This window comes from Mesocricetus auratus, unplaced genomic scaffold (genome assembly GCF_017639785.1).
Source record: "Mesocricetus auratus isolate SY011 unplaced genomic scaffold, BCM_Maur_2.0 Super-Scaffold_100055, whole genome shotgun sequence".
Classification (NCBI taxonomy): Eukaryota; Metazoa; Chordata; class Mammalia; order Rodentia; family Cricetidae; genus Mesocricetus; species Mesocricetus auratus.
The window spans coordinates 2,680,637-2,820,386 of NW_024429232.1; the positions used below are offsets into that span (position 1 = coordinate 2,680,637).

General features: G+C 55.1%; 2 protein-coding genes across 23 annotated transcripts; one reads left to right on the plus strand and one right to left on the minus strand.

Moving 5' to 3' along the window:
- The first annotated feature begins 3,804 nt into the window (after positions 1-3,804).
- Adgrb1 (adhesion G protein-coupled receptor B1) lies at positions 3,805-74,160 on the plus strand. 12 transcript variants are annotated; one of them, XM_040736451.1, is made up of 32 exons: positions 3,805-4,187; positions 15,378-16,382; positions 24,887-25,048; positions 27,389-27,499; positions 27,886-28,050; positions 28,138-28,302; positions 28,561-28,734; positions 29,233-29,397; positions 29,502-29,603; positions 30,930-31,036; positions 31,187-31,381; positions 31,897-31,965; positions 32,582-32,690; positions 35,089-35,232; positions 35,720-35,795; positions 35,974-36,076; positions 37,670-37,713; positions 49,741-49,882; positions 55,145-55,248; positions 56,730-56,832; positions 57,365-57,587; positions 58,277-58,346; positions 59,631-59,697; positions 61,243-61,328; positions 62,810-62,908; positions 65,982-66,153; positions 67,643-67,738; positions 69,122-69,176; positions 71,349-72,049; positions 72,718-72,753; positions 72,901-73,030; positions 73,386-74,160. In XM_040736451.1, the coding sequence occupies exons 2-32, from the start codon at positions 15,599-15,601 to the stop codon at positions 73,646-73,648; spliced, it is 5,022 nt and encodes a 1,673-aa protein (XP_040592385.1). In that variant the 5' UTR covers positions 3,805-4,187; positions 15,378-15,598; the 3' UTR covers positions 73,649-74,160. The 12 variants fall into 12 exon arrangements, with proteins under 12 accessions (XP_040592385.1, XP_040592387.1, XP_040592386.1 ...); XM_040736453.1 differs by having other exon boundaries at positions 69,122-69,161; XM_040736452.1 differs by having other exon boundaries at positions 28,570-28,734.
- Positions 74,161-88,561: 14,401 nt separating this feature from the next.
- LOC101822435 (maestro heat-like repeat family member 5) lies at positions 88,562-121,175 on the minus strand. Of its 11 annotated transcripts, XM_040736479.1 has the most exons (32): positions 121,077-121,174; positions 120,492-120,582; positions 119,741-119,943; positions 118,996-119,126; positions 118,021-118,128; positions 116,789-116,920; positions 114,686-114,834; positions 113,471-113,563; positions 113,178-113,294; positions 112,859-112,978; positions 112,142-112,288; positions 111,593-111,715; positions 111,422-111,498; positions 110,766-110,901; positions 107,355-107,450; positions 105,927-106,031; positions 99,582-99,614; positions 99,479-99,497; positions 99,240-99,334; positions 98,094-98,243; positions 97,510-97,664; positions 96,450-96,594; positions 95,103-95,287; positions 94,778-94,915; positions 94,508-94,619; positions 94,171-94,314; positions 93,468-93,644; positions 91,615-91,770; positions 90,600-90,722; positions 89,200-89,302; positions 88,928-89,002; positions 88,562-88,735 (listed from the first exon to the last, which is right to left on the minus strand). In XM_040736479.1, the coding sequence occupies exons 6-32, from the start codon at positions 116,880-116,882 to the stop codon at positions 88,635-88,637; spliced, it is 3,168 nt and encodes a 1,055-aa protein (XP_040592413.1). In that variant the 5' UTR covers positions 116,883-116,920; positions 118,021-118,128; positions 118,996-119,126; positions 119,741-119,943; positions 120,492-120,582; positions 121,077-121,174; the 3' UTR covers positions 88,562-88,634. The 11 variants fall into 11 exon arrangements, with proteins under 11 accessions (XP_040592413.1, XP_040592407.1, XP_040592408.1 ...); XM_040736473.1 differs by having other exon boundaries at positions 99,479-99,614; positions 119,741-119,918; XM_040736474.1 differs by having other exon boundaries at positions 99,479-99,614; positions 119,772-119,943.
- Between the last annotated feature and the right edge of the window lie 18,575 nt (positions 121,176-139,750).

Here is a 139,750-nt window from a genome sequence, read left to right on the forward strand (position 1 = left end):
TAGCTGCTGCGGCAAGTGGGGCATGCGGGTCAGAGTGTGCACAGGCACTGCCACTATCACAGTGGGACCCTGTCCATCTAGAAGCAGTGTTCCCTTGATGCTAGGACGCAAAGCCAGGCCTTCTCTGCCCGCTGTCACCCTAGGGTCCAAGGAGGGGACCTGGGAGGGAGGCAGGGGGGCTGACAGGGTGGGGCTGAGAAGGCCAGACTCCTGCCTCCCCACTTCTTGCCCAGAACCCTGGCATGGTGGTTACAGGGAGACCAGCCCCCCCGGAACTGCACTGGCCTGTACTGACCCTGAGCAGGGATGGCCCCAGACAGCATCCCTGAGGCCCCCGTCTGTCCCTTGCCTGGGCTGGCGGTGCTAGAGATGATGAAAGAGTTTAGAGGAGCACCACAGAAGCTCCTAGATGCCCTTGGGGTGTCTAGGCTATCATTAACCCTGGCTGGCCTCAAGGTGCAGAACCCATCCTGGAGGGTCTGCCACCATCTTTCTCTGGGCCTGGCAGGAGCAGAGGCCAGTGGGCAGGGGACCCAAGAAGGTTGCAGAATCTGAGTTGGCTGGTGGCTGGGCAGGGACAGGGGTGCCTATGAAATGCTTGGGGCACACAAGGAGACCAGTGAGGCTTCCTGGAAGGAGAGTCTCAGAGTTCAGAACCTCATTGATGAGGAAGCTAGGAAAACCCTGTTCCTAGCCTCAGTTCCTGACATTGCCTCTTGACCTTTTCATAGGCGGCTTTAAGGCTGAGCTTGGTGGGGGTTGGGGAGAGTAGGGCTGGCAGAGGGCAGGGGCTTGCACCTGCTGAGTTGTAGAAGCACAGCAGCACTTTGTGATCTGACCAGAAAGCTTACACAGGGCATTATCATAGTTACGTGCACAATGGAACCAACGCTCAGTATGTTGTGGGATCGTGGCTCAGGCTGACTAGGGTCGGAATTCAGCTTTTGAACAGGATAAGGCCTCTATTCGTCCAAGATCAGGACTCAAGTCTGTGACTAAGCAAGGGCTTGGTGTGTGACCAGGGTCAGAGTTCAGGTTGTGAATAAAGTTTCTGGTCAGTGAGTTCATTGCTGGGTCTAACTGTGGTTGAATTCTACTTTCTGCCAGGGATGTTGCTTAGAAGGTACCAAGAGTCCCATTCTCCGTGGCTGTATGAGGAGACTTCTGGTTAGGGACCAGCTATGTGGGGCTTGCTCAGTAGGAGACCATCAATTCTAAGCATTCAGTGTTCTCAGCAAGGGCCACACCCTTGGAATAAAATAGATTTGGGTATGGAATAGTGCCTGGTAGGTCTAGGCTAGTGTAGGTATTGGTGGCAAATCCCCCTGGTCTAGATTAGTAGGATCCTGATGCAATTTGACTGGAGGAATTATTTAAAGTCACTTGTGTTGGGGTGGGGGGGCGGGTGAATGGATTCCGACTGGAGCTGCAGTTGGTTTGGTTTGTGGATGCTTCAGGTGGCACACCCTGCCTCTGACATCCCTCTCATCTACAGAAGTGTAGGGGTGCCCATTTGAGGTCTCACCTTGCACCGTCTGGACTCTGGGTCAGAAGCTTGGGTGAGGGGGAACTTCTAAAAGCAACAGGTCAGTGGGGCAAGAAAGAGTTCCCACTCAGGGAGAGGAAGCTTGCCCTCTCACAGGAGGCTCGGAGGAAAGACTACTTGCTCCGATGGCACAGTTGGGGGGTTCTCAGGTTTGCCTCAAGAGCCTTCGGGTGGATCCCAAATTCCTGCCAGGGAGTTCTGCCGCCCTCCCCCCATCAGCAAGAAACAAGCGTGGAAAGCAAAGTGCTTAGATCCTGACTCAGCCTCACTGCTGCTTAGCTGCCTCTTGGCCTGATATCAGAGGCCCCCTGGTGACCACAGGCTGCTACTGCAGCTAGAAGACCAAAGCAGGACTAATCTAACCTCCAGAGACTGGAAACTTAAGAGGCAAGAACAGACGATGGTCATCAGAGGTCTCCAGGGATACTACCTCCCTTTTGTGATTCCAAATGCCTTGGGAAGAAGGCTGTTTCTCAAGATGGCTAGGTGGGTATGGTCCTGATGAATAGGTTGGGCTGGGAAGGACCCTGCTGGACTTTGGTGTGGCCCGGCTATCAGTCCCTTGGGAAACCCTACAAGTTGAGGCCTTGCAGGATTAACTGGTGTGTGCAGAGTGGCATGTGCAGTGTGCTTGGGAGCCCCGCCCCCCACACACAATAGCACAAGAATGTTGACTGTGACATTGATGGAGGACACTGATCAGAGGTTTGGTGGGGGCCACAGGACAGCAATGTGAGCGCCGACACCCACCCAGGGGGAGAAGGTTGACATTGGTTGTGAGTTTGTGTTGCTGCTGGCAGTGCCCTGAGGGAGAGATGAGAACAGCTGGACCAGAAGTGTCTTGGGTAGCAATGGCACCAGTGGTCTGCTCAGACCGAGAGTGTAGAAAGTAGTGGACCCTATACAGAGCATCATGGATTCAGGATGGACCACAAGTCGTGAAACAGGAGCAAGGGACTCCGTGCAGAAGCACCTGACTGAGAAGAGCACAGGACAACTTCCCTGAGACCAGGGCTCTGGGGCTCTTGCTGTCAGTCTAGACGCAGGGGGTGTCCAACCTTTTGATGGGAATGTGACATTATGGTCTACAAATGTGTTGGGTCACACTCATCGCTATCTCAGGATGTACGGAGCTGGTGGACTGCGGGTTGGACATGTCTGCTACAGGGTCCCCTTTGGACACCTAACAGGAGGAGCCAGGGATCTTCTGATGGAAGACAAAGCAGATGAGGAGGCCCATCCCCACCCATGGATGGAAACTAGCATGCAGGGTTACTTTTAAACCCACTTCCTGTTGGCTGTATCCCTGGCTGGCTCCCCTCCCCTTAGCGTCACAGGACAGGAGGTCCTCCCCTAGGTAAGTCTAGACCGGTGAAACCCAGCTGAAGCAGTTCAGGGCCCCACCCCTGTTCTTCTTGGAAGGGCCCCAGTCCTGCCTCTGACTCCTTCTCTTTACCCATCACTCATGCAACCCACCCACCCACTCATCCACCCACCCACTCATCCACCTAAGCATGCATCATTCTTCCATCTGCACGGCCCGCCCATCTATGCAGCCCTCTCCCCTAGTGCCACCAACCAAATCCACTTTTCCCCTGGTGCTGCCGCCTCCCCCACCTTCACAATTCCACCGACCCTGACCGTTACCTGTCCATTCATTCACTCTCCCGCCAGCCTCTACCTACATTCACCTGCCTCCTCCACCCACACACCTACAGGTCTGTGCACAGCCTCTAACTCCCCCATCCAACGTTTGTTGGTCCATCACCGGTCACCAAGATGCAGCCACTCCCCTGCTCCTGGAAGAGAGCATAGTCCCAACTCTTGGCTTTCCTGCTGCGTGGGGCAGGAGCCGGCTGTCCAAGGTGCGCACGCCTGTGCGTCGCACCCCTTCTCCGTGATCCCGCTCCCCTCCCCCAGCCCGCCCCCCGCTCGCGCTCCCCCTCTAATGTGTGATCTGGAAGCTCTATAAAGCCTGATGTAATCCGTAATGCAGTCTCTGGCTCCCGATTCGGGATCCAGTTTCAGAGAGCGAGAGATTGGGGAGCGCCGGCAGCCGGGCGGGGGAGCAGCTTGCCTCTCTCCTCCTCCTTCCCCGCGTCCTCGGCCTCCTCCTCCTTCTGCCCGCGCCGCCCCGCCCCCGACTCCGCTCCGCTCGTCACCACCAGCCCCCCCTCAGGAAGGGGGAAAAAGGCGAGAAGAGCCGGGCAGGCGAGAGGACCGGAGCGGCGGCGCGGCCGGAGAGGGAGCGGCGGGCGCAGGCGGTGGCGGCAGCAGGCGCGGCGTTGGCGGCGGCTCCGGCAGAAGGAGCGGAGCGAGCGAGCCAACGGCACCGGCATCCGTGCCGCGTCCTAGCCCGACTCCGGGCCCGCGCGCCCCGCATAGCCTGCAGCCCGAGCATCCAGACCCTCCCGGCGCCCGGGGGGCTCCGCCAGGCAGGAGGTGGGGAGGAGCCTGCGAGCGCCCGCGGGTGCGCTCTTGGGAACGTCTCGGCGGCGGGCCCCGGAGCGGGTCGGGGGCGGCAGCGACCGTAGCCTCGGGTCCGGCGCGCTGCTCGGCCGCTGGCGACGCGGTGCGCTACGGGGGCTTTGCAAGTCGTTGGATCAAGTCCTCGCCCGCGGGGCCTCTACTGCCGGGGAAGGTAAGAAAGGCTTCGGCGGGAGGGGGGGTTGGGGGCGCGGCGAGAGGGGGCGTCTCGCGCTCAGAGGGGGTCGGGGGAGGGGTGACTTCCCGGTCTTCCCAACTTCGCCGTTTGGGGCTTCGTAGCACCCAGGTTTGGGCTCGGAGCTCGGGAGTTTAAACAGCCCCTCCCCAGCCCCCTTCCTCCTCCAGCGGCGGCAACGGAATCTGGCAGGTCCCTGCGCGCCCGCATTGGGCGGGTTGAGGAGGGGGCGCCTTGGACGTGGGAGAGGCTTCTTAGTGCTCCTCACCTCCCCCTTCCCCTCACCAGGCAGAGCCAATCTGGCAGGCTGGGCCGGGAAAGGACCCCTTGCTCTGTCACCGGCACAGACCCGAGGCGCGCTGGGGAAGGCGTTCCCGTGGCGCCCTGACACACAGATGCTGACAGGGGTCTAAGGGAGCCCCGCCTGACTCCCTGTGCCGGCCCAAGGAGACTCGAGAGAGAAAACCCGATGTGTTCCCCATTCCCTGATCTTACCTAGCCCGTTACATTATTATAGGGCCTGGCTGCATCTTGCCCCCACGCACAGAGATAGAGGCAGGCAGAGAAGCCCCCAGACTCCCCGTCACAGTTCTCACCCTACAGCCCTGACAATGGCAGAGAGAGGAGACCCCGGAGGCCTATCTCCAAATTCGGAAAAGGAGCTATTCTCGTGCCCCCACCATCACAACTGACACGCGCAAACGCCCCAGCTCTTTTCCTCCCGGTGTTCTTTTCGGTTCGGTTGGACAGGCCGAGCAGATAGGCTGCCCTGAACTTTAGGTCGGCCAGGTGCCCTCTCCCACCGAAGCAGCGGGTCTGGGCTCTGAGCACTCCCGGTTGCGTTTCTCCAGTGGGCAGAGGCCACCAGCCTCCGCTGCGCTCTTTCGGAGCTGCGTGCCGCTGCCTCGAGGAATGAGCACGGCCCCCGCCCCCTCCTGAGAGGCTGAGGCTTAGGATCCAGGCGGGAGCCCTTTCCCCTGGTCCTCTGCACAACCTAAGCAGAGCAGACAGCATCCCTGACCTCTGGAGAGGGGAGACTTAGCGGATAATCGCCAGGAAGCAAGGTGGCTCCAGGGCTGGTCCAAGGCTGCGGCTCTCCTTGGGTTCCTCCGCCTGGCCGTGGTGACTCCTGCTTGGTCACTCCCAGGCAACCCAGAGATCTGCACCAGCCTGGCACTCTCTCGGGCCTGTTGGGCACCCTTACCCTTTCCACTTTTATTTTGGGTTTCCAAGTTTCTCGGAGCGCGCGGACCGGGCTAGGACTAGATCAGCCTTAATCCAATCATTCAGCGCCCCTTCCCTCCCCGAAGTCCTCATCACGTTCCTCTCCCCTGGGTCTGGGGCGCAGATTCCTTAGCGGCAACTCTGAGGGAGTTGAAAGGCATGGAGGCGCGTGGGTGGGCACTGGGCGCGCACTCCCGCCCCAGAAGAGCCACTTGGCATACGTGTTGGGGAGGGGGTTGGGAGGCCCGCGTCTCCTCCACCCTGGGGAACCTAGGAGACCCTCTGTACCCTGCTCCTGTAACCACAAAAACACGCCTCTCCTCGTGAGAGCTACTGCAGGGGCACAAACAGCAGGCAGAGGCGTGGGGAGAAAGGCTGGGGTCTTTTTCATTATCTGAGAAGCGGTATCTCATATTTGGGATCCGAGAAAGCAAATGTAACATCCCCCAGAACCTTTAAGCTTTCCTTTTCTCTGAGACCCTTCCTACAGCAGCAGCAACAAGGGAGGTCGAGGAGGTAGCTGCTCCCTTCCCAACCGCGGGCGGCCTCAAAACTCTGCGCTCGGACGCTGCTGGCGTTCCGTAGGGTCTGGTTTTGAGTACCCAAGCAAGGTCAAGCAGGCGGAGGAGGGGGCAGAGGCTCCTGGGCGCGTCCCCGCGCGCGCAGATTTGGGGCCTTGGAAGGGGGTGTGGGTAGACGCCGAGTCAGTCCCGCGAGCCCGCCGCCGGCTCCAGGTCCCGGGAGGTGGACATAGTGGGAGTTCGGGGATCCCGCAGCGTCTTGCGCCCCGTGCGGGGGCCCTGCACCCTCCCTCTCCCCTTGCTCGCAGCTGTTCGGCACTGCCTTCAGACTTGTTGCGCCTCGATCTGGGGACTGGAGACCGGCGGGGTAGCTTCGGAGCCCGGGAGGCTGGGGCAGAGCCCCAAGGCCAAGGAATGCGCCAGGGAGACGCGCGGATGCGCGATGCTCTGGGAGCGCGAGCAGGGAGTTTGCTGCCTCGGATCCGGGAAAAGGACGCTTGTCCCCGCCTCAATCCCGCGCGGGGGCGGAGAGGAGGCGATTTAGTTGCCTTTCGGCTTCATACCGCACTCCAATGGACCTTGAGCCGCGTAGGGGCCATCGCCAAGTTGCAGAGCCCTCCAAGACCCTTCCTTTGCTCAGAGGCTCTTGGGCCTCGGTAGCTGAGACCGCGAAATGGGAACGCGCATTATGTTCTTGGAACGCTTGCAGCCCCGACCCCTCGCTCTCATCCAGAGATCCGGCGTTCCGGGTCCGCAGTGTGCTGGTTCTGCAGCGTCCAGGCCCGCCGGGTTCCGAGGCCGCTCTGCGCCTGCAGATACAGCGGTTAGGCCAGGGAGCAGCGGGCCCCAAGCAGGGCCCGGCGAGCGACAGGGGCCTGGACAGCTTCCTATGGAGTCCTGGTCTCCTGGCTGCCCGCCTAGCCCAGTTCTGCCTCCCGGAGCGGGTCTGGGGACGCGGAGTCCGTCCCCAGGGGATGCCGCGGGCTCCAGGCCCAGGCGACCGGTGCCGGGCTGCAGTGGTGGAGGGCGGGAGGGCCCGGCGCGCTGTCGCGGACGACCAAGAGAGGGCGCCCGCGCTGCGCTGCGCCGCGCCGCGCCGGCCCTGCCCGCCCCTTCCTGTCTCCTTTGCCGCGGACCCGCGCTCCAGGCCCCATCTTGGGCAACCCCCAGCCGCCCTCTCTTGTCCCTTGGTTCCTGCAGCCAGAGCCAATGACGCATCTGGTGTTTCAGACTGTGCCTGCATCACCCTCTCCCAAACTCGCCTGGCTTGTGAGTGCAATGCACAAGCGTGACTGTGTGTTTGTGGGCACGTGTACATATGTGCCAAATGATGCACGTGCGTGTGGAACAATCTGCGGGCTGCATGCATATGCGTGCATGCATGCAGCTTTCCATGTGTGCGCATGTACTGGCTCTATATGGAAGGGGTTCTGGCACCCTCCCTCTCCAAGCAAGTCTGGACCCGGGGATTTTGTGAACGCCACCATGCCTGAAAGTCCACCCTTATGGCCCTTGTGCCGCCTAGAGCTGTGCATTCTGGGTAAACACTGGGCCTGTACAAACGTGCAGGAAGTATAGCTGTGAGCAAAACCAGCCCCCCCCCGTCACCCCCCACAAATGCTTGGGTTAATGGGAATATAGGACAGGGGCCTGACAGGCTCCTGGGGCTGAGGTAGCCCAGAGGTGTAGCTCTCCTAGGAGGGTCCCAGGAGTGACAAAACTAAAGAGCCTCACAACAAGAGTAAGGCAGTGATAAGGTCGGAAAGGTTCTTGGGAGTACGGCTGCAGTTTTGGGGACTATACAGAGTCTGGGGAGGAAGATGAGGGATGGGACCCAAGAGCCCTAAGGGCTTTGGCCTTCTGGAGCCGAGGGGACATCTGAGGTCCATAGACAGGATTGGCACTTGGAATGATAGGCATGCCAAAGAGACGCTGGATATGTCTTTGGGCGGTGAGTCTCAGGGACACTATTAGGGAGACTAACTGCATGTTCTGTTGTATGAGGCTGCCACACTCCTGGCTGCATGGCACAGGAGGTATAGGTAAGTCTGTCACACAGGAGAGCACCAAGGCTGATGGGACCCAAAGTAGCCCATGTGCCATTTGCAACAGACATACAAATATCCCATAAAGAGATACACCGGGGGCTCGCACACCACTGCCCCAAACCCTATGCCCACTGTAGGCTCACTGGGACTCACGTTGGCACAAGCATCACAGCAAATAGAACATGTTTCGCATGTGCCCATGTATGTGGGAATGTGCTACAGGGGAGGGGGTTCTAGGGTTACACTTATAGTTGGGAAGGTCCATGTCACAAGCTTCTAGAATATCTAAGCTTCCCGTATCCTCTGTGGCTGCCTGCATTCCGCAGTCCATACATGCGCTCGCGCCCCCCTCCCCCGTACCCTTCCCTCCCTCCTCACCTTCTGTTCCGCATCAGATGGTATCATATTGGTCTCTGGGGTTCTTCATCTCACCCTACCCATCACCCCAACATCTCATGTCCACACCCCAGGGCCCCCCATTGTCCCATGCCATCATCCCTCAGCCCCTCCCTCAACTGTTTGAGGTCCCCAGCTTGCCCACAACTCACTTCTCCCTCCCCTGGAAGTCTATGGTCCATGCTAGGTCGAGAGTGCCCAGGGCCCCCTCAGCCTTGCGGCTACGGGACCTGCAGCTGCTGTCGCTTCCTTGAACAACAACCTACAGCTGTTGATCTTCTGAGCACACTGGTCCTTTCCAGAGACAAGTGGCATTCTGACTCAGCCCCGTGGATTCTAGGGAACGTGGAGGCCCTCATGCTCTTCTCACTTGCCTGGTGACCACTTTGAGGGGCTGACTTTCAGCTGGGACCCTGGGTGGGAGGACATGCGGTATGACAGAAAGATAGAGGAGGGCCCCGGTGCATGGCCCTTGGGGTTCCCCAGGCCGTGTGAAGGCGGGCTGGACAAGCTTGCATGTGGGGACACTACGGGAAGAGCCCAAAGTCCCAGGCCTACCCACCGACATTCACGCTCTGACTTTGCCATGCCCCTGTACTCACGGTAGGCCAGAAGTCACAGGATGGAAACCTCACCATGCTCGCTGGCACTGAGGCTTTGGGCCAGCGACTGTCCTGCCATGGTGGGTCACAGAGCATGGGCTTACAAAGCGAAGCTGGAAGGTCAGGCCTGGTGGCACTGTGACGTCAGTGCTGGGGAGATGGCCCACTGAGTCTGTGTCACGCCTGTCTTCCACGTCTGCTCCTGAGACCCTAAGCCCCGTGCAGCTCAGGTCACCATGCTGGTGGCTCTGGAAGCATCCTCCTGTGACAATAACACACTGACCCCCATGGTGCACACCTGTGCTCCTCACACCCCCGCACTGGCCATTCCTATGCACTGTTCAGCAAACTGTGTTTGCCCACTTGAACGTACACACACAATGCCATGTGCAGTACCAAACGGCACACTCACGGTGCCAAATGCACACTGCCCTCGCACACTCTCGCGTGAGCAGGCTCACACAGTTGTAAGTCAGGGAGCAAGCCCTCACCGTCCACACACACATACAGACACACATCCTCATATATGAAGGTGCACCTGTACGCTGTGTGACTCATGTCTTACCTGCACACACAAACCAATATACACGTGCCAGGCACACACGTCCTGCCTGCTCCCATCCGGAGAATACTTTCTCTCTTCCTCCCCCTTGCCCTCCAAGCAAGCTGCTCCCAGTTGCCCTTGGAGGTGGCTGGGGTGGAGCCTGCTCTCCAGGCCATATCCTTCCCCTGCATCCCCTTCCCAGCCCTGGCTTAAGACGGTGACCCCTGTTGCCATTGGAGAGGAGTGACCACTTAGGAAACTCGCCAAAGGCCCTGGCTCAGGACCTCCCTTCCCCCTCTCCTGTCCCTAGCACCTGAACTCTGCCAGTGGGAGTCCTGCTTGTCTGCCATGGTCTCAGACCTGCCCTGGATTTCTTGGGTCTGAACAGCAGGAAAGAAACATGGTATGGGCACAGGCCAAGGGAGCGGGGCATATGGAGTGCCTCCGGTGCCAGGTGGGCTGGGGTGATGGGCGCTGGACAGGAAGGGGCTCGGCAAGGCAAGGGTCAAGACGCAATGGGCTGGGCTGCAGGGTAGAGTAGGGTACGGGATGACAGTCGCTTTCTTCCCAAGGGACCGGGGACTATTGCTCATCTTCCCTGTGGTAGAGGAGACTGTCATGTTGCCCTCTCTGAGTGGTCGAAGCCAAGGTGGCCCCATGCTCTGTCTGATCCCCCCCACTCCCGCCACTTCAGCCTGGTCCCCAGCCACGTGCCCTGAATGGCTCCTGTGCCGTGGAGGGCAGTGGTTTACTAGGACTATTGAACTGAGTGACTCCTGCTTCTGCTTCTGGGTCTCCCGTCCCGTGTCCCTTGTGGGACTGATGTGTGGGCCACCCCACCTCTTTCTATGGGTGAAGCCTCAAGAGGCCTTGCTGGCCCAGGCTGCACCAGGCAAATGGGCCTGAGGCCATGGCTGGGGAGCAAGCGTGCAGACACCCCTCTTTGTCTTTGTACCTCCGGGAAGGGGGGGTCTTTCACAGATGCTTGGTCCTCTCTGTGTCCCCGGGGCTTTACACAGGTTGCCTTGGGCCACATCAGAGGCCCTGGTAGGGCCCCCACAGGCAGGTGGTAGGGTTACCTGTGCAACTGGGGACTGAGGTCTTGGAGGCCCATGGGAGCGGGGCTGGGGGAGCACTGTGAGCAAGAAAGAGCCCCTCCCACCCCATCTCCTGGGAAGTCCTCAGTGCCCAGGGCGCCGCCCCTCCCCCATTGCAGCCTCATCTAGCACACAGGAGGGCACTGTTCAGAGGCCGTAGGACTACAGAGTGGCTTTTGTGGCTGGTGTCTAGGATGCCATTGGCAGCCTGGGGCGGGGAGGGGACACAAGGCCCAGGCCCCTGGTTGATCTTTTGATATGGGGCTAGGGCAGGGCTTTCAGAAAAGATGGACACACTGAGGCTGGAGGAGGGCCTCTGACAGCATCCTATCCATACCCCTGCAACATGACGTGGAGAACAAGTTACTGATTGTTCTGTGTGTGTGTGTGTGTGTGTGTGTGTGTGTGTGTGTGTGTGTGTGTGTGTGTGTGTGGTTGTTGTTAAGTTTACACTGGAGTGATTTCTTCCTAGGCTAGACTGGATCTAGATGGGAATCTCTGGGTATGGCCTGGAGCAGTTAACTCCCGCCCCCAGTGCTCCAAAGACTTAAATATAGGGTCATGTGGAGACATTCTTAGTCTTGCCTGCAGGTGGCGCTCAGGGAGCCAACTCATCAGAACCCCTTTCTCTTCCCCTGATTCCTGCTCTTCACTCTACCTGCTGAGGCATCAATGAATTCCATCAGTGGGACCTCCCCATTGGCACCCTGCTACCACTCTCCCGAGGCTTCTCTGAGGGCCCTAGAAGATGCTGTGTCCTGTAGAGGCGGGCCAGCCTTCTCTGCAGAACAATGGTGGCTAGACACTAGGAAGAGATTCCTGGAAGTAGAGAAATTGGGCCTTGGGAGGAAGGGGCCTATGGAGGATTTGGTGCAAATTGGACACTGTCTCTGGGAACCAGAGCGGGTAGAAGGGTATATAATGTATACTTCCCAGTGTTATGCAGACCTGGAGATGGGAACTCTACCAGAGAGGTGACCTGTGGTTTGGGGAGCGGGGGAGAGAGTCACCCCCTTTCCTGGAGAGAGGGCCAACGATGGCCTTATTTTAAGTAGGGAACATTTAACCCTAGGATCTCTCAACACTTGGTGTGGGAAGCATGGACCTTCTCTAGCCTGTTTTGAAGCTTGTAGGGTCTAAAATTCCGTGGACTGCTCATGACAGGCCAGTCTGCCTTCCCAGCTCCCGACGGATGCTTGGGCCATCTCTGGGAGACGAGGCTGGCAGGAACCTGCAAGGGATGCCAGGCATACACTAGGAAGTACAGAGCATGGCCTTGGGAGGGGTGAAACCTAAGACGCCTGGACAGCCCTGGGGAACCCAGGCGCCTTCTCCAGGAGCGGTCTGTGGAGGGGAGGGACACAGGCGAGGTAGAGCAGAGGGTGTCTGTGCATGCTACAGTGACTGCAGGCCACTTCCTGTGGGAGAACACATGACTCAGCTCTCCTCTTCCCCTAGCCACCAAGATTTTCTGGAATTTGCTGCCTAGGTGAGTCCTCCTTTCCCAGCCTGACTGACTCAGCTCCCTGTGGACAACCTAGAGGGTGTACCTCTGTGGCTGGGCTTTCCAGCACATTATAGAAACACACCTTGCCTGTGCTCATATAAACATGCATGTGTGACATGTGTTAATGCATTCACACTAGGGACACATGACTGCCCCACCTCCCCATCTGAGTGACAGCAACCAGCTGTCCCCACTTGCCCAGCAGCCATTGCCTGTGACCTTCTGTCCTTTCTGACAAGGGTCTACTCCCTCTCTCCTTGCCATGCATCCCCTGAAATCACAGATGCCTCTAGTGAAGATGAGATGAGGCCTGGGCCACAACTCTGAGAAATCCACTTGGGTTCTGTCCTCCAAGACGCCAACCTTAGGTGGCTGAGCTTGACCTGGCCTGTGCCATCAGGGAGCCACATCCTGTTGTCCTCCTCAGTGTTCTCTACCAGAGGGCTTGTTTGGGCTGAGAAGGATGAGAGGAGACTTGTGGGAGGAGCCACACAGATGGCCGCAGGCTTCTGCTGAAGGGCCACCGGGGACCGGCTGGATGGCGCCCAGTGTGTTGACACCCAGATTTCTTCCTAGACCTATCTTGTGACAGAGGTCAGCAGGGCCCTGCTGTGGCTCTCTCTTGTATAGCTGTGATGTCTCTGGGCCAGCTGTGACTTTTCCAGAGCTGGGGGTGGGGCAAGCTCAAGCCTAAGGTGCTTTAGAGCTGTGGGTCTCAGCCTGTGGTTCACACCCCCTTGGGATTCTGCACATCGGATATTTACATTACAGTTCATGACAACAGCAAAATTGCAGTTATGAAGTAGTCACGAACTGTTCTAGACCAAGCGGCTCTCAACATTCCTAATGCTGCAACCCTTTAATACGGTTCCTCATGTTGTGGTGATGCCCAACCATGAAATTATTTCGTGACTTCTTTATAACTGTAATTTTGCAGCTTTAGAGAGGGTCAGACCACCTGGAAGAGGCCCATACCCTACCATCTTCCTCCCTTGGCAGCCCTGTGCCCCCTACAGGAGTTTTAAGGTCGTGATTAAGAAGTCTGTAAGTGATATTTGTTGAAGGCCTTGAGATTACCAGGAATATGGTTGCCTGACAAGACATTGGACATTGCCCTCACCTTTCCTGTCTCTCACTGGGACCTCCTACTTTCTTAATAACCAGTCCAGAAATGTTCCCTCTTGGTCCCCTACCTCAGCTGGCTCTGGCTCTGGGCCCTTCTTCTCGCCTCTTCCTTGGCCTCTTTTGGCTCCCAGCCTTCAAGTGAGCCCCTGACAGCTCTGTGGTAACACTGCCACTGGCCTCCATGGCCACTTTCTGCCCCTGGGATAGGCATTGGGAACCTATGTCCCTGTCCAGTACTGAAGGAGTGGTTGACCATCCTACAGGAGTGGACCAGTGACAAGAGTCTGGCCAGTGGAGACGCTGGATGGGCCTGTGCTCAGCTAGTGCCCTGGATTCCATGAGGGTGGTGAGTGAGGGCAAGGCAGGGGTCCTCTGGAGCCCCTAGGGTCCTGACAGAGTGCCACACAGGGCTGTGTGTACCGCCTACTGCCCAGGAACTGAGAAGAGCTTGCCTGTGTCTCTCACCAAATTGACCCTCGGCTGCCCGTGGCCCTAGGGACACCACCAATAAATACCCCCGCACCATCTGGCTAGGTGAGGAGTGCAGAATCTACCCGAGGCTGTGGTTTTTTCCAGAAGGGATGCTAGAGGCCTGAGGGCGCTTGTATTTGACCTCAGATCTGGAGGTGGGGCTCAACAGCCCATGTTCTCCTGTGATGAGAGGGCCCAGGAGCCAGTGGTCCTTCCAAGCTGCGTAGGCCCCGTGCAAAAAGGCAGTGGATTTGGGGGTGATCACAGTCACGAGTTGTAGCTTTCAAGATGGTCTAGGCTTCTCAGGTGTCATAAGTCTGGCTGGGCGGAGTGAGGTCAGCTGGCCTGGAGTTGGGTAGCGACAGCATGGGAGGCTGGGCCAAGCTTGGCTGGGTGTTTCCTCTAGACCTCACCAGCATTGCCCTGGGCCTGGCACTGGCCTCTGCTTTTCATGGGAGAGAGTATGCCCCCCGAGCAGCTCTGCTGAGGGACTGGAATCAGGAACAACAGAGTGAGAGACCGACTGTGAGACGCTGCCCGTGGCTTCTCTGTTCCATAAAGGAGAGGATGGACAGGGAGGCAGTGTGAGTCCACATCAAAGGTCACCCCTAAGGGTGTTTACCTAGGAGCTGGGAGGTAGAGACAGGAGACATGGGGGTGCTTTTCAGGGAGCCTGGGGTACCAGGGTTAGACGTTAGCAGTGCAGGCTTGGACTTCTTAAGACCACGATGGGGCTGGAGTGTGTGTGTTTCGACCCTCTTGGGAGCAGCTGGGGTCCTGCTCGTCTATAGATGCACAAACAGAGGCTCTGTGAGAACTGCCCAGCTTCAGGCATGCTGGTGTCCATCAGCTCAGAACCTCCACCCAGGCTGGGGCTGGGCCTGGAGGAGGTCCAGGAAGGACACCAGGATGAGATGCAGAGCTGTGGCTGACCTTGAATCACTGGTCAGTTTGGGCCCAGGCTGCATGGAGAGTTCCTGGGGAGGCGGCAGGCTGCTATATATGCGGGGTCAGCAGAGTCAATGGGTCTGCACCCAGAGGCTGAGAGGACCAGGAAGAAGAGGCTTGGCTATAGCCCCCACCTTCCTTCACTGGCTCAGCTGTGAAGGGACGATGGGGAAACTGGTATCTTCAACACGGATTAGCTGTCAAGTCCTTGCCCTCATGGTGCCCTTTGGTGCCCCCCCCCCTGCAGATGGAAGTATTCCCCAGAGGCACTCGCTCATGTCCAGGGTTTGGGTGAGTTGTGTTCTGTTATCCACTCCCTGTGACCTTGAGGAAGCCACATATTCTCCATGCCTCAGCTTCCTCATGAATGCGGGGTAGTAGGGCGAGGTAGGGAGTCCCCAGCGGGAGCACATGATGCAGAGACTGCCGTGGATAGGAAGCAGGCGGTGGATGCTGTCACAGGAGCGCCATGTCTGACATCTCTCATCCCCAGAGTGGCATCACACCTCCCGTTATGACAGCCATACCCGTCCCAGGTCTGTTGCTGGGAGCCCTGGAGATGCCATGGTGCCTGGGGGGACACCGGGGTCATGCACTGCCAAAGCCTCATGCCCCACTAGACTCACTGAGTTCCTCCCTCTTCAAGTCCTGAGCCTCAAGTCCGTCCCCTCTGCTTTTTCTTCCAGCTACCCTTGGAGGCCATAGGCAAACACCAGGAGCTTGGACTTTAGGAGTCAACGCTGCTGTCTCCTGAAACCTTGCCCTGACCCCATCCTGTCTTCACCCAGACCCTGCCTCCGGCCCACTGCCCTGGACGGCCCTGCCTGCAGCCGGTCCCTGGCATGTCAAGGCCTGGCCTGCACTTGCCTGCCCAGCCCTCGGAACTCCAGCGGCCCCGCGAGCTAGGATGAGGGGCCAGGCTGCCGCCCCGGGCCCCATCTGGATCCTTGCTCCGCTCCTGTTGCTACTGCTGCTACTGGGGCGCCGGGCGCGTGCTGCCTCGGGGGCAGACATAGGGCCTGGGGCAGAGCCGTGCACCACGTTGGTGCAAGGCAAGTTCTTCGGCTACTTCTCAGCAGCTGCTGTGTTCCCAGCCAACGCCTCACGCTGCTCCTGGACCCTTCGCAATCCGGACCCGCGTCGTTACACGCTCTACATGAAGGTGGCCAAGGCTCCTGCACCCTGCAGTGGCCCAGGCCGTGTCCGTACCTACCAGTTCGACTCCTTCTTGGAGTCCACGCGCACCTACCTGGGTGTGGAGAGCTTTGACGAAGTTCTGCGGCTCTGCGATCCCTCAGCACCCCTCGCCTTCCTGCAGGCCAGCAAGCAGTTTCTACAGATGCAGCGCCAACAGCCACCCCAAGATGGTGACCTCGGTCCCCGAGGCGGGTTCCCGAACTCTGGTGACGACTTCTCTGTGGAGTACCTGGTCGTGGGCAACCGCAACCCCAGCCACGCTGCCTGTCAGATGCTGTGCCGCTGGCTGGATGCCTGTCTGGCTGGCAGCCGCAGCTCCCACCCCTGTGGTATCATGCAAACTCCCTGTGCCTGCCTGGGTGGAGACGCTGGAGACCCCGCTTCCAGCCCCTTGGTCCCCCGTGGGGATGTCTGCTTGAGGGATGGTGTGGCTGGTGGCCCTGAGAACTGCCTCACCAGCCTGACGCAGGACCGGGGCGGGCATGGCTCAGCAGGTGAGTGGCGGAAAGAGGACTCTGTGCAGTGTGCAGCTTGGGGGGTGAGAGCAGGAGGAGGTGCCCGAGGTCAGGGTCAGCATCACCTGTGTCATCTGGGTTGAGAGACAGTGTGTGGAGTTCATGCGCAATGACAGCTCTCTGTCCCCAGGGTAGGAAGCCTGGCTAGCTCACGTAGGGTGGTGTGTGAATGGAGGAAGGAAGAAATGATCAGTAGCCACTTTCCTCAAGCCGCTTCCTCGGTGACATTTCCAACCGTCCCAAGGCTGTGGTAGATGGGACTGAAGTGGAGGTCATTGCTGCCCTCGGGTAGAACATGGGAACGTGTATAGACTGGGTATTTATAGGGCCGTTGCCAGGAAGTAAGGTTTGGGAGCTCAGTGTAGCATGTCTACAGCAGCTGCCGCTGAGGGTGTAGTAATGAGAGCAGGGACAAAAATGCCATCTTGGTCTTAGGGCCACAGGAAGGAGGACAACACACCACCCAACAGTATATAGCCATCTCAGGCACAACCAGGTGTCAAGGACACACAGAAGCTGGGTGTTGAAGGAGCCACTGTCTTAATTAAAGACTAGAGAGGTCTCAGGGACTGGACACCTGAGGACAGTGACCCTCGGGGAAGGACGGCAGGGCCCAGGCCTGATAGGGATAGGTGTGGTTGACAGCTAGTCATGGAGCTACAACGTTTGTGTGAGTGCCGTGCCCATTGCTGGAGGCAGGGTGGGCCCTGCCTGCTACGACCTGGGAGAAAGAAGGCTGGGTGGGGCGCCCCAGATTTGAGCTGGAGACCTGAGCTGAGGGAGTCAACCGCAGAGGACGCTGGGGTGTGAGAAGTCAAGGTCGCTATCCACATGGTGTGCAGGGCCAAGGCTGACACCAGGAGGGCCGGAGTGGGATGGTGACACCCGCGGAGCATGCAGCAGCCTTCGTGTTTCTGAGACCAGGAGGTCGTGCAGGCTGCAAAGACATTTTCCAGCCCCGAGCACATTCTGGTCCAGGCCCTGTGGCAGGTCTCATGTCAGAGGACATTCCGCACTCATCATTGTGCCGGGAAGGGGGGTGGAGGACCTCCCTGCCTGCTGGTGAGCTGGAGGTCACTGTGACCTTGACAAAGGGCAGATTTCATTGTGTGGGTGGAACGGGAGTGGGCTGGAGGGGAACCCTGGAAGGCTGGAGCGCTCACTGAGGACTAGAGAAATCGGGTGAGAGGACAGGGCCGGCTGCCACAAGCGGATCTGCCCATGTGCCCTACCTGACCACTCCCCATGGTTTAACAGCCCTGAGCCTTGGCTCCTTCATCTGCAAACGCTTCTCAGGGTTGCACCATCGCCTGGGTTCAATCTGTCTCTGCCTGGGGCCACAGCCATACCCCTTTGGCAGGCACCTGTCCCTTGTGGCATGTTGGGGCAGCTACGGTGCCAGGGAACTTCTGAATCTTGCTCCAAGCACCTTGACACAGCTGCCAACAGCCAAGACCTCCGGAGCTGGCTTGATAGATGCTGGAGACACCAAGCGGGGATGCAGGGGTGCAGGGATGCTGTGGGGCTGGGGGAAGTGCTGGGCTGCATTTTCTTCCCGAGGACCTGCTCTGTGCAGGCCTTGCTGCAGACACTGTGCAGTGTTATGTGACCTTGAGGACAGAAGGACTTCGGGAGGGCTCAGTGCAAAGGAGCGATGCACCTGGAGTCCCCATGGGAGCCAGGATAGGGAGGCTGACACTGGCCTGGCCAGGTGCACGGGAAGCGGGAGGGAAGCGGAGAGCGTTTGGTGCTGCTGGTACACTGTGGGTGAAAGGCTGTGGGTACGGAGGCAGCTTCAGCAAGCCTGGATCCCATCCGGAATGAGGATACCCATGTGGGACACAGGAAGCTTGAGGACAATTCTGAGGTCAGAGTAGGACTTGAGATATTTGTGAGGTATGTCATGGGGTATGTGAGCGCAGCTTGGCACCTGGTTAATGAGGACAGGCCCAGGCTGGAGCACCGGCCCTGGAACCTCACTTTGCAGCCTTGGGCCTGACGCTGGCCCACCTGTGTTCCCAGGCTAGAGCCTCAGTTCTCACCCCTGGAGGCCTAAGAATACCTTCTGTCTCTGTGAGGATGAAAAGTGTGGTTCGAAGCAGCCAGTGATGAAGCATCAATGTCCTTGTTTATTACTAGGCAAACTCCTGGGGCAGACAGAGGCAGGGATGTGCGCTACATGGGCTTGGGCAGTTTGGGGTGTGTGTATGGATTCCGGCAATGCAGGCAAACGGTACTCAGAGGCAAGCAAGAGGTGTATGTGTGTACATACATGTATTATACACATGTGTGTACAGATACAGTGCACTGTTTGTACTGTATCCATGTGCATATTTATGCATGTGTATATAGTGATTGTACCCATGTGTGTATACATATGTGGAGTGTGTTGTGCACATATATGTTCATGTACTACTCACATGTAAACATGTATGACACATGGAAACCTAATGGCTATACTGATTATGGTGTTTGCAATTTTTTGCATATGTGTGTGTACTCTAATGTATGTGCGTATGTTTCAGCATTGTGTGAGCCCACATATGTCCTTGTTTATTGCTAGACAGACAATGTTTAGTGTATGAGTGAGTGCACGTATACATGTAGCATATTGTTTTCATGCTTGGACGCACGTAAAAACTGCATGTGTACATGTGTGATACATGGATGTTCATGTAGCACATTGTGACTATATATATATATGTATATATATATGTATATATATGTACCATGCACTGAGCGTGTATGTTCTTCCTATGTGTGTGCTGAGTGTGTGCATAGGCTGATGGTCTGCTGGAAGATGGTTTGGAGAGCACACAGCCCAGGCCCCAGCATATGAGGCTGGGAGCATTCCTTGGGTAGGGTAGACCATGGCCACCCATGTCAGATACCTGTGCCCGTGTCCAGAAGGCTCTGTCGCTTCCTGGCTGTGGGAGGGGAGGAGTCCAGTAGTGACAGCTGTGGCTGGTCACTGAGTGCTGACTGTTCTTGAAGTGTCACATGTGGATGAGTTCCCCTCCACACGGCCATGAGTCAGCAGGGTTTGTCCTCCACGGGGCTGGGCCTCCCCTGGACACCCTCCCTAGGCCCTCCCTGGAGCTTACGTGTGTCGTGCCCGGTGAGACACTTTTATCCCTTTCTGCCTTCCCTGACAAGCGTCACTTTCAGATGAGCCATGTAAGTCACCCAGTGGGCCTCGCTGTCTGTTGTGTTCAGATGTGAGCCCCGCAGATGGGGCATATGCCCCAGCCACGGATGCTTCCCTAATGCGGAGGACAGAGCCAGGCCCAAAGCAGGCACTCAGCACATGCTTGTGAGAGCAGGCCCAGAGATGTCAGGGTAGGTCAGGTCACACAGCATGTCAGGGATGGACTAACGGCGGACTAGTGCGTGGCATCATGCGCACTGAGCTCCACTTTGGGGGGTGGCAGTGGCCAAAGCCTCAGGTTGGACCACCTTCCGCAGAGGCAGCTGTGCCAGATGTGCAGAGGGTCCCTGCTCTTACCTAACCTCTGAGCACAGGGCCTTGACCCCTGCTGTCTTTGGGGAGCAGGCAAGCGGGGCACCCATCCTCTCCCAAGGCAGGGAGTGTGTAGTTGAGCTGAGGAGCCCACTGAGTGTGTGGCCCACTTTCAGCCCTGCCCCCCACCCCACAGGGCCGTCCACATGGCCATGCCACGCGTTGGATTCCATGGGCACTCCTCAGGCTCGGGCAGCCGTCCATGCTGCCTAGTTCCTCTAAGGCGGCCAGGCTCTGCGCACACTGTCTTCTTGCAGTCTTCAGCTCCCCGTCTCCCTGTTTCCTCCTCCATCTCTCTCCCATCTTTGCCTCTGGTGAAATGGACCGTTTCTTTCAGGGGTTGCTTTAAATATTCATGTTTTAATTAAAGAATATCATTACAGAAGTGACATGTAAGATAATGAAAAAAGCAGCATTCTGGGTGTGGGGGCCTGTGTACTCCTGTGAGTATGTGTCCCTGTGAGTGTGTTTCTGTGTGTCCCCGTGTCATCACGTGCGGTCCCCATATCCTGTGAACCCCTTGTGACTGTGGCTTATGAACCCTTGCATGTCCATGTGAGTGTGTCCCCGTGACTGTGTCCTGTGTGTGAGCCCCTGTGAGTGAGTGTGCTCCTCTGTTAACATGAGTCCTGTGGGTGTGTCCTGTGAATGGGAGTCCCTGTGAGTATGTCTCTGTGTGTCCCCATGAGCCTCTGTGAGGGTGTTCCCATGAGTTCCTGTGAACATGCCCTGTGAGTGTTTCCTGTGTCCCTCCCTGTATGTCTTCACGAGTCTTTGTGTGTCCCTGTGTGTGTGTATCCATGTGTTCCCATGTGTCTTTGTGTGTCCCTGTGTGTGTGTATCCATGTGTTCCCATGTGTCTTTGTGTGTCCCTGTGAGTATATCTCTGTGTCCCTGTGTGCGTATACCGTGTGTATTCCAGCATTCATAGATATCCCTGCATAAATGTAGTGTTAAACGTGTCTCTGTGCGCATGCCTGAGGTAGAGTGCTGAGTTGAATCTGCATGTCAGGATGTTACATGTGCTACACTTGTCTGGGGACCTGGAGTGCTTGAGGTTCACGACTTGCCCACAGACTAACGCTGGTCCCCTCATTGTGTGTGCAGTCCTGGTCCCGCTTGGCCTGTGATCCCCTACGCTCTGTGAGGCTCGGTCCCCCCCCAAGACACCCAAGAGGAGGGGAGGCAACATGTGGAAGTAGAGGCTGGGCTTGGGGAGAGCCCCTAGGTGTGGCTTGGGGAGACCCCTAGGTGTGGTTTGGGGAGGCCCCTAGGTGTGGTTTGGGGAGACCCCTAGGTGTGGTTTGGGGAGACCCCTAGGTGTGGTTTGGGGAGACCCCTAGGTGTGGTTTGGGGAGAGCCCCTAGGTGTGGTTTGGGGAGAGCCCTAGGTGTGGTTTGGGGAGACCCCTAGGTGTGGTTTGGGCTGCAGTGGAGTTGTAGGGGGTAGAGAAGCACCAGGTCCCTCATGGAGATCCCACCACTGTGCAAGGCGTGTGTGTGTGTGTGCATTTTAGAAAAGTCTAGAAAACTGGCTTTAGTGCACACCACAGACAATACTTCTAAAAGTAAAGAACAACACCATGGAAATGCCAGGTGTGGGCGCCATTATCCACAGGGAAATTCCCATGTGCCTTAGCTCTTACAGTGTCACCTGCCTCAGCCCTCGGGGCCGGAACTGCAAGGAGTCCTTGTGGCCTGAACTCGGGTTGTGCTTCCCGAGAGGATGGGAGGGTCAGCAGCCTCTGTGACCCACTCTGATAACTGAGGACAGAGGCTATTTGTCTAAGGTCTCCAGCATGGACTAAACATTCTGGGTCTTTATATACGATACCTTCTCAGGACAGGGAGTACCCAGCATCAAGAGTTCCCTCCAGGTGTGGCTTGCTTGTTTTTCGGGTGCTCTGGTTCCCCCCCCACACACCTCACCTCCCAAGAGCTGGGGTTGGGACAGCACTCATTTGTAGAGTCTGCCTGAGGCCCAAAGGAGGCTGTGGTGCTCTACAGTGGACAGTGAACCTGGCCACTCAGTCTGTCCTGGGATCTGACCGCCCTTCTGTGGCCCTGCAGATGGCAGCCGAGTCAGGACCTGCCGGGTAAAGAAAGGGCTGTGGGGCTGTGTGGACAGGCTCCTCGGCGTCTCTTGTTTTGCCCTTCCTGTCTCCCTTGTTCCTGGTCCAGGAGTTCTAGACCCAGCTGTCGGTACTAGTGCCTAAGCTCTTCATGATAATCTTGCTCCAGCGAGGTCCCTGGAGAGGCTGGGGTCTTGCTAGCCTTCTGGGTAGGGACTGTCCCTGAACCTGCCAGGTAGATGAACCAATCTGCTGCTTAACCTGCTGGAGTAGGGATCCCTCTGCTGGGAGAAGATGGAAGTGCATGGTTCCCTTCCTCCAAAGGGGATCCCGGGAACTCGGGAGAGACCGGCTGGGGGAGGGGGATCTCTTTCCTCCCCCCATTTCAGTCCACTTGGGGTGCGGGATCAGGGGAACCCACCACCCTCAAACCAGGGCGTTAGGGTAGGAAGGGGACCAGAGCCCCCTCGCTGCACACCCTCCCTCCTGGGTGGCCGGCCTGCCTGGCCAATAATTGGCTCTATTCATGCCTGTAATGAGATGGAAATGGGGCCGCCAGACAGAGGGAGTATTGAAAGGGGAAGAATGACAGCCTCTTTCTGGGCCTGGAGGGGCAGCCCACCCCTGAGCCCTGCCTGCTCCTTCGCTGCCCCCTTGCGCCCGGCCAGCCCTGCCACACCTCTGTGTCCCCTGGTGCCCTTCGCTTCAGCCCCCAGGACTTCTTTGTGATGCTCCCCCTGGCATGGATGCTTTTCAGTCTGGGCAAACATTTATCGTGTCAGCTGTGTGTGAGGACACACATTAAAAATGAAAATGATAATAAAAACAGCAGTTACCATTTTCTGAACATTCATTAGTGGAAGGAGTGTGGCCAGCACTGGGGAATCAGTCTGTGGCTGAGATCAGGGCCCAGTTGGTGATGGAGCATCAGGGATCCTGTGCCTAGGACCCTAGGTCTGTGATAAGAACCAAGGATAAATGCTACCAAGGCCAGATATTGGTCTGTGGCCAGGGTGGGGAATCTGTATGTCTAGGATCAGGGATTAGTATGCAACCAGAGTCAGGACTCAATGTATGAATAGGTTTAGGAATCCACATGTGGCCTGGATCAGGGTTCAGTGGGACCACAGTCAGGCCTAGGCCAGAGGAGGGCATCCATCCTCAAAAGCAGGGTCCCCTCTCCTCCCCCCCCTTCTGACATGCCCCACCTCTTCCCTCCCCTCCCCCTCCCACATCTAAACCACCTGGGTCACCAAGGTAACCAGCCCCGAAATAGTGGGTGTTTTGGCAGCCGAGGCCTAACCTGGGTCTATCCTGAAAGGCTGTGTGCTGCAGCAGTTGCCATGGGAACTGAGTGGCATCCTCCGATTAGCCCAGCTTGGACACCCTCTCTCCCACCCACTGCCAGTTTTCACATCACTCAGGCTTCCTTGTGGGGGCTGGGCTCGGCAGTGAGGGGGCACGGGAAGGATGCAGAACCCTGACCCCACTCTGGGCCTGCCTCTGAGACTCCTGGCTCCTTTGTCTGCAATCATGAGACAGGAATGGCTGAAGCAGGTGAGACTCTGAGGCCAGAAAGCTAGACCACGGTTGGGGTTGGTCCTGGCAGGGGGCCTTCCTGGGGCTGGTGGGTGGGACAGAGATCTGGAGTCAGATTCGGTTCAAGACCCAAGTCTGACCTGGTTGGGAGTGGCTCCTGCTTGTCCGGAGTTAAAACATATGACCTTAGTCTCAGAGCGGCCCCCTGGGCCCATTCGGGGGACAGCTGCTGTCCTGTCCTACCTATTATGCGTGTCAGTCCGAGGCTGTGCTGGGGACTCTCTGCCCTCCGCTCTCAACTTTGTCCTGGTGGGGCTGTCACCACTGGCCTTTTCTTGTACCCTTGTGGTACCCTTGCCCCCACCCTTGGGGCTCTCCTGGTGAAAGGGAAGATGGCATCGAGACAGAGTCCTCCATGCTTGTATCACTCAGATCGTGAAATCCTGACTCCCTCGCAGAGGGTTTTTTGGGGGGAGGGGCTCTACAACAGGCGTAGGGGCATGGAGGATGACTCTTTCCCTCCCACCATCTAAAAGGGGTGAGCGCTCGCTAGACGGCCACTCACTCCCTGGAAACCCAGCGCCCCCTGCTGGTCCAGTCAAGCACAGGCAAGAGGAGATGGGCAGGCTCTGGCTGTGGTCCCCTCCAGACCCTGGAAGTTGGCTCCCCTTGAGATGATAAGGCCAAGGAGAGGGTCCTGGGGGGCAGTCAAGGGGGACTGCTCACACTCTGGGATCTACCACCTCTTGAGTTGTCACCTGGGAGATGGGACCTATTCCCGCCACCACTCAGGCCAGGTGTAGCCCCCAGTGGCCTGTATTTATTATCCTGGCTTTGCTTAGTAGGTGGGCAGATCTATAGTCTAAGGAAGGTTTCTGGGCTGCCAGTTATGTGGGTGACTACTCCCCACCCCAGGCTCTGGAGTGGGAATGTGGAGGCCTTGGCAGTGACCTCCCATGGACAAGAATGTGAGGAAATAGTCTCAGGCGCTTGAGGGCCACACGGAGGCTGGATTTCTATGTATTTCTGAATAGTGGCCCACACTGGCATCCAGGCCTCACACTATGCAGCAACAGCCAGCAGAAGCTGGCTGTTTACTCAGCAAGGCAGCCTGGGGCAGCAGTGTGTACTTGTCCCAGACCTACCTAGGAACCCCCTGGCTTAGGGCTGATGCGAGCTCTCTAGAAGTAGCCCGGGTCTAGGGGCAAAGTTCTCCACGGCCTTGCCCTGCCTGGCTGTCTTCCCCAGCCGGCTCTGGCCTCTGCTGCCCTTTCAAAGCCCACAGCTACCCCTCCCGGCCTCCAGTGGACCCCGAAGATGGCAGGACCCTGAGCCTCACTCTTGTTCCCCCAGGTGGCTGGAAACTGTGGTCCTTGTGGGGTGAATGTACACGGGACTGCGGGGGAGGTCTGCAAACTCGAACCCGCACCTGCCTACCCACCCCTGGCGTGGAGGGCGGAGGATGTGAGGGCGTTCTGGAAGAAGGCCGCCTGTGCAACCGCAAAGCCTGTGGCCGTGAGTGGGTGGGGCTAAAGTGGTGGGCGGGGCCAAGTAGAGGAGTCGGGGCCTGGAAGGGGCAGGGTAGGGATGCACATGGCTAGGGCTTCCATGGGATTAGAAGGTAGGCGGGGCTTTGTGGAGCTGAACGTGGTTGGGGACCGGGGTGCTTAGAGGTGGAGACATGAAAGCCCAGTCCGGGGTACAGACCCAGGAGGAAGCAGGGTACCGGCATTTAGGTGGATTTAACAAGGCTTCCTATCAGGTGTGGGTTGGGATTCTCGAAGCTGCCTCTCAAACAAGCTGCAGCCAAGCCAGTCAGCTCCAGCAGAACAAGCCTCCGGGATGTACTTCTCTAATAAGGTTTTCTAATGACCTCATGCATTTTTTAGCCGCTTCCATAAAGTTAAATCAAGTTCTAATGAGACTGTCATTCTTCAGGGTTTGTTTTGTTTTGTTGGATGCACTTTCCTGAGGAGACAGCTCTTCTGAGCCTGGGGAGGTCCCTGTATATCTCACAGGGAGGAAGGAATGAGATGTTGGGTAGGAGGAGGCAGGCAGCAGACACCCTACGCTGTTGTCCTGCAAGTCACTACCTGCCTGCAGTCCAGGAGGCTGAGGGGGGGGATCTTCATAGAGAGACCCACAGTGACAGAGGGGACCTCATAGACACCCACAATGACCAGGAGGGGACCTCATAGACACCCACAGTGACAGAGGGGACCTCATAGACACCCACAATGACCAGGAGGGGACCTCATAGAGACCCACAGTGACAGAGGGGGGACCTCATAGACACCCACAGTGACAGAGGGGACCTCATAGACACCCACAGTGACAGAGGGGACCTCATAGACACCCACAATGACCAGGAGGGGACCTCATAGACACCCACAGTGACAGAGGGGACCTCATAGAGACCCACAGTGACAGAGGGGACCTCATAGAGACCCACAGTGACCAGGAGGGGACCTCATAGACACCCACAGTGACAGAGTGGACCTCATAGAGACCCACAGTGACCAGGAGGGGACCTCATAGAAACCCACAGTGACCAGGAGGGGACCTCATAGACACCCACAGTGACAGAGTGGACCTCATAGAGACCCACAGTGACAGTGGACCTCATAGAAACCCACAGTGACAGAGGGGACCTCATAGACACCCACAGTGACCAGGAGGAGACCTCATAGACACCCACAGTGACAGAGGGGGGGACCTCATAGAGACCCACAGTGACCAGGAGGGGATCTCATAGAGACACCCACAGTGACAGGAGGGGACCTCATAGAGACCCACAGTGACCAGGAGGGGACCTCATAGAGACCCACAGTGACAGAGGGGACCTCATAGAGACCCACAGTGACCAGGAGGGGACCTCATAGAGACCCACAGTGACAGAGGGGACCTCATAGAGACCCACAGTGACAGAGGGGGGACCTCATAGAGACCCACAGTGACAGAGGGGACCTCATAGAGACCCACAGTGACAGAGGGGACCTCATAGAGACCCACAGTGACCAGGAGGGGACCTCATAGAGACCCACAGTGACCAGGAGGGGACCTCATAGAGACCCACAGTGACAGAGTAGACCTCATAGAGACCCACAGTGACATAGGGGACCTCATAGACACCCACAGTGACAGAGGGGACCTCATAGACACCCACAGTGACAGAGGGGACCTCATAGAGACCCACAGTGACCAGGAGGGGACCTCATAGACACCCACAGTGACAGAGTAGACCTCATAGACACCCACAGTGACAGAGGGGACCTCATAGAGACCCACAGTGACCAGGAGGGGACCTCATAGAGACCCACAGTGACCAGGAGGGGACCTCATAGAGACCCACAGTGACAGAGTGGACCTCATAGAAACCCACAGTGACAGAGGGGACCTCATAGACACCCACAGTGACAGAGGGGACCTCATAGACACCCACAGTGACAGAGGGGACCTTAGACCCACAGTGACAGAGGGGACCTCATAGAGACCCACAGTGACAGAGTGGACCTCATAGAGACCCACAGTGACAGAGTGGACCTCATAGAGACCCACAGTGACAGAGGGGACCTCATAGAGACCCACAGTGACAGAGGGGACCTCATAGAGACCCACAGTGACAGAGGGGACCTCATAGACACCCACAGTGACAGAGGGGACCTCATAGAGACCCACAGTGACAGAGGGGACCTCATAGAGACCCAAGGTGACCAGGAGACAGTTGTTGCCAGTGCCCCGGGTGGGGTCTCCCGCTTGTCCATTGGGGTTAGACTGCCCCGTGACACCAGGGGCCAGCTGTGGCGGAGGACAGAGGGAATCACACAGGGATGCTGACCTGAGCCCACCCTGCAGCCACTGGGCGCAGCAGCTCACGGAGCCAGTCCCTGCGGTCCACGGATGCCCGACGGCGCGAGGAGCTGGGCGATGAACTGCAGCAGTTTGGGTTCCCATCCCCCCAGACTGGTGAGCTGGCAGGGTTGGTAGGGCTGGCCTACACACAGCCCTGGGCAGGGAGGGGAGAGGCTGGCTTCTGGGACCAGGTCAGTAAGAGCTACTGGTTGCCAGTAGCGATTCTTAATAACTTAACTGCTATACCTCCTCTCATCTAGTCGGTGCCAGACTCCTCCTCCAGGCAGACTGGCTTAGGGGAGCCCAGAATCCTGTCCTAGCCAAACCCAGACCTTGCTCCCGGCCACTGGGAAAGTAGACTATCTCGAGACCTACAGAGCCCCAGCCCGTGGCCTGTTGCCCTACAGCAAGGTCCTGCTTCCCTGGTGGGCCTCAAGTCTGGCACCACCCCATGGGAAGGGGCATGGCAGGCCCGTGATGCTGCAGGGCTGGACCCACAGGTGACCCAGCCGCGGAGGAGTGGTCCCCGTGGAGCGTGTGCTCCAGCACCTGCGGCGAGGGCTGGCAGACCCGCACCCGCTTCTGCGTGTCATCTTCGTACAGCACTCAGTGCAGCGGGCCTCTGAGGGAGCAGCGGCTCTGCAACAACTCTGCTGTGTGTCCAGGTGGGTGGGGCGGAGCGCCGGGCGGGGCTTGGGGGTGGGGTGGGGCCTCTGGGCGGGGCACATCCTTGACTTTCTGTGTCTCCGCAGTGCACGGGGCCTGGGATGAGTGGTCCCCATGGAGCCTCTGCTCCAGTACCTGTGGCCGTGGCTTCCGTGACCGCACACGCACCTGCAGGCCCCCACAGTTTGGCGGCAACCCCTGTGAGGGTCCCGAGAAGCAAACGAAGTTCTGCAACATTGCCTTGTGCCCTGGTAGGTGAGAGGGAATGAGTGGCTGGGGGTGGGGGATGGGACCAGCAGGTCAGTGGCCGGACCAGGAGCCCAGCTTGATCCACCTCAGGGTGCTCGGTGGTTGCAACCTCAGACCACGGTAGCTTGAGGCGTGACCCTGTGGCATTGCTTCCCCAATGTCAGGTGGGCTGTTGCATGGAGCCCCTGGAGTGTTCTTGCGTGTCCCAGGCCAGGCCTCAGGGTGCCGGGTATTCACACCAGCTTCCCTTCTTCCCCTGGGCCGGGCAGTGGACGGAAACTGGAATGAATGGTCCAGCTGGAGCACCTGCTCCGCCAGTTGCTCCCAAGGCCGCCAGCAACGGACTCGAGAGTGCAATGGACCTTCCTACGGAGGCGCTGAGTGCCAGGGCCACTGGGTGGAAACTCGAGACTGCTTCCTGCAGCAGTGCCCAGGTCAGGATGCCCTCTTGGGGCTCAGGGGGAAGGGTGGGACCCTTGGGGGAGGTACGGCTGTAGGGGTTGGTATAGGGTGGCATTAGAATGCGGGCTAGGGTGTTGGCATGTAAGTGTGGGGTGGTGGAGGTGGGGTGGGGTACTGTGGTAGCGCCAGGGTGCAGGTTAGGGTGTTGGAGTCAAAGCAGAGGGTGGAAATGGTAGCGTTGAGTGCAGTTTAGACTGGTGGGGTTGGCTGAAGGGTTAATCAGCTTCAGGATGGAGCACTGGAGTCAAGATCAGGTGGCAGGGTTTGGCTGCACATGACATCCGGTTCTTTCTGAGTCGAGCTGATTTCAGACCTCTTCTCCACTAATCTCAATTTTCTGTCTCCTCATGGCCCTGCTCCAATACTCCTGGGTCTTTTGTCTTTGTCTCATTGCGAATACTGTTTCTTTATGTCCCCCTGGTCCCACTTCCCATCTCCGCTCCCTGCCCTGTGTTTGGCCACCCTTGCAGTGGATGGCAAGTGGCAGGCCTGGGCGTCGTGGGGCAGCTGCAGCGTCACATGTGGGGGTGGCAGCCAGCGACGGGAGCGTGTCTGCTCCGGGCCTTTCTTCGGGGGAGCAGCCTGCCAAGGCCCCCAGGATGAGTACCGGCAGTGTGGTGCCCAGCGATGTCCTGGTGAGACCCTTCCCACTGCATCGTAGCTCAGAGGGACTGGGAACAGCTGAGCGTCACAGCCCCTCACCCAAACCCTGTCCACCTCACTCTCTGGCCCCTCGCAGAGCCCCATGAAATTTGTGATGAGGACAACTTTGGGGCAGTGGTCTGGAAGGAGACCCCAGCTGGAGAGGCGGCCGCTGTCCGGTGTCCCCGCAATGCCACGGGTAAGAAGTGGGGGCTGAGAGCCTGCTCTGTCTTTATACAGCTGTCCTCACAGGCCTTGTCTGAGACCTAAGGCTCATACAGTTGTGTGTGTGCTTATGCCAGATGGCACCAGATGGGACATCACGGCAGCCACTGTGTCCTGAGTTCACAAGGGTCAGGCACATACCATGCCCTCTGCTCGAGAGGTCCCGTTGAGCATAGACAGCTCTCTGATGCCATTGCACCCGTACAGGCGGGAAGCAGGGCAATCAGCGTACCTACCCTGGGCTTGCGGTCCACAGGAAGGAAGTTGCCTCTGAACACCAGTAGTTATAATCCCATGCCATCCCTGGGAACTGATGGCTGCTTTCAGAGGGTGTAAAGAGAAGGGTGGACTCCATAGGGAAGCCCCCCACCCCGCCTGCAGGCATTGCTCTGTTTCACTTTGTTTGAAAGAGTGTAAGCAGTTTCCATACCTGGAAAGGGAGATTGGGAACCCAATTCAAACCCTGACTCTGCCCTGATGTGCTCTATCACTTTGGGGAAGTGACTCAGTTTCTCTGAGCTTCAGTTTTCTCCTCTATAAAATGAAGACTTCAGGTGACCCTTTGCGTCGGGCTGCTGTGGGCAGTGGGTGAGGTGGCCCACAGGGGCAGGGGCGGTGCTTAGAGCTGAATATGGTGAGCCATGCTTGCCGTCCCTTGTCTACACTGTCTTGCAAACAGAAAAAGGCAACACCCATCCTTCCCTGGCCTTTGGCTACCTTCATGGTCATACTGTGTTTCCCTCAATTTTGCTCCCATGTGAACTCATAGCCCAAGCTTCTGCATCAGGCCACTCTGTGGCTTTTCTTTGGCTGGATCCATTCCATGTGACTGTCTCTATGTATTTATTTACTCTGTGGTCCCTGCTGGGAAATCTTTCTGGGTGTCTTTCTATCTGAGAGTTAGCTTGTTTTTCAGGTTATTGATTTTTGATACCAAGTGTCCCCAGGAGGCTGTACCAGTGTCCAGGGGTCAGCAAGTCCCCTGAAGCCCTGTGAATGTGCCAGGATATGGCAAGGGGTTAGAGGACAGCTGTCCCTAAGTCTCTAGGTTGCAGGGATCTCTAAGAGAGGCTCTAGCTGAACCCAGAAGCCATGCTTAGCCGAGGATCCCACTTACACACAGCAAAGTTCCTGAGGGTCCTCAGGTTCCCAGGACCTAGAGCAGGGCAGAAGTCTGTGCAGTATAGAAACACAGCCAGCGTAGCCTGCCTCGAGGTTCCCGGGGTCTCACACAGAGAGTTGTGCATGGGATCCCAGAGCTCCTTGGCGAGCAGGCATGTGAGGAATGGAGTTTCCCCAGGCCTCATCCTGCGCCGCTGTCAGCTGGACGAGGAAGGCATCGCCTACTGGGAGCCGCCCACCTACATCCGCTGTGTCTCCATTGACTACCGGAACATCCAAATGATGGTGAGGCTGACCCCAGGGGTTCCAGGAAACTTCCCTGCTCTTTGACCATGAGGTTGGGGCCATAGGGACCTCCAGGCATCTGAAGTCCCTGGCCCCCACCTGGCTGTGACCTGCAGCAGTGACAGCATCCAGCCCTCTCCATCTCCCCAGACCCGAGAACACCTGGCCAAGGCTCAGCGTGGGCTGCCAGGGGAGGGGGTCTCGGAGGTCATCCAGACGCTGCTGGAGATCTCACAGGATGGCACCAGCTACAGCGGCGACCTGCTCTCCACCATCGATGTCCTAAGGAACATGACGGAGATCTTCCGCAGGGCCTACTACAGCCCTACACCTGGGGATGTACAGGTGGCTCCCAGGGGCAGCCCCAGGGAAGGGCGCTTGGGGAAATGTCAGAGGAACCAACCCAGATCCCAGTCAAGAGACTACGTCCCAATGTTGGGTGTGGGTAGGGCTGTGATCTCACCTTAAACATGGCTACATGCTTAATCCTGGCCTGGTCATAGAATGATCCCCGATCCAGGTCATATACTGAGTCCCAATCCAGTTTGCGTACGTCACTACGAACTGTGACCATGATGACAGACTGAACCTTGACCCAGGACATAACTAGTCGAAGATTAAGTCACCACCCTGGACCCTGCCCACACAGTGAGCCCTGTCCCTGCTCACACACTGAGTCTTGATCTGGTTCTGGCCACACTCTGCTCTCTGATCCTGGTCCTACACAACCTGGGTCCCGGCCACCGACTGAGTCCTGATCTCGGTCACCGGTTGTGCCCTTGTCCTGGTCGTAGGCTGAGCTACAATCTTCCTCACACACTGATGCCGTGTTCCCTTTCGCTGGCCCTTCTTATTTCCAGAACTTTGTCCAGATCATCAGCAACCTGCTGGCGGAGGAGAACCGGGACAAGTGGGAGGAGGCGCAGCTGGTATGTGTGGCGGTCTGGAGCCCCGCCCCCCTCTGTGTCAGCTGCAGGATCAGGATTGGAGCAGGCAGCTCTAGGCCTCCTACACCCCAGGCCAGCCCTGGTGGAGCTGTGCTGGGTCTTCAGTCTGAGTGTCAACACCGCTTCCGGTTGATCGCATGACCTCGAAAATGCCCCTAAGCCCCATGGGCTTTGTATCTCCATCCATGAAAGTACGGTGGCTTTTCCCGGGGGCTAAATGAGGAGAGGAGCAAATGATGTTAAGGTCACTGGGTATGTCCAGAGGAGGGGGTGTGGTGAGTCTTCCCATCCGCTGTCTTCCTTCCCCTGACCTCAGACCCGCTATCACACTGACCCCAGGGGAGTAGCCCTCATGGTGAATATTTGGAACACTTTCCCTTCCTATAGCTTAGGAACCCCTATGGTGTGCACAGCAACTTCCCTGGGCCTCTGATCTTGTCCGTAAAACACAAATGGACGCTCAGAGGTCGGCAGCCTGCTTCCCTGCTTTGCCATAGAGCCTAGGAAAAGAGATGGCTGAGGAAGGAAGGGGGCAGGAGGGCCAGGGAGGGTTAGGCACCTCCCCCAGCTTGAGCTCCTCCGCCTGTCTCCACCCCAGATGGGGCCCAATGCCAAGGAGCTCTTTCGGCTGGTGGAGGACTTTGTGGACGTCATCGGCTTCCGCATGAAGGATTTGAGGGATGCTTACCAGGTGACCGACAATCTGGGTAAGCCCCTCCATGGCTCGGTCCCGTGCTTCTCATCTGAAAGGAGCCAGCGACCCCAGCCTTCTGCAGCCACTGGCTGACATTACAGATTAGCTGGGGGCTTAGGTGGAGTCCAGTGGGTGGCTATCAGGAGCCCTTTGGGGCCTGAGATCCAGGCAGGGACCTGGAATTCTCGTGACAGGGGCCGTGCAGGAGCCCGGCCACACCAGGGTTGAGGCTCCCTCCACACCAGAGACACCTCTGCAGCTGCCACTCCTCTGCCCTCCAGCTCCAAAGAGCCTTGGTGCAGTGGGGCAGGGGGCTGGCATTTGCCTGGTCACAGTTTCCTCCTTCCGGTGTTGTAAGAGTGGACACCAGTGCCTTAGATGACCCCCTATCTAGGCTCCAGCTCTGCCTCCCCCTGAGGGTGTGACTCCAGCCTTGCACTCGGAGCCCTTCCTGGCACCTGGCTTTACTCTGTCCCCAACTCAGTCACCAGTGCCTACTCTTCCAGCGTGAGGCCGCTGTCTTCTGGCCATGGAGTCCCCACCCCACCCTGGACCGACACCTGTCTTGGCTTTAATCCCCCTAACTCCACCAGGTCAGACTGGCCCCTCATACTTCAGGATAGCTTTGCTCTTCCTCCTCACTGGGCAGCTTGCCTACCTGACCCTCCAGCCGAGACCTCTAGTGCCACGCCTTTCCCCAAGCCTGTGACCTCATCTTTTCAAGGCCTGAAAGCCAGTTGGGCCAAAAAGCCCCAGTGTCCATCAGAGCCTGCCATCGCCGGTCTCTGAAGCCCAGGCCTGGGCCCCTGAGTCTGGTTCCCTCACAGCACCTCAGAGTCTCATGCTTCTGCCTCTGTCCTGCCCCACCTTCCACCCCCAGAGCCGTCTTTCTGAGGGCTGCTGTCACATTCTGACCTCACCCCTGCCGCTTGCGGCCTCTTTCCATCCTCCCCGTCCTCTCCTGGGGGTTTGGCCCTCTTTTTCCTGGCCTCTGCAAGGGGGCTTCCTGGCTACCCTGTATGGGAATATCTCCCTCCCTCGTTGCCACTGCCGACAGGCCATGTCCCCATTCCATGTGTGCAGCGGAGGGTTTCCTGCCTGCACGTCCTCCTCAGCACCTATAATGGCCCTGCGTGAAGTTGGGACACAGAACATGTGACAGTTGAGGCGCTGTGCTCATTCCCTGGGAAGCTCTCAGCTCCAGGGCTAGCTGGGTAGTGGCATTCAGAGGGAGGCTTGTCTCTGTCCCCATGGCCTCTGGTAAGGCAGGAACGTTGTAAGGCGGAGCACCGTGGGAGAACCTTCATGCTCCCAAGGCCTCATGGTCCCAGGAGGGCAGGGCCAGGTGGGGAGGCTGCTGAGCCTGGCCAGGCAAAGGCAGAAAACACAGGGACCATGCAGGGGAGCAGGGCCTAGAGCTCAACATCTCCCTCTCTCCCACATCTTTACAAGTAGCCCCGGGCTGTGGCACTGGCTGGAGGGTGGAGTGTGTGCCTGTAGTGGGCTATAGGGTATGGATGGAACTAGAAAAGCTACCTCACTTACGAAGGCCCGTCCTTTGTCTCCCAGCCCTGCTCCCCTGGGCCTTGGGTCGCTGGACCCGCCCGTGTGCACGTGCTGGAGGAAGATGGGGTGGAGGGCAGGGAAGTCCTCTAGGGTGTCCGCTGAGGTAGAGAAGGGATCATCCTGCTGAGGTTGATGTTAGACTGGAGCCTGGTCTTGAGTGAGCTGGGAGGACCCTAGGGACTGGTCCACCGCCTGGCAGAGGCTTCCCAGGCTGGCTTACAGGAGAATAGCATCCAATCTGACTACACTACCAGGAATTCTCCCTCCACACCTGCTGCCCCTCCCTCACCAAGACCTCCCACCCAAATATAGAGACCTTATACCTGAAGCTCAGTTATCCCCCTCTCTTTATAGAGGGAGAGGAAGCTGGAGAGTGGGTGTCAGTGCTGACCCATGACCCCAGTGAGGTAGGGGGATGGTGGGAACTAAGATGGGTGCCTAGCTCCTGTAGATCCTTCTGTGCCCACCGGATCTACCTTTGACTTTTTTCTAACCATAGCGGCTGCGTCTGGCCTCAATACTAACCAGGCTGGACAGGGCCTGGTCAGGTCCGAGTCACCAAGAATAAGACTTCCTATAGAGATTCTGGCCTGCTGTCCCATAGAATCCCCACCAGCCAGCCTTAGGCTCTGGGGATTTTGATCATCTGGGAGTGGGGGCCTGTGGAGTGTGGGAGTTAGGGTCTATAGGCTTGATGCTCACACCGGACAGCAGCCCAGCCATGTGGGCCCTGCTCCACCCGTAGCCTCAGGAAGCTTGTGCCGTCCTCACGAAGGCCTGCAGCCTGGGTTCCGGCTGACATTCCAGGTGGGTAATGCTGTTTGTGTTGTCCCTCCCTGCCTTAGTGCTCAGCATCCACAAGCTTCCGGCCAGTGGGGCCACTGACATCAGCTTCCCTATGAAGGGCTGGCGTGCCACAGGAGACTGGGCCAAGGTGCCAGAGGACAGGGTCACCGTGTCCAAAAGTGTGTTTTCCACAGGGCTGGCAGGTGAGGCTTGGACGGGATGGGCCTGCTAAGACCTGGGTCCTGGGACATTTCTTGTAGGGTTTTGTGCATTGTCTCCAGTGACAGGGAACATCCCTGGCACACCTTGTTACTCCTGAAGCCGTCTCCTTGCAGGTGTCTCTTCCTTTCCTCCACGGGAGAGTGCCCGGGGACTACCCTAAGCCAGAAGACCAAGCAGAGAGCAAGGGGCTGGGTGGCTCACAGAGCACCAAGGACATGGGTTCCCAGGGAGAGAAACGTGTCTTGCTTCTTCCCATATCTCTTGTGGGATCACTTGAAATGAACTAGCTCTCTCTCCCTGTGTAGCTCCAGACTGGTGCCCCAGGTCCCAGCTGCACCCCAGCCTCCGTGGTGGGAAAGGCCTTCTCTTGTCAGGGCCATGGATGTAGAGGGCACAGTGGAGGCTACTGGGGTGAGGCGCAGGCTATTGGGCTGTAGCGGGGTTGGGGTGACGCACGCTCCCTTCCAGAGGCTGATGACTCATCTGTGTTCGTGGTTGGTACTGTGCTCTACCGAAACTTGGGGAGCTTCCTGGCCCTGCAAAGGTGGGTGTTGTGGAAAGAGGATGGCCTGGGCCCCCGTGGGCGGTCAGGAAGAAGCTGGGGGACCCGGCATGGTGGTGACTGGTGGCGTGGGACAAAGCACCACACTGGGGCTGGGCTGCAAGGCTGGGTCAGTGCCATTCCACACCTCTGACAGCCTTCGATCCTTTGATGTCCCCAGGAACACTACTGTCCTCAACTCTAAGGTCATCTCCGTGACTGTGAAGCCCCCGCCTCGGTCCCTGCTCACACCCTTGGAGATCGAGTTTGCCCACATGTACAATGTGAGTGCTGCCCGCATGCATGGGTGCATGGGCGAGTGCTGCCCACATGCATGGGTGCATGGGCGAGTGCTGCCCACATACATGGGTGCATGGGCGAGTGCTGCCCACATGCATGGGTGCATGGGTGAGTGCTGCCCACATGCATGGGTGAGTGCTGCCCGCATGCATGGGTGCATGGGCGAGTGCTGCCCGCATGCATGGGTGCATGGGCAAGTGCTGCCCGCATGCATGGTGCATGGGCGAGTGCTGCCCGCATGCATGGGTGCATGGGGCGAGTGCTGCCCGCATGCATGGGTGCATGAGCACTTTCATCAGTTCTGAGTATGTCCCTGAGTATTCTTCTCAGGCGGTATCCTTTAGGGTCACAATTGGAGTGGGTCTCATCTAAATTTCAAGTGAGGAAACTGAGTCTTAGAGTTAGGGACTTACCCCTGGGTGGCCACACTGCAGGTTCATGCTGACACTGAAATTCAGCCCATTTCTGAACTGCCCCCTGGTTCTCTGCCCAGACTCCATCCCTCCTCTCCACACCCTGGTCCCTGAGGGGGTTCACTTGCTATTCCCTGTGCCCATGAACCTGAGCGCTGGAGAGCTGCGGACAGGCCATCCACCCAAACCAGGTCTCCAAACCCCTAGGGGTTGCTCCCTTCCCAGTCCCCATTGCTAGGAGCATGTGAGAGCCACCTTCCTTCAGAGTCAGGGCTGACCACCAGGCCATGCCATGCAGGACCTCTGGGATGACTGTACCAGGAGCATCCTTCCAAAACTCCCTAGGACTCCAGGCCACTGCTGCTGTGTGGCCCTGGCAGGTCCCTGCCTCCGGGAATGCTTGGATATTTCGATGGGCACTAGGAAGCTGGGGGGGTTGCTGCCAGTCCCCTCAGATGGTTTTTCAGAGACTAGAGCTGAAGCCCCTACAGCCCACTTCTGGGTGGGTTGAGTAAGAACATCAAGAGAGCAAGGCAACCGTATCGCTCAGCCAGGACACGGCAGTGCCAGGCCCCAGACCCCGCTCTGGTCAGGGGTATAGGAAGCCTCGGGAAGAACCCAACCCTGTCCTTTTGTCCTGTGTACCCTTGTGGGAGTTGCTTGCCTTCTCTATGCCTTGGCTTCCTTCCCTTACCAATCAAAGACAATCAATACTCGTGAATGCTCAAGGCGTGTAGCTACTGTTGGCACAGACAAGCCCCACTGTGGCTGCTCCCATCTCTCCAGTGCTGAACCCAGAAGCCCTCTCGGGATGGTGCCCTACAATGGTCTCATGGTCCTGCTTTCAGGACCAAGGACAGCAACAACACAGCTTAACCCCTCCCCCTTCAGACATGGCTCTGCACTTTAGCCCAGCCCAGTCATGGGGAGAAAGGACAGGGACTGCTTGAAGCCATGTGTTGGGCATTAGTAGCAGGAGGGAGGGGGTCAAGGCAGGCCTAACTAACCTAGAAACAGTCCTCTTTGCTCGAACATCAGTTTTTACCTCGCATGATGCTCTTGGGGAATGGCATCAGCAGCATACGTAATGCCCCCACGGGTAGGTTCAGTGACCCAGGATGTGGCTAGAAGTGGCAGTGGCCCTGACTCCCCATTCTCTCTTAGGGCACCACCAACCAGACTTGCATCCTGTGGGATGAGACAGATGGGTAAGTTCTTTGGGCCTTGGTAGCCCCAGGGCCCTGGGGTAGCGGGAGAAGCTTGCAGTGTGGTCGGGTAGTGGAGGGTTGCTCTTAGGCAGTGGAGTCACTGTTCCCTGGTCCCCTGTCCACCGGTACACCTGCACAACCCTCCCTTCCTTCCTGCCCAAGTCAGCGTCATTGGCCTCCCCTCCTTACTCTTCTAGGGAAGTCCATGGCACAGGAGAGGAGGGCTAGGGAGGTGTGTCCTAGCTAGGTACTGAAGTGGGGTACTCAAGCCATCCTTACTGCTGTTGGGTTTGGGGTAGGTATCAAGCACTGAGAATCGGGAACGTGTGGACTAAGACGGCATCAGGGTTGGGGAAGGGCCCCAGGTGGCTCTAACAGCATCGTGTGGCCGTGAACCCTGAATTCAGATGTTGTCGGGCATATAATGGCACCAGCCTGCTCCAGGGCACTCTGTCACAGAGTGGAGCCTCCTGGCTGGAATAAGGCCCCGGTTAAATGACAGGGAAGCGAGGGGGCCTCCTGAAGGAAGTGCATGGCAGACTGGACTAGTGTTCATGGAGGCCTCAGAGGACATTGTGCTTACACACTGGAGGCCTGGTAGTGAGCAGTACCCCTGAGCACTGCTGTGTGCTTAGAGTGTTCCGGTTGGAAGTAGGTACAGAGATCTTGTTCCCTTCCCCAGGCCGGGTAGCATGGGAACTCAAGTGGTCCCAGATACTGGTAGTGTGGGTAGCCCTGGTGCTGTGGGCTATGTGGTTCTGAGCATGCCCTAGACAGCAGGGAAGGCCTCCTGAGTGACTGGCCTGGGAGAGGAAGAAGGTTCCAAGAGAGGTGCAGTTAGGGCAGGGGCAGGACAGCTTGGAGGGCTCAGGGAGGCTGGGGAAGCATGGCCTGGAGGCATCGTGAGGGGAGATGGTAGCAAACAGTGTTCTGTTGTGTATAGTTATCCACCATCCATCTTCTGGTGACCGTGACCACTGGTGACCCCTGTGAGGTCCCAACCCTCGTTTCCTCCATCCCAGGCAAGAGGGACAGAGCGTAGTGAAAAGTTGGTTTAAAGCAATGGCAGATCCTCTCCTCCACCGACTGGAGTTCCGAAGGCTCTGCGGCAGGTTGTGTGGTTCCTTTGTGGCCTCTGTGTGTGTGCTGTGGAGTCCGGTTTCTACACAGGGTTCTGGCGAGCTCTGAGTGGTGGGTGTCTGAGGACACACATGTCGGCAGAAGGAGCAGCCGTTGCCAAGGCAGGGTAGCAGCATGAGTGCAGAGTCAGGCCACGCTGCCTCACCTGCAGGCCGTAGGCCAGTGTGCTGCAGGTGTGACACAGGCTGAGGCGCCTGTGGTCTGGAAAGGCAGCCTCAGGGTGTACGCACTTGCTGTCTGGATTTCTTCAGGTGTTGGGAGTAACAAGCGATTTTGTGTAGAGAAGGATGCAAAATGGAAAGTCAGGACCTTTCTAAGTTCTTGGTTCACAGCGTCACTCCGCGGCTGCCATGGGCATGGTGGGGCTTTGCCCTTCGGAGCTGGGAGTGGTCTCTCCTGGAGTGCTCATGGTGGCAACTTGTGGGGGCGGCCACCCTGTTCACTGTCTCAGTCCATACTGGCATCCTGCAGAGCCCTCCTGCTTCCTAGTAATGTAAAGACCAGCCTCCTGGAGGGGACAGCCCCATCCATGTTTCTGACTTCCCAGACAAGTCAAGGACACTGTCCCCTGCCAGGACATAACCAATCAGACACCCCTTGAGTTGGGTTCCTATCCTTGGAGCTGGCAGCTGCCTGGTATTGGGTAGGCTCAGGGCTGCTAAAGTCGCACGATGAGCCCTCAGATGTTTCAAGTTAGTGTGGCAGTGACCTTGACCTCAGTCATCCTAGGCATGCTCTACCCCCACCCTAGAGAGCTGAACTGTGGAAGGCCAGGCCCCAGGACAGGAAAATGATACCTGTTCAGTGAGTGCCCCGTGTGGAGGCTCAGTCTGTCCTGGGATTACCCACCCCAGTTTACAGGGTACATAAGGTCTCCAGAGGCTCTAGCCAGCCCAGTGGTGGTTGAGGAGACTGCTCAGAACAGATGGCTAGAACCCCTAAATTGAGGCTGGAGGGTGACTGGATGGTAGACAGATGGGCTTTTGCAACCTCCCCATGCCCTGGTCACTCCTCTGCTCTCTGCTGGGTGACTCTTCATGCCACAACTAGTGACCGTTACTTTTGTGGTGACTTGTGAGTGTGAGTGCTTTCCCACTGGACTAAAGCGGCCAGCGGCAGAGCACTGGCCCACCTCCACCAATGCCTAACCGTCAAGTGTGCCTAGCCTGCCTGGTGTGGCCTGAGCTTGTGCTTGGCTGAGAACACCAATCAATGGCCTGGCCACTAGGGGGAGAGGAGAGCCTTCTGTGACTGTCACTTGATAAAATGTCACTGTAATTGTGACCCATAACCAAACCACCCTAATCTAGGGTAGAGCCCAGATCCCTAACCAGAAGTGGACTGAGACCAGACACTGGTCATACTCTGAGTCCTGACCCTAACTGGGACATGGAGACATAATTCTGGTCAAATGTTCCTCATGGTCACAGGTTAACCTTGTTCAGACTCTGGTCACACATTGAGCCCCAATCCTGCCCAGACACTAAATGCTGACTCTCATCACAAAACGAGCCTTGACCCTGGTCACGCACTTAGCCCTAATTCTTCACACAAACTGATCCTTGATCCTGCTCATACATTGACCCGTGATCTGGCTCACACACTGAATGCTGGCCCTTGTCACACACTGAAGCCTTTCACTCACCGAGACCTCATCCTGGGCACACACTGAGCTCTGGCCATGGTAACACACTGGATGCTGACCTCATCACGTGCTGACCCCTGATCTGGCTCCTAGGCTGAGCCCCGCTCCTTGCCTCTGATGGAACCACTGTTTGTTCGCATTCATTCCGTGTACGCCACATGCTTGGAGGGTTGCCCTCTCTTCCAGTCACGTGTGGCGTTGATAGTGTGACTCTTTCAGGCAGAGAACAGGCCGGAGGCTTCCTCCTACAGTGTAGGTGCTTTTCCTGCCTTTCCTCCGGGAACCCACATACCTGCACTGCCTCTGGTGGTGTCCACATTGGAGATGCCTGTCTAGGCTCCTTAAACGTGTGTTCAGAGCCGCTGATGTGACCCTGGTCCTTCATGCAATGTCTGCCACCCGTGTCCCTGGATCTGGGTCTTGAAATCTAAGTTGGCAGCAGGGTTCTCGAGCGCTGTCTCTTTACACCCACAGAAGCATGGCCAGTGACTGCGAGAGCCTGGGGTAAGAACTGAGGAGGTAGAGGTGACCCTTGCTATAGTGTACTACCCGTGCTGCGTCCCCACAGAGCCCGAGTTTTGTGCGTCTCCACTGAGGGGGACAGTGGCAGTGACATTTGTATTCCCAGAGTCTCCTGCCACCTGGTAGGATGAGGAATTATTTGCAGTGGGACCAGGCAGCAGGAGGCAGGGCTGGGTGGGTGAGTAGGTCATGGTAGGCAGTGCTGAGCAGAGTGAACAGTGTTCGGGAGTGGGGGGGGGGAGCGGGGTGTGGGCTGTGGGGCAACGGGGTGAATAACTGAGTGGAGGATGAGACACAGGACAAGCAGGTGCTGAGGAAGCGGGCAGAGAGAGCACATGGCTCCTCTGGCAGGTGGGCAGGTGGCCACAGTGATGGGAGGGTCACAGCAACTGAGCTCTGCTTCCCCAACGCAGGAAGGCCAGGGCTTCGGCCTCAGGCATTGAGAGCCGTCCCTCCCCGCAACGTGTTCCTTTCCAAACTCGGGGTCCTTTCCTGGGTGGACTGCCAAGTCCACTAGGTCCACCCGTTTCCCTCAAAGAGCTTCTCACACACCGTCCTTTGTCAGCCAGGTTCACAGCCAAAGAGCCTAGCTAAAGGCGCGAAGGCTCCCGGCGAGCCCAGGACCGCTTCACGGACCGTCTCTGGACACACTGCCAAAGGCATACATTTTCAGAATCTGCCCCTCTTCTTGTTTATTCGGTTGGTCGGTCAGTGTCTTTTTTGAGACAGGGTTTCTCTGTGCAGACTTGGCTCAGAGGGGGTCTGACGCTCAGCTTACAGTTGCCTCCCTTAAAACATGGCTGAGGGGTTGAGTTGGGGCAGAGCAGCGGGGCTTCCCCACCTTCCTTTGCCACTCCAGGGAGCCATTTCCTCTGCAGGTCCCCAGCTTATCCCGGTTTCTGAGCTGTTGTCTGCAATGTCTCCGTCCACTCCCGAGGCTGATCCAGTAGGCATGTGGTCTCATAATGCCCACTACAAGTGGACCTTGGCCTGTACCTGAACAGAGGCCTTTGTCGGACCACCTGGTTACGTGGGCACATTTCCATCATGTTGAGCCTTAGTTTCTACATCTGTGAAATGGGCTGGTGTCATGGTTGGCAATGCACTGAATTTAAGGATGGCATCCCAGGGGTCAATAGTAAGCCACATAGATGCAGTGCCACCTCACAGCACTCCATGCTGGCTGGAGTGCTCCTTGGCAGGAGGATGTGGGAGCTCAGGGCCACAGTGCAGGTGTGCAGAGACCGAGCAGAGTGTAACTGGAGTTGCAGTGAGTAGGACAGAGGACACAGAGGCAGGTAAACAGCTGTCCGTGCCTGGAGGCCCCTTCCTGTAATCCCCATACCTCTTTTTTGATGTGGAGACTATGCTGTCTGTCCTCAGAAATAATCTAGCAGAGGAAGAATTTGTGTGGGTCCGGTTCTCAGATTGCAGATGCGAGGGGAGGACTTTCCAGTGAGCTGGGAGGCTTGAGTGGTTGGGAAGCTGCTCCTGGCCCTTGTCTGGGAGAGTGGGATGATGGAGTGGCCAGGTCTGCTGGACCAGGTGAGCAGTGAGGTGCAGGAAGGAGGGTTGTAGGGACAAAGGCAGAGTGCAGGTTAGTGGGCTGTCTGTTCTTACTGCCCTGGCCTATTGGGCTCCCGGGAGAGGGTCCATCCGTATGTGAAGAAGACTGATGAATCCTGGGGACGGTGTCCGTCCTGGGGACAGGCTGATGTTGCTGGCAGGGCAGTAACATGCCCATGGTGAGCAGGCGGTCACTGGTCCCTATGAAGGAGGACACATTGGACAAGATGGTGCTGCCACGCTACGGATCTTCGGCTGGTGCAGATGGCCTCAGCCCCGGTGATGCTCACCGCTGACTTCACTGGTAGACTTGGTGATGCTGCTGATGCTGGTACGGGTGATGCTGGCACAGGCCTGGGGATGTGGTGGTGAGGGAGGAAGGTTGTGTAAATGTCTGTAATGATGGGGCTGAATGGCGCTGTTGGAGTCAGTGCACTGAGTAGGAACAGTGGGGGGGGGAGTGGTGAGAGAGGTGCTGATGACAGGGTGGTAGTGGTCACGGCTCTGTGGCCCGTGCTGCTGCTGCTGGAGAAACTGGGGCCGCTGCTGCTGGTGCGCGTTGCACCATCGTTCACAATAGCCTTGTGGATGGGAGTGATGTGTTAACAACGTCATGAGGGGTAATGGCGGCAGCAGTGCCTCTGCTGGTGATGACGGCAGTGGTGGTGGTGCTGACGATGTCAGAGATGTGGTGGCGGTCATAGAAGTGGTGTTGGCACATGGGGCTGGCCATGGGGGGCGATGGTTGCTCCATGGTAGTGGCCACAGAGCAGGTGTGGGCAACATGGTAGTGGCCGTGGCTGTGGGTCACGATGTGGCTGGGGGTCACGATGTGGCAGTGGCTGTGGGTCACGATGTGGCTGTGGGTCACGATGTGGCAGTGGCTGTGGGTCACGATGTGGCTGTGGGTCACGATGTGGCAGTGGCTGTGGGTCACGATGTGGCAGTGGCTGTGGGTCACGATGTGGCTGTGGGGTCACGGTGTGGCCGTAGCTTTGAAGGCATGGTGGTGGTGGTGACCGTGGAGGGGGTATCAGCGGCGCAGTGGATGTTGTGCAGGTGGTGGTGGTGACATCGTGGCCGTGGTGGCCATGGTGGTGATGATGATATGGCGGAAGCTATGGAAGTGGCAGGGATGGTGGCAGCGGCCATGGAGGTGGTGGTATTGACACGGCAGTGGTGATATAGCAGTAGCTTTGGTAAACGTGGACGCAGCGGTGGAGGAAGTGGGAGTATGCTGGGGCCGGGACGGTGGCTAGGGGTAAAATCTGACTGCAGATGTCACTGGTCTTCATTTGTTTAATGTCTTGGTGGCAGTTCTGAGGGTGACAGTGGTGGGCATAGGTCTTGTGGGAGGAAGATGGCTGTGGAAAGATTTACAGGTCCCCTGTGTTCGTCGTCTCCCTTCCCCTATGGCACAGGTCACGAGTCAGGCCACAGTGACCGTATGACAGGTATGGTAGGGCAGCAAGCGAGGAAGGCTTACCCATGGACATCTGGGAAGATGTCTTGGAGATGAGGCTAGACTGGCTAGGGTGGGTGTGAGGTGGGCATCATCTTGGGTTAGGGAGAATACCAGGAGTGCCCAGTGCTCAGCAAGGGTCTAGCTCGGCAGGCATCAAAACGCTAGAGCATGAGGGCTGTGGAGTCTGGGCAGAGGTCTCTTGACAGGCCCGGATGATGCGTCTGTAGAACCATAGACAGGTGCCTAGGAGAGGGTAGGGGTGTAGGGAGGGTTTCAAGTACCTTCCTGAGTCAGGCAAAGCCGGACCCTGTCCCCAGGCCAGGTTATTTTTGACAGGCTGTGGGGCCAGTGTCCTTTATCCTCAGATTCCCCACTCTGTCCCACAAACAGCCGTGACCTATATGCTCTGCCTGGGTAACCAGATAGGAGCCACTCGGCATAGAGGGGGCACGGTCTGAGACCAGAAGCCCCAGTGCAGAGTGTCTGGCGCCAGATGGGAGAGAAGAGATCTGTGTCTGGGTGGTGGGAACATGAGAACCCTCAAAGGCCAAGCACACACCCGAGGTGCAAAGAGGGACTCACGTGGCACCAGGCTGCAGGTATTCGGAGGATTAGAGTCTCGGGAGCAGGCCAGGAGGGGCGCTAGCCCGGCTGCATGGTGGGGTGGTCCAGAGGTCTGGACACGGGTCTGGCCCTCACAGGAAGAGCAGATGAGAGCCTGGGCACTCGAGTAGGCCTTCTGGAGGCAGTGGCATCTGCGTTGATGCGGAGTGAGAAGTCAGGTGAGACAGGGGAGTAGGCGCTCTGATGGCGGAGGTGTGGCTAAACAGGCTGGGTCCTGGGGTGGAGATGGACCTGGGAGTTGATTCCTGGGGTGCAGGTCGAGGCTGGCTCACGAAGGATCACTAAGGCACAGTTGGGAACCCCTCAACTGCAGAGGCTCCGGCCCCACCCCATCCAGAACCTAAGATCCCCCACTGGGGTGCGCTGTGCCCACTCCTGGCTGTTTTATACTGTGTGGGTGGATACCCTATGAGTCATTCATACTGGGGTGTGAATTAGCCCATCAGATCCGAGGGGACCCCGGCAGGCACAGTCCTATAATAGCACCCGCTCGTGGGCTTGCTCGGCGGGTGGGAGGTGGGCTCCGTGCACTCTCTGCACACTGTCCCTTCATGTTCCTCGAGCACACAGGCCCTGCAGGCTCTGCCCTTCTCTGCACAAGTACAGGTGACTGCATAGTCACTGCCCAGCAGGCAGTAGAGATGTAAGTAGGGTAAGGTCAGGACTCTGTTCACGCCTTCCTTCTACGGCTGCCCTGGCCTGGCAGGAACCAAGCGAACAGGACCAGAAGCTGAATGTGTAGCCAGCTGCAGGGCGGGCCTTCCAAACTTCTTGTGTCCACCTCTTTTGGGGACTACTGGAGGTGCCTGTAGGCGGTTGCTAGGTAGCCAGCTGGCAATGCCTTCCTGGGCTACTGTCCCCGAGACCAGGTTGTGACCCTGCTCTCGGAGCTGAGGGTAAAATGAAGTTGGGGGCTGCACTGTCTTGGAGGCTACATTAGGAGTTGTGACTGCTCCCAGGGTTAGGGAGAGCTACAGGGAGCTAAGGTTTCTGGCTGGAGTGTGGCTGTGGTCTGGAGATTGGGACCAGTCCCCAGTGGTCCCGTAGTACTGTGGGGAGCAGCATGGCCTTGGATTTGTGTGAGGAGGGAGCCTGGGAATTTCTTTAGCAGAGGATGAATGGTGTGGGGTGGCAGATCCCAGCAGGTTGCCACGCGGAGGAGGCTAGCTATCAGGAGGCAGCCACCTTGACAGAGGCGGCTGGGGCAGGGGAGCTACGGCAGGGGCAGGCAGGGCAGGGGTGAGGAAGCGGACACATTTCCCACAGATGGGATACGTTAGTGCTGTGCACAGAGCCTTGATTCTTCCTGCCTGCCTGCCTGGCCTGGGGTCTGTCCTGGGTGTCCTGCTCTGCAGATGTGCCTGTAAGGCAGTGGGTGAGTGTGGCCTGTCAGGACCTGTGCTTGGGGTAGAGGGAGTTAAATTAGACCAGGGGATCGTCAGAAGCGGAGTGATGGGACAGAAAATTGTGTCAGCATGTGTGCTGACGTGGGCATCGCTGGGCAGGGGCTAAACACAATTTCCATGATAGGGAGCAGTGGGCAGTGTCCAGACCCTCTCCTGGACCCCGTCTGAGGGTTGCAGGTCTCCACTTACTCGCCAAAGGGCTCCTTATTATGACCCACACCTTTGCTGCTCTGTGTTCAGAAAGGGGCCATTGGACCAGCTCCGTCTCTAGCCCTGGACCTGTTGCTAGGGCATGGGGGCAGGTATGACTAATCCAGATTCCTTAGTTCCAGTTCAGGACAGGGCTGGATGACCCAGATCACATTTCTGAGGCTCAGAGGAGAGGTGGCAGCAGTGGGAACAGCAAGCAAGAAAGGGATGCCTGTGTGTGCTGCAGCTGAGAATAGACAGCCCTGCAGCAGGATGGCTTTCAGTCAGACTTGGGGAAGAACTTCCAGATATTAGGAATGAGGACCTGGGTATAAGAATCTGCTTGCTAAAATTTTACGGAAGGAAGGCTGAAGGTTTCCTCCCCCCCTTCAACAGGTGGGTGTCAAAGGTACACAATAGTGTCCACCCACCACAGCAACCTCCATCCTTGTGTTGAGATGGCTGAGGTCCATGGTTTCTCGGACTGAGCTCACCTCCTGGCCTGGGATCAGGTAGGATAACAGGCTTGCCGAAAGGGCCCGATGAGATCTGCATTCAGCCAGGGTTCAGATGGGGACGGCCAGGGACAGCAGCAGAGGAGAGCTGGAATCTAGGCTGTGCGGTCAGCTGCACCCTCACAGCCTCCTTTTGGTGTCTACAAAGCTGACCCGAGCCTGTGGCAGAGACTGGAAGATGAAACACACAGACTCAGAGCAGAGCGGAAGCCGGGGAGGGAGGTGAGGAGAGGACCTGTCCCTGGGCTGCACGTGGGGTGCCCACGATACTCCTAACACACGTGGCACTTGACTGGAGGGGTGGGCAGGCAGAGGCGGGCCCGTATGGCAGTCTGGGCAGCTTACAGAAGCTAGCTCTGCCCTGGCTGGCTGTCTGGCTGGCTGGCTGGCTGGTTCTCTGGGTCCACACAGGTGCCCTCTCTGCTCTCCGCAGCCTGGGACTGGAGAGTCTGGCCCTGGTGATTCTCAGCTGGGTAAGGCGGCAGCCGTTCCTCCCTTGCCCTGGAAGGCTAAGCTAATTGATACAGCAGCAGAGGTCCTGGACAGCACAGGCTCTCAGGCTGGCGGACTCCCAGGTGGTGACCAGCAGCTGTCAGCCTGGCGCCCTGTGGACCCGACTTGGGCTTCTGGAAAACTGCCAGGCTGCCAGCCCAGCTCCCCCCACTCTGCCTCAGGGTGCTGTCCCCTGAAGCCTTCCCAGCAACCAACAGGCAGGTAGGATAGCTGAGAGCTCTGTGTATATTCTAGAGAGTAGCCATAACATGAACAGGTCAGTGGGAGCATGCAGGCCCAGAACACAGGGCTTTCTTGGGATGCGAACATGCTGATGGCTTTGCTAGTCTGTCTGATGTGTTGTTTGTGGCGTGGGACTGTCCCTGTTCCACCTCTGACCTTGAGGGAGGGTAGTCAGTCAGGCCTCCATGGCTCCTGACCTGGACTGGGCATGACTGGGAGATAGCCAGAGGCATGTCTGGTACACAAGTGTGATCTTAGCAACCTCTGGGCATAGTGCAGAATCTGAGGTACTGTTCAGAGCAGGGATCTTTCTGTGGACCCCACATTCCCTTCCCTGCCCCCCTTGTATCTTAGCTCCTTCCCAGTAGGACCTGTAGTTTTCTTTGGTGAAAAAAATGTGGTTTTGCCCTGGGCGATTCTCAGGATGTATAGTGCTAGCTATGTCAGGGTGACAGGCTAGGGGAAAGGATTTCTGAGAAGTAGGCTTGTTCTTGGAGTTGGTACTGTGGTCGTTCTTTGAGGGCCTGCAGAGTTCTTATGGGACTGGGCCTCAGGGCTCAAAGGCTTTCCTGAAAGCAAAGATCCTGCAAGAGAAGAACCTTTCCTTGGCCCATTTCTACTTTGCATTCTTTCTCTTTCTGCAGAAAAACAGGGCCCTTTTGGCAGAGCCTGGGCCTCAAACCCTGGCATCCATGGGCCAGGGACCTGGTAGCTTGATTTATACTGCACTTCAGAGTGAGCTAACAGGGTTAGGGATGGAGGGGAGCTCACCCAGCTCAGAACAATGCTGAAGCCCCGAGCCAGGCTTCTCTGGGGTAATTCTTTCTGAGGGACAGAGGGACCCTGAGGAAGACGCAGATGCTAAGGGTCCTGTCTCCCTGGTCCTGACTCACTGGGTTGCTGAGAACGGGGGAGGGAAGTAAGGAGTCTCGGGAATTAAAGGAAGACTCAGGGTTCCTGACAGCTGGAGCTGGCAGGGCAGCATTTCAGCCAGGCACTGCGTTGTGCAGAGATAGGGAAGCCGAGGCTCCTACAAGTAGGAAGCAGCTGAGGTACTGTTGAGATCCAGGCATCCCACTAGTCTCTCCGATCTTAGCATGCATGTGCATGGGTCAGGGCTATGTGTTGGTCTGGCTGTACGCACAGCACAGGGCGGCTCTCCAGTACCACCAAGGAAAGAAGCCAGACGAGAACGAAAACCTGCCTACAGTGTAGACAGGCGGGCACACTCTTGTCCACCGGCACTGCCTGTAGAGGTGGCCTGGAAGAGGCCCCAGGCTATGGTCCTGGCTTGGGATGAAGCTACAGCCCCAAGGCTTCCTGGGTGCAGAGAGGACCTCTGGCTGTCCTCCCAAAGCCTTGGGCTGGGAAGGGGTGAAGCCTTTCTAGCCCTGGGTTCGAGAGACCACTCCCACCTGGGATGCTTCTGGGACAGGAACAGAACTGAGTCCCAGAAAGGTGCCTCCTGGCAGTTCCTGCAAGGCAAGCTCAGCTCCAGGGTGAGGGGTTGAATAATAGGAGCTGGCAACTTTCTGGTCAGAGTGTCTGACTGGTAGGCCCCAGGGGATGTGGTTCAGTGGCGGCAGAAAGGGGAGGAGGGGGTATTTGCCGGAACCCTTCAGATCCTGGCGCTCCCAGAACATAGCTAGCACTTTGCTTTACTGAAATGGGGCCAGTGGAGGCCTGGAGGCAGCAGCAGGGATCAGGGTCAGCGCACAGAGGGAAGTTTCCAGCGGCTGGCCGGCTCCCTGCAGGGAGAGCTGCGCTAGTCCGGGACTGGAGCGGCCGACACCCCTGGCGGCCAGGCCTGGAGGAGGCTGCCGCGCGGGATGGAGCCCTCCCAAGGTCACCGGCTCCGAAGAGCCCTGGGCTGTGGGGTTGGGGTGCTCCGGGGCGGCCTCGCGCGCGCCCCCGCGCCAGGGCCTCGGGCTCGCGCGGTCTCGCAGTCGGGCAAGCAGGCGGGCGGGGCGGGCGGGCCCCGGGCCAGCTCCCGCCTCCCTCCCGCCGCTCCCGCGGCCCGCGCTCCCGCGGCCCGCGCTCCGCGTCTCCAGCGCGCGGCAGGCGGTGCAGAGCGCGGCCATGGGCGCCGGGGCGGCGGGTCCCGGCGGCGGCGGCGGCGGGGTGGGCGCGCGGCGGGCACAGGTGCGGGCCGGGCCGGGCCGGGAGGGCGCGGGGCCCGCGCGCCGCCGCTGACGCTGTCTCCCGTCCCGCCGCCCGCAGACCCTCCTCCTCCGCCCCCCCGCAGCTCGGGCCCTGGTCTTGGCGCGGTTGCCGCACAGTGCCCCTCGACGCCCTCCGGACGCGCTGCCTGTGTGACCGGCTCTCCACCTTCGCCATCTTAGCCCAGCTCAGCGCCGACGCGGTGAGACCCGGGCGGCGGGGGGCAAGGGGCGCGGGTGGGAACGTGCGTGCGTGCGTGCGGGCGGGCAGGAGGAGCAGGGCCCGGCCCCCCGGGGGTCCCAGCGCCGGGCAGCCACGGTGTTGAAGTCCTGGAGAGGGTGAGTGGGAGCCTGGGGTTGGAGGTGTGGAGTTAGAGACCCCCAGGAAGTGACTGCCAAGTGGGTCCTGTCTCCACTCTCCTTGGAGGCCTGGGGCCTTGGAGACCTCAGAACTGGGGCTGGGAGGCGGGCCCGTGGACCCCCTTGCTTGACTTGCCAGAGAACAGGGGGAAGAGGAGCTCCTTCTCACAGCTCTTCTGCCTGCCCCCGCCCCAGTGGAGCTTGGGCTGCGGAGGTGGCTGTGTCCCCAGGCAGGGTTCTGGGGGTGGCTGAGACTGTTGGGCCTGGCCCAAGTCCCTAGACAGGCCCCATGGTCTCAGGGGCCTCCCTTTTTGTTCCTGTGATTCTTGTGGGGGCTGCTGGTTTCTATGGTGACAGCATCTCAGGCCAACTTGCTGCCTGGGGCCCTGGGTGCTGGCCGAGCCCTCTAGACTGGTGGGTTTTCCTGTCCTCAGCACCAGGAGAGTGGGGGTATCGGCTGGAGTTGCAGAGTCCCTGGGCCAGACTGGCCCAAGAAGGGAAGAGCCAGGGTCTGAGCTCTGGTCCCCAGCCCAACCCTCTTGTGGAAGACTCTGGGGACAGGACTTGGCTCTCCTGGATGTGGGCAGAAAGATCTTGGCCCCTCTCAGCGTCCAAACTCCATGTAGATGAAACTCAGGACCTCAAAATGCTTGGCCACCCCCTTATTCTCTGGAAAGTAGGGAAGGCACTGTGTCTGCTGGGGTCTCAATGGGAGGTGGGGGCAGAACCAGAAGCTTCTCATTTGTTAACTACCAACCTCCTTTTGGCAGTCATGGAATCTGGGCTCTTGGTACTGGCCCCGTGTGACCTCCAACAGGGCAGCTCCTTCAGTGGGACTGCCTGTGTTGGCAGGTCTGTGGGCAAGGTAAGGGCAGTGGCTGGGACCACACTAGAAACTCCCTGCAGGCGGTGGCATCTGTGTAGATGGCCACTGCATGGCCATTCCAGGGCTCCTGGAGGCTGGCCTGGGCAACACAGGTCCAGCCTAGTCTCCTGTGCTGCTGTACCTTAGGACATGAAGCAGAGCCAGAGCAGGCGGGTGGCAGAGGCCATGCCCCCACTCCCTCTCCCCTAGCCCAGGTCACAATTGTAGACTGGAGAAATGGGCTTGCTCCCTACATGCAACATGATTCTGGGCTGGCCTTCTGTCTCAGTCCTTTCCCCTTAGGGAAGCTCCATTGCTGTGAGCCGGACCCCTGGAGTGGCCATAGCCGGTGGGATGTCCCTGTGCTGGAGAGAGCAGAGTGTTTGGGTGTGGTGGCTCAAAGATAGAACTGACCATCCTGACAGTTGCCTGGAATAGGGAGAATGAGGCCACCCTTAGGGGGAGGGGCAGATGGACGGCCCCACCTCAGCTTGGTGTGGCAGGCATTGAAGGATGCCCCAGGACTTCCAGTATCAGCCTAGGTCACAGAACAGTGTCTCTGCAGGGTGTCTTTTCAGAGCTCCCTGCCTCTGTGGTCCAGATAAGGCAGTAGCAACTGAGTTCAGAGCCAGGTGGCACCTCCTGGGGCCTTTTCCCTCGCAGTTTGATGGGATAGGATCAGACCTGCCCAACGGCAGGACTCCCCTAAACACAGCCTGTGCTGCTTCAGCGTGGGGCTTGAGGAGGGGATGGGGGGTGGGGGACCACCCTCTGCTTACCTCCTCCCAGAACCAATCTTGGTCTCTCTCCTCCCCACCTGACCCATACTGGCTGCCCTAAGGTTGGGACCCCACTTAGGACGCGAGGGGAGAGAGACCAGAACTTCAGAGAGGCTCCTGTCAAGGCGCTCCTGGTCTCTAGCGGGCTAGCCTGGTCCCTGCTGACGTTTGAGTGCCCAGGGCTGGGGGCTTAGGCAGGCCCTGGTGGTGCCCTCCAGAAGTGGGTCATGTGCTCAAATGGCCGAGTAACCACACAGGAGGCGAGGAGGCTGGGGTGGGGGGAGCAGAAGCAGCCAGCAGCCTCCCTCCCCAAAGACAGCATCTAGAAGGATCCCGTAAAGAGGAGCTTTGGAGTGAGGTCCTGAGGGGTGCACCAGCCTAGCTTGGGGTAAGAGGTGACGCCATCCCATTTTGTTGAGAAAGGCATAGAGATAACAGATATATGGAGGGGTGAGAGAGGCATGGGGCCAGGACAGGAGAGACAATGGGGGTCAGTTAGCTTCATAGCAACCAAGGAAAGACAGGATGGACTGGACAGACACCAGCAATGGAGACCTGGAATCCCGGCAGGAACAAGTAAAGGACAACCTGGCCAGCTGCAGAGAGGTGGTCAGGGCTGAGTTATGGGGCTGCAGAGAGGGTCAGGGGGTCCTGTCCCTGGCCGACAGGGCTGGACGGTGGCTCAGGGGACTCTCACCTAAAGAGGCGGAGTGCGTGTCACCCGAAGCTGGGCTTGCAAACTGGTCAAGGCACGCTGTGGGGGAGACAGACCTGGGAGCTGGGCATGGCCACGAGCCAGGGCGTGGGCGCAGATGCTGCCGGGCTGCGGCTGCGTGAGGTGAGTAACTGCTCTGAGTCACACCTGCGAGTGGGCGGCACCACCTGCCCGAGCTCTGTGGCTGGACTAGGCGGTGTGTTTATGGTGCCCGACACAACCTGGCCGTAGTAAACACAATGTGAGGCCAGCTGTTGATGTCGCTGCTTCTGCGACATGCCTCAGACTTAGCTGGTGGCAGACGAGGCTGTAGTCCTGTGTGTAAGTAGCCAGGGTTGGCGTCGGCATGTGACCCAGCTCAGGGCTCAGCATGATGACAGCAGGTGTGTGGGTAGAGTCAGGGCCCAGATGTGGCAGGGTCAGGTATCAGAGTGTCAACACTCAGAGTATGAGTTGGGTCACGGTTCACGGCATGAGCAGGATCAGGGCCCGGTGTGTGAGGAGGGCCAGGATTGCGGCTCAGCCTGTAACAAGGATCAAGGCTCAGTGCTTAGCTGGTATCAGTACTCAGAGTGTGCCCCAGGTTAGGAAGCAGAGTGGGACTATAGGTGGGACCAAGACTCAGTGTGTGTGCATGGTGAGTGGGGTTTGCTTGTGAGTTCTTGGGAGCTGTAGGTAGCAGCAGAGCAGAGCAGGAGGAAGCCAGTTTGGCTTATTTAGGAGGTGCACAGACCACATGGAGACTCGGAGTTTGAGAACTCGTGGGGTGCAAATTGGCAGCCACTGTGTGCAGGCAGGCTGGATCCAGAGTGCTCGAGGGAGAGCGTGAGGCAGAGAAGCAGAGGCTGGTTCAGACGGAATGTTCTCAGGGTTTCTAGATGGTGACTTCTCAGCTAGGAGGAGAGCCAGTCACATGAAGGTCAGAGGGACGGTGATGATGGGTGATGGGAACAGTCCATGCAAAAGCCCTGGGGCATGCTGAACTTGGCGTTGGAGCTGCTCCCTCACAGTGGGCCAGCTTGGTCCTGTCTCCTCTAGGATTTTGGGGCCTATTTCTTGTCCTTGGGGTCTCCAGTCTGACCCTTCTAATAAGACCTGACATTTCGATGCCCCCTGCCCCCATAGCGTGCGGAGCTGAGGCTGTCATGAGTGATCCTGAGCCAATTGGGAGGAGCAAGTGGGCTAGGGGTGTCTGGCAGCTGCCAGACCTAATGAGGGCAGCAAAGGCAGATGGCCATAGAGGTCGAAAGTGGAGCCCGCCATGGCACGGGTGTGAGCCACTTGCTCAGTTGGCTGTGACCTTCCCAGAGCTCTGGAATATTTGCCAAACACTCCCCCCACCTGTCCCTGTCACCTGGCGTCCTCTCAGTTTGGATCCGGGCTCTCCATTGTTAAAGCTAAGAATGAGAGGACTTGGTCCTGGAGGACTCAGGTCTGGGAGAAGATGCCCCGCGGTACACTGTAGCGGAGGTGGTGCTATGCACACTTGCCCTTCACAGTTGTGGCTAGAGACACACAGCTGGTCACCCACGTCTCCTGCAAGGCCCAGAGGCCTAGGGTAATTCGAGGGCCTGCTGCTTCACACAGCCGGAGCTGAGCCTATCTCCCGAGCAGGCTTGGCTGGAGCGTAGGTGCCCAGCATATACAAAGAGCAGGCTTGGCGTTAGGGCCAGGGCAACTCATGGTAGGCAGCACAGGTTTACCTGCTTGTGCCAGGAGTGTGTGTGTGTGTGTGTGTGTGTGTGTGTGTGTGTGTGTGTGTGTGTGTGCCTGTATATATATTGGGTAGGTGGGTGTCTGTGGATGTGCTGAGCGTGTGGCCTATGTCACCCTGTGGGTAGTCTAATTAGGCCACCTCAGGCCTCTTTTCATTTTGGAAGAGGGAAAGGAAGGTGGCAGGAGATGGGGGTGGTGCAGAGGTTCCTCCAGTGCCCCGTGACCTGTGGCCTGGGGCAGTGCGTGGCTTATGGTGTGAGCCGTGGTCTGTGCCATCATTCCAGTGAAAATTCCCATGTGTGAGCAGGGCCAGCCTGCTGTCTCTGGGTTGTGCTGGGCATGTGGTAGAGAATGGTGGGGTCTATGGGCCCTGCCCTGCAAAGGGATGGCCAAGGCCCTAGACTTGTGGAGGTGGGGGGGCGAGTTTTGGGAAAGGAGATTGCAGGCGGGAAGACCCTGAGGTAGAAACAAGGCATCCCCGTGGCCTCTGAAGTGGACTTGGGTACTGTGCAAGGCCGGCAGGGAGGGGCAGCCAAGGCATGGAGGTAAAGCAAGGTGTTTGCAAGAGCGGAGGAGAAGACAGAAAGAGGAGCCCGGGCGGAGTGGTGGGAAATAGAACCGTGGGAAGAATGTGGGGGTGGATGGCTGTGGGGTTGGGGGTGTTGGCTGGCTGCCCAGTTAGATATAGTGGGATCTGGGGGTGGACACCATCCTGGGGCGCTGGTAGGGTAGAACCACAGCCCAAGAGCTAACTATGAAGGCAGGGCTGAATCTGGCCCTCCCTCGCCCTACCTGTGATGTGTGAGCCCTCATGGAACTGAGGGGCCGTGGCGTAGAGGAGGCGAGGGCTATTGTCAGTGTGGCATATGACTGTCATTACATCGGGGAGGGTTTGTCCTCAGCAACGGACAAGAGCTGCTCTTAGGGACGCCCAGGGGGCTGGGTGGGAGGCACGAGGTCTTGGGGCCTTGGCCAGACCTGGTCTCCAGTCGTGGGCCCCGTCTCACTCCTGGTCTCCCTTGCTCCCCAGAACATGGATAAGGCAACCGTGCCGTCCGTGACTCTCATCGTGGGCTGCGGCGTGTCCTCCCTCACCCTGCTCATGCTGGTCATCATCTACGTGTCTGTGTGGAGGTGGGTGCCTGCTCTCGAGCCTGGGCATCTAGCCCCCCCTTCTCCCCTGTGCCCTCCACTCTGCCCCACGCTGCCCGCCCTGCCCCACGCTGCCCGCGTTTCCATTCCAGGTTCCTGGTTGCTGTGTCACTAGGGCCATAGAGGAAGGGTGGGGGTGAGGGGTGTTGAGCATACAGGTCATCATTCCTACTGTCACCTGAATACACTTCTTGACAGGCCCAGCTGGGCACACAGAGCCGTTATTCTTTGGTTACTTGGAGTCCTGTGGTTACCCACTATCCCTGTGTACCCTGTATACCTGCACGGACAAACCCCCTGGGGTCAGAAACAACTTCCTGCACTGGACTCCCAAGGCCACAAGGATCAGCAAGGACCCCCATATCCCACCTCAGGCCTTGTTTGCCCATATGTAGTCTGTAGAGTGACACAGTCTGGTTAAATCCCAGGCAAGGGCAGGTATAGGAGGATTGTATAGTGTGAATTCTTTCAATGGCTAACCATTAGGAGCCCACTCAGGTCACAAATGTGTCTGGGCAATGCCCCCACCGTAGGTATATGCAACCATGGTCATGTGCCTGGGGGAGGGCTTCTCCTTGCTCACCAGGAAGCCCCACCCAGTAGTTTGCAGTGAGGTCCATTCAAGGTCATTGTCCACAGAGCCGTTCTAGGACTACCCATGTGACGGCTGGCCCCTGCAGCTGGCTGTTCCGGGACTCAACCCTGTGTGTTGGTAGCCATTAATCAAAACTGATGTGCCAGTCACTGCCTGGTGTCAGGCAGCCAGAGATCAATGTGGCCAGCGGGAGAGGGGCAGTCTGTACAGCCGTAGCATCGGCCGCCCTCTTTGTTCTTCCCAAAGACAGAGCATCCAGAGCGCTTCCCACAGGCCTCCTCTCACCAGTCCGTCAGGACCTCACAGCATGTAGAGCTCAGAGCTCAGAGCTGCATTCACCTTCCCTAGTGAGCACTGATGGCATCACTGTGCCCTGTGAGCTGCCAACAGGGACTCTTCTGATGGCCAGTTAGGGAGTGGGGACCAGAGGAGATAAGGTCCCTGCCTGCCTGCCTCAAGCCTACCTGAGGCCCCTTCTGCGCTCGCCACCCCTTGGCTGGTGGTGGCTCATGGCTTTGATGACTAATGGCGGCGATTGCGGTGATGGTGGCCATGGCTGTGGGTTGTGATGGCCACAGTACTGGTGTTGATGGTGACAGTCGTGGGGATGGTTGTGATTGTGGTGGCGGTGCTGTGGTTGATGATGGTGATCGTGGTGGTCCTGGCGGTGATGGTGGCGGTGATGATTGAGGTGGTCCTGGCGGTGGTAGCGATGGGGACAGCGATGACAGTGATGGTGATAGTGACTGTGGTGATGATGGTAATGATAGAGGCAGTAGTTTCGGAGGAAGGGGAACACTCGTTCTTGGACAGGCCACATGACCTTGACTCCTGTTAGGTGCTGACCTCAGGCCCTGACCCCTCACAGGTACATTCGCTCAGAGCGGTCCGTCATCCTCATCAACTTCTGCCTGTCCATCATCTCTTCTAATGCTCTCATCCTCATCGGGCAGACCCAGACCCGCAACAAGGTAGGCAGCCTCTTGTCCTGCTCTGCATGGCCTCCTGTTTTCAAGTGTGGTGAAGATGGCCCCCACCCTGGCCATCTGTGAGCTGGGAAGCTCGTGTGGGAGCGCCTCTGTCTGTCTGTCTTCCCTAGGGCCTCTCCCTTGTTCCCACCCTATGCTCTCCACGCCCTGTCCTGCCAGATGTGACCCAGAGGCTAGGCTTTGGGAGAGGTCTTCAACGGCCACCCTGATGTGTTGGAAACAGAGAAGACGTAGCCCCAAACACTGCTGTGTGCTGTGGCAGAAGCTCATAGTCACAGTGGGCTTGCCTGTGACTCCCCCTGACCCACAGGCCTCAGTTTCATCCCTGCTGAGGGATAGGTCTGACTGGAGCTTCTCAGTGGGTTCCTGACCCAGATTTCTGGCAGCTGGGGGGAGGAGGATGAGCACCTGTACCAGCCTAGGCTCAGTGGTCCATCTCATGGTAGGGACCAGGTTGCTTCCTGCCCAGGAACTTGGCTGGTCTCAAAGTCATTGGGTCCTGGGTTTTTCCCAGCTATTGCCACATGCACAGAGGGGATGGGTGCGAGCCCGTGAGCACCTGCCCAGTCCCCTTGGCCCTGCCCAGGTTGTGTGCACGCTGGTGGCTGCCTTCCTGCACTTCTTCTTCCTGTCGTCCTTCTGCTGGGTGCTCACGGAGGCCTGGCAGTCCTACATGGCTGTGACTGGCCGCCTACGGAGCCGGCTCGTCCGCAAGCGCTTTCTCTGCCTGGGCTGGGGTGAGCAGGGCAGCTGGGGTAGGGAGGTGAGGGCGGGCAGTGGCTAGGGCTGTTGGGGTACAGATCAGCAGCTGGGGAGAGGGCTGGGAGGTGAGGGCAGGCAGTGGGCTGGGGTTAGGGGTCAGGAGTGAGGGCGGGCAGCTGGGGAGAGGGCAGGCAGTGGGCTGGGGTTAGGGGTCAGGAGTGAGGGCGGGCAGCTGGGGAGAGGGCAGGCAGTGGGCTGGGGTAAGCGGTTTCAGGGGCGGGCAGCCTGAGTAGGACGATGGGCTGTCTCTGTCCTTGGCATTCTTGTCCTGGCCCTCTGCTTGTCCCGCCACTCCTAGAGTCTCCATTGCCACCCTGGCTTCTCCCTTCATGCCTCCAAGCCTTTAGAAGATCTCCAGAAAATGCAGCCCAACCAGGCCCATTAGCATACAGAGGACAATAACAGTGTCCTGTATCTTTCACAGGACTTGAGACGGATGCTCTAAAAACGATGCCCTCTTTCTGTGAGATGGAGTGGTAACAGGCAATGTCTCATCCTCTGATCTGCAGTCCTGCAGCATTCTCTTAGCTCTCATCACCCTGCCCTGTCCGCCCCTTGTCCCTAGTGATGCCCTCGTTTGGGGCTTCCCTCATGCGGCTTGGCCCTTGGCGCATGTGGGCAGGGTACGGCAGGACTGACCACCTTTCTTCTGGTCCTCTTCTAGGGCTCCCTGCACTGGTGGTGGCCATTTCCGTGGGATTCACCAAGGCCAAGGGGTACAGCACCATGAACTAGTGAGTTGGGCAGCTTAGGCTTGGATAACTTTCTGCAGACCTGAGCCCGCCCCACCCTCCTGGCATTGGGTCAGCCAGGCTCAGGAGGGTGGGCCCTTGGGCAACTCCCTCATTTCTAGGCAGTCAGGTCCTGTGGGCAAGGAGATGAGAGGAATGCCTGGGGCCCCTGCGTCCTCATTGGGTGATCTTGATGGCCATGAGCCTCTGGAGCCCTCAACCCCATGTGCACAGGCGTTGAGGAGAACCCCAGAGGACACAGATGCACCCTTCCCGTGGGTATTATGGGGGAGAGCCAATTTCACAGATGAAGTCCCAGAGCCAACACAGCTGATCTAAAGCAGTGTGAGCTCCATGGGCAAAGACAGGACCTCAGGCTTAGGATGGAGCTAGAAAGGAGAACAGAGACCCGAGGGGTTGGCTGGCTCATCAGGATCTAGGTGGGGATGGTGCCTAAAACCAGAGTGTGGAGGTCAGAGCAAACCAAAATTACTCTGGAGCCGCACAGGGGTAGGAGGTCGGGCTCTGGAGCACCTGTATCTGAACCATGCTGGGAACACTGATGGGGGACTCTGAGGAATGAAAGGGAGTGTGTTGAGCAGCATTGGCTGTGCCCAGGCAAGAGCTGGGGCAAGCCTGCAGCATGCTGAGTGCTGAGTATCCTCTGTGGCAATGGCTCTCACCCTGTGAGTTGTGACCGCCGACAGGGGTTGTATATCAGATTTCCTGCATGTCAGATGTTTATATATTTTGATTCATAACAGTGACAAAATTATAGTTATAAAGTAGCAGTGAAAATTTTTTTTTGGTTGGGGTCACCACAACGTAAGAAACTGTATTTAAAGGGCTGCAGCATTATGAAGGTTAAGAACCACTGTTCCATGGGTTTGATCTCCTATGGGTACCATGGATCGTGTCAAGGAGCTGATTGGTGGTATGGGCTGTGGAGGGCTAGGCAAGTGTGCATAGGACTGTTGACCTAGGCCAGGAACCTCATGGCAAGGGGGGTCTGCTGGAGATGCCGAGAAAGAGCCAGAAAGGGCCCCACCCACAGAGGGCAGAGGAGAGCCCCAGGTCTGCTGAGAAGGCATGCCCTAGTCTCTGAATCACGGATCAGGCCCCCATTTGTAAGTGGAGGTAGCAGTGACTGCATGGGGGACTCCTGGGGATCCAACCCCCAATATATGCACAGGTTTCCCTATTTCTTTCAGTTCACACCCTGCTTCCTGACATACTGGTTGCCTGGTGGGCATGGGGATGGGTACTGACAGCTTGTCTCTTCCCCAGCTGCTGGCTCTCCCTGGAGGGGGGACTTCTGTATGCCTTCGTGGGACCAGCTGCTGCGGTTGTGCTGGTACTGACCCAGCCCCTCCCCTCCCCTGTCGCCCAGGCTGGACCCCCCCATCTCCCAGGCTGGACCCCTGGGTCTTTATCTGGCCCGTGGGTGTCTGGTCCAGCTCCATTCACCCCACTCCAGTCGCTCAGTGGGGTGCACTGGTGCCGTCTTCTCTCTGTAAGCATGGCTTGCCAGGACACTGGGCATTGACTATTACCTACCTGCCAGGAGGCCCTTGCAGGTTTGGTGAGTAACAGGGAAGTGGGGACAGATGGACAGATGGACAGAAAGGCCGGCTGTAGCTGCAGGGATTGAGCAGACATGACCCTGGTCATGCGTGTCCACCATAGCTGTCCGCACCCACAGTGAGCTAGGGCTGCTTGTTTCCTGGTGTCAGAGGGACCCTGTTTTTTCCTGGCCCTTCAGTTCACATACCTATTTGGAAAAGAGTCCAAAACTGCATCTGGAAAGGCTTGGCTCATCATGGGAGTAGATGCTCTCTCTTTAGTCCTTGTCTCCCCGTCTCTCCCTCTTGGTGGTCAGGGAGCTTGGCTCAAGTCAGTCTAGCAGACAGGGTGACACAGGAGTAGCTGACCCTACAGAGTATGAGTCTGGGGAGGGTGAGTAGGTGGGTGGAACCGTTGGATGATAGCCAGAATTCCTGCTCCTTATCCCTCAAAGGCCCCCAAATGGAAGGTCAGGTGGGCATCGCTGGCTTTGGAGGGCAGCTGCTGACCCGCAGGCTCCAGGGCTTGTGTGAAGGTTGCTGAGGAAAAAGCTCCTCCCCTCCTTGTCCGCATGAATCACAGGACCCTGTGACCCCGAGCGAAGCCTGTTGCAGAGGGTAGCTTGGCCTGGAAGCAAGCTAGGAGGCAGGGCCCTCCCCATGTGTGGAATCCTGACTGCAGAGTCATGGAAACGGTCAGGCCTGGGCCTCTGGGCACGATCTCCACCACAAGAGTTCAAAGTATCTCCCTGCCTCGACCTTCACCCTCTAGGGCCAGGCCAAGGCCTTGGGGTCCTGGCAGCCTTTCTACAAAAAAAAAAAAAGAATTACCTAAGGATCCTCAGGCATTTCTTGAAGTGGCCTTGTCCCTTGTGCTGCACCCCGGCAGAGAAAGCCAGAGAGGCAAGGTGCCAGGGTGTCCAGGACACAGAGGCTCTGACAGTGGACTTAGGAATGATTCTTACCTCGTGTAGTAATTTGGTTAGCAGCTTAGAGATACGCCTGAGCCCCTGAGAAGCTCTCTGGAGGCACCCAGTGGAATTCTTAAGTGGGGGTCAGTGGCATTAGAGAGATTGGGAACATGGGGCACCCGAGATCCACCCGTGAAGCCACCTTGGCCCTAGGCTAGGAGCTCACCATCAGCAGGGCCAGGGGAGGGGTGTTGGTGGTGTGGGGTACACTGAGGACAGGGCTCTGGATGGATCCGCATGGCCAGCACTGGGCTCCAAACTGTGGGTCACTCGAGTAACCCTTGGAGGACTGTGGACGTTCTGGGCATGGCCGTTGCTGATCTGGGCACCCATGGGCTCTGGCCCACTCCTGCCTCTGCCCGGCAGGTGAACATGGTGATCGGGATCCTGGTGTTCAACAAGCTCGTGTCCAAGGACGGCATCACGGACAAGAAGCTGAAGGAGCGGGCAGGGTAGGCCCTGTGGCCCTGGCACCTGGCCCTTCTTGGCTGGAAAGACCCAGAGCCACCCACCATTAAGTCCCAAGTCTGACAATTCAGGTGTCCTGGAGCAGGTTGGGAAACGGGGGCACAGAATGCAAAGGCTTTTTCTAGCCAGTCTGTCTCTGTCTTGCCCTGTGCCTCAGTTTCTTTATCTGACCTGTAACAAGGTGGGGCCCTGTCGCATCTCCAGAAACATTTTCCAAGCTCATTTTGCAAAGAGAGCCCCCCCTGCTGGGCGCAGACTGGAAGGACACCCCAGGCATAAGGCTGGGAGTACTCTCCCTGTACCCTGAATCCCATAAGAGGCCTTGCCTGTCTTATGCCTTCATCACTGGAGGACGGCCAGGGACAGGGGACCGGGGCGGCGAGGGGGTGATGCTCCTCACACACTACTCAGGCACCCACTCTGTGAGTTGTCCTGGGAGTGAAGGATGACGTGGGAGTCACTGCTGCCGCAGCTTAGGGACATACAGGGTCACAGGAAATTGGGGTGGTAGCCTTGCCCTGCCCAGAGCTCTCCCTGTCCCACCTCTACACCCCACAGCTAGTGTTCTGGTGTCTTTGTGGGGGCCCCACCCCTGCCCCTCCCCTCTGTGCCTGTCTTGCTTGGTGTCTTTCTCTGTCTCTCACTGTCTCTTTTTCTGGTCCCTCCTCCTCTGCCCAGTGACTTCTCTGGGTGCCTGGTGGGCTCTGGCCCAGGTTAGAGCCCTCGATTGGGCTAAAAGAACTCTGTCACTGTGCTAGATGTTCTGTGGCAGAGAGTTTGGGCCTGAACTTCTAGTGTCAACCTTGCTGTCTGCCCCAGGACAGTGAACCCACATCAGAGTCTGAGCCCCACACATGTGGGTTGAGCTGTGGCTGAGTTGTAGGTATGGAGGTCTCCTTGGCCTCTCCAGCACTGGCCTGCTTGATTTGCTCTTAGAATAGCCACCGGGAAGCTGCCAAGGTGATATCTCCTTATATCAGAGTAAACAGATGGTTAGGGAATAGGGAAAGCTGGGGGAACTGGAATTAGACCCCAGTTATGGGTGTCCTGGGCCAATACTTAGATGGGAAGGCACCCACCTGCTGTGCGTGCATGCACACCGCACCACACACGCACGCACACACGCACACACAGGGCTGCCAGACAGCTCAGCCTGTTTCTATTCTCCTTGTGAGGTCTGCAGGTGGACCCTCCTCCATGACCCAGCCTATGTGATAGCATGTGGCATGTGTGGGAGGAGAAGGGTGTCCAGGCCTCCCTCAGATCTTGCTGCTGTCCACACGCAGAGACTGGGGCATGCTGTCAGTCAGCAGGTGCTGGCAGCCTGCAGTCCTGCCCGTCTCACTCCCCGCCGTAGGCTTGGGTCCCTCAGATGACAGAGCCTCAGGCTGCCGTCTCTGCGCGTCGACTCGCGGTCTCGAGGGAACCTGTTTGCTTTTGTTTCAGCCTTTGATTTCACTTGCAGTCAGCTGCACGCGCCCCGCCTCGGGCGTGCCCTCACGTGTGCCGAGTGCGGAGTCTTCTCTGCTGCCGAAGCCACCTCCGACGCCACCAGTAATGCCATGTTAGTGCCTTGCTGCCACCTTGGAGCAGCCCTGTACGGGCTCTGCTCTCTCCTGAGTCACATGTTTGTTTTATGTTTTTCTTTCATTTCTTTCACTTCTGCCGTCCCCTTGGGATTTCCAGGGCAGCCCTGCCCTCTACCTGCAAGCTCGGCTCTCCCCACACGAAGCCTGCTTGCTTGCAGCGTGTGAGACTCCTGGGAGGCAAGGGGTGGGTCAGCTAAGGTCATAAGACGGGATGGATCCAAGGACAGTTGGAGAGGGCCTGCACTGCTTCCTGCTGCTCCCTGAGTCCCCGCAACCAACAGTGCTGGCCCAAAGCCTGGCCTCAGCTCCCACCTCCAGGAGACAAGCGGATAGGGCACAGTCACGGGAGTGTGTGCATATGAGTGTTTGGTGGGGGTTGGGGGCTAGGGGGCAGATAAGGAACCTGTACCCACTGCTCACACTTAGCTGGATGTGTGTGCAGTGTGTATGTGCCAGTGTGCATAGGGATGGTGCCTATGTGTGGAAGAGGGTATGCTCACGGAGTGCAAGTGTGCATAGACGTTTCCATGTGTGAGAGTAGCTGGATGTGTGGACAGTTGCCTCCTAGGCCTGGGGGTGCCCACGTGTAAGAGTGATTGGTACGAGCAGACATGGGGGAAAATGTGCAAGTGTGAACTTGCAAGCAAGTGAATGGTGAGCAGGTGTGAATATGTGTGTGTGGGTTGCACCTGTAAGCGTGTAACTGTAAGAGTGTGACTGGGCACTGTAGGTGCATGTATAACCGAGATGCGCTGTCCCCTGTGGGGATATGTGTTGTGTGTCTGTGTGAATACGAAGATACAGCCATGGGATCAAGATACCAAGAACAAGGGATGTTGATGCAGTGACTTAGCAGTGACAGCGTCACTGTGTTTTGGGTGGGTGGTTTAGCATGGAAGGCCATCTTGTCCAGGCCCCTGCTTCCTTCAGGTCACAGCAATGACAGAGACGCCAAGCACTGACCCTCTCAGGTCCCGGTGTTCGCTCTGAGCAGGAACTGGAGCCCAGAATTCTTGGTGCCTCAGGCAGATATGAGGGCTGGATTAGGCTGGGTGGTTAGAGGGTGGGCCCGTCAGAGCACCCAGCCAAGCAGAGGAGTCCAGTGCCACGCTGGGCCTGGACTGCTGTGAGCCCCCTTGGCCGCCTTTGGATCAGCAGTCTTTCTGGGTGGGGTCCAGCCTGAGCTAAGCAACTGAGTCCTGGGATCCTGAAGGTCAGGTAGCAGCTAGAGGTGGTGACACCCTGGCCTCACTGGAACTCTTCTGGTGCTCTGGGGTATCTGAGTCCTTAGGGAGCTTGTGACTCCTCTTCCTCTGCATTCCTGGGAAAGTGATTCGGAAACTGGTGGTCAGAGGAGATAGAGAAATGGTTGGGCTGATCTTGTGGGAAACCAAGGGGTTGCTGCCGATGGGGTGCTCTGTTCCTGCACCAGATGCAGGTGACATGAGGTATCAGGGGTCCCAACGCAAAGAATGTCTGCTTTGAAGGGGAGCAAGGTGTTGTGGTGTCGGTGCTGTTGTGGGAACAAGTCTGGAGCTGAGAAAGGCCCCTGATGACTGGGAGTCACTCACTAGCATCCCAGCCTGAGGCTGTTCTGTCCCAGCCTCAGGGACAGATGGGGGAAGTGGGGGGACACTTTTGGCTTCTGCGCCGTAGGGGAGGGAGGTGGAGTAGCTGGCACTGTGTGGGGGAGGCCTCACACCATCCTCAACTCCAAAAGTATGGGTGGGGTCAGCAGGGACTCAGGAGTTAGGGCTTTGTGATCCCATGAGGTTCCCTGTAGGAAGAAGGTGACAGATTGTGTAGCTGACTGGAAATAGGGGCCGTGTGAGGGACAGCGTAGGAGCCCACACTTCAGGGCATCAGCGTGAACTGACAGATCTGGGTAGGGCTGAGAACCTCAGTCCCGAGTGCCCTGGCCTCAGGTGGCTACTGATGACAGCTGCGGCTAGGGGCAGGAAGCTCCCCGGGGTCAGCATAGCGTGGCTTCATAAAGGCACAAAGGTAGGCCTGGAAGAGGCCGTGGTAAAGGGCGGCTGTCGCCAGCTGTGTGGCCTCAGACCGGGGAGGTGAGGATGGTCGTGTACTTGCAAGGCCAGACCCCACATAGGACCCCTGCCGGGCCTATACTCTGATTTGTTGGAAGTTTGGGGGATCCTCTGAACTCTCCCACAATCTCTGCTACCCAAATCCCACTGTGTTCAGTCCCCTTCTCCAATCCGCTCCCTTGGGGGAACAGTATGACCCCCCAAGAGAGGAGGAACACGTCATCCTGATGTCCACCTGACTCCTGGAAATGACGAGGGCTACAGACGGGCCACAGTGGCTCCTGGGAACCACGGTGGTGCTGAGGTTGGGGTCAAGGTGCCATTCTCAAGCACTCTCGAGTCCCACGCCCTCAAGACAGCACCATGTGGCCACCTGAGCCTGGGGGAAAGCTCGGTGGTTGACGTGCAGGCCAGGTACTGATGGAGAGGATGGAAGGCTCGGACTGCCAGGTCCCTGTGCCAGCCGGGTGCTCCAAGAAGAGACTGAGGGCTGAAGGCAGGGGTGGCTCAGGTCAGGGCCACTGGAGGGCACTGAGACGCAGGAGGGTAGCTGCAGCCCCAGAAGAGGGAGAGGGAGATCACCCTTCGTGTCTGTTCTGTCTGTCTCGGTCTCTTCTCTGACCCTCTGGCCTTGTCCGACTGTCCACTGTCTGTCCTGTCTCTCACTCGCAGTTTCTCTCTCCTCCTCTCAGTATCTCCCAAGACTTCTGTCTCCCACAGCATCCTGTATTGCAGTTGGGGCCCCGTGGCTCTGGATCCCAGGCCCAGGGCCTGGAGGATGGAGTCAGGGGCCACCTTGCTCCCTGCATCTCTCCTGTCCCTGTGCCCTTCCTGTCTGTCTCCCTTCTGTCACCTCCTGGACAGGGTCCGAGTTTTCTCCCAAAGAGCTCCTCTACTTTGCTGGGTCCCTTGCAAGCCCTGAGGCCTGGGGATGGGGGAAAGGGTGTCCTCAGAAGAGGTGGTGCGCCCATGGGGCCGCCCTGACACCCTCCATCCCCAGGGCCTCCCTGTGGAGCTCCTGCGTGGTGCTGCCGCTGCTGGCGCTGACCTGGATGTCTGCTGTGCTCGCCGTCACCGACCGCCGCTCCGCCCTCTTCCAGATCCTCTTCGCTGTCTTTGACTCACTGGAGGGCTTCGTCATCGTCATGGTGCACTGCATTCTGCGCAGAGAGGTGGGCGCCCTGGGCCTGCGACCCGCTGTGTCCCCTCGAGGTGTGCTCGTGCCCACCATGTAGTCAGGGTCCTGGGGAATGCCCCCCTTTCAAATCCTTGAGTCCTTCCCAATCCTCATTGGCCATGGGAGGTCTGGGGCTGGCAGGACAGAGCAGAAGAGCCAGTACTAGATGCCTGTGGCGTTTTCTGAAGCTTTCGGAAGGAGAGAGAGATCATGAGGGTCCTATCCGGTTATGTCCTGACGGCCACCAGCAGGAGGCAGTAACGAGACTGAGTGGTTGTCCTGACCTCAGGCAGCTGCACTGTGGACCAAAGTGCATGTCACCTCAACAGACCAGCTTCTGCTCCAGATAGTCAGGACATGGCTGGGGCCTAGAAAGAGCCTCCTAGAATGCTAAGGGATTTGAACTGCAGCAGGTACAAGAGGACAGGAACCGACTGTAGCTGCAGGAACCAGGGACCTCAGTGGTCAGAAGGGACCAGCTGGCAGGGCAGGGAGGAGGTCAGATGCCGCTGGCCCTCATGCGAGGTTCTGGAGGAGCACCCTGGGGAAGAGGGCTTCCCACAAAGCCATGTGTCACTCAGCTGTGGGAAGCCACTGAGCACCATGGCAGCCACAGAGAGAAAGTGGCTTCTGAGTCCCCGTGCCCTGGTCACCTGAGCATTGCTTCCATAATTATTGGAAGCCCCCCGCCCCAGCCCACACCAGCTGCCATGACTTGTAGCCCGCCCACAGGCAGGTGAAGTCTAGCCTCATATTGTAAAGCCACTGGTCTGCTCTGAAGTCACACTCTTGCCCTGCCCCTCCTCGGTGCTCTGACGTCTGCAGGGCCAGCCAACTGAAAGCATGCACTTCAGGAAGGTGACAGGACAAATGCCAGCAGAATAGCAGAATGTCCTAATAAGATCTGGCCCTAGAAGTGGCGTCTGCACAAAGCCTTGTGGTCAGGAAACTAAGATGTGGGCAGGATAAGCACGTGAATCCAGCTTCAGCCCTTGTGTGTGGTTCCAGCCGCGGGTCTAGGCGCCTCACGGCTGTCTCCAGGGTCTAGATTCGGGATAATGTCTGATCCCGCGTCCTTCCTCTGGCTGGTTAGCCTCTTCCTTAGGTGCCTCTTCCTGCCAAGACCTGGGCTGGCCTTGTGGCTGGCCTTGGCCTTGTCCACACAACCTGCCTTGAGGACCAGACTTATCGTCTGTAGTCAGGATGGGCTTTGGGGGTGCTGAATGGCCCTGAAGCCAGGTACCTGCCTTAAGCCAGTGTCCTTACAGTGGCCTCCAGACAGTGGAGTCTGCAGCTCCTTCCCAGCATCAGAAACTCCAAATGTTTGCATCTTGCATCTTTTCTCCTAACGCAAGGGGCACTGCCGGGCTGCAAGGACGGTTCTTGCAGAGGGTGCTGTTGCAGAGGTGCTGTTGCAGAGGGTGCTGTTGCAGAGGTGCTGCGTGGGGCTGTGGCTCTCTGCTGATGTGCTTTCCCTCCTCCAGGTCCAGGATGCGGTGAAGTGCCGTGTGGTAGACCGCCAAGAAGAGGGCAACGGTGACTCAGGGGGCTCCTTCCAGAATGGCCACGCCCAGCTCATGGTAGGACTGATTGTCTGGAGATGCAAGCTGTCCCATCAGGGACCTCTAGGTCCTTCCTGTGCCCCGAGTTCTGCTGGGCCCTGTAGCCCTATTACATGAACTCTGAACCCGGTTTGTAATTGGGGAAACTGAGGCCAAGTTGAAACCCTTGATCCAGGGTTTTGAGCTGGGTAAGGCTGTTGGTGAGTTGGGTGGGGGCTGGTGTGCGTCCTTGCCTTCTTCAAAGCTTGCCCATCCAGAGCTGTGCACAAGCCAACTGTGAGTTTACTCACACAGACTACTTCAACTATGGATCTAGGCACAGTCGCCTCTGAGCAGAGCCCTGGGCTCTGTGGCCAATTTCCTGCCCCTCCGGCATCACCCATTATGTTGTCCCAGGTGTCCAGCACCCCAGGGGTGAGGCACTGGGGAGCATTCCAGGTGGTGTCTACACAGGGCCAACCCTCTGGGCCTCAGTGCCACCATCTAGAGGGACCAAGTGTCAGCTGGACAGGTACTTTGTCATTTGGGGACACAGCTTTCCCTCCTCTTGATGTTTCTCCTGGCCCAACCTCTGACCTCCGGGGAAGACTGCCATCTTCCCAGCATCCTGGCTCCTACATTTCAGGGAAAGACCTCCAGTTTGAGATTAAAGGCCAGACTGACCCCCTTGGAGCCCTGTGGCCTCTGGATGGGTCTTCTAGACCCAAGCTCCTAAGGTGGCCCTGGGTCACCACCATGGCCTCCCCAGCTGCTGACCTAGTGGGGACCATGTCTCTGCTTTAGGGGAGGCTGGTGCTGGCCCAGGTCTGTGTCTGTCCCCTGCTGTCTGTCTTGGATGGAATGGCCTCTTCTCTGGAAGCCCTGGTGGCTGCATGGCTTTGGGGGCATGGCCAGAGAGCAGAGGCCAGCTGCTCTGTGATGCCTTGAAGGGAGAGCACGCATGGTTGATCACACGCACGCACACACGCACGCACAGGCAGACACAAACACATGCATGGAGAAATGTGCATATGCTCCTTCACATAAATGCAGAGATGTAAAGGCTGGCCCACGTGTGAATCATAAACACAACACTCCTCTCAGCATACATGTTCATGCTAACACAGTACGGTCCTCTGCCCTCACAAAGGCTCATAAACCATGAACACACAGAAACACAGCTCACACATGCATGTGAATGCTGCTCCCGTGCTTGCATAGACAGGCATACAGATGCATGGCCACACCATGTGGTCCATGGACTAGTAATGTGGGCTGGGGTTCTTGGTGACGATGTCAGTATACCTGTGACCTCTGAGGTGTGGGTGTGGCTTTGGTGGCCCCCTTCCTACCATCCTGCAGGTTGCAACCCAACCTGCTGCCAGCCCAGCCCTCATCCTGCCCTCGGTCTCTGTCTTGCAGACTGACTTTGAGAAGGATGTGGATCTAGCCTGTAGATCAGGTGAGCGTCTGACAGGTGAGAGCCATGGCGGCCAGTTGGCCCATCTGCTTCTCTCTTTACTCAACATCTGTGTGCCCTGCCTGTCCCCACCCCACACCCGCTGCCCCATGGCCCAGTCTGGGCTCCCTCCTCCCCAAGGCCTCAGGAGTTCTGTGGGTGTGAGCCCAAGAAAGCAGTCCTGGAGCCCATGCTGGGCGGGGACCATCACCGGTACCCTTTCATCTGTCTGTTTCTCCCTTTCCCCTCACGGGCAGAGCAGACAGGCTACTTCTGTGTGAGACCCAGCCCTGCCCCTGCCTCTGCCTGTACATGCCATTGTCACCTGCCTCCTACCTGCCCGCCCTCAGGCACCCATGCTCTGTGTTGTCTTTGTGTCTTCATTGCTAACCTGGGGTGGGGGGAGGTAGGTTGCCTTTTGAGAATGGGAGACCTCAGCATCAAGAGGAAGGCAAGGTGAAGGGCCTGCTCCTGGGGCCCTTGGCTAACACTGAGCTTCCTAGAAGCAAAGTCCTGTTCCCAGTGCCAGGTCACAGCACCCGAGGACCAGGGGCTAGGGCAGACGGTTTCTGGCTGTGGATGGGCTGTGTGGCCTCACTCCATCTGGGTCCCAATAGGGAATGTCAGCTGCTGCCTGGGTGGGATTCTTGGAGGAGGTAACCTTGGGATGGGGCCAAAACTTTCTTCCTTGGTCTTCAGTGATCCAGTGCCACAGCCTAACCAAGAGATGGCTGTGGCACTGGGGGGTGGGTGCCGGCCCACCCCGGTGGTGTGCTCTGGGCTCCCTTTGCCCAACTGTGCCTGAGCTCAGGTGCTGTGCCCAAAGGTAGCTGAGGGCTCATGATAGGTGTCTGTGGACAGGTGTCCATGGTGGGACAGTGTCCCTGCTGAGAGAGGCAGGGATGGGCTGTGTGCAGGCCAAGGAAGCCCTGAGATGATGTTGAGATGCCCTTGGAGATGGGCATACAGATGGACAGGAACGATGGCTAGTCCTCCGCTGGGGTGTGGGGGAAGGGCTGAGGAGGGCAATGCTGGGTGTCTTAGTTACTGTTCAGTTGCTGTGAAGAGACGCCGTGGCCAAGACAGCTCTTATGAGAGAAAGCTATTGGGCGCTTGTTTGCAGTTCCAGGGATTTAGTCCATTATCATCACGGTGGGCACCATGGTGACATTCAAGCAGACACTGTCGAAGTAGCCAAGAGCTATGTAACAGTCCCCAGGCAGAGATGGGCATGGGATGGGCTTTTGAAACCTTAAAGCCCACCCCCAGTGACACACGCTTCCTCCAACAAGGCCACACCCCCTAATCCTATTCAAATAGTCCCACTCCCTGATGACTAAGCCTTGGGGGTGGATGGGAGCGGGGTCATTCTTACTCAAACTGCCATACTGGCTGATAGTCTGAAATAGCCAAAGGTTGCCATTGACGGTGAGCTGGGGGTGAGGGACCTTTGGCCTGGGAAACTAGGTTACTGTTCCTGAGCATAGCTGATGAGGTCGCAAGAGCTCCTAGTGGGCCCCAAGGCTGGGCTGGGTGGGACCAGAACAGGCAGTATGCAGACCCGGACCAGGTTTCCTAAGAAGGGGGTGTGGCTTTGCTCTGGAGAGCGTTCTCGGGAGGAGCTAGTCTGGCGCTCTACTGGCCAGTGGGGTAAGTTGATGGTCCAGTGACAGATGGGATGCATGGTGAGCTGGAGCCCAGGCCAGATACTGGACGGCTTGGGATAGCGAACCCAAGAAAGGAGAATGGGTGAGAACTTTATCAAGGCAGAGGGGCAAGCCAGGCAGGAGAGCCCTTCCACGGGGTTGAGCTTATGTGCCGGGTCTCAGTGTCCCTGGGGCTGATGCACCTGTGCCAAGCACAGCCTCCCTGCAGGAGCGCTGGAGGGGAGCTGGGATCTCACCAGAAGAAACTGTTCTGCCCACCTAGAGGCGCCTTGTTCCTGTGCCTTCCAGCAGAGGGCGCCCTCACTTGCCTTTCAGAATTGCCATGATAGGCTGACAGTCTTTGGTTGTCCTGGGAGGCAGGCAGAGACCCAAGTGGGCCAGCCTCCTTGGAAAAGGCAAAGGAACTTTAGTTGTCCAAGTACCAGCGTGGGCCTGGGGTGGGTGGAGACCAGGCTGCTGTAGACCGGCCTCACTGTTCTGACCCCTCTTCCTATATGTTGTCCTTTCCCATGCTCCCCATCAGTACTGAACAAAGACATCGCAGCCTGCCGCACAGCCACCATCACAGGCACCTTCAAGCGACCGTCACTGCCTGAAGAGGAGAAGCTCAAGCTGGCCAAGGGCCCGCCCCCCACCTTCAACAGCCTGCCAGCTAATGTGTCCAAGCTGCACCTGCACGGTTCACCCCGATACCCCGGGGGGCCGCTGCCCGACTTCCCCAACCACTCCCTCACCCTCAAAAAGGACAAGGCTCCCAAGTCCTCCTTTATCGGGGATGGGGACATCTTCAAGAAACTGGACTCAGAGCTGAGCCGGGCCCAGGAGAAGGCTCTGGACACGAGCTACGTGATCCTGCCCACGGCCACGGCCACACTTCGGCCCAAACCCAAGGAGGAACCCAAGTACAGCATCAACATTGACCAGATGCCCCAGACACGCCTCATCCACCTTAGCGTGGCGCCCGACGCCAGCCTTCCTACCCGTAGCCCACCTGCCCGCGAGCCCCCAGGAGGGGCGCCCCCTGAGGTGCCCCCCGCCCAGCCCCCACCACCTCCACCTCCACCACCCCCTCCACCCCAGCAGCCCCTACCCCCACCACCCACCATGGAGCCTGCACCCCCCAGCCTGGGGGACACAGGGGAGCCTGCGGCCCACCCAGGACCCAGTTCAAGTGCTGGGGCCAAGAATGAGAACGTGGCCACCCTGTCAGTGAGCTCCCTGGAGGTGAGGGTAGTTCAGAGTCTGCAGAGCAGAGATGAGTGGACCCCCAGACAAGGGCTTGTACTACCATGTCGTATAGGCTCAGGGCATGTCAGAAGTGGGTAGGGCCGGCCCAGGGACAACATCTGTATGCACTCAAGCCCGTTTCACTCAAGCAACAGTGTCTGTGGTCAGCCTGGTGCTTGTATTGCTCCTGAGTCTTCATCAGGCTTTAGGACATGGGACTGAGGTCAGGGTGGGACCCTTCAGGAGCCCTTGCCCTACTCAAGGATATGACACTGTCTAGCACCCTGAGTTCACTGTTAGGGTTCCAGCTGTGTGGCCCCTAGATCAGATCTCCTTGACCTGTGTGGCCTGGCTGAGCTGGACACTTCAGAGGGAGGACAGGAGCAAATAGGCCTCTCTTGGGGTAACCTTGGAGTAAGGGCTCTGAGACACCACCCACATTTCATCATTGTCAGGAGTTTCCCTTTGGTCTTAGCACACTCTCTGGACCCAGAGCTGGGCCTGTATCCCTAGGGAACAGGCAACCTGGGTACCTGATACACTCTTAGCACGTGCCCTGAAGGCAGGCTGGTGTCTCCCCAGCTGTTGGGCAGGAGGGCCTGCATGTGTGGTCTGGGCAGTTTTAGGGAACACATTGCCCATGCACATAACCCTCTCTCCTGCAGCGAAGGAAATCACGGTATGCAGAGCTGGACTTTGAGGTAAGTGCGGGTGCCTCTCTCTGGACAGACAGGCTGGCTCCGAGAGCCTTTCCAGCAAGTGGGAGTTGGGGAAGGGCTGGGAGCCGGAGTCCAGGGGCCAACAGCAGATGGGCAAAGGGGTGGCTGTGGCTGCCCATCCTGGCTCAGGACTCGTGGCCCCAACCCACAGAAGATCATGCACACGCGGAAGCGACACCAGGACATGTTCCAGGACCTGAACCGGAAGCTGCAGCACGCTGCCGAGAAGGAGAAGGAAGTGCCAGGCGTAGACAGCAAGGTCAGGAGGGTGGGCTCTGCTCCAGCCACTGCCGGCGCGCCCACTCCCTTCACACCCCACTCGCTAGATTCTTGGCTGGCCTTTCCCGGTGCTGGCTTTCCCCCTTGGCTGGGCAAAGGGCTAGGCAGGAGGAGCCTGAGCGTGGCCCTTCTGGCAAGTTCCACGCTATCGGTTCTCACGGCACCGACCCTGACCCCATCATGAGAGCTGCAGCTACTGCCAAGACCGGGACTGTGGGATGCACGAGTTGCTGCTCTTGGGACTCCCTCCCTAAGAGCCCTCCTCTCTTCTCTTTCTCTCCCGTGGAATGGCTCCCATTCGCCCCTGTCCCGCCTACACCGCTGGCATCGAGTAGCCAGAGAAACAGCAGACTCCCAACAAGAGGGCGTGGGAGAGCCTCCGCAAGCCCCACGGGACGCCCGCCTGGGTGAAGAAGGAGCTGGAGCCCCTGCCCCCTTCTCCACTGGAGCTGCGGAGTGCCGAGTGGGAGAAGGCGGGGGCCACTATCCCACTGGTTGGCCAGGACATCATCGATCTCCAGACCGAGGTCTGAGCGGGCCGGCGGTGGCCCCACACCGGGCCATCAGGTGGGAAGCTGCTCTGCCCGCTCCACCATAGGACGGGCACAGATGCGCTCGCAGTGGCGGACCGGGTCCAGCCCCGGCCTCAGGGCGCCCAGAGGCGGCCAGGCAGAGGGCCCGTGGTGCTGGGACCAGAGCCAGACACAGGACAGGAGGTGGCGTGGCCCGCGGGCACAGGGCTCCAGAGGCCGGATGGTGCCTCAGACTCTGCCCTCCTTGGGCAAGCCCGGGCAGGCGGGCGGGCGGCTGTGGACATGGACAGGCCTGGTGTGGCCAGCATCCCCAGGATGCCCACCTCAGCCACCGCTGCAGAAGACTGCCTGTGGCCCGCCAACCTGGCTCCGTTTTTTAGATACCCCTACCCCTTGGGAAGCAGCCAGACCCCCCCCACTCCCTTCCAGGACCCTGGGCCTCTCAGACCCCGGCAGAGAGCATGGTCCTGACCCAGAGACCCAGGGGCAGGGCTGAGGCCACTCTGGAAAGAAGCAGGGTGGGGAATCTATTTTTTCTCTCCTTTTCTTTTCTTCAATAAAAAGAATTAAAAACCCAGCGCTTTGTTGTCTGTCCTCTGGCAGCTGGGCTGGCTGCTCCTGCCCGGCATGCCTGCCCGCTACGTGGTCCTCGGAGTCTGGACTTACCTCAGTTCCCTACCTCAGGAGCATTGGACTCCTTGGCCCCTGAGTCACCTGGGAAGGACAGAGCTAACAACCGGAAATTGTGAAAGGAAGCAAAATGTGTGTAGCTGGAGTCTAGGGTTCTCCCTCTTACCTGCAGCCTCCCTGGGCCCATCTTGGATGGGCTTGCACCACTGTTCTGTACAGCCCAGTACTGACTCCCATTTTCTCCAGGGCACGGTGATCCTATCCATCCACAGGGTGAATGTGGGAGGGGAAATATGAGCATAGTCAGATCACCAGAGCCGCCTTCCCTGATGCCTTCCCAGCTTTAGCACTCCTGCATTTCCCAGAGTTTCCAGCAGGTGGCAGCCTAAGACACTCCCGGAGTCTGGCTGGGAAGCCAGGAGGCTCCTCCTTTCCCCAACCCTGGGATGTCACAAACCTGAACCTCTTCAGACAGAACTCTTCAGGCCTCTCCTTCAGACTGCAGCTTGAGCTGGAACCCAGATACAGACCATTGGCCCTGAGGGGAGCCCCCAGCACCCCAAAATGCCAAGAGCTGGAAAAGGAGTACAACCCTCACCTGAATGTTCTCCCTTCATTCCTGTGAGTCTCACTGTGGGCATGTCTTTGGCACACACCCTACAACACCAGCCTTTTTAGCAGGCAGAGACAGGACAGGGATGGGCGCTGTTGGTACAGTGACCACAGTGAGCTCGGGTAGTTGTGACGGCTATGCACACTCTTGTGTGCAAAACAGGGGCGAGTGAATGACAAGTCCTCAGACGCCCAGACAAGGCATGTGCAGCCTGGCACGGACCCTAGCGGCAGACCACAAACAAAAGAGAACAACAGCAACAACGAAACACTAATGATAGATCCAGCCTTGACCATGTGGGTGGTAACGTGAACTGTGTGCACCTGTGCACATGTTCTGCAGGGGAAGCCTGCTGAGCCTTTTCACAGCACCCCCTGCTGGTTACGTGGAGTATCACTATCGCACTACACTGCACCACTGGCCGTCTTCCAGACCTGGAGGCTTCCTGAGTGGAGTGGCCATGGTCTCCTCCCTGCCCCTGACTCTTAAGAATAAAAGAATCTTGGAGGGCCTGTGGGTACAGGTAGAGAGGGCCCTGGGGTCCCAGTGCCCTGCCCATGCTGGAAGCGTGTTCATATGAGCCAAGCCTGGGTCCGGAGGGCTGAGCTCGGCCCTGACTTAGCACCGTCCTCATGGGGCGACCAAGCCTGGGCAGCTCCCTCACTGCACCGCCCAGCACCAGCACCAACAAAACACAAGGCAACAAGGAGGACCCCAGCCCTTCACACTGTCTGCACGAAGGGAGAGACTCAGAACTGTGGAGACTGCCCGAGTCAAGGCTCTGAAGTGCCAGCGTGTGTCCAGAGGCAGCTCTCTCCTCCTCTGCAGGCACTCCCCCTAGAGGGCTATTTGTGCTAAGAGATGCCCAGGACTCATGGCTGCCCAGGATCCTACCGCCTCCTCCTGGAATGACTCATCACAGAAATTGCTGCCTACTTCCGGCCTTGGCATAGGAAGCTGGCCAGCAAAGGCTCTACTCCATCGGTACCCTGGGTTCTGCTCTGGCAGGCCCCACTCCAACAGGCTCTATGTACATTCCAGAGGGAGTCCTGACTGCGAGCCGCCTTGGCCCAGAGCTCTTGCGGGGATGGGGCCCTTCCTATACACCTCTTTCGGGTCCCTTTGCTCAGCTCTTTGGAGTGCTGTGCTCCTGACACCTGGGAACAAGACTCAGGGATTAGAGGACGCTGCTGGCACCCGCAGGTCAGGAAAGGCCGTGCCTAGACGGGGCTCTCGCGGCGCCAGCGGCTCCCCCAATGGTTGTCTTTCTCGAGGGCACTGACACCATCCTCAGCTGCTGCTACCACGACGAGGCGCTCCCTTCCTGGGGAACCCAAGCTGGCTGGGCCTCTAGGGACAGCTTTCTGGGTCCTTCTTGCATGAGTTGGCTGATTTAGCCTCTCAGTACCTGTGCCACCCATTTTAAGCAACCTGTCACCAGTGAGCCCGAACAGTTACTTGGCTCTTTGGATGACCCATCAGCTGCCTTATAACCTCATGGGCATCCAGGAAGCTACCCTCCACGTGCCGTCGTTAGTACGACCCTCCCTTAGGGGAAGATGGTGGTCACCATGATGGCTGGAACCCTGGCAGCAAAAGTAATGGTGAAGGCTTAGTTTGTAGACACAGAACTGGGGTTTTCACTGGTGATGAGGGTGGCGATGGTGATGATAATGGAGAGGATGGTGGTGATGGAGATGGAGATGATGAGGGTGATTATGGTAGGGACGCTAAGGTTGGCAGTAACGGCAGCGGTGATGCCATGCTGATGCCATGAGGGAAGCGACGATGATGGCGGCGAGGTGATAGTTGTGGGAGTGGCGAGGATGGTGACGGTATTGATGCGGATAGTGCCGGAACGATGGTGGTGAGGCGGTGATACTGGAGTTGATAGCTGGTGACGTTTCACAGCAATAGTGAAACGCCAGCAGGCGGTCACGTGGTTTCCTGATGATGCTAGTGAGACAAGGACAGTGGTGATGCTGGTGGTGGTCAGGGTGGCGCTCAGGGTTGTGGCTGGGACATTCAGTGCCCTGGTGGTGCTGGAGACTCCGTTACTGTGATCTCTGTGGGTGACAGCTGTGCTGATGGGAGCAGCACCTGAGACCTCGCAGTTCACCGTTCCTGGCTCCTACAGACCGGAGGACGCGAAGGCGGGGTGTGTGAGGGGGCACACTGAGGACAGCAAGTCTCTGCGTCAGCTGGGGGTGCAGCCAGTGGGAGAAGCTGCCAGCAGGTACTGCGCTCTTATCAACGCCCACATCCCTCCAGTCCAGAGGAGGCCCCTCCTTACCTGGTTCCGGCAGCTCATCCCCAGCGAAAGCAAACACTGCAGAAGGGGCCTGGGAGGTGCTCCAGCCCCTTCCCATGATGCCTTGCCCCTGCAATGACCTCATTTCCACTCTCTGGGCCCAATTTGGCGAAGAGACTAGGCATCTAACCTGCTCGCTTTGTGTCTCATCACATGCGCTCCTGCCGCCCTGGAAAACCCTATCCTTCGGTGTTTTGTGTCCCCCTTCTCCTCCCCAGGCCCTGCTTCCCAAGGGCTGACCGCAGATGAGAGTAAATGTACATCACAAGATGGCAGTGGCTCTAGGACTTGTTCCAGAGTCTTCCGTTAGATAGAATTTCCCTACTTTATCCTGCCCTCACTCCCTGTTACAGCCTTGGGAAGTGTGGGCTGTGTTGGAAGGTGAGGCCTGAAGAGACACCAGCTCCTCATGGATCCCCAAATGCCCAGTAACTGTCACTCCCACCCAGACTCAACCACACCTTGGGCTTCCTCGTGGTCAGAGGTGGCCAACAGTCCTGGTAGGGAGATGTGAAGTCCTGTGGTCTTGGTTTGCTCTGCCCTCAGATCCTTGCTAGTGCCTTGATCCTAAGGAACCAATACCTTGAGGAGGACTCTAGGACCCTGGAGGCATCCCAGACCTAGCCCCAGAGCACCTGCCTGTCAAGGGTTCCAGCTGCATCTGTGTAGGGCAACCGTGCCAAGAGTGGACTCTGCTTCCTCACTGGGAAAGGAGGTCAAGACTGCTCTTCACAGTGCCTCACATGTCCTCTCTGGGCCTAAGGTTCCCTCCTGGGGCCATTAGTCCCTAGGGACTCTCAGGGTTCCAGATTTTTAACTCAAAGCTTCTTGAGTAGTCGAGAAGCTTCGGGCTCCCCTTTGTCAATCCCTAAAAATAACCAAGCAGGAGGAACTCTGAGCAGCTAACAAATGTGCCAGCCAGCACCCCACGCAGCGGAAGCACCTCCAAATAAGGCCTAGGCAAAGAGGAAGACAGCACCCAAGTTCATCACCACTGACGTGGATTCCAGAGCCTTCCCTCCCTGCACATCAGAGTCTCCCCAGAGCCAGGGTGACTCAGGAGCCTGGGAGTCTTGCTTGTTCAGGGTGCCCAGAGCTTACTAGACAATTCCTTACAGCAGTCTGCTCTTGGGTCCTGGAACCTCTATGGTCAATTTGGGAACCTTAGAAGCTGCTGGTTGGGGTTGTGAACGTAGAGGTATGGAATCTTAGCACAATCAATCACCCCTTCCCAATCTCAGTGGACATGTGTGTACCCACTCAAGTACGGGGACCCAGGCGCTTCCCCTCCCCACTCCCTTGGCCTCACTGGGAAACAGACCAGATGGGTATAAGGAGGCCAACATAGGATGGCACAGTGACACACAGCTGTCCTCAAGCAGAGGAGGTGTTGCTGGGCTCCCTATGGCTTCCTGGGAACGCCATATGGATCTCACTCAAGGATGGGGGAGGCTGGAGGCAGCAGCCCCATTAACATCTTCCCGTCCTCTCTCCCTGCGATTCCCGGCAGGAGTGTGGAGCTATAAGCCAGGGCTTCTGGGTTCTGACTGACCTCTGTGGTTGAGCCTCACGGAGTTCACAGTGAACATGGGGCTGAGGCCACCCCCGATTGGCTAGCACTAGCATGTACCCCCGCCTGTCCTCCATATCTGTTGGTGCAACCCAGGCCCTGCTGAGGTTCAAGGATTCTCTCAGCTGCTCCTCTGCTAGGCCCTCTATAGGACAAACTCAACCCGCAATGGACAAAGTCCAGAACGGGAGAAAGGGAGGATGGTTGTGGGCTTGGCTGAGTAAGGATGGGCAAATCAACCAAAAGGACATAAGCTTCCTTCATAGACCAGGCTTTTTCCAGGCCCAGACTTTGCTAAGACCTCCCTCTGGGTGGCCTGACATAGCCTGGCCCCACTCCTGGTCTCTCCAAACTCATCATATGCCTTATATCAGTCTGTGTCTACTCAGGGCTTAGACCGTGAAGCAAGCGCACATGAAGATGTTTTCAGAGGAGGTTCTTGGCGGCAGAGTGGTTGAGAGGGACCCTGGAGCACAGGACACACAGGTACATCCTAGTAGTGGTTCCCAGTGGAGACTCTCCAGAAGGGTTAACAAGAGCTGGGTCTTCCATGTCTGTCCACTTGTGTTGAACACAATGGAGGGATGGTGAGACCAGAACACTGTAACAGCTTCCAGCATGCTGAGGGGCAGGGCCCCGGCTGCTGTTCCCCTTTGTAGAAGTGAGCTGCTACTCACGCCCCCACCCCACCCCGCACCACAGCAGGTCTCCAGTGCATATGCCATAGAGCCGTGTCCAGACTGCCACCAAGCAAGAGCTAAGACTGAGTGTTGACTGGGCTTTTCATGGGCTGGCAAATACGAAATGTGTCTGTGTCCAGGCGGCTCAACACAGGGTCAGGTGGGAGAGCTTAACCTCCCTCTCAAAGCTACACACATCCCAGCACCCAGGCCCCCTCACTTCCTGCTTCCATTGGGTTCAGCCCCTTCCCCACCACCCATCCCAGAGTCCCCACTGGGCCCTTCACCCAAGGCTGTCGCCACCCCACACCCCTCCATTCCCCCCTTAACTAAATCCTTCTCAGCAATTAATTACAGCTCTGTACAGGCTTGGGGGATTTTTAGTTCATTGGATTCCTTCGAGAATCTACCTCGGACACATTGTCTTGCAGTGCCCATAACAACCTCTGACTACTTTCAGAACTGCTGACACGTCGGGTCCGCCTTACCCAGGAACTGGGTTTTCTCTCAGTCACCTTGCTTGGGAAGCCGCCCTGGGCCCCTGCTCCTGCTTGTCTCTTCCTTCTTTGCCTGAGTGCAGCAGTGAGTACCAGCCACCAGCTCGTTGGGTTCCTCCCACGTTAATTGTTAGCCTTTCTTAGTGTCTAATGCAAGCATTTGTAGGCCGTCAGCTTCCCTCAACATGTCACTTGGATTCCGTCCTACAGGTTCCGTATGCATTATTTTTATCATTCAGTTGTAATTATTTTTCTAATTTTATCAGGAGCACTTCCTCGGGCAGACAAGTTAGTTTATACATGTTTTAAGAGTTCTAAGCTCTAGGATTTTGAAAAACAAATCTAGCAATTTATGATTTTTTTCTGATGGGGTCTTTCTTCTTAGGTAGCTCAGGCTAGTCTGGAATTCTCGGTCACCCCGTCTCCCCTTCTCAAGAGCTAGGACCAGAGGCGTCCACCCCTGCTTGTGATTCCTAATTGAACTATCATACTGTAGAACGCAGCCTGTGTGATACGTGTTCTGTTGCATAAGATGTGAGCAGTCTCATAAATATTCCAAACAAGTTTCCCCAGTCCAGAGCCGAGACACATATGTCCATTAAGTCCAGATGGTCAGTTTTGTGGCCCAAATCTTTACTTCCGAGGTCTTAGAAAATCTACTTCTTGTCTTTGCTTTTTGGCACACACACATTCGGCTCCTGGAACTTTCTCAGGGGTGATGAGTGTCTTTGGAAAGCTAATGAGATGAGTGTTAGCTGGGAGCCCTCCACAGCTTGAGAAAAGGGCTGGTCACACAGGAAAGTAGGAGGCAAGAGGAGGGGGTGGAGGCTGCCAGTCTCCTGAAATACCCAGGGAAGGAAAAGGGACTGGACTAAAGATGAAGGTTAAATTGGCCACCAGTTCTCAGAGTTCTGTAGGCTGCAGTCCAAGCTCAAAGTGTGGGTGGGGCTGGTTTCTCTTGAGCCCCTCTCCTCGGCTTGTGGCTATCTTCTTCCCGTGTCTTTGTGACCTTCCCTCTGCCTGGTCTGTGGTTGTTAACCATGAAACCCCCAAAGGACAGAGTTCTGGAATCTTCCAAGTGGCCAACCGTGGAGTCCTCTGAGCCCGAGATAGTGCAGAAGTCCAAGAAGACAGCATCTTAGGGGATGGAGCCCTCAGCCCAGGTGTGGGATGGAACTGAAATGAAGGGTACCCAGCCATTGAGGAAACAGCCTCTGCTCCTCTGGTGGCAGCCCGGAGACTCTTTACTGCTGTTTTTCTCATAACCTTTCGGGATTTTGAATCTGCTCAACCATTCAGCGACAGCAAGAGACATATGGAAAATTCCCACTGTCGTAGTGGAAAATTCCCTGCTGTCCTGTCAAATGCTGCTTTGTGTGTTTTGAAGAATTCACGATGAAGACAACTGTGTCTTTCTGGAGACCGAGGTTCTGGGTCATTCTGAAGCAGTGGTCTCTCTGGCAGGGTTGGTGCTTTCAGCCTCAAGCCTACCCTTTCTGAGGCTAACGTGAAACCTCTCTGCCCCTTGTTGTTATTTCCAGGGCATTATTCAGGACAGCACACAACTGCACTTAGAATTCAGTCGCACGGCTTTGAAAATCTTTTCCTACATTCGCTGGACTTGCTGACATCTTTTGGCTGCCTCCTCCACCCCAGCTCTCTAGGTCCTCCCGCATTTTATGGCCACTTTAAGAAGTCTCTCTTCTTGATTTTCTGCAATAGTTGCATCTTGTGCACCTTATTTAGGATGCACTCCAATCTTGTACCGGTATGGGGAAACACAGGCTCTTTCTGTTCCCTCTTGGCTATTCTGCATCCTATTGGCTAGAAGTTCTAAGATGTGTCAAGTAGGTGCACACACCACTTCCGATAACACAACAGTCTCAGAAGTTTGCTCTGGTCCCTGTCCTCACCTGGGGACTCTGCTATGTAAGTCCTGCACTTGATAACTTGCAAGTAGGATGCTATTGTCTTGTTTTTGTTTTGCAGTGTTAGGTGCTACCTATGTGTGGGCTTCATCTGGGTGTACTGGCCGAGGTCCCAGGTGGACTCTCTGTCTCTGTCTCTCTCTCTCTCTCTGTCTCTGTCTCTCTCTCCCCATCTCACCTCTCCCTCTTTCCACTCTTTATTCCTTCCTCTCTCCCCTCCCTCCCTGAGTCTCTCTCTCTGCTGTTAATAACCGAGTTAACTACATCTACGCAAAGGCCCTCCTGCCACTAGCCATTGAGAAGCTCTGGGCTTTATTTGCTTCCCCGTAACCCTGCCCAAGCCTGTAAGGAACAGCTCCAGTTTAGCTGCTGTGTGGCTTCTTTGAAATTTTGTGACCATTCCAGGCATAAAAAAGAGTGCAGAGAGAGTGTGGGGAGTCTGGTGGCCCATTCCCAAGCTTCCCCTCCCACCAGCGCCTTGCGTTAACTAGAACCCAGTGATCAAAGCATAGCTCATTTCAATACTGCTCTATAACTTAATCCACATCTTAAAACTTTCCACTAAGCGCATTTTAAAAACCACCCATCTGGTTGTTACGTGTGCATCCGATCTGTTGCTTTTCCTCTTCCCTTTCTCAATATGTGTTATTTTAGTGAAAAAAATATATAGCCAAGCACAAAGCTCAAATTACTCAACAGCTTTCTTGGCACATGGCGATAAATGTGGCCATAGGTTCTTGGATTTCACCATTTCATTCAAGTTTAGCAAAGCACCATTTACATATGCACAGTAAAGTGTACATTTAAAGTCTTCAATGAGCTTTGAAGCTCATCTGCTCCATCGCTCTGTGAGTTGGGCTTTGGTCATGTAGCAGTGGGCAGGACATAGAATAGTGTCCCAGACCTCCAACCCTGTTTGTCAAGCCCTCTCCCGATGGCCAGGCCTGGTTATTCCTAATTCTTCAACACTGTTATTGAAACCGGGACCTCACACACTGTAGGTGAACATCCTACCACTGAGCCATACCCCACTTGCTCTCTCAGCCCTGAGCCACGGTCTCAGAAAGCTGCCCCGGCTGCTGGCCTGCAACAAGCGGTCTTCTGGCTTCAGCCTTCTAGTCTCTGGACTTGTGCCGTTGGCAGCCTTTTCAGGCAGGTATGTGCGGTGTATGTCCACATGTGCATGTGGGTGCACACACTCGTGTGTGTGTGTGTGTGTGTGTGTGTGTGTGTGTGTGTGTGTGTGTGTGTGTGTGTAGAAGCCAGAGGAGGACACTGAGTATTTATTATTACTGTTGTTATTTTGTTCTGCCGTTAGAGTGCTGGACTTAACCCTCTCTTGTTCTTGTCCACTGCACCCTCTCCCCTACTCTAGGCTGGCATTTCTTCTCTTAGGAATCTGCACGTAAGGTTCCTGGCATGGATTAGCAAACAATGGCGCATTGTTTGTACAATCACAGATAATCCATTCTCCTGAGAGAGGCGTCTTGATTGCTTTCAGGTTGGGCAAATTATGAGTGAAGCTGTTGTAAATTTCCAGCGCCTTCGGGAAAGTGCCTTGGCCTGCAGGGTCTGGTCCAGAAGGTCCAGGTTCTACTTTGTCTGTCTTCCTCAGGGGCCGTTCTGCCTGCCTTCCCTCATCAGCATTTTCTGGTGCCATGCTCTGCCTTGACTTCAGTGGTTTCCAGCCATCTTACTACACACGTGGTGCCCATTGCTGTCTTAACTTAGTGTTTCCTCCACTGCTTCCCAGCCTGGGGCCAACGTCTTCATTCCAAATGCAACGTCTTTTATAGAGCAGAATGTTCTGTGAAGAGCTTTAACTTTTGGGGAGGGCTGGAATTTTGTGTGTGTGTGTGTGTGTGTGTGTTGACCTAGGGACTCATTGCTAAATTCAAGGTCATTCTGTCCTTTTTCCTATTATCTTCTGGGAGTTTTTAGTTTTGAACACTCTAATGTCCTTTCCAGTGGTTTTGGTTTTGAAACAGCATCTAATTCTTTAGTCTAGGTTGGCCTGGAACACAGCACGTAACCCAGGCTGACCTCACATCACCCTCCTCCCAGCTCAGATGCTTTAGTGCTAGGATTACAGGTATTAGCCCTGACCTCTACACAGCTAGTCTGATAACTTGTTTTAAATTTGAAAAATGACGTTTTTTAGTTTATGCATGTGGATGTTTTGTTTGCACATATGTCTGTGTATCGAGGGTGCAGAGCTTGCAGAATTCAGAATATGGCACTGGATTCCCTAGAAGTAAAGGTAAAGGTTTGCGAGCCACCGTGTGGGTGTTTGGTGATTTTCGTGTGGAGGAGGAAGATGAGCGCTTCCGGGCCACACTATGCTGCCTCTGCCCGTTTGTCTAAGCTCAGGTGACTACAGGTGAGGCTCCCCTGGGCTTTCCAGTTGGCTCTACCTATCAGTTTGCGATCAACTCTGCTGCCTTAGGCAGGTTTCTGTCCTGTCTCTTTGCTCTTCTGTTTCCTCTCTGCCTTGTCTTTCCATTGGATTCTTTTCTCTGTCCTGTCTGATTGTTTTCTCTCTTCTCTGTCCTGTTTCTCTGTTTGGTTCTTGTTTTCTGTCTTGTTTTTCTGCTTGATTCTTCTGTCTGTCCTCTGTCCCTCTGCCCCCTGGTTCTTCTGTCTGTCCCTCTGTCCCCTGGTTCTTCTATCTGTCCCTCTGTCCCCTGGTTCTTCTGTCTGTCCCTCTGTCCCCTGGTTCTTCTGTCTGTCCTTCTGTCCCCTGGTTCTTCTGTCTGTCCCTCTGTCCCCTGGTTCTTCTGTCTGTCCTCCGCCCCCTGGTTCCTGTCTGCTGTTTTGCTGCGTTCTCCTCAGTTTCTGTTCACTGCATTACTCCTCAGAGCACGGCAGCAATGGTGGCTCCAAGTCATTGAAAATTCACCCTCAGGACCGTCTTGTCCGGTGTCTGTCCCGTGTTCTTCCCCTGCAGTCAAAAAGCCTGGGCTCTATATAGGCCATTTAATTTTGGGTTGCAAAACTGGCTTTCCAAATGGGGGCTTGAGATTCTTGGTTCTACGGGGCGTCTGTGCAACTGGCTGTCTCCAAGGTCAGGTGCCAAGGGAACAGAGAAAACAGAAAGGCAAAAGCCCCGCCTACCCTCTCAGTCTCCACGCCTGCCTCTGCAGTCTGATCTTCCGTGTTGGTACTGCTCAAGACTGGAGCGTTGGACAGAAGCACACACACGGCAGAGGGCATTCACTCCCTATAGGAGCCATCTCTACCCCATGGACCACAGGCAGGTGGCTCTTCCCGAAGCTCTTTCTGTCTGCACGCGATGACTAAGCCAAAGGCCAAGTGAGACCGGTCCAGAGCAGTCTGTGGCTGTGCGGGTTCCCAGCTGCCCGCCACCCTGGGTCCCTAGGTGTCAATGTGAAACACGAAGCATCTAGCGGGAGAGACGCTTCATCCTGTCAGACCTGGTCCTCTTCGCGGCCTCCCAGTCCTCCGTGCATGCATTCCCGTGCTTTCTCTAGTTACCTCCAGCACAGTCTCACCAGCGCCCTCAGGTCCTCACACAGGCCTGCTGTGGCCTGCTGTGGCCTGCTGTGGCCTGCTGTGGCCTGCTGTGGCTGGCCTGCTGTGGCCTGCTGTGGCCTGCTGTGGCTGGTCTGCTGTGGCCTGCTGTGGCCTGCTGTGGCTGGCCTGCTGTGGCCTGCTGTGCGACCTTGCTGGCCAACCACACCTCGCGGTCTCCATCGGGTCACACGGCATCGGGCCGTACCCCAGCTGTCCCCCGAGGTGCACCACTGCTCGCACCAGGCATCAGCTGTGTGACCTGCCAAATAAGCCTGGAAGGATTTGGGGCCCTGTTCTGGGCACATCTCTCCTCATTACTCCCAGAGTCCTGCTTCTTTCCCTGTATTCAAGCGCCCGAGTCTCCCATCCCAGCCTGAGAACTGCCCGCCCTGCCCTTGGCCGTTTCTCTGCTGGGGCTGCTTCGTGTCCTGGCCTGTCCCTGTGTTCTCTGAGTCACCTGTACCAGTTACTCCTCTCTTCACTTCGACAAAAGCAGATTGAGGAAGGAGGGGATTAGTGTGTCACAGTCCGGAGACACAGTCCACTGCGGCAGGAAAGGCAGGGTGGCGGGAGTGTACCGCAGCCAGCCAGCCAGCCACCCTGTACCCACAGCCAGCACAACAGGCCCTCAGCGTATGGTCTCCTTTCACTCAGTGGCTTCACTTCTTCCATGTGTCTGTCGGCGAATATACAGCCAGTTGTGGTCCTGCCTCCCACGACAAGTCAATGAGTCACCTTTGTTTTGTTTTTGTTGTTTCCTTTTAATTTCAGTGAAGCTGTGTAGCTCAGGCTGCCTGAAACGTGTGACCCTCCTGCCTCAGCCTTCTGCGTGCTAGGATATTTTGTGCTTCTGAAGTTCACCCCCCACATTCCTTTTTTACCCCCAGGTGACAGCGATCCTCTCTGCCGACTCCTGCTGCCTTGGAAACTCTTCTTCATGCAGCCCATCTTAGCCTGGTGCTGGTTTTTGTGTAGAGTTTCTGGAGAAGAGGCCAGTTAGGTGTTCTGCATGTGGAGGGTTGATCAATCTCTTCCTAAAGGGACACTCAGGTAATTCTCCCTGTCTGCATTGCTTTTGCCTTTCTGCCTGGACATTAGCTTGAGTTTACACTCCTGGGCATCAGTTAAGAAATGTCACTGTACTCTCTCAGTGACATCACCACTGCTCAAAAGCTGTTATTCCTGAGAGTGGGAATGGCTCCTTTCTAGCTCTTTTCAAGACTTTGACTTCTTTACATTGTTTTCTGTTACATGGTATATACTGCTCTCTTGAGATTAGGCATTTTGGGCTGCAGAGATGGCTCAGAGGTCAGGCTGTTCTTCCAGAAGACCCAGGTTCAACTCCCAGCACCCACATGGTGGCTCACAGCCATCTATAATGAGATCTGGTGCCCTCTTCTGGCCTGAAGACAGAATACTGTATACATATGTAATTAAAAAAACATTATGAATTTCTTCTGTTTTGGAGAATTTCTCAGAATTTCATCTCATTCTCTTTATCCCTTCCTGGTGTGCTAACTTTGGTCCTGATCTAATGTTTCACGTATGGGTGTTTTGACTGCTCTGCCTGAAGTTCCTGGGAAGTGCAATCTGCTGAGCCCTTTCTTGCAGCTCCCCTGGCAAGGCCTCTGTCTCTGAGCATCTGTCAGGGTCCATTTGTGCTTTAGCCCAGTCACCTGCGTTAAGAGGACACATGGTGGGAACACCTTACTGGAGGGCAACTCTGCCCCTGCCTCGTGGGATGGGTGGGTGCTGCTGTCCTGGGAGCCCCTTGGAGTCCTGACCTAGTTTAGCCTGGGTTCAGTTCCATTCCTGTGGGAGCCAGGGCCTGTCTTCTGAACCCAGCCCATGTTCTCATCAGTCCATAGTGACCGTGGGCTTCCCAGCGCCCTTCCTCTCCGCCCGTGTATCAGCTTAGTGTTTGGAGGTCTTAACTGTTTTAAGTCTTTAGGATTTTCCACCAACACATACAATACAGTTTGTAATGTGCCCAAGATGGAGGCATATTGCTGTCGTGTGGGAGCATCTATCACATGCACTGTAAAAGCTGGGGACCCCTCCCAACTCATGCCTAGTACTCTGGGTGGGCGTGGTCTTCCCCTTCCCCAGCCCAGCCTCTCATGGCCATCCCAGACCGTTGTCTGTCTTTCTCATGCTCTCTCTGCACTCAGCTCCCATGGTCACCCAGCCTCCAGCTTCTTTTTCCTGCTCTGGCTGCTTCTTCTGAGTGTTGTTTGTGGGGTCACTCTGTTCCAGCCACACTGAGATTTTGATGTCCACTATTGAAGATAAAGATGTAGCCCTGGCCTTCACCTTCTAGCAAGGGTCAGGAGCTGGATGGGCTTTCTCCGAACTTAGGACTGACTTGCAAATTCTGGTCCTGGAGGGCATCCGGAGTCTCTTCAGCTCCGTCCTGCTTCTTATTCCTCCTCAATCCTGCTGCATCCCCTTTGAGGACATGGCTGGCAGGTGGGAGTGCCTAGTGGTTTCTGGGCACCTGATAAGACCCAGCACCTCCACCCTGAATAGTCACAAAACATCTGAGCATCTCTTAGGAGGCTATATCCAAGGCACTGACTGTATCTACATTTGATTTCCATCACCGTCTGGTGGCTATGATCCAGGAATATCCTTAGTCTACCCTGGTAGCCTCCATGGTATCCTAACGCCACTGTGGTCGGCAAGGGCACTGGGCATGGCTGAAGGACCTGGATGGGCTTGAGGATGGTGACTTTGCTAGAGAGAATGGGTACCCATGGTAGAACCACCCAACACAGAGAAGCAGCCAAGCTTAATGTGGGAAGGGTGTCCCCCAAAAGCTGTAAGTCCCCCAAAGTCTGGGTGTTTGCTAAGCAAAGATCCTGGGCAAGTGTGAGAGGTTCAGTGGCCAAGAAAGAGGTAGGCAACTAAGAAGGCTTACGTAAGACCTCCCCGGGGGCAGGCAAGACCTCCCTGGGGGCTGGATGCATACACACAGGCAGATGAATAGGGCAGGCAATGGGCGGAATGGGCGTGTGGGACAGCAGGGTTGGGGAAGGAGCTGCTGAGGGTGGCTTCTGGGCTCTTAGGCTCTTGCTTGGGTATAGCAACACCTGTTCTGAAGTCTCCAGCTCTTGCTGCCTAGTGGAACACTGTGGTAACTTCTGGAGCTTTGAGTCAGGTACCCTTCTCGCCCCACAGCCTGTGGAGTTGAGTTTAAGGGGAGTGCTGGCCCGGCCTGTTGCACACGTCTGTGGCATTTAATAAAGATAGGACTCAACAAAGACAAAAATAAGGACAAGTGCAGGCTCAGCTCATCACGTAGTGGGACAGCTCCACGACATCATTCCAATAGTCCAGGTAGAACTTCTGGGTCCTGGAGTCTGTGTCATGACTGAGGGCCTCCAGGTCTGCAGGAGAGGCCACAGGTCCCATCAGGGACTTGCTGTGGAGCTGAGAGGCCCAGTGTACCCACGATCAGGAGAGGAAGGTGGGCCCCATTCCTGACCCCCAGAAGGGGCTGTCTCCCACCAGAAGGCTCCCTCGGTGTCTGGGAAGGCAGGCCTCAGCCACCTGAGGGTGCAAAGGCTCCACTCACTCACAGTTCTTTAGGATGGCCACATCGTCCTTTGTCAAGTAGAAGCAGAGGTCATTGAAGTAGTCCTGAAGCAGTCCCCCTGAGGCAGTCAAGGAGGCAGCGGCAATGGCAACCTTTGCACACTGAGAGCACTGGCCAGCAGGGGCATCCCACCCCCTCACTGACATAGAGCACTGCCCTGCAGTAGACCCAGGACATGTGACCCTGATCATCCACTGTGGCAGGCCAGGCAATGGGACACAGGGGTGGGGTTGAGGCCGCTGAGCCAGTACCTACCAATGAACCTCATGGCTGCCAGCTTCAGGGTCTTGTGGGGGCTGTCCAGGTACAACAAGGCCTGACTGAGAAACTGCTGGTAGTTACCAAAGTTGCTTTCTATCTGAGGAGACAATAGAGGACCTGTGGCCACACTGAGGGTCTGTGTGGCATCTCACTTTAGGGACATGACTTTCCTGAGGCCCCCCAACACTGAACTCCTCTTCCAGTGTCTAGGGCAGACACCACAGTCCCATGGGAGATGTAGGGGGTAGTGGGTGGTGAAGGCCTGGTCCCTTCATTTGACCAACGAGGGGAGTCCATGCCAAGGATCCGGGAGCACCCGTATTTGTGACCCTTGCCAGCGTCACTCTGGAGACCACCCATCATGCCTCTGCCCATCCCTGCCTGGCTGTCATCTCACCACAAACCAAAGGCATACATCCTATAGTCCCAAGCCACCAAGGTCTCCTACAAGGCCCACGCCATGGAGAGGGAGAGGCAGTCTCACCACTGGAAACTTCTGTACCCCTGCTGCTTCTCTGCTTGGGGTGTGGCTATCACACGTTTCAGGCATGGCACAAGTGCCTGCATCATATTTGGGCTCTGCTGCTCTGCGTCCTTCAATGGCCTCTCCATTCCTAAATTCCCTGTTCCCTGTCCTCCCTATTGTGCTTTATTCTTTAAACTTTAAACTTTGAGCCCTGATGGCACCCGATCAGGACCATGATGAAGCAGCTGAAGGCTGCAAACCTGGTGTTTCGAGGGCCATGCTTGCATTGTCACTGTTATCAAGGCACACGTGTGCCTCTGCATGGGAGGGTGAGCAGGCCAGGAGCTCAGAGCCTTCACCCTGCCCAAACATCACCTGCAGATTGGCACAGCCATAGTTCTAGTCCTGTGCCAGTGAGGTCTGAAGACGGAAGACAGGCCTGTCCTGCCTTGCCTGTGTGACTTTGATCCTGTTCAATAGCCCGTGTGACGCCCTGACTGCCTGGACCCAGTAAGGCAGGAGAACCTGAGGCCAGAGATTAAAGTGGCTGCTGGTGGCAAGGGTGGCATTTGCTACTGGCCTTCCACAGCTGGGCCCGGAAACGTCTGGACTCAGCCTCAGCTGCATCTGCCTTCAATCTTCCCTGGAACATCAGTGGGCACTCTGTCCTCAGAGGCCTACTAAGGGGGCCTTGGACACACTCTAGGCACGTTGTGGAGACTCTGTCAACCTTCCTGGACAGCCCACTTCAGAGAACCCGAGCTCCATTATGCAAGGAAAATGCTTCCCTTCAGAGCCTCAGTACTTAAACACCCCCAGGACTGCCTCCACCATCCCCACACCCCACCCTCAGAGCAGTCTGGGGTGACTGAAGAGCCACCACCTCTCTGGCCCCGAGCCCTCCTCCTGAAATGTGCTCACACCTTACCATATAGACAAAAATGTCATTTGCAGCGCCCAGCCCTTGGCCCCATGCGAGCTTGCTGAACAGCTCCTTCTGAAACTCCCATTTTAGCAAAATGGCACAGCGCAGGAAAGTGAGCTTGGCCTTCTGTAAGGGGAGAACAGACCCCCTCTGCTTCCACCCATCAGCACCACTCATCCCAGCCAGACCCCGAGTAGAGGTTTCTGTAGCAGTGCCATCGTTGGGCCTCTGGGGTCCCGGGCCATGCAGGACACTACAAGGGAATGCATCACCACAGGAAAGGGTGACCCACTCCCCAAGACCAGGGTACCCTGCTACAATTAACACTGAGTTTCCAGAAAGGCAACCCAGGCTTCCTTCTGAGGAATCATCTCAGAGTACCAGCCTCAGAGGGTGGGGACTTATTCTAAGTTTCCGAAGAGCTCTGACTTCTGACAGTGGATATGGGTCTGGGCCGGGTTTGTTAAACGAGGCCTTATTCTCAGAAGCCTGGAACAGCTTGTTCTCAAGGCCAGCAGAAGCCAGGTTTGGTCTGTGGATAGTAAATAGAGGCCAGGCTAGCCCCAAGGATAAGCTAAGTTAGAGAATGGCCTATAAAACCCAAGGCCCTTGACATGGCATGGCTAAGTGTTTCAGGGTCACCCCAGGGAGAGTTGTACAAGGTTCCTCCAGCGGCGGGGTATGAGGGGGGTCATGGAACTAGGCAGGTAGGGTACACCACTGGCTGGGGAGGGGAGGAAGAGGTAGTAAGATCCTGAATGCCAGACTCTCTGATTTTAGAGGGAGGTCTTCATCCAGAAGAGGCTGCACAAGGGCCCGGAGTGACGGGTGCATGGAAGGGTGAAGTCTGATGCAGGTGGCTGAGGAAATGCCACCAGGATGGAGCTCACTCCTTTTCTCTGGCTAGGCTCTCCAGAGCACTAGCCACTTGTGAGAGCTGAGGCCTCCAAGTCCACCACCCGGGTCCTCCTTTGGTCTTGCTCTCCTAACTGGCCCAGCCGAGCTGGAGCACACTCACCATGGCCACTTCTGGGCAGGGGTCAGCCATATGGAAGAGCAGGGGCACTGCAGCCTGGAAAGCCAGAGTCTTGAGGTTCTGCCGAAACTTCTTGCCACCATAGTGGATGATGTCTCCAAACAGGAAGATGGCATGTTCTCGCACCTTTGCTCTTTCCTGGGGGAGATGGGATTCTCAGGCACAAGACAGGCCAGCCTTTTCCCATGGCTTCTGGTTGCTTCACTTTGGCCCTGCTCAGCCTAGGGACAATCCACCCAGACCCTGACTCTGTTGATGTCTTCTGTCCCACAGTGTGGTGGTTTGAAAGAAAATGCTCCCCAAAGGGAATGGCACTATTAAGAGGCGTGGCCTTATTGGAGGAAGTGTGTCACTGTGGGGGTGGGCTTTGAGGTCTCTTTTGCTCAAGCTTCCATCAGTGTAACAGTCAGTCAGCTTCCTGTTGCCTGCAAAATGTACTCTCAGCTGCTCCTCCAGCATCTCATCATGCTCCCCACCATGATGAGAAAGGACTGAACCTCTGAAACTATAAGCGAGCCCCTCAATTAAATGTTTTCCTGCGGCGCCAGTGCCACAAGCAACTCCAAGGCATCAGGAAAAGAGAGACAGGACGTCCAGCTGTTTGTACTAAGAGAATGCATGTGTTGCCTTTATTGCCAGGAGAGAGAGAGAGAGAGAGAGAGAGAGAGAGAGAGAGAGAGAGAGAGAGAGAGAGTGTCTTGATTGCAAGTGCTAAGAGGTCTCTCTCTTGTAGGAGGGAGGAGCTTTATATACAGGTTTACAGCACAGTGGAAAAACCCCAGGTAGAAGAGAGCATGCTTTCCTCCTGCTGAATGTTGATGTCAGAGGGTCAAGGCCGGGGCAGTAAGCCAGTACTAGAAAGCAGGAAGCACTTGGACTGGAAAACAAGTTGCACTTGTAGACTGACCAGCAACTCACAGAGACCCCGTGGGGCTGGGGCCCAACATTTTCCTTATAAGAGTTGCTGTGGTCATGGTGTCTCTTCACAGCAGGAGAAACTTTAAGACACGTGGCCCTCTAGTGTTCTCCGTCTCCTCAGCTCCACTCATGATCCCCTAAGTCCTTTGGCAGCCTTCTCGAATTTATTCATTATCCCTGGTTTCTCACCTCTGGGTTGCTCTGCACGTCCCTGGGGTGACAGCAATCTACCTCCACCTCTAGGAAGACCTGACTATTGAGTCTGTGACATTCTAGCTCCATGACCTTGGGTGAGGTTCCTGCCTTGTACTGTTTCACCTCTGTAAACAGTGACTAACAACAGTGCCTTTGTCCTTGGCTTGAGGTGGGAGCAGAACCCAGCACCTAAGGGAGTGACTGTTAATTCCAGCATTGCTCCTTCTACTAACACCTGTCCACGAAAGGCAAAGCCATCCTCTGCCCCAAACTGCCTCCATTGCCTCCTCCTCAATTTCAGATGTGCTGTGGCCACTGGCTTCCTACATATCCCAGCTGGGGCTCATCCTAGCTCCCATCTCCCTGGTTCTAGCCCATATCGGGGACACATTTGTGGTGGTGTTCCTGGGACTGTCCATGCCAAGTTCAAGCCTTCCTCATTCCCAACCTCAACCCCCAGAAATCACTTGGCCCTAATTCTAGCACAGGAGAAGTTCATGTTGCTTTCAAATGGAACCATTGGTTCTGATGTCCAGGGAACAAGACTCAGTGCCATCACAGACTTCATCTACACTAGACTACAGAGTTTGTATTCTCAGTGGGGCCTGGGGATGGCGCAGACAGCAGGTGTTGCGTGACACTGGCTCCTGACTGCTGTCTGCACCCCTGCCCTGCCCTGCCCTGCCCTGCCCACTTCACTCACCCACCCCTCGCCCACTCACGTCTGTGAACAGGCTGAGAAGGTGCTCAGCAATCTTGAAGCTGACAGTACCAGTGCCATGGACATCCAGATGCTGCAGGAGGTGGCCTATGATCTCCATCAGGCCCACAGGGTCCTCGATCTCAGGCTGTAGGAAGTTATCTAATAGCTCCACCAACTTGCTTTTCAGCACAGTTACCTGCAGGGAGGCCACCACCCTCCAGTGAGGCCTTTGACCAGTTTCTGCCAGCTGCCCCAGTGAGGCAGCTCATAGCTCCAGGCAGGTACTAGGGCTCCTGGCCTTCTCAAAGGGATCTGCCCGTCTCTGAGTCAGTGCCGATGGGGAGGAGGTCTGCGTGCTGAAGCTGACTGTTCCCAGGTCCACTCCCCACCTCCCCAGGTTGGACAGAAAAACGGACAAAACTACACCATGTATCTGGCATAGGCCAAATTTGCAGCTGCATTCCAGCCCTGTCATGAGGGCCATGTCAGAATATTCCTTCTCTGGGGGGCTCAAAAGGGAGGTTATCAATGGGGGACTCCTATCTAGGAGGAGACAAAGGGCCCATTAGAACTTCATCTGAAGCAATTCAGCAGGGCCAACCAGGTCTCTCTCCACCACCCCTTCAAGGATATAGCCTTCAGGACACTTCCCTTGTGTCCAGTCCTCCCCATAACCATCCTGGGATGGCAGAGGGCACCTCTCTCAAGCTCCTGCCCCTCACCTTCTTAGGGTGAATCAGGGTGCTGCCTAGCCCCTTCAGGCTCATAGCCCGCACTGTTTGGTTGCGGTTGGAAAGGCCCAGGTTCAGGGATTTCTCCATGGCCTTCGGAGAGACGTACTGGGAGACATCTGGGCTGTTGAGAAACTGGGCAGGGGTCGGCACCATCAGCCCACCTGTTAACCACGCTGCCCAGGAATCAGTCTACCCCATACCACAGTAATGAGTTAGACCTAAAGAAGCACTTCCAACAGTTAGCACACCTGACACATGCGTTCATGTTTACTTGTTTTTTCAGAGACCTGGAAGGGAAGTCCACAGGGAGTCTGGAAAGGCTGACCTCAGTGATGATGCAGATGCCCACGATGTTGTCTCGCTCTTCAGTGCTCTTCAGGTAGATGTGCGCCTGCCCCAAGACAGCCTTGACCTCGCAGTCATAGTAAACCATGGCCCTATCACATGCAAGGGCACACAAAGCCCCGAGGGCTCCAGCCAGGCCTCGGCACTGGCCAGACTGCTGAGCTTGGGGTGCAGGGTCCCGAGCAGGGAGGCTGGACTGCTAACCGCTCCAGTTCCTCCCAAGCAGAGGGTATCTGAGCTGAGGGCTCACCTGGCCAAAAGGGTCACTCCCTTTGGGAAGGTTTCCAAGTTCTCTAAGAGCTTCCAGCCCTGAATCAGCTTGATGTCGGCAAACACTTCCCAGTACTGGTTGGTCCAAAAGAGACCCTTGAGTGCTTCCAGGCAGGTCCTGGGCAGAGAGAAACAAGCCATGTGCCACCTACCAGGCTGTGCTTGCTCAGGAGGCTCAGAGATGGCCAGGTTGGGTGCTCTATCCCACCCCTCCCCCACCTTCACCCAAGATCCTTTCTTCCTTGGGCTCCAGAGTCAGCATGGTTCAGTGGGTACAAGAAGGGACAGCAACCAGCTTGGCTCACCTGCAGGGCCCGAGGGGCTTCGAAGCTAGATTGTCCTCCTGGTAGTCAGAGATGCCCTGCACCAGGCCCACCTCCAGCAGGTAGTAGAGCTCTGTGAGGAGGCCCAGAAGGATGCCTGCGAAAGCCCAGCGGATGGTGTCCCTGTACTCCGGGATGTAGAGGAGCTCATAAATGGTGCCCAGTGCCTGCAGTGGGCGACAGCAGAGCCCGGAGGGGACCCCTGAGCACAAGAGTGGGGACAGCGGCTACAAAGCCACTCTAGTCCAGGCCTTACTGCCTTCATCCAGCCTGGTGGAGCTCACCATGGAGACCCCTTGGATAAATCCCTGAAGATCCCTGTGGTATATTTCTGAGGATGAACCAGGATGCATTGCAGTCTCTGGGCTGGGCCCTGACTTCCTGGCTTTGGTCAGGCCCCAGGAACGCCTGACTTCCACACCACTGATTGTGCTTTTCTTGCCTTGGCTCCACCTTCTGATGAGCCAGATCCCTCCAAGTGCCCATCCTGCTGGGAGGTCCTTCTCAGACCCTCCTTGATGAGGACCTCTCCTGGTTCCATTGTCTTTTGTCCCTAGCCCTGAGTTCCCGGTGGCTAGCCACATCCAGCCCTATTTCTTTGGGTTTGGACTGTGTTTGCCCATAGAGTCCCCTGACTCCCTATCTCCTAGCCAGTCATAGGGCACCACATCCATGGCCCTACGTGGTCCCCCTGAACTGAAAGATCTCCTTTCAAGGGGCAGAGATAAATGTGTCACTCCAAAGCTTGGGAGAAGTCCGGGTGCTAGCCTCAACTCCCGGCCAGTGCTGGCAGTCTTTACCCCCCCCTCCCTGCTTTCTGCTCAGGGATGCCTCTGCCTTCCCTGGACCCTTCTGGAGGCTTCTCATCACGCCCCCATCTCTCTTCACTACTCTTGTTCCCACCATGACCCGGTGCACGGTCACTGCACGGTCTCTGAGTTTGTCAGGCAGTGAAGACTTTGTCCTACTTCCCAATGTGTCTAGAAACCACTTGCTGAGAGCACGTGATTTTTAGCTCTGTTATGGTCTCTGATGGGACATCCCCATGGAGAAACAAGTGCCCATAGCAGCAGGGGTCTGCAGCCAGCTGGCTGGTCCATCAGTCCATGCCTCAGACACACAGCAGGGCTATGCTCGCAGGGTGGGAGATTCATGAGCAGGTAAAACGCGTTGGCCACCTTCACAAATGACCACAAACCTTGGCAAAGGCCTGTCGGTGGGACCCTTGGAGGCAGCACGGTGTCCTCGTGGGAATCCAATGGAAGCTCTGGATAATGCTACTGTCACTAAGGAGACCATGCTGGTGGCAAGGCAAAGGGTGCTACTCACCATCAGGGAGACAAGACGGGTCTGATACGTGGACTGGATGAGCCTCCTACGTGGCCGCAATTTCAACTTTACATAGAGCAGAATTATGACATCACGAGATAGATGGTAGTTGGTGGCCAGAGCCTTCCACAGCAGTAGGATCCACCTGATGAGACAGGACCTATGCCACCACTGGGAACACCCCTGCAGAGAAGAGGCCTCCCACGAATGCTGGCCGTTAGCAGGATGTGAGAAAGTGAGCCCCTTGGGAGCCGCAGGCAAGGGGCCCTGAGGTCCGTGTCCTATGCTGCCTCATTAGGCATCGTACGAGCCCCAGCCTTGCAGCCTCTCTCCAGGACCCTGAGCAAACAGCTGCTCTCCACCTCTTGGGAGGCAGGAGCAAGCCCCTCAGATGGTCTGAAGAGAAGAGGAAGGCCAACAGAGCCAGGAACCACTCCAGGCAGAGCTCGTGAATCCCAAGTTGCACGTGTGCTCTGAGATCTGTCACTGTCCTTGCCACCTGCCACATTGTCGGCTATATATGTGTATTCATGAGGTGCTTACAACATGGCTGGCCACCTAAGGACTGATAAGCTTACGAGATCCTGACAGACTTATGGCTATGCTGCTGATGCCAGCCTACAACCATGTTCTGAATTAGTAACGTTTTATTGCCAATGCAGTGCTGCTTGGAGGACCCAGTGATGTCCCGTGTGGCAGCTGGAAACAGAACTCACTGGGACTCTGGACCATAGGGCACCTGTGGATGAATGGAGGGTGTCACTGCGTGCTTTCACAACCTCTGACTGGTCTATGGCTCTACTTACAAACTGGCCTCTGGTGACTATGAATCTAAAATGGTGTCTGTGCTGATGGCCCTCCTGGGACTGTTGGAGCCCTATTTAATCCCCAAACTCCTTCAGAGCCTCACTGGCCACAGTCCAGAGTCAGGAAGAAACAGAACCCTCGAGAGCCTATTCCTGCCCAGTGTGTTCAGTAAGTAACGAAGGACCCGGCTGGAGGGCCGCGACATGCCTGGATGATGTCCCACATTGGGGCGCCTGGCCAAGAGAAGACCTACCTATTGGAGGGATGGCAGAGGGACAAGACCACCTCCACCACCTCCTGAGTGTGGTGGATCCCCAGAGCCAAGGTGGCCTTACTTATGGTCTGCTGGATACTCGTAGCGTGGATGTTTGGCAGTTCCTGGAAAAGGCCTTGCAAGATCTCAGCCACCTGCAAGATGGAAGTCAGCTTCAGACAGGGCAAGACCCCCTGAGTTCCGGGAGGACTTACTTTGCAGCTCAACTCCCAAGCTGTATCTCTGTCTTAAGGAAGGTGGGGTGAACAAGGCAAGAGGATGGCCGTGCTGACTCTAAGGGCACCAAGGGGCTGGGGCCCGGCAGTCCCTAAGGGTGACTCCTCAATTTAGTTGGCCAAGCAAAATTAGAGGGCAGTTAGATGTGCCCTCTTCCCCAGGCCACCTGGGGAAGCAGATGGCGCTCCAGGAATCTGTTAGGCAAAGACAGCTTGTCCAGGGGTACACTGGGATCCCGCTCACAGACTACTAGGCTCACTGTCTCTGTGTACGTGTGAATGCAGGTATATGGTTTCATGCTCACATAGGCAGGTACACATAGCCTGAAGGGAGCCACGCCCACCCACCTGTTCCTTCCTGAAGCCAGGCTCCTCACATATCATCAGCAGAAGCCGGGCAGCAAGGTCGCAGCGAAGGTAGTTACAGCTGCCCAGGCTGTGCACCAGCGTGAGGGCCAGCTGCGTGTGCTGCGCCACCGTCAGGTTAACCCTGAAGACCTGTGCAGAGCCAAAAGGTGGGGTGGGGTGGGGGTGACCCTGGCCAGCAGTGGCTCAGGCCAGGCAGCTATTTAGGCTCCTACCAGAGAGGGAATGAATGTTGTGTGCACAGACTTGCATGGCCCCAAAGGGCCTACCCCGTCCTTGTCGCAGGCTGCTATGACCTGTAGTCCCCCCACCCTGGGGCAGCGACTGAGTGACAAGTGTGCCTGCCATAAGTCCCCAGCTGCTTCTGAAGACTCCCACTAATGACAATGGCAACCAATAGCCTTGCAAAAAGTCACAGCACCCAGTCCCTGCTGGGCCAGAATGACGACTAACTCTTGCCCAGCCATAGCCCCTCCCTACCTTACAGAACAGTGGGACCCAAATTGCCACCCACTGTCTCTTAGGAGAGGCCACTGGGACAACAGACTCAGCCTCATCCTTGACTCAGAAGACACGGGGTGCTGGAAGGTGACACTGCTTCTGACCCAGACTGTCTCAGAAGCTGAACCCTCACTTGTAAGGTCAGAAAACTGAGGCTCAGCAAGATGGGAGGCCACCCAGCCAGTCATGGAGCTTGAGGACAAACCTGTGCCTCTCTTCTCCATCCTATGTAACAGGCAGGGCAAGCCTTAGAGGGATACAGGAAGGGCTGTCATGAAAGGTCAGAGGGAGGGCACCCCTGCCTCTGAAGGGGCAGTGCTAAGAACAGAGTGTCCCAGGAGAGCAAGGTAGGCTGGCTGCCCTTGTCCCCAGAGAGAGACACACAAGTGAGAACCTCTGCCGCATGGGTCCAAAGGCCCCATCTAAGCTGGGGCCGGAAGGGGAGGTACAGAGACGATTTTCATGGAAAGAGCAGATGTCCATCCCGTTCTGGGTCTGCCCAGCCTGCTTGCCTGCACAGTTCCCTGAGACCATTTGGCCCCATCTCTTCAGGCTGGGCCTGGAGAGGACGAACCATATAACCACTGTGCTCTGGGGCCATCAGAGGCCCAGGCTGAGCAGCCTCACCTTCACCATGTGGTAGAGCATCCCCTCCCATTCTCTAGACTTGCTGGCTTCAAGGTGTTTCATCTTGCTCCACTGTGTAGACTCCGCCAACTTCCCTGTGTGTGGATGTGTTCAGGAGGGCTTCCGGGTCTGGAGGGGCCACTTTCCCCCAACACCATCGTCCCAGCTCACAGAGGGGCCAGAGGAAAGCTGGCCCTGAGCCCCTCTGAGCCTCCCCTCTCCCGTCGTGCTCCCCTCACCTTTCTGCTGGGACACAAGCTGCATGAGGAGGAAGACACAGTGGTGAGAACGCTCTTGGGTCCACATGTCTTCATCCCGCCATAGCAGAGTCAGAAGGCCTACCTGGTGGCCCAGCATCGACGGCACCGCCTCTTTCTGGGGAGAGTGGAGCAGTGAGCAAAGCCAGGCTGGCTGCCTGGGCCGCTTCTCCCCTCATCCCTCTTCTCAGCATCTTGAGGAGATGCACTGGCTGGGGTTTGAGCCCGGTTCCTGTCCCACCCAAGAGAGCACTTCCTCCTCTGACCTGTCTTCTCACTGGGAAAAGGCATTTCTGTTTTTAACAGCACGAGGCTGGGCACACCTATCACTCCCTTCAGGCATATGTGTGTAGGTGTGCCTGTCGATATGTATATGTGCCTGCATGCTTGTGTACATGTGTGTGCTTGTGTCTACATGTGCTTGCAGGCGTATACATACATACATATATATATACATATATCTGCATGCTTGTGTACACATGTGTGTATGTTAGTGCGTACATATGATTGCAGACATGCCAGTGTGTGTGCATATGTACCTGCATGCTTGTGTGCATGTATGTGTGCCTGTGTGTACATGCATGTGGATGTCCATGTATGTGCATGTATGCTGGTGTGTGTGCATCATTTCTCTTGGCTGCTTTAGGATTTTCCTGTCTTTCCCTGGTCTTTAATAATCTGGGCTGTGGTGTGTTCACGCGTGTTTTCCTTTAATAATCTGGGCTGTGGTGTGTTCATGCGTGTTTTCCTTTAATAATCTGGGCTGTGGTGTGTTCACGTGTGTTTTCCTTTGTGTGTGTCCTGCTTGGGTTCCCTTGGCATTCTTATCTGTAGGTGTGCATTTTTTCCAGCCAATTTGAGCAGTTTCCACCATGGTGGCTCTGCCCACTCTGCCCTGGCCGCCGCACTTCTGGGATTCTACTTCCACTCCACGCTGTCCCACACCCACGTGGCTTTCTTTCTTTTCCTCGGGCTTCTTTTCTCTTTGGTCTTAGCAGGTTCCTTTGTCCTGGTTCTGGTTCTGATTTCTTCTCTGGTGGCTGTGCTGCTGGTTAATGGACCCAGTGCCTTTTTTGTTCAGATCTGTTTTGTTTGCAGTTCTAGAATGTCCTTCCAACTCTTGTAGTCACCACATTTACCATGTATGTCTTACTATCACATTTTCCCCTTTAGTTTTGTAATCCTTTAAATTCCTGAACGTTTCCACACACTGTGCACCCTGACCCTAACCCACACTGTGACCCTGACCCTAACCCACACACTGTGACCCTGACCCTAACCCACACTGTGACCCTGACCCTAACCCACACACTGTGACCCTGACCCTAACCCACAGTGACCCTGACCCTAACCCACACACTGTGACCCTGACCCTAACCCACACTGTGACCCTGACCCACACACTGTGACCCTGACCCTGACCCACACTGTGACCCTGACCCTAACCCACACACTGTGACCCTGACCCTAACCCACACACTGTGACCCTGACCCTAACCCACACACTGTGACCCTGACCCACACACTGTGCACCCTGACCCTAACCCATACTGTGACCCTGACCCTAACCCACACTGTGCACCCTGACCCTAACCCACACTGTGACCCTGACCCTAACCCACACTGTGCACCCTGACCCTAACCCACACACTGTGACCCTGACCCTAACCCACACTGTGCACCCTGACCCTAACCCACACTGTGACCCTGACCCTAACCCACACTGTGCACCCTGACCCTAACCCACACACTGTGACCCTGACCCTAACCCACACTGTGACCCTGACCCTAACCCACACTGTGACCCTGACCCTAACCCACACTGTGCACCCTGACCCTAACCCACACTGTGACCCTGACCCTAACCTACACTGTGACCCTGACCCTAACCCACACTGTGACCCTGACCTTAACCCACAGTGACCCTGACCCTAACCCACACACTGTGACCCTGACCCTAACCCACTGTGCACCTGACCCTAACCCACACACTGTGCACCCTGACCCTAACCCACACACTGTGACCCTGACCCTAACCCACACTGTGACCCTGACCCACACACTGTGACCCTGACCCTGACCCACACTGTGACCCTGACCCTAACCCACACACTGTGACCCTGACCCTAACCCACACACTGTGACCCTGACCCTAACCCACACACTGTGACCCTGACCCACACACTGTGCACCCTGACCCTAACCCATACTGTAACCCTGACCCTAACCCACACACTGTGCACCCTGACCCTAACCCACACTGTGACCCTGACCCTAACCCACACTGTGCACCCTGACCCTGACCCACACACTGTGACCCTGACCCTAACCCACACTGTGCACCCTGACCCTAACCCACACTGTGACCCTGACCCTAACCCACACTGTGCACCCTGACCCTAACCCACACACTGTGACCCTGACCCTAACCCACACACTGTGACCCTGACCCTAACCCACACTGTGCACCCTGACCCTAACCCACACTGTGCACCCTGACCCTAACCCACACTGTGACCCTGACCCTAACCCACACACTGTGACCCTGACCCTAACCCACACACTGTGACCCTGACCCTAACCCACACACTGTGACCCTGACCCTAACCCATACTGTGCACCCTGACCCTAACCTACACTGTGCACCCTTTCATCAACTCCTTTTGCCATATGCAAATGGGTACAGAAGAAGATTGACGGAGGCCTCCTGCAATCCTCAGGGGGATGATAGGAAGGACTTCCCAGTCTCCTCTCAGTGTCTGTCCTCGGAGATCTGGAGGGGCACACAGTTACAACTTGACTTTGGTGAGTCTACTGTGCCCACCTAGATTGGACCTGAACAAATGCTCCCCACACCCCCGCCACCGGCTGAGCCGCTCTGTACTGGCAGTGAGTCTGTGGGGTTGGAAAGCAGCCTGATGACAGGAGCTTGGGTGCCGCGGTCTGCAGAGGCTCTTTCTTCCCGCATGGGCCGCACTGCTGTCCTCTCAAAGTAAACCTTCTGCGCCAGGCTTGGAGGAAGACAGCCCCGAACCCTGGCTCATTCGCTGTCAGCTTAGGACCTTTTGTGCCATTCATGAGTCCATCGCTCTATGAAGTCCATGTCGGATGCTTTTCCTGAAGTCTCCAGGCTGAGCCTCTCAGCTCCTTGCCAGATCCCAACACTCAGAGCAGCACGGTGGCCTGAGTGTGCAGTGGCCATCACCCACCTGGGAAGCACACACCTCAGGGCAGACTCAGGAGACACTTCAGTTGGTCACAGGTGTCACCTCACTACCCCTGCCAACCCCAGCCTGGAACCCCAAAGCCAGCTTTGCAAGACCCAGCTCACACAGTTTGTAGTGATACCCTCACCCATCTCAAACCTCGGTTAGGTCTAACTGCTTTGTGAGGACATTCACAGTCATTTGATTTTCAGGGTTGTAGCTTCAATTTTGATTTCACTTCAAACATACAGAAGAACAGTTCAGAACTCCTGTGTCTTCTAGCCACTGTTTCCCCTTAGCTACACTCTGCTCTGTTTGGTTCCCTCTGGCCTTCTTCCATTTTCTGATTGGAGACACTGGACATTTGACCTCAAACACTCCATTGTCTTTTACACAAGAATGAGTTCACTTATTGACAAATGCACAGTGCAACAGTCACAGTCACAAAATGTAATTCAGCACCGTTATGTAATCCTCAGTCCATATCCAGACTCCATCAGCACCGTTATGTAATCCTCAGTCCATATCCAGACTCCATCGGCACCGTCATCCAATCCTCAGTCCATATCCAGACTCCATCGGCACCGTTACGTAATCCTCAGTCCATATCCAGACTCCATCGGCACCGTCATCCAATCCTCAGTCCATATCCAGACTCCATCAGCACCGTTATGTAATCCTCAGTCCATATGCAGACTCCATCGGCACCGTTATGTAATCCTCAGTCCATATCCAGACTCCATCAGCTGTACTAATACAGTCATACTTCACACACAACACTCCTCACTCACACAGCACTCCTCACATATCCAACACTGTTCACACAGAACATTCTTCACATATACAATACTCCTACCACATCTGTAACAATACACACACACAGAGCACTCCTCACTCACACAGCACTACACATACACACACACACACAGAGCACTCATCACTCACACAACACTATACACGCACAGAACACTCCTCACACATACAACATTACACATTCCTCACACACAGAGCACTCACACATATAACATACATACATTACATTTACAACATACCTCATGTGCATACCTCACATGCATACACCCAATACACATACCTTACAACCACACCACACAGAACTCGATGACTGCTGAAACAGATACATATCTACATCCATGTGTGTTAAGAGAACCAAGTGTTCACCAGCCCTAGTCCAGAGACACACTCTGTCTCTTTCGGACGGATGTCCTGGTCCATTTGCAGGAGACTCTACTTGCAGACCCTCCATACCTTGCTGTCATCTGTTTCTGAAAAAAATTTCAGAATATTTAGAATACTGCACAGAATAAAATTTCAAACCAAACCACAGAATTGTTACTAGTTTTATGGTAATTTTTATTTAAGATTTCAGTTACAGAGACGTTACAAATATTAAGTGCAAAATTCATTGTTTTGAAAATCTCAATAGACTGTGTGTCTGCCTCTTCTTTCTGCTGCTGTGCCTGAGTGATTGTTAATCAAGTTTGTTTAACTCACAGTTCTGGACGCTAGGAAGTTCAGCTTCAGGTAGTGGCTTCTGGCGAGGGCTTCTCACTGCTTCGCTCTGTGTTGGATGACACTGGGCAGGAGTGCGTGTCAGAAAGTGCGTGGATGCCAAAGGAGACATCTAGTCTCTCAAGGGTTAACCGATTCCTGACAGAGTCCAGTTTCAAGATAAAACCGTAATTTCCTCTGGCAGGACTCACCTCCCAACACCTCTACTAATTCCCATACTCCAACACACCGCGCAACACCCTTGCATTGCCCCGTGCCTGTGAGAACACTCCCCATTGTGTTTCCTGGGACCTCACGGCGGTCCTGCCAAGGCAGACACTCTTCTCACTGGTCCTCTTCTCTGCTGTGTCCTTGCGGTCCACTCCCGTGGTTAGTGTGTGAATGACTGCATTGATGTTGCCACACGTTGCCGGCTGCTCTTATTGCTGGACATCTGCAGGGCTCCCAGATTGGCTCCCGTATGAACAAAACCATATTCTTACATAAATCGTGTGTGTGTGTGTGTGTGTGTGTGTGTGTGTGTGTGTGTGTGTGTGTGTGTGTGTGTGTGTGTGATCCTACTGGGTAAATACCTAGGATCATCCTGTGTGGTTAGGGATAAGTATGTGTTTAACTTCAGAGAAACTGCCAGAAGTTCTGACAGGCAGTTTGAACATCCTACACTCCCACCAGCTATGTGAAACATTCCCAGGACTCCACACCTTGGCCAACTCTTGCTGTTAATCTTACCCTTCCAGTGGGTGGGTGGTGGTACCTCATCATGGTTTTATTTACATTTTCTTTATGACCAGTTATGTCTCTGACTTGGGGGATCTAGCCTCCCCAGATCCACTCCAGAGTAATAAAGAGAAAACCTCAGGATAGAGGGAAAAATTCTTATCTGAGAGCTACTAGACTTTTCTATCTGAGGAGAAAATAAGCAAGCACACACTTTCCTGATGGTGACCTTCTCTTTTACTTCAACTTAAATGGACTCTTTCCAGACAGTCTCTCTCTACATGCAAACATCTCTCTCCTGATCAGTTACGTATTTCTATATTCACTTAGTTACAAATCTCCACAGAGCCATAGCTATACATCTCATTATCCATATCTTCTCAGCATACAGCACTTTAGCCTCGATGTGACAGCCGCCCTCTCTCACGCAGATGTACGTTTTGGCGTTCGTTCCTTCTCTCGGGCTGCTTCAGCCCTCACACTTGTCTCTCCCACAGCAGTCTTCTCCTGCCTGCCGCCCTTCATCGCATGGCAGCTCCTTCACTCTCGGCCTCACCACCCTCTCTCTGGCCTCTCTTCTGCCCCTCTCTGCCTCCCCCTCTGACTCTCTCTCAGTCAGACTCTGGACAATTATGGGTTATTTTTCAGGGCCTGACCCATCCTCATAACACAAGTTACGTAGTTTCTCTCAGGCCGGGAATGCCACAACGACCGGCCAGTGAGCAAGTGGCCTTGCACGTAGCTCTAAGTTGTCGAGGGTTGGAAGACAGCATACAGTTGGCTGATTCTTCTCTCCCACACCCCTTCAGTCTCTGCCCTCTGCTGGTTGTGGCCTTAGCTTAGGTATTCCTTGGGTTGTCCTTCCTAAGTTGTAGCCACAGTCCCCAGACCACAGCAAGACTCCACCACGCTCCTGGATGCTAACCTCCCTTACCCCCGTCAGGTAGCCCCAAGGCTCTAGGGTATAGGGAACTCACAGCAAGCTTCAAAGATTCCACCACATACTGCAGCAGCAGGAAGATGGACTGCACTGCCCGGCGGCGCTCATGGCTCTTGTCAGATCGCAACCAGCTCTCTGTGTGCTGGGAGGAGTAGAGGAGAGCATGAGAAGCTGTGCCCACAGACGCCATCACAGCCAGCTCAAGATCAGCCCAGAGTCTGGTCACTGAGAAGGACCACAGCTTCCCAGACATACCATCGGCCTCCTCACCTGCCCATCAACCCCCTCCTTCAGCTCTGGGGTGCCTTACAGGTTTGGGCCATCTGAGACATAGGGACAACCCAAGAGACCTTATTCTTACAGCCAGTACAATTCTTCTAATACCAGCCAGACAATCCTATGGTAGACACCAGTGGGTATCCTTCAACTCAGCTAAACTCCAATTCTGTCTACCTCGAAGTTGCATCATATCCCATAGGTTATGGGGGAAGACCTTCTATGTATATGTTTGATTGGTATAAATAAAGCACTGTTGGCCAATAGGGAAGCAAGATAGATAGGACTAGTTGTCTAGGAGGATTCTGAGAAATGTAGTAAAGAGGATCGTCACCATGTGATCACGGGAAGAGGATGCATGAGGCTGCGTCCTTGGAAAGGTAAGTCCATATATATATATATATATATATATATATATATATATATATATATGTTAGTAATTATGGGTAAATAATTAAGTCAGAACTAGCCGATTAGAAAGCATAGCAAACGGCCAACAGCTTCATAATTAATACAGTGTTTTGTGTGTTATTTGGGGGGCCAAATCAGCAACGGGGCCCAAGTGACAGGCAGGAAGACTAAATGTTACACATAGGTTAAGGGTTCTTGAGTTTCCTGATTCTGGAACCAGTTCCAGGCCCCAACTGTGTCTCATGTTTCAGTCCAACCCACTACAAATTCTGTCTGTCCACCTTTCATTACTATGATAAAGTACCCAAAGCAGACTATTTAAAGAAGAGGCTATAGTGGTGAGTGGCTCTGGAGGTCTTTGAGTGGTGACTGGCCTTCTTGGTGACAGTCCTAGGGTGTTAAGAGGAACCATATCATAGAGACAGGAAACACATGTGCCCGTTTCATCCAATCTCCCCTCACTTCTCACAAAGCCTTGGGGTATGGCTTAGCACTAGAGCACTTGTCTAGAGTGTTGAAGGTCTGTGAATAAGGTCAGTCCTTACCTAGTATCATGCAGGCAGGCAGGCAGGCAGGCAGACCGGCAGGTAGACAGGCAGACAGGCAGGCAGGCAGGCAGGCATGCTCTCTGTCTCTGTCTCTGTCTCTGTCTCTGTCTCTGTCTCTGTCTCTCTCCCTCTCTCACACACACACACCCTCACCCTCAGCCTCGCTCTGGTAGTTCAGGCTGGAGGTGGGCTGGACTGGAATCCCTTCTCTGCCGGTTCACAGGCCTCACCTGCAGGAGAAAGCAGACTTCGTCCATGCTTGGGTTCTCAGAGATGAAGTTCTGGAGGAGCAGGTCCAGGGCACGAATTGTCTTCTTGTATAGCACCTGGCAAGGAACAGGGCCAGTTGACATCACACAGCCAGGTCACCAGGTCACCTCATGGTTTCCCCAGCTCCTACATGAGGGCACAGAGGTGTTTGCTTCCCTGGGCCCAACTCTGGCAGGTGAGGCTAACCATGCCATTGGTGGTGGCTGGGGGAGTGACACCTGCCACTAGACTTTCCCAGAGGAACTCTGGTCCCTTTAGTTGCTCAGGCATGTCCCCGCCAGCTCTGCTCACGCCTCTCCTGCAGCCACTGATGATGCCTGCTGCTTTCCCAAGAGGGACTTTTGGCTAATGTTTTAGTCATTGAAAAAGTAGCAGATACAAATGAAACATTTTTTTGTTCATTGCTCTTTTGAGACAGGGTCTCACTATGTAGCCCTGACTGTCCTAGAACTCATTCTGCAGACCAGGCTGGCCTCAAACTCAGAGATCTGTCTGCCTCTGCCTCTTGAGTGCTGGAATTAAAGGCATGAGCCATCACCGATTGTTTTTTTTCATATTTTTGATAAAGATTAAAGAACAAAGGAAATGGTCCTAGATGAAAATAATCTTTAGATGATAATCTTGTCTCAAAGTGAAGGATGGTTCTAAAATGGAAATAAAACCATAAAATATAAACACAAACACATCCGGAAGGCCCAAGCACGTCACTGAAAGGAATCAAGAATCCCAGCACAGCTACTGCCATCCACGGGGAAAGCTCACAAGGAGGCGATGCTCATGCATGGAGACGTTTCAAATAAGGATGCTAAAATAGCAATGATGGCCTTACTCCTTTCCCGAATGTAAACTTTTCTAGGAATCTCAGAAGCAAGATAGGAGACTCCGTTTCAGTGAAAGATACGCTTGGCCCCCTGGGAACCTATGATCTCGCCCTATCAGGCTGCAGTCCCTACCCACTCCAGAAGCACCTCAGAATCTACCTCATTCACCCTTTGAGAAGGAGCTTCAGAGCCACTGGTGTCATTTGTGTGCCCATAGCTAGGACACTCACACCTGACTTCTTCACACTTGGGTGTGTCCTATCCTTTCTTTAGATGCCTCTATGTCTATCAAGCCCATGTTAAGTCTATGCTAAACTCTCTTCCTAAAAAATCCAACTCTGCTTTCAAACTGCACCTGAAATTCTTTTCTGCACAAAGTCTTGGCTTTCACTGAGTAGGTGTCCCTGCAAGGAATTCCTCGGTCTCTGAAGGCAGCAGCATAGGGCTGTGTCTCTCCCAGGCCTCTCTGCTACTGTTAGAGTACCCAAATACCCAACATAAGCAACTTCAAGTTTTGTTTGGGCCTACATCTCAGCCCAAACAGTGTGTAGTGGTGGCAAGGCGTGGTGGCAGGAGGTGACCCTAGCTGCTGGGGCTGTGGTGGCAGGAGCTTGCTGCACACCTCCTCACATGGCTCAGAGAAAAGAGGATGCTCAGGCTGAAGGCAGGGACAGGCTCACCACAGTGACCCACTGTCTCCATCTAGGCCCACCAAACAATGCCACCAAGCAGGAGATTCAGTGTTCAGACACATGGGTTTGTGGGGGACGCCTGACATTCAAACCTTGTCCTTGCAGCCTCCGGAGCTATGGGGAGCAGCGTTCTGCTCTTCCCAGCTATGGTGTTTCCTTTCAGTTGCCCCCACAAAATATAAAGCTGAATCCACAAAATGTAAAACTTCCATTACAAAATGCAGACAATCTTTGTGGCCCCAGGTCAAGCAAACACCCTAGACATCATGCCCACAGAACAGGCTATGAAAGGAAAAAAAGTAGGATTTTTCTAGCCAGTAGCAACCCAGAGAATTAGAGAAAGTCCCAACTCAGAGAGAAAAGATTTTCAAGTGCAGACTAAAGGCTCACGCCCAATGTGTAAGAGGAGCTTTAAAACCTGCATAGTAGGACTGGCAGCATTGCTCAGGGCAGTAAAGGCCCTTACTGTCAAACCTGGAGACCTGAATTCCATCCCTAGGACCAACTCGGTGGAAGGAGAGAAACAATTTCCACAAGTTCTCCTCTGATCTCCATGTGTGCACCTCATTACACACAGACAGACAGACACACACACACACACAAACACTGACTTGCACACACACACACATATAGACACATTCACATAGGCTCACATAGGCACACACACACAGAAACACATACAAACAGGCTCACAGAGACATACATACACACAGATACACATAGACACAGAAACACAGATACACATAGACACAGACACATAGAGACACACATACAAAGAGACACAGACAGACACACACACATAAACACAGGCTCACACAGAGACACACATAGGCACACACAGATTCACATAGATATACACACACAGATAGACACATAAACAGATACACACGCACAAACACAAATCCTACATAGTAGTCCATTTCAAAGTTAAATGTGACAGCTGAGCAGACATTTCACCAAAGTTGAGACATGACAAGGTACTCCTCCCAGTGGCCAGCATAAAACTGTAGCTAGAATCAATTGTGGCAGCAGCAGATGCCCCAGTAAACTCCACACAGGAATGGCTGCTGCCTCCCTTGCGACCACGTGGAGTCAAGCCTTCCTTGGGACTCTCCATCTTCCTCAGTTCCATGGGCTCTCCTAGTGTGGCTCTAGACCATCCACAAGGCAGCGCCTCATGTGTGCTCTGGGAGCCTAGCACAAGACCACAGCTCGGCTCCCTATGAACACCTGTCCTCCCTGGTTAGCCTGGCTCCTGGGCCAGGGAACAAAACTTGAGATACTTTATTCTTGCCTTGCTAACCCGGTTCCTGGGCCAGGGAACAAAACTTGAGATACTTTATTCTTGCCTTGCTGTTTCTGCTGAACAGAACTTAGCCCCCCTCAGAGCCACATGGCCTCCATACACACTTAGGTCTTGAATGCGGCATGACCTAGCTGTGGGCCAGCAAGAGTGATCAGAGGCACGTGAGTGACATCCAGCCCTGTCCCTGTTTCAACTCCCCAGGAATCTGGGTCTGGGGCAAGACAGCCTGAGATGGCAGGGAGGCCAAGGACCAGTATGCATCCCAGCACTTTGAAGACATTTGTCAGCTCACTCGAAGTCAATGAGTATGAGGTATAGAAGGCACACTTCAGAGAAAGCTGCCAGAGAAGTACTGAGACTGGGTCTCGTTTACGCAAAAAACCCCGAAGGTCCTGGGTCTTCTAAGGTTGAAGCAAGCCTGTACTCCCGGCAAGATGGATCTAAATCCAGACAGAGCTCCTCTTTCTGCAATTACCAGACAAGGCTAACCCCTGGCCTAGCACTAGGAACCCACATCCCTGAAAGGGAGACATGCCAAGCCTAGGACATCACCATGACATCCGGGGCTTGTCCCAGTGAAGATGAGTCACCCCTCAAGGCCTCAGTAGAGGGAAGCATGTACACACTGTTCAGGCAAGTCTGCAGGACCTGGGACTTGAGCAGGGGTTTGAGTCTGGGCGGCAGGTTACTGCAAGAAAACAAAGTGATGATGGGCTGGGGGGCGAGGCTCCCGCAAGGACACAGCAGCAGCACAGTTACAACAGGAAGGAGGCATTGTCTCCTTGGCTCGGCAGAATGAGGAGGGTCAGCACAATAGGGTGAGCTTTTCTAACTCATTGGCACTCGATCGGGGAAACCTAGACACTTCCCAGGTCAGAGTCAAAGCTATGAATAGGTCAGGTCAGAACATGTGAGATCAGGGCCCGAGGGAGAAAAGCTAGGCTTCATGTATGACCGGGTTCGGGCCCAGTCTGCCCTCAGGACTGTGGTCCAGTGTATGACTGTGAGCAGGCCTCAGTTTTTGCAAGCACCAACAATCGATCTTGGCCATGAAAAAGCAAACTTAACCTCTTGGGTGAACACGCAGAGAGAGCCTCAGCGCATCCAGTGTTCTGGTGCCCCCTCAGGCCCTAGCCCCTCCCTCATACAGTGACTGCCACTAACGCAGAATCTTGCCTGTCTCCATTCCTGTGCCCTAGGAGAGTTACCTGAGGCCCACAATGACCAGGATGACCTTCTGCCGGAAGAATGTGGTCAGGAAGTTGGGCTCCTTCTGGAGGATGCCCTGGAGGGCAGAGAAGGGGCAAGTGTGGCAGGCAGCGGCCTCTGGCCGCACCCACGTCCTCAGGAGCACCCACTGTGGGCCTGGTGTCACTTACCAGGAGGCACTGGATGAGCTCTGGTACCTGAGTGAACTTGTACCTCTGGGAGCCATACTCCTCCCGCAGGGATCTAGTGAGCAGGATGGTGGCAGACAGGAAGCTCGACTTCAGGGTCTCATCCTGTCCCCCACACATGGGCCAAAGGTCAAATCCTGTTGCATAACCCAAACAGCCACCTTGCTCAGGGGACCAGCAGAGTGTGAACCTCACACACACACAGCATACACAACACACCTCATACACACAGGACACAGAGTCACAGGACACACACACAGCAAGCTTACCTACATGTACACACAACGTCTCTGCCAATCAAGGAAGCTGAGTACAGGGTTCCCTTACCCCTAGGCCAAACTCACTACCCTGGACTGACACAGCCTTATTTCAGCCAGAGCACTGGACCCAGGAGCACCGAGAGAAGACCTCAGTGGGCTTTGTTCCTTACACCCCAGGGCTGTCCTGTGACTACTGCTTCAGTGACTGGGAAGTTAACCCAGGCGGCTCTGTCTGCCCTGTCCTTCTATGGAGAGGTGGGGAGGGCCTCACACAGGGGCCACAGGAGAAGTAGTACACCATCCTTGAGGCGATGTTGTCCACCCAGGGCAGGATCTGCTCCTTGGTATGCCTGGCTATTTGTCCATAGCACAGTAGAGAGGTGCTGCTGACCCATTTCCATCGAAGGTTGTCTGACAGCTGCGGAGGGTGAGAGCTACACTCACAGGCTCCCACTCTCAGCCCTCCCAGCCCCCCCCCCCGCCCTCCTGCTAAGGAGACAGTTGTAGCCTCTCTACTGAGAGTAGAGGCCAGCAATATCCCTCCTCCACAGGGCCAGGCCTATGGCTGCCACTAGCCCTCCTATCTAGGAAGCCCCTTTAGCTGGATCCCCAGGCAAGCCTTCAATATGGTTCTCTTGTAGACTCTTTCTAGCACAGCCCCTGGGGTTAGAACTGGCCGGGAAAGTAGAGCTGCTCAGTATCTACTGGGCTTGGGGCAAGTGAGAACTTGAGACCCGAGCCTGGCATAGGTCTCAAAGTCCTGGAGGGTCCCTGGCCCCAAATCCTGAGCTCCATTGTCCCTACTCTTGAGGTACTGGGAAGGGGACTCCATGAAGCATGGGCACAGAGTGGGTACTTCATCTAATCTGTGTTCCCACCCCAGCCCCTAAGGGAAATGGGTCAGGCAGGATCCCCAGTGTCATCAACGGGCATGTGGAGACTGTCACCGTCTCTGTCCAATGCTGCCCTGTACTCAGGGCCACCATACCTGGCTGTCTGGGGTTACGCTGGCTGAACGCAGGAACTTGGTGCGGCCCAGGTACTCCAGCAGAGCCCATACCTCCTCCAAGTGTTTGGTGGAGGCCAGGCCCACAGCCAGCGCAATGCCCTGTGTACCAGAGGACCCTGTGAGGCAGCCCAAGTGACAGGGCAGGCCCTTGTCCAGCTTTCTGGGACCTGTCCTTCTTCCAGGGCTGCCACCCAGAGACGGTGACAAGCTGGCAAAGTGTGCCACACATGACCACGGTGATGTCGAACGGGGCATGAGGACTCGGGGCTGATAGGGAGGCAGAAGGACCCTGACCCACCTCTCGCTGGCTGGAGTGCTGGTGGGACAGCTCCAGGAGGCTGGCCAGGTGGCACTGAACCTGCTCCACACTGGGACACTCGCGCAGGAACAGCCCGTACAGGTGGAAGAGGAAGGCCTGGAGCAGGGCAGGGTGGAGAGCAGGCTAATGCTGTTCAGAAACCCACCCATCTGAGCACACAGGGCTGTGTGCTCACACATCTCCTTCCCCAACAGAGAGCCCTCTCTCCTCCCACTGCGTGGGACAAAGCATGGGAGGTCACCCTCCTGAAGCATTTCCTGTGGGGCACTGACCTTATCAGTAGCCTGCTTGGGGTCCAGGCTGAGGAACTCTAGGAGCTTCTGCACAGAGGAATCCCTGTATGACAGCTTCTGCTTTTCCCAGCGCTGCGGGCAGACTGTTACTCAGGCCCTGCCTGTCCCTACCCAACCACCAGGGCAAGACAGATTCTAGAGCCAACAGGACAGTTGTAGTCCTACCAGGACCCTGAGTGGGTGGAGGGCAGCTTGTTCTCAGATGGGTGAGAAAAGATAAAGTTCCTTCAGGGAGTACAGCCTTAATCCTAAGTAAATCTGGCCATGCTCACCTCTGCTACAGTGCCCCGAGATCCTTGGGACAGAGGCTGACATTTCTAGCAAACACAGACAGTCCCGTGGGCTTTGGGGCATGCTGCCTGCTTATTGTGCCTCTATGCTGATGCCTTGGGCCTGTTCTGAACAAATGTTTGTCCCTCCCCACTTAACCTTGGGTTCCCAGTCCCCATGCCCAGCTGTGAGTGCTTGGGTAGCCTCCCTCTGTAAGCACACGGGCCTATGCAGCTCTCAAAGGATGTCACTTTGATTGGCCCAGAGGAGTGGACAGCAGCTTTGGGAGGTTGAACATAAATATTAAAGTAATTTTTTGTTGTTGTTGTTGTTTTTGTTTTGAGTCAAGGTGTCTGTGTAGCCCTGGATGTCCTGGAACTATCTCTGTAGATCAGCCTGGCCTCAAACTCAGAAAGATCTACCTGCCTCTGCCTCCTGAGTGCTGGGATTAAAGGTGTGTGACACCATTGCCTGGCTAAAGTACAATTTGATGGTCAGGAACCAGGAATAACCCCACTGATCAAGTCCTCAGCCACTACTGGTGTCATCTCTGGCCTTCAAGCTGGCATTAGAGGACAGGGGACCTCTAGGTAGACAGTCGTGAGACATCCTGCCATGAAGGTGTTCAGAGCAGCCATGGGGCTGGGAGTGCATTGGCCTTCCCTGGTAGGAGGAGACCCTGAGTGGACTCTGTGCCTTCCCACCAGAAGGTAGGAAGTAAGACATCCAATCAAACTCCCTAAAATCCTCCAGCACCTACCCATAGAGGGTCAGGAGCTTCAGGAATGGCCCAAACCCATGGCAGTCTAGGGTGGTTGATGAGTTCAATGTGATGGCTTGGGACAGGCTCTGGAGGGGGTCTTAACTTCCTCGCAGGCCCCATGAATCCCACACAGTGGGGAGCACCAGTCTCTCTGATCCTACCTGGCTGTGCTCCTCTAGGACATGGCAGATGGTGTCCAGCGCCAGGCCCTGCTCCGTGGCCTTCATGTTCTTGATCCTACTGACCGCCGTGTCCTCCCAGGGTGGGTGGGCATTCACGTACTCTCCCAAGAGTCCCAAATCCAAGTTATCTGTGGAGGTCCCAGAAGCAAATGGGCAGTACTGTTCCCAACCTACAGTCCCCAAGACCTAAGGACCAATAACCTTCCTGAGCTGGGTGAGGAGAAGGCCTCTTCTGGAGTCCCCAGGCCCACCCAGCACCTGCCCTGTCAGGTCACCCTGCTTGGCCCACTGAAAAGGACAGACTGTGGATGCAGGCTTGCCTCCACCAACACAGACACACCAAGGAGGCCTGGTAACCAGCTCAGAGTGGAGTCAGTGGTCAGCCAGTTGGCTTGGGAGCAGATACCACATCGAGGCCAGGACTATGACCACGACCCTCTGGCCATTTGGAGCAACGTGTTGGTATGGCTCCTGACTAGTCCCAGTCGCAGAACAACCAGCACTTTTTTGCTGTTGTTTAAATCACAAAGCTGAAAGTAAGCATGTGTAGATCATGGGGTTTGTCATTTACAAGCCTGAGCAGGACTCCAAAGAGCAGACACTTCTATGGCAAGCAGGCACAGACGTCCTGGGACCTAGCTGTCTACTGTGCTGAGAAGAGCTGTATAGAAGCTGGCTGCATCTGTGACAGGAGCCATGTGACACATGGCAGCTTCTTCCTAACCAGCCCGTCAGGGCTCCCACTGCCATAAACACATCTAAAGAACCGCGCTCACTATCTGCTGAGTGGAAAGGTGCCTCCAGGAGCTGCAATTTACCATCTACTCATGAACAAAGATAAGAAAGGGACAGTGCGTCCTACAGACATGTGACTGGAGTGAGTCTTTCTCTGAAAAACCCCTCAGTAGCAATCTCCAAGTGCAAATAGGAAGACATGTCTAGAGGCACATCGCTATGGTTTCCACGTGTGGAAATCCTGGTCCACACAGATGACAAGGTCGTGAGAGCGCTGACCCAGTCAATGACCTTATCTACCAGTGATGGGGTCATAAGATGCTGCTGTTGTTGGGAAATGAGGCCTGGTGGCAACAAGTAGGACACTGGAGGGGTCTTCTTGGCCCCCTCCTGTTTCCCTGCTTCCTGGTCACCAGCTGGTGAGAAGCTTTGCCTGTCGGCCCTTCCACCGTGCTGTTAGGCTTAGCTCAGGCTCATGGCCACAGAATCAGCCCACTGTGCCCCAGATATTTTCAGTGAGCATCTCCCCCCCTTTGCGTATGCCAGGCATTTTTGTCATCACCATGAAAAGCTAGCATACACTTGTATAAAGGGTCCCTTCCTCAGCACCAGGGACACCACAGAGGCTTTATGATGGCTATATGTAATTTCTACATTGTCTAACATTTTTTACAACCATGATACACAAAGTTCTAAATGGCTGCAAAGCCAGATAAAGTACAACCGAGTCACACGCATGGGCTGCCTCATCGCAGGGCTTTTGTCACTCAACCTTTGCAAACCATGTCCTATAGGACCTGGTACACGATCCTCACCTGAACCTTGGCCTTGGGCCAATACAGTTCTGGCAGAAAGGAGCCTGCTATTGGTGTCTGAGGGCATCACTCACCCAGTCTTGAGCTGGTACCAATACACTGCACAACCCACTGAAAGTCATCATTAATTCACGCTTGCACACATTTGATCATGCAATAGAAACTTCTACCTATCTCCCTGCCAGGCACTGACCCCCAGTAAACACAGATGTTTCTTAACAGTCTTTGGATAATGTAGGCCACTTCTCATGTCCCCAGAGCCTCAAGGATGACACAGTGAAGATGTGAGGTCCCTGGTGAGCTGTGTGGCAATGGCACCTAGTCTGCCCCACCTGACATCTTGGGTGGTTGTACCATTTCAACTGTCCTTCCTGCAGACAAAGATATGGGGATGAGTGGGCTCTGCCTAAGGTCCTGTCTGCCCAGTGCCCTACTTCAGGAAGTTAAGAGTCTGAGTGTCCCCCTGCTCAACCTAAGGGGCCGTAACACCTCTTAACAGTGTGCTCACCCATTTGATGTGCACCCCACTTACTAAGTTCCAGCTCTTGCTCCTGCCTGGGCAATGAATGTTTGGCTTTCCCATGGGCTGATGAGGTGGATCTTTTCGGGGACCCATCACCAAGCATAGCCAAAATGGGTCCAGTGATTCTTTAGAGGACAGCACCTGGCAAGGACAGGATATCTATGTTTCTTACCTACCTGGAGACAGAGCAAGGACACAGGGACTCTCAGCCACCCCAAGCCTTCTCATCCCCTCTCTTAATAACCGCCTCCCTGCCCCCCTTATTCACTCCAAAGACACCACAGTTGGTCCTGTAGGCAGTGTGACATCCAGAAGGCCTTGGCCCAGCCTTTCCTGCTCAGCTGTGGTGGTTTGAACAAGAATGGACTCACAGGTTCATATATTTGAGTGCTTAGTCAGGGAGGGGCACTATTTGAGAAGGGTTAGGAGGTGTGGCCTTGTTGGAGTAGCTGTAGTTTTGTTGGAGGAAATGTCACTGGAGGGTGGGCTTTAAGTTTTCAAAAGCTCACACCACACCCAGTGTCTCCCTCTTTCCCTTTCTGCCTGTAGATCAGGATGAAGCTTCAGTAACTGCCCCAGAGCCCGCCTGGTGGCACCATGCTCGCCACCATGCATCTTCCTGTGGTGATGGTAAGCTAGGCACCAATAAAACGCTTCGTCTTGGTGGTGGTGTCTCTTCACACCAATAGAACAGTGACTAAGACAGCTACTTAACATGTGGTGTGGCGGTGACTCTGAGGCCACTGTGCCACCTTTACCCTGGAAATCCTTTCTTCTGGTGTCTCCTGGACTTGGCTTCAGCCCTTTCTTCTCCATGGATGAACCACCCTACCCACACATAGGCTTCAGAGGTTCTCCTTGGACCTGTTAAAATGGTACAGGGAACTGGGGACCGTATGTGTCACCAAGGCCACCTGGAAGCCCACAGTTCCGTGTACCTGGTCTCAGACGTTGCCTACAGATTCACCCCATATTTGGAATATCTTCTCAGAATCCTGAGCAAATGTTGCATCTGCCCAGTCTTGTCAAGGTGGGGGTACCCCTTAGCCAGCAGGCTAGCCAGTTTCTCAATTAGCACATCTCACTGCTGTCCATCCACACCCCTGCCCAGTATGGGACCCTCACAAGTGTCCCGAGATCCGCCCTCCCTCGCTTTCCCTTGTCTTGCAACTCTAATGTGAAACTTTCACCTCAGGCTCCCTCCCAACTCTCACTATCAACTCAAGTGGATTTAGAAGTACCTAGAAGAGGAGCCATGCACACGTCTGGGTATATCTGTAAGGACGCTTCCAGAAGGGATCAGTTGAGAGAAGACCTGGCCCAAATGTTGGATGGCACCATTCCGTAGGCTGGAGTGAAAGCGAGAAAGGAGAAAGTGATTGGTGTGTCAGCTTCTACAGTGTCCTCGCCTGCCATGACCTGAACTCTTTGCCATGCTCTCCATGGACGACTGGGACCCCCAAAACTGTGAGTCAAAATTAACTTTCCTCCTTTGCTTCTGTCAAGTGTTCGCCTGCTTCCTCACACCCAGAGGCTCCTTGCTCTGGACACTGTGCTCCTCCCGACCCTCCTATCTGCAGCCCCTTGCAAACCTTTAGCCTCCATGTGGCCTCTCCCACTAACTCTATGGTCCTGGGGTCCTCTGGGCACCTGCCTATCTTGAAAAGAAAGCTCTATTTGCCTTCAGACTTTGCCCAACAGGCCTGACACTATGGGCACTCGCTGTCCCAGGGAGGAACAGACACTGTGGGACAAGCAATGTGTGACTCTAGGTGAGGGATGAAATGAGAATGAGTGAGTGGCTGGGCAAGCAAGGCCACGAATGGAGAGGAGTGGGAGGGGCTGCCTACTAGCCGAGGGGAGAACCTCTATTGGGACTCTGGCCCATTTGCCTATTTTGTGCCCCGTCCTGCCCAGTGCTGGGGACTGAGCCAGGCCCAGGTAGTGTTGGTGACCTCAACATTGTATCACTTCTAGAAGCCTATTGCCCTCTGGGTCCCCAAGGTCCAACCTGGTAGTCCAGTGCCTGGCGTTACCCATGACCCTGGCTAGGGCCCCTCCCATCTGTTTTTGCCCACCCCAGCTAGAGCTGACTCTGGGTTTCCAAGTCTCAATGGCCATGCCATTGCCTGGAAGTCCCAGATGGCCTTAGTTCCTTCTGGCTGTCCTGTCCTGAATTCTTTCCACTGACTAGTGCTCTTAGCAGCCCCACTCACCAAGCTAAAGTGAGGTCTCCACAGACCTGGAAAAGGCTCCAGAAAAGTTGAACCTCTTCTTTGCAAATTGGGACCGTTACAATCTTTTCATGGAAGCCACAAAAGTCATTCTCAAGTGACTGTCCCCAAGCCTGGGGTAGAAGTGAAGGGAAACACAATCAGAAAGTTTGCATGGAAGAGATTAGCCCAGGCAAGGACAGCAAAGGAAGGTTCAAACAGCAACCCAAGATGAGGGGTCACTGAATCCAAAGGGAGTCAGTGTGGCTAGGGATGGCAGATAAGGTCTGTAAAAGGGGCTTGCATAGAATAGAGGGGACACTGATCTCTGTTCCACCCACACTTCCCCTCCTATCCCTTGCCTGCTGGCCTCCCCCATGCAGCCATGGTCTTCCTCTCTGACCTAATCCAGCCAGCTTGCACCCAGATGGGCTGCCCAAGGAACCTGGCTATCAGCTTTTGAGATCCTTCCAGGTCCCACTCTTCTTGTCCCCTTATTCTCAGGACACCTCCAAGTCCCCAGCCTCATAGGCCTTGAAGTGCCTACACAGCCCATGCCGCTTGGCTCACTCAGCTACAGTTGCTTGGCAAGGCTCTTGTGGTCAGCCACAGCCCTGTCTCCATGAAGCCACCATCCTCTTTAGTTCTTTGAAGGGAGGTGCAAAGGACCCATCACCAGCTGGGTATAAATCGTCTTATCGCCTAGACTGTTCTTGGTTACCTGCCCCTCATTCCTTCATTTCGTCACCTGTTCATCCCTCTGCTGTGGCCTCTCCCACCTGAGCTCTCCTCCAGCTGTGTCCTTATACTGTAGTTGATATTGCCAGACTCCTGGGGACCATCGGGAGGTCAGCGGCCGGCCTGTGTACTCTGCGGCTGTGTTGGTACGCACCAACTTTGGTAGAGGAAGAATGACACTCCACGTGCTGAAAGGCAGAGGTGACCTCCAAGCTAATCAACAGAACGCATGGACAAGACTGTTACCCACGTGTGCACATAGCTTGGCAAGTCACACAGAGGAGCCACTGAGAACCCCGCTGCCCACCTACACCTATACACGTCATTTGCTGTCAAAGATCCCCTTATCCGGGGACATGGCCTGCTTGTCCCTGAATCCCACTTCCAGGAATTTAATCCATGGGTGAAAACCCACTATTTAAGGATTCTTCCTGAGCCTTAAGTAGCCACGTGGGTAAAAAGAACTGCCCGCAGGAAGTCTGCGCTCCATGCTGCCTGACCACGTGGGTATTGCCTTGGCTCCATGGCAAAGTCCCAGAGTTCTAAAGACCCACCTTCCCAGACATTGTTTTCTTTTCTGAATCCTCTTTCAAATTTTCTGGGTGGGGGGCATTGCAAAGAAGCATCTTTTACTACTATCAGGAAAACAAAAGAAAAAAATACTACTTAAAACTCAAAAAGCTGTGGCTTTTGTTTTGTTTTGTTTTCTTATTTGGTGTTTGTTTTGGAAGGCAAACAGAAGACATCCTGTAAAACCATACCTCTGACTTTGGGGACAGAAACTGTGAGGCAGGAGCTGGCCCAGGACTCTGTCACCTCCTGAAAGTCCTGAGCCTGATGGCCATGGGCAGCCTGAGGAGAAGAAGGGTACACTGTGTGACTGGGGGCTACTTGCACCTAGCCATGGGTAAACTTGCTATAGACTTTAGGCTCTGCTTGTGCCAAAGTTCAACGAAGACTGAAATGAGGTTAATTTAGCCAAGAGTAGAGGAGCTGTCTTGGGACTCCCAACAGCTTCCTGGAGGGAGGGAGGCTTTGAGCCCCCTCCCCAATTCCTAAGAAGTTCATTGATTCTTTGATGTCACCTGACTATCCAGAGAGGACTCTGAGCTGGGGAGAGACAGCAGGAGAATGTAAAATAGTCAAGGTGTGCAAAACTTGACAACAGCAGGGATGAAGGGGCAGAAAGTCTTTCTCAAGGAAGTCCCAAGTCCCCACTGTGGGATTCGGTTCCCATGAGCAGGGGACAGACTTGGAAGGTACTCCGAGATGACAAAACTGGACTAATCCTCAGCTGGGTCAACTGTGGGGCTGAATTGAGAAGAAATGCCTCCCCAACGACAGACCTGTCCTTGGGTTACTATCCCCCAGGCTCAGTGGGGATTGTGTCCTGAGAAATCCAACCAGAAGCCCCAGGGGACTTGAGTGACAAGTTCCCAACAGCCACTGCCTGGAGGTGAGGAGGGAACCCCACCCCTGAGGATTCCGTCCTAACCGACACAGAGGGCAGTTGAGGAGCACTGGCAACTGGGGTCACCATGAACAGAGACAGGGCGCTGTCCAAGCCCATGGCAGTCAGGCTCCGCGCCATTTGAAAAGCCAGAAGGGCTTCTGGAAATAGTCCCACCAGGGCTTTAAGGAGGGCTCCTCGTATAAAACTTTTGCCCATCTGACAGTACCAGGAAGAGACTTTGTCCCCTAGGAGGCTTGAACACCACATGTGGCTGCTTGGCAGAGTCATTTGGACAGGCTTTGAAACTGGTTAGAATCCTCCCTAGAGTCCCTGTGACATCCGCAGCTCTGCCTGTGATGTCCCCCACTAAGCTCCAAGTCTGATTGATGACCTGATGGCCAAAGAATGAGCATTGTCCAGATGTTTTCAAGACATAGCTCTGCGGACTCACCTAGGCTAGCCCCAGGGCATTTGGACTATTTTGCTCTTAGATTTGCAATGACCCTCAGAATGACAGTTGGAGGGGGTGTGGCTAAGCCAACTGCCACCTGTGAATCTGAAAGATCACCAGTAACCCCCATCCCAGGATGACAGATAAGGCAATGGCTGTGCGGGCTGAAAGTGGAAAGGTTAGCTAGAGGAACACACAGCCCCTGGTCTGGAATCCAACTGACTTCAACACAGGGCTCAGACCCAAAAGCCTTGTTTTAAACAGGTGGTAACTATCCATGACCAGCTTTTCTATTGCTCATTTTCAGTGGTTTTTTTTTTCCTCCGTGAGGGATGCTGAGTTTCTGAGGTGGCTTCTAGAAGTCAGGGCCTGTTCACTACTGGACTTTGGAGACTTTTGAGGGAATTCTGATGAACAGTATGAGTCTCTATGAGTTGAGGCAGAGAAAGGCCAGAAGATAGAAGCTCCATGGGCAGAAAAGAGTTTCCCTGATGCAAAGCTACTCCAGGGAGGACAAAAATCAGGCCCTGCTCAGTCAAGGTGGGTCAGGCTGGCACACAGAGGAGGCTGCTAAGAATAGTTGCCACCATGGAAGGCTGAGCGTCCCTCAGGGCCCCTCTGAGAACTCAGGTCTAGGGCTTGGAACCAGCCTCAGGTCCCCAGAAAATTCCTGAATGAGAAACCCCAGGGGCAGCTGCTGTGTCTGCCTCAGGGCCTAGTGAGAGGCCTCCTTCCTTTCCAGAAATCCCCCCAAAAGCTGTCACTGTACCCTGTTCACTGCCCCCTCCCTGAGATATTTTGGCCTCTCATTCCTAAGGAACTTTGGGGTGTAGCCCTCCCTTCTGAATCTGTGAAATAAGGGAAATGCTCAAACGTCACTATTAAACATGCTGCACAGGTAGCCTGGGATAAGTTTGGGGATCTTTAGGGAACACATCAGTCTGTCTGTACCCTAAGAAATGATAGTTTTGGGTTTTTTGGTTTCTCATCTACGATAAAAGGCATCAGGCTGTCAAGAATGCAAGGTCTGAAGAAGTAGAAACCAGGTTGGATTTAGGAGAGATTTTTTTTAACTGTCTCAAACCTATATGAGAGAGTCGAGTCTTCTATATCATAATTCTAAGTTTCCACCTATAATATTTTGATGGTACAAGTCTGGATTTGACCTGACAAAGCCAGCATAAAAAATGTCATGATGTATTTTCTGGCACACTACCCTTCCTACTCTGCCAACGATGACGAGGCAAGCCAGAAACTCTGACCACGGCTGAGGAGGACCCGGGATTTGGGGACTAGTTTGAAATAGATTCTCATGTTATCTGTGACAGTGACAATGACTGCAGCCTTTTGAGTAGTGGTTGTGTTTAGAACATTCATCCTGTTAGGACAAACGAAGGTCCCACCAGGCTATTAGTGGCTGTCTCTCCTTGTTTGCTTCTGAAAACTTACATTGATGTATTATCCTTAAAGCCAAGGTAGCACTGAGCAGACATATGACTTGGGGATCCGAATTGACTCCTCCCACAAGACCACAGCCCACAAATTTCCTTGGACTTCAAACCTTAGTTATCTACCACAGAGGGTCCCCACACTGTTCCAAGGGTCCCCTAAGAACATGGAGACTCACCTAGGCTCAATCTTGTGGAGGCTGCATTGGAGGTCAGGGCCCCTGGACATGCATTTTTTTTTAATTTTAAGTTTTTTGAGCAACCAGAACTATTCTATCTACATGCTCTCTATATATGCTCCCATTAATCTCTCTTGCCTTAGCTTTTCATTTTTTATAATATTTAAATTAGAAACAAGCTTATTTTACATGTCAATCCCAGTTCTCCCTCCCCTCCTTCCCTGCCTCCTACAAGCCCCTTGTCCCATCCCCTTTCTGCTCCCCGGGGAGGGTGAGGCTTTCCAGGGGGATCTTCAAAGTCTGTCATATCCTTTGGAGCAGGGCCTAGGCCCAGCTTTTCATTTCTTTTTGTGCCTTCTCAAACTGGATCCCATGTGAGCCCATTGCTGTCTTAACCTTTAGAATGTAATGACAACCTAGGACTTTTGAGGCTATTAATGCACCCAGTGCCAACCACTGAGCCCACAAGACTACTATAGAGATGGAAAACATGTTTCCCCAGAGACCAGGAGCCAACAGAGCCATCTGAGCCCAACTTCCTAGTTAGATCTTTGGCTGGGGCTGGCTGCGAGGGAGGTTCACCATTCCCTGTCACAGGTCCCAAGGTTGTATGGGTTGTATTGCCATGGTTAATGCAGCAAAGCAGACAAAACCAAGGGGACCTTTTTTTTAACCCCTATGCCCCAACACTGTGACTTCTTATTCCTGGATCACGTTGTCATTCCCTGCCCCCCATTTTAAAACTGAAGTAAAAGATAATAGGTAGCTTTCAATCTGCCCAGTCAGATGCTCCTACAGATCATACAGGAAAAGGAAGCAGACTCATGAGCTGGGAGAGCAAGGCTTGCAGGGAATAGATACAGGATGCCTCTAGGTCAGGCACCCCCAACAGACAGAGAAATAGGTTCGAACCAGACCAGTTCCTAAATACACACATTCTTGCTGACCAGGTTCCCGCCACCTTCATTTGGCCAAACCAGGCAGCATTGCCTGGCTTCGGCAGCAGGGTCCTGTAGCCTCCCCGCAATGTGCCCTGGTAGCACCAGACTCTGTGTGACAAGTAAAATCCACCCCCGAAGTCTATATCAAGGGCACGACACCACTTCTTGCCTCCCAGGAATGCCTGAGCCAAGCTGAGTCTGGTCTCCATGATTCTCCAACAGGATGAGCAGTGGGCAGGTGTCAAGAACATCTCCCAGCCAGGGAAGGTCCCATCTGGGTCACCAGCGATTTGTAGTAGGGATTGACTGAGACCGTTTCTTGATGGGGAGTGAAACAGAACAATGACAGCAAATGTCATGCAAAGATTGACAGAAAATGAAAACTTGACACTTGGTTTCAGAATCAGAGTGAGCTGCAGAGGGGACCTGGGTGCTCAGGGAGGGAGAGGAGACAGCATCTACAGAGGCTGGGTGGTCCTTCACACTTGGTCCTCTGCACTCGGCGTCACCAGGAGGAGGGCCCAGCCCCTTCCTGGTCGGGAACTTCAGTGTTGGAATGAAATTAGCTCTTCGGTGCCTGGAGTGTGCTCATGGACCATCTGCTGATAGCTCCAAGCACATTTGTTAGAAAAAGGAGCATCCTGGATTTTGCACTAAAGAGCACATAGTTTGCACCATACTTTCTCATACCGCCCATCTGCTAGGAGGCTGTGGTGGAGGCTCCTCAAAAGGTCTTGTGCTGGCCGCCATGTGTCTCTTTGTCCCCCCTTGGGGTGGAGTCTCAAGACTCTATTGTTTGAGAAGAGCCCCGGTGCAGTGTGGGAGATGCTTTGTCACTGTGACAAATGCTTGACCGAGACAAGAGGAGGATCATTTTGGCTTTAGTTTCAATTGTTTTACCCTATGGGTGACTGAATCCATTGTTTAGCGTGTGGGGACAGAGTAAACTACTTACTCCCTAATGTCCAGGACACAGAACACAATGTCCTTCAGCAATATTCTCCCAGTGAACCACTTTGAGAAAGACCACACCTCCTAAATGACACCAAATTATGGCTCCAGCAACGGATTAATCCATTGGTGAGGTCAGAGTCCTGTCACTTCTCAGTGACACAAAGACTTCAACCCTTCAGCCTTTAGGGAACATTTCACATCCAAACCACACAGGGTCACCCTCACCCTAACAGGGACCTGAAGAAAAAGCCCCGTCCCAAGGCCTAGGCTGTGTGAGCTGTGGGGCACTTGAGGCTGCCTCTTAGCGCAGGGTGGAGCTTGCCTTTCTGGGGGCTTTTGACTGTACTATGCTTTCCTGACTTGCATTTGTCTCCATTGCCTGTGGAGGAGGAGGGAAGAAGGAATTGGGGCACAGGACTGGGCAGTGTGGGCCGGTCCTGGCAGGTGGCCCCCATGTTTGCAGAGAGAGATGCAGGGTTGTGGGGCTCTTCTTGGCTTCCCAGTCCGTGGTGGTCACAGCTACCTCCTAGGCTACCTGTACAGCTTCTACCATTATTCTGGGTAGGGTAATTAAGCACTCAGGATATCCTGTCCCCTGTGACATGGAAAGGGAGGAGGCAAAGCCTGAAAGGCGGCAGGGACAACAGACTTTTGACAGCACAGTCATGCAGTCAGGCAAGCGAGCAGAGGAGGGGGCGTTTCTGCTTGGAGAACGGGCACAGGCCTCACCCAGGAAGCAGGGATGGGAGCTGTGGCTTAAAACACATAGAGACATTTGCTGGGTGGTCCGCAGGGAAATGGCCTCATAGAAGCAGGAGGAGTGAGCACGGGCACCCCACAGCAAGAAGGCTGGGGCAGGCCAGAGGCTGAAGACACTGGCCAGCCTGGCCAACACAGCAGGAGGAGGAGGTGGGCAGGTACCCATGGCAAAGCCATCTTGAAGTGAAAGGTGTCTTATGAGATTTGAAGGGTGAGGACTGAAGGCGGGGAACAGCTCTGGACCTTTTCAAGAGGAAAGGCCCGCGGAGGCGGAGCGGAGGCGGAGGCGGAGGCGGAGGCGGAACGAAGGCGGAGCGGAGGCGGAGGCGGAGCGGAGGCGGAGCGGAGGCGGAGGCGGAGCGGAGGCGGAGCGGAGGCGGAGCGGAGGCGGTAGTCTCCCTACTTCTTCCACCCACCTGAGCTGTCACTCAGTCACTGGTCAATGCCAAGTGGCTCAGAATGGAAGCCAGGTCACCCAGCCACAGGAGGACAGTCTGACTTGTCAGGGATTTTCTTCCATCTCTGGGCTATAGCAGAGAGATTCCCATGATTGCCACCTCAGTTGTCCCAAGAGAGTGTCCCTCATCTTTGAATCTGAGTCCCAGATGGGAACTGGTGTTCAGAGAGGACTCCTGGAATCCTCAGGTTGGTCTGATGATGAGGTGAGAATTCAGAAGGCGCCTTGGTCAGACTCTCCTGAACACAACACAGCCTCTGCACCACTGGCCTCTCCCCTAATGCCACAGGGCGAGGCCAGAGGTAGGGGCCGCTCTCGGCTCCTATGGAACTAACCTTCACTTGTGCTGTGTGGCCTTGTTACTGAGCCTACAGGACCTCTTTCTCCGGCAGATACTCCAGCAGACCTGAGGACGCTCAGGAAACTGCATCGGTGCCCTGTGCATGAAAGGCAGCGAGGAGAGGTCTTTAGAAGCAGCTTTTCCGGAAGGGCTGAAGCCTGAGGATTTTTTCCTAGGAGAAAGTTATGAGGGTGTGGTGTGCACACTATCTACCATTGTCAGAACTTTTATAGGAAAGGCGGCCTTCAGGGACTAGGCGCTGCCTCCTTCCTACCCTAATTTGGTTGGATCTGTTATGGAGATGGTGGGCGTCTTTTACAATGATAATGAGTGGCAGTGTCTGGGGGGGATAACTAGGCAGTGGGGTGGCTGTTACTCCAGCAAGCGAGAGTACCTGGGAGAGAACCCCAGGCCCTGCCTGGGGTCTGAGGACCAGCTCTGGAAAGTTCCCCGAGACTCTGCCTGTGCATCTTTTGCATGAGGCTGTGATGAAAGGCTCGTCAAGTGTTTGTCAAATCGGGCAGTGCCAGTCCCCAAAGCCGTGCACTGTAGGTGCCATGTGTTGGGGACATTGCGTAATGTGACTTGAATTATAACTGGGTAGGAAGGGCTGTGAGGGTGGTGGGCACGTCCCTCAGGCCAGGGGGCTAGGGAAATAGGAGTGACCTAGAGAGCAGGACAGAGGCCTGGGAGGGTAACATCTGTGTCCAAGGAGGAGCCAGGAGTGCTGGCAGGTGGGGGACACAGATGACCGGAGGCCACTCTGTAGATGGTTTCTACCCTCACTTCTACCTTCTGTCCGTCTGACATATGGCGTGAGTCCAGGCTGGACACTGGACAACAGAGCAAGCAAAGCCCAGCCCCTCCCTACTGTGAGCCTCAAGAGACAAAGGCTGTATCTCACACACACACACACACTGTGGGTGCTCAGTGGGCTCACAGCTCAAACTGGGCAGAGTTGCAGCCTGAATGGCTGAGGAGGAGCCCTGGCCTCCTTATACCTCTTCCAGTGTAGAATGGTTTCCCACACCCCAGGGGGAGAAGCTGGGTGGAGTCCTGCGACTCCACTCATCTCCAGAAGTCTGCCCTCACGTGGGACGTCTCCTCCAAGGGTCCAGCTGAGAAGAATGGGAATATGAAGTGGGCCCGACTGACTGTCACACGCAAACACCAAAGCGCTCCCTCGTTGGAGGCCCTGTCAACCCACACAGATTCAGTCTTCTTAACCGACTGTTGTGCCACAGAGGTGAGCTCTGGGTCCTGCAGGCCCTCGGCTCTTGTCTGTTGAAGGGTTACTGTTGTGTACAGAAAGTACCTGTGAAGTCTGGTCACAACATAAAGTTTGCAGAAGAAAAGAACAAAGAAAGACGAATGATCGGACTCCCTTTCGTTGATGTCTCTTCTGGGAGCACAGAAAATGAGCAGGCTGCCTCCTTAAGCTCAGGAGCTGCAGGCCCTTTCCCGGCATCACCCTGTCCCCAAAGACGTCTTCACCCTGAGATTAAATTGTCTTGCCCAACTTCTCTGGCGCTGCTGCTCTGCGGTGTGTGTGAGTGAAGAGAGGTGGTATGGACAGAGGCACAGGGCCCACTGGAGCCAGTGACGGACCAGCTGAGGATAAACATCCCTCAGAGACTTCAGCTGCAGCGTGCTTCCCGGGGGACACATAGGTGTAGAAGGGAGCCTTTCCCAGACCTTCCCTGAGAAGAGCTGGGGCAGGCATCGGCAGCCACACCAGTCTCAGGGAAGAAGAGGCCTGAGTGTCCAGAGGAGGCCAACATGACCAGTGTTATCCTGACTTACCACAGAGGTGGACAGAAGGCGACTCCGCTCAGAACTTAGAGCAGCAACAGCAAGGAGTAAGACCCACAGCTTTCGACACCCCTTGCCATTCAGAGGCCCTCGTGAACGGGCTGTCTATCCTTGCCATCCTCTAGGGCATACAGCCAGGACCATTAGGGATGCAAGGGAGGAATCCCAGGTTTCCCAGCACCCACGCAGTAGCTGTCCTTCACTAAGCAGGCAGGACTGTTTTCTGTTTCATTCTCTGTGTGCCTCTGAGTCCTACATCAAGCCAGCCAACCTCTGTCACTGCAACTGTCCAGGAGGCCCTGAGCATGGGCAGTCAGATTCCTTCCCAGACAAGCTTCAGGGTGACCTTGCCTTTCATGCTGTCTCTGGTTCGAGTGTTAGGTAAAACCCACTCAGCAAAGGAAATGGGGTATCATATCCTGCTTCTGGAGCAGACTACAGAGTTGGTGTACTCCTCAAGACATGAGGAGGGGTGTCTGTAGCAAAGAGTTCTTTCCTGGGGGTCTCTCAATTGAGAGCCAGTTCTCACATTCATAAATGAGTGATGAAATAAACCCTGATTAGTCACGTGATTTTGAATGGATCGATTCTGATTTTGAAACCTTTGTTCTTCGAATATCTTCAGTCAGTGAGACCAGAGATGAATGATTGGGACAGGGATAGATAATTAGACTCTAGGAGGGCAGGAGTGCTGGGCGAAGAGGCTGAGGCCATGGAGTAGCTTGCAGACCTGTGGGGCTGGGCTAGATGCCACCCCTGCCAAGGCCAGAGGCTTCTCAGCTGCGACCAACACACGATTTTGCTGTCTCCTACGCCCAGTACCTACCGTACCCAGATGGAAATCCACTCCTCCTCCCAACTGTAACAGCTACGGGTGACAGGAGTGCTGAGAGCTGTGACAGGTTATGTCCAAAGATGCAAAGCAGAATTCTTGGAAAGCCGGTTTGTCTGTCCAGGTTAGGGGAGGACAAGGGTGAGACCTTGCTTCCCCTGTCCCCTCCAGGGGTCCTTGTCTTAGGATCCCAAGTACAGGGCCCTGTGAGTCTTGGATCTACCTTCTAGAAAGTTCTTCCTAAAGCCTCCCTAAGGCTTGTCCAATGAGAGCTAGGCAGAGGGACAGCAGCCTGGGCCCTCCTCTCTGCTGGGGCACCTAGTCACACCTCAGTATGTACCTTCCTGGCCTGGAAACTTGTGAAGTTAATCTGGGATCGTGACTACTTATGCCCCTCAGGGTAGAAGGTATGTGAGCCTCTGGGGCCAGAAGCCATCAAACTGTTTGTCTCCCGCATGTGCCTTTCCAGGCAAATTCCCAAAGACAGCAGAGAATTAAAAGGCTCTGGCCATGTGCTTCCCCGGGTGGCCTTTTCTTTCCAGAGCAGCCACTGTCCTGCAGGGCCCCTGGGACGTGGGGTTTGGCTTGGTGGGCTTCAGTCATGTACCATCCCTACCTCTGTCCTTGGCATCTTGTCTAGGCCTTGGCTGCTATGCCAGGCAGGGGTAATGCTGTCCTGAGACATCTGTCCAGTAGATGGAAGACCATTTGTCCATGTGTAGAAGTGGACTCAGCAGAAGGCAAGCTCTGGGAAGCAAGCAGTACCGTGTTCTTCTAGGATGGAGCCACTAGCTCAGACCATAGCTGCTGACAATTGTGGTGCTAATGGTAATAGCATCTCCTCTGCCATCTTGGATATAACAGGTCTCAGACTGTGTCCCACTCTGAGTCACTTCACATTGGGTGAACTGTGACTTTGGGGCTGAGTCTTGCCCTGGGTCCCTTTCGAGTGCTCGTGCTGCTCAGAATGGCTCGGTGCCTCCTTGTTCACACAGGCCCCACCTGTCGAGCACCACCCACGTGATACAGATCAATAGATAACTTCTAAAGTCAAAAGTCACAAGATATAAACATACCAAAGAAGATGGGAGCACAGGTATAGTACAAGAACATATTGAAACTGGAGCAGAAAAATAGGAACCGAGATTATATCTTGCAATGGGGGTTTGGGGTGAGGGGTGGTTGTCAGGGGGTACTACCAAGTTTATTCTGTGGGATAGACAAACAGCTGTGCATTCTGGGAGGAAGACCTGCGTAGTGAAAGTGACTGTGGGAGTCGCCTGTGCTGACTCTAGTCAGAAGTCTCCTCTGTCATGATTTCTAATCAGTCATAATGACCGTTGGTGAAGATCTTCAGAGTCTTATCTTTACACCTGGGCAAGCCCCTACAGCTGTCCCAGGGATGTGGGTGTGAGATGGCCATGGAGGGTACCACCAAGTTCATTCTATCGGATGGACAAAGAACTGTACACCCTGGGAAGAAGACCAATGTAGGGACAGCAAAAGTGACAGCCTCAGTGGATATGACAATTGAAAGGGGAGCAGCTACAGGAGCAAGAAGAAACCCTCTTAAAGGGGCCATCTCTGCTTTCTCAAGCAGGCTAAGTTGCCCTGGCCCCCTATTCAGTCTCCTTTCTCCGAAACTGGCACTGACCACCGGGGGGGGGGGGCAGGGGCTGCTCTAGCTGGTTCCTGCTAAGGGAGGCAGCATTTTTTGTGCTGCCAAACACAGAAAGTGTTCCCTTGGGGGATGGGTCTCAGGGATGATCCAGAAGGGCTTCAGCAGAACTAGTCGGCCACACAGACTCAGAGTAAAGAACAGCTAACTGGTGATAGTGTCTGTCCTTACGCTGTGCAAGTAAGGCAACACCTCTCATAGAAGACATAACCCTGTAGAATTTAACTATAACCACTATTGGAAATGTGATTTCAAACAGTTGCATCAGCTTTGCCATTTTTAGAGGAGGAGAACAGGCAAAAACAAATCCCAAAAGCCCTCAAGCTTTGCCATGGGCATCGATGACACTGACGATTTCCTTGATGCTTTAACCTACTGGGAGGTGTGCACTGAGGAAGAGGTCGCTGGCTTGAGCTGAGCTCAAGAAGCCTCCCAACAGCCACCTCCAGTTGAGAGGTCAGCCACGGTGTCCCTCCTGTCACCATCACATGAGGGACACTAGAAGGCAAGGTGGAAGAAGAGAACTCTTCAATATCACAGTTGATCTGTCTTGTTCAATGAGAGGAACTGCAGCCATGCAGCAGACTGAACCACGCAGAGCCCCAGCATGGGAAAGGGCAGAGAAGCAGTCCTCTGGTTTTGATATATCTGAGTATGGCTGTGCAATCAGCTTGTACATCAGACTCCTGCATAAGGAATTGAATTCCTCAAAACTTGTATCTGTCTCATTGGTAGTGCCTTCCTAGCACTTGATATGCTGACCCATGCACCGGATATAATAATACCTGGTGAGGGTTGACACATGGGTCAAACCTGAATGGAGTCTGAATTCTATTCTTGTTGAAAGCACAGCCAGACATCTAACTGATAACCTAAGAAATATAAACCCACTGGGTCTTGTAAGGTTTCCTTGTGCTACCCCAAGGACACCATCCTTGTATCCTGAATAATTTATCCCAAATCTGTGAGGTTGTCAGTAGAGTATTAGATATAATCAGGGAACAAGGATGCTTAGGGCACAGAATAACATGTTACAACTGGGACAGTTAGTCTCCTCCCGAAAGAATCTCCTGTAGTTGGTAAATGTATTCTTAAATTTAGCCTCAGCACTTGAGAAACTGGCCGTGGGTCTGTTTTTTCTCAGCTGCAGGCAGACACTGCAGGATTGAATTGTGCCAAGGTAATAAGGACCATGTTTGGCAGCAAGAAGAAAATCATTAGTGTGAAATAATTATCTGAATGGCATCCCGTGTGGTTAAGCCCGTTGTCCAGGGGCTTCAACAGACACACCATTCACTGGTTACACTTTGCTTTTGGGTGTTTAAGAACATGTGGGCTGGCATAGCTGGCTCGTTGCTTCCTCCTTTTACCACTTCTGTCTGTGTGAAATTAAGTCAAAGGCCTTCCTTGTTGATGACTTTGCTTGAACATGTGGAGGGAATCTTCCATCTGGGTTGTCCCTCCTCTTTGTAGATGGGGCACTGGTTAGGGCCCCCCATAAGTGGAGTCTCTGTGGCTTCCCTGAACAAGAGGACAGATGACTCCCCACATTTACAGACATTTTGAGAGATGTTCCCCTTGGACCTAGTTGACCTTGGAGGGCGGAGGGCAAAATACTGTCCTATGTAAGCCTCTGTACACATTAGTGTAGCCTCCAGATATGCTTATTGAACACTCAGAAGGCAAGTGCACCAATCTGGCACTTTTAACTACTGCGTAGTATTTGGACAAGGGTTATTTAAAAACAAACTAACAAGCAAACAAACACTTAAACTTTGATCAAATATACATTTATTAAGCCAGTCCCTGCAATGGTTAAATAGAACAGACTGGTAAATCTGTTGATGTAGGCAGAAGTTTGCCATCAACATATGGGACTTTGGCCTTAAAATTTTAAGAGACTGGGCTGAAGAGATGGCTCAGAGGTTAAGAGCACTGACTGGTCCTCCAGAGGCCCTGAGTTCACTTCCCAGAAACCACATGTGTCTCCATAAATAGTTGGCTGAGGAACATGGCCAGCAAATCCAGGAGCCCAGATCCTACGGAAGCCTGCTACCCTTGAGAGAAATCCTCTTAACAGTCTAAGGGAGTGTATAGATTAGGATAGGCTGAACTCATGCAAGCCTCGGGCTAAATTTTCCCCTCTAATATTATTCCCAAGTAGGTAACTCAAGACTGGCATAGTTGAGTGCTTCCTGAAAGATCCTATGTCCCCTGGGAAATGTCCTTCTCAGATGCCCCACAATGTAGCAAATAACTCTACATAGTGGAGTGAGTTAGAATGGGGCTTAACCAGTCGCTGAGGTCCTGGACTAAGGCCAATTCAAGTAAGTGGTAACTATCTGAATTCCTGGGATAGGACCATCCAAGTGACTTGTCTGTCTTATGAGTCAGATATTTGAAAGCAAATAGAAGCTGACTGTCAGGATGCAGGGAATACAAAAGAAGGTGTCCTTCAAATTAAAGACAGAACAGTACATTGTCCAAGGCAGTGTCTGAGTCAGGAGGATGTAGGGGTTGGGGACCACAGGTCAAGGGAGACCATAGCCTCATTGATTAGCCAGAGGTCTTGCCTTGCCATAACCCCATTTTATGCAGTCCTGTCTTGTTTTTTTTCTTTTTAGTTTTTTGAGATGGTTTCTCTGTGTAACCCTGGCTGTCCTGGAACTCATTTTGTATACCTAGCTGGTCTCAAACTCAAAGATCTACCTTCCTTTGCCTCCTGCTTGCTGGGATTAAAGGTGTGTGACACCATGGCCACCATTTTTACTTTTTAATTGCTGTAGCAAAGCATGATGAAGACAACTTAAGAAAGCGTTTTATTTGGGTCTTGTGGTTCCAGAGCATTAGAGTGCGTGAACACCACATCAGGTAACATAGCAGCCGGCAGACAGGGGTGTTAGTTGAGACCTCACATCTTCATCCACAAGCACAAGGCAGACAAGGGCTTTTGAAACCTCAAAGCCCATCCTCAGGGACACACCTCTGCCAACAAGGCCACACCTCCTAATCCTTCTCAAACAGTTCCACCAACTGGGAACCAACTAGCAAAAGCCCATGGGGGCCGCACTCATTCAATCTGCTGCCTTCCACTCCCTGGGAACCAAGTATCAAAAGCCCACGGGGCTGCACTCATTCAATCTGCCGCCTTCCACTCCCTAGTTCCCATAGACTCGTGGCCGTATTAAAACACAAATTGCACACAGTACAACTTCAAAAAGTCCCCCATAGTCTTTCACAGCCTCAACATGGTTTAAAAATCCAAAGCTTCTTCTTAATTGTAACCCCCTGTATAATCAGAAAAAGAATTTACACACTTCTAACATACAATGACACAGAATATACATTACCATTCAAAAATGAAGGGAAGGAAGGACAGTGAGGAAACCAAGCAAGGCCAAAACCTAGCAAGGCAAATGCAAATCCCACTGCAGTCTGAGTCAAAGGGATCTCCCCAGCTAACTCTGAGGGCTGCAGCACCCTCCCTCTCTCAGGCTCATTACAGCCCTGTCTGCAGCTTTATTCTGGCTGAGGTTTCACTGCTCTGGCATCTCTGTCATCTTGGGGTCTCTAAAGCAATTTATGTTTCATGTCTCTCTCCAGGCCTCTGGGGGGGGGCTGCCACGTGCTCTGCCTCAGGGTTTGTTGTTGTTGTTTTGGTTTTTGCATTTTTTGTTTTAGCCACAGAGGCAGATTTCACAACTCCTTTACTCTTGTACCCTCCTTGATTCTAAAGGCAGAACCACTTGGCCAAAGCTCCCTGTTGGCTGCCTGATTGGGGTGGAACCCAGCCTTCTCTGTTGTGGAATATTACTTTAAGGTGTTTTACATATGTTTATGCTGTGAAACATTTGTTTAATGATGCAGAGATGTGTTGGATTCTTTTATGTTGCATTTGTTTAACTCTGAAGTTGTGTTTTTGTGCCTGTCTGAAACACCCGATTGCTCTAATACAGAGCTGAATGGCCAGTAGCAAGGCAGGAGAAAGGACAGATAGGGCTGGCGGGCAGAGAGGATACATGGGAGAAAGAGAGGGATTGGGAAGCAAGAGAGAATCAATTAAAGAGGAAAGAAGGGGCCAGACACCCAGCCACATAACCAGACTCTGAGTAAGAAGGGAAGAAACGATATACAGAAACAGAGAAAGGTAAAATCCTAGAAGCAAAAAGCAGAGGGGATAATTTAAGTTAAGAAAAGCTGACAAGATAGGGCCCCTGAATACAAATGACAATGGTATGACTTGGGCAGTATATGAGGCCCCCAGCAGTGGGACCAAGATCTAACTCTAATGCACAGACTGGCTTAGTGGAGACCATTCTATATGGAGAGACACCTTGCTCAGTCTAGACACAGGGTGGGGGGTTGTTGGTCCTGCCTCAATAAGGTGGTGGGCAGACTTAGTTGACTTCTTAGGGGAGGCCTTACCCTCTCTGAGGAGAGGGTTAGAGGTGGGGTGGGGGGAAGGTGAAGGGAGCTGGAATGAGGCGGGAATGAGGAACTGGGATTGGAATGTAATTAATTATTTTTTTAAACTGGCAGGAAACACATTCAGCTAAGACTGGGAATTCATAAGTGAGAATTAAGTCTCTGTGATTATTTGGGAGCTGGATGGTGGGTCCCCCAAGGAGCAAAAAGAGTAAATGTGAAAAGGAAACTGTCTCCTTGAGTTAAATCTGCATACACTTGGATCCGTTGTTGCTTTTTAGGGACAGAAAATCCTTAGGTCTTTTTCTTTCACAGGTTTCAGGGTGAGCTAGATGAGATCTTGCCTTGAGGGCACCTCCCAGGCCTCCCCATCTCTTTCAGCACAAGCCAAGGCTCCACCATTACATTTCCTGCCTCCCTCTTTCTCCTCAAACTGTGTGTTTTGAATTTCTTTTGCCCTGTTTTCTCTTTTTCAATGTAGAACTGCATAAGAGTGATCACTAATAGCCATGCAACAGAGTCAATATTAGGTTGTCTTAACATCTCCTCTGCCAGAAAAATTATTCCAAAACTTTTCAATTCAGCCTCAGGCATATTCTTAGGACAAGAGCAAAGAGCAACCACATTCTTTGTCAAAATATCACAAGAATGGCTTCTAGCCCAGTTGTTGTTAAAATGTCTAGGTTTACCCAGTAACTGGCCAGAGTGCTGGCCGAGTGCATCCTGCCAGGTAACAGGGCAGGCCAGCATAATGCCTGAACCTTTCGCCAGTTACTAATATTATTGCCCTCTGAAACCCCTTCAGTTGGGCCTCCCTAGTCTATGTTGCTATCAGCACTATTCTCTTCCAAGCTCCTACTAGGATGGCCCATTAAGGTCCACTTAGAGCTTTCAACCACTTTCCTTATCCAAAGTCCCAACTTCCACATTCCTCAAAAAAAAAAAAAGAAAAAAGAACCAACAAACCCAGCCAGCATGGTCATGTCTGTGACAGCAATGGCCTGCCCACTTCTTGGTACCAGTTTCTGTCTTAGTCACTGTCTTTGTTAGGGTTTTATTGCTGTGAAGAGACACCATGACCATGGCAACTCTTATAAAGGAAAAAATTTAATTGGGGCTGGCTTACAGTTCAGAGGGTCAGTCCATTGTCATCTCTATTATCATCATGGTGGCGGCATGCAGGCACACATGGTGCTGGATTTTACATCTGGATCCACAGGCAGCAGGAAGTGACCGTGACAAGCCAGTCAGGCTTGAGCTTTCCCAGACCTCAAAGCCCACCCTGTCCAACAAAGCCACACCTACTCCAACAAGCCACCCCTCCTATGATTGTCACTCCCTATGAGCCTGTGAAGGGCATTTTTATTCAAGCCACCACAGTTACCTTTCAATTGCTGTAACAAAACATGACAATTTATAAAAGAAAACATTTGAGTTCCAGAAGGTTAGAGTCCATGACCATCATGGCGGAGAGCCTGGCAGCGGGGAAGCAGCCACAGCGCTGGAGCAGGAGCTGAGAACTTGCATTTGATTCACAAGCACAAGGCAGAGAGAGCTAACTTAGGATGGCAAGGGCTTTTGAAACCTCAAAGTGTACTGCCAATGGCACATCTTCTCCAATAAGGCCACACCTCCTAATCCTTCCCAAATAGTTCTATCAACTGGAGGCCTAGTATTTGAATACATAAGTCTATAGGGGCCATTCTCATTAAAACCACCCCAGATCCCTTCTGAAGCTCCCAAATAGGGGAGTTTTAGGGGCTGGGATATTCTCTCAAGAATTTCTGCCTTTTAAGGACTAGGGTGATGGACTTTAGTCCCCTTCTTGTCTCTGGTTTGAGTGGGTGCTGTGTTGACTGGGAAAATACATGGAATCCTTAAAATGTATCAGGACTGGTGAGGCAGTTGTAGCCCAGCTTTGCAGTTCCCCAATCCATCCATTTTTATTCTCTATCAGAAGTAAACATGAGTTTTACCCTTTATGGGAAGAACTAACTATACCTGGCAATGGGGGAAGACATGTATGCCCAGTAGAGGGAGCAGTCTCAGGTACTATGAGGAAAGAGTATTGGAAAAGGAGGCCACACCCATTTTTCAGGCAAGATATTGCTACTTTACGTAACATTTTTGAAGTTGGTCAGATAGTCCCCAAAAAGTTGGGATAAGCTAGACCTTGATCCAGGAGAGAAAGATAATATGGAGAATCAGGCTCTCGTATCTACAAAGTTGACCGCATACTGTCTTGATTGTAGGGTCTCCTGGGGCACCACAGGTTGGTCTGATATGATAGCAACCTGGAAAGGGTACCCTAGTGCCTGCCAATGTTCAAATGAGGGAGGTGGTCTTGGGCTTTGGGGGCTCTTGGGACATATGGCTTCCCAGTGACTGCTTCTGCAGTTAAAACGAGGTCTTGGCAAGGGTCAAGAACATTTCACTTAAGGCCCTCCTCTTTGAGGGGCTTGGGGAGGGGGGTGGGCATCCCTGCCAGAATTACCACAGATATCCACAGAGAAAATAATCCGCAGAAGAGCCTTTGGGGATGGCCCTTCCCTGGGTGACTCTCAAGATCACCAATAGGTCTGTCTTCCTGTCACTTTGCTTCCAGGTATAATTTGAAATGATGTTGGTTCAAGTTCTTGCCTGAGTCAGCCACCAGTCTTTTCAGTTTTCTGCAACTATCTGTGGGCAGGTTGGGTCAGGAGATTGTCTCTCAGGAGAGCCCCTCCTTCAAAGGCCCTGGAACTATGCTAGTGAGTTTCCTGATTGTTTCCTTGCCTCTCTAGAGTAATAGAGTAATAGAGGTTCCGTCTCCCCTTGCAGACAGTAGCCAGCTGGGAGCAGCTGGATGACTTTATCCTTTTTTATCTCAGCGTCCCCATCATGCAATAGATAGTTACTTCCCACACTAGGCTTCCACCTGAGCAGAAGAATCCCAAGAGCACTGCTTATGCACCAGGGGTCATGGCCATAGGACGTATGGAAGGCGTTGGCCATGTCAGTTACCTTCTCCATTACCCTCTGTTCCTCCATTGACGTTAGGCTCTGCTCTGGAAGCAGCATAACGGACCCCTGAGTTAGGTCACCAAAGGTGTTTTATTGCTAGCAGGCCTGTAAATACTGGTCTGGACGTTCAACAGAGCACCTAGTTTCTTTGTTACAGGCTTTATTCCAAAAAGCACTAAGACAAAGTTGGGGCCGTCCACTCCAGTTCTAACCCCCTATAAAGGGAGTATCCTTGCTACCTCAAGATGGGGTCCAGAAGGATCTGGATGAGCCTCTGAGGGCCCCTAGAATGTGAGGGACAAATCTGAAGGAGGTGAGGTGGGATATGGGGGTTCAGGAGCATTGAGAAGAGGAGGGGATGGAGGTAGGAACAGGGGTTATAATAGGGAAGGACCCTTGACCTATAAAGAAAAAAGACTCATCCTGTGGAACACAACATAGCATGTCTGACTGGAATCCCTGCCAATTCAGGGTGATCTGAGGTCAAAGGTCAATTGTATGGAAGGCACCACTGTCTTTCCCTTATGTTCTTAGTGGTATTAGGGTTCTCCTGGAGTGGTGTGCCAGCTAGTTTTTTGTCAACTTGACACCATCTAGAGTCATTTAGGAAGAGGAAGCCTCAAGTGAGAGCTCTCCCATCAGATAGGCCTGGCAACACTGCCAACAGGACTGTTGGTTCCAAGTACTGTAAGAAAACAGTCTGCACAAGCCAGGACTGGAAGGTAACAAGCAGTGTCCTCCGTGACCTCGGCATCAGCCCCTGCTTCTAAGTTCTGTCCTGTAACTCGGGCACTGTGAACTGAAACAAACCCTGCCCCCAAGTTGTTTATGGTCATGATGTTTTATCACAGCAACAGAAACCCTAATGACACAGAAGGCTGTCTCTCATCATCTGCAAGGGAGCCTTGAAACCAGGCTCCTTGAAGGAAAATTAAAAGACTGCTTTGCTCGAAGTCTGCCACGCACTGTTTGAGAAGGCAGCAGAGCAGAAGTCTCCGAAGACCCTTGGGATGGCATCTTGGGATGGCCTGTCCCATCTGTGGTGATTCGAGAAGGAAGACGGAGCAGCCCTGGGTAGAGGTTGTCCTCTCCCCGCCCAAACCCCCTCACCTATCTGGAGTGGCAGCTCCAGGCTATACCAGGGCGAGGCTGGTGCAGTGTAGTCTGCCCCAGGGTGCGGCTGGTGCAGTGTGGTCTGCCCCAGGGCGAGGCTGGTGCAGTGTGGTCTGCCCCAGAAAAAGGCCAAGGTAAGCAGCAGGGCTCCCACAGCTATCCAGGGCTCTGCTCC

Excerpts from the sequence above, each read along its gene's own strand:
- LOC101822435 (XM_040736473.1), bottom strand. The coding sequence starts at position 116,882 with ATGCTTGGTGATGGGTCCCCGAAAAGATCCACCTCATCAGCCCATGGG. Across the intron at positions 112,289-112,858 it reads GCGTAACCCCAGACAGCCAG|CTGTCAGACAACCTTCGATG; the intron begins GTATGGTGGCCC and ends CACCCTCCGCAG. Across the intron at positions 96,595-97,509 it reads CTCTGCCATCCCTCCAATAG|GTGGATCCTACTGCTGTGGA; the intron begins GTAGGTCTTCTC and ends CTGTCTCATCAG.
- Adgrb1 (XM_040736451.1), top strand. The coding sequence starts at position 15,599 with ATGAGGGGCCAGGCTGCCGCCCCGGGCCCCATCTGGATCCTTGCTCCG. Across the intron at positions 25,049-27,388 it reads CAACCGCAAAGCCTGTGGCC|CCACTGGGCGCAGCAGCTCA; the intron begins GTGAGTGGGTGG and ends CCCACCCTGCAG. Across the intron at positions 59,698-61,242 it reads CAGCTGCTGCGGTTGTGCTG|GTGAACATGGTGATCGGGAT; the intron begins GTACTGACCCAG and ends TCTGCCCGGCAG.